At 42.6% G+C, this 144,179-nt stretch overlaps 5 protein-coding genes and 1 pseudogene across 7 annotated transcripts in view; 2 read left to right on the top strand and 4 right to left on the bottom strand.

The window, feature by feature from the left end:
• LOC147629460 (uncharacterized) overlaps nt 1-38,578 on the bottom strand; it is a 48,214-nt gene extending 9,636 nt beyond the window's left edge. The window contains exons 1-2 of one of the 3 annotated variants that reach the window (XR_015267955.1): nt 38,414-38,577; nt 37,747-37,909 (exon numbers count right to left, since the gene is read on the bottom strand). Coding sequence is in view for 1 of the 3 variants with exons in the window: in XM_086812726.1 (XP_086668852.1) it covers nt 37,747-37,909; nt 38,414-38,509 (259 nt within the window). In the remaining 2 variants the exon portion in view is untranslated. Of the gene's footprint in view, nt 1-37,746; nt 37,910-38,413 lie in introns of all 3 variants that reach the window. The other 2 variants (XR_015267954.1, XM_086812726.1) reach the window with 2 other exon arrangements.
• Nucleotides 38,579-49,583: 11,005 nt separating this feature from the next.
• On the top strand, nt 49,584-57,540 carry LOC147629459 (uncharacterized). Its single transcript, XM_086812916.1, has 5 exons — nt 49,584-50,216; nt 50,293-50,461; nt 54,623-54,704; nt 54,752-56,684; nt 56,800-57,540. The coding sequence occupies exons 1-5, from the start codon at nt 49,584-49,586 to the stop codon at nt 57,538-57,540; spliced, it is 3,558 nt and encodes a 1,185-aa protein (XP_086669042.1).
• An 11,068-nt stretch (nt 57,541-68,608) lies between these two features.
• LOC147629458 (uncharacterized) lies at nt 68,609-69,388 on the top strand. Its single transcript, XM_086812699.1, has 3 exons — nt 68,609-68,715; nt 68,812-69,229; nt 69,336-69,388. Exons 2-3 carry the CDS (start codon nt 68,950-68,952, stop codon nt 69,386-69,388), a joined length of 333 nt encoding a protein of 110 aa, XP_086668825.1. The 5' UTR covers nt 68,609-68,715; nt 68,812-68,949.
• Nucleotides 69,389-104,721: 35,333 nt separating this feature from the next.
• Nucleotides 104,722-105,306, bottom strand: LOC147629457 (uncharacterized). Its single transcript, XM_086813014.1, has 2 exons — nt 104,991-105,306; nt 104,722-104,883 (listed from the first exon to the last, which is right to left on the bottom strand). Exons 1-2 carry the CDS (start codon nt 105,253-105,255, stop codon nt 104,789-104,791), a joined length of 360 nt encoding a protein of 119 aa, XP_086669140.1. The 5' UTR covers nt 105,256-105,306; the 3' UTR covers nt 104,722-104,788.
• Nucleotides 105,307-120,317: 15,011 nt separating this feature from the next.
• On the bottom strand, nt 120,318-124,792 carry LOC147629455 (uncharacterized). The gene is made up of 4 exons (XM_086812680.1): nt 124,564-124,792; nt 124,039-124,359; nt 120,555-120,759; nt 120,318-120,455 (listed from the first exon to the last, which is right to left on the bottom strand). Exons 1-3 carry the CDS (start codon nt 124,790-124,792, stop codon nt 120,737-120,739), a joined length of 573 nt encoding a protein of 190 aa, XP_086668806.1. The 3' UTR covers nt 120,318-120,455; nt 120,555-120,736.
• On the bottom strand, nt 120,863-122,685 carry LOC147629456 (uncharacterized; annotated as a pseudogene).
• Nucleotides 124,793-144,179: the final 19,387 nt, after the last annotated feature.

Below are 144,179 nucleotides of genomic sequence, written 5' to 3'. Positions count from 1 at the left end.
TTCCACACCTTTATTAACATTATTGTCATCACATGATCATCCCTCACAAGGTAAAAATCCATATTTCACAATCCACATGTCATAATCCAAATCTCACCTTCCTTGGTAGCTTTCTACTCCAAGAAAAACATGGCAGTTACCTACCGTAGTAGATTTATCGCAGCTACCTGCCGCGGTAAAATCATCACAACTACCTACCGATGTAAAACCATCTTGCTGTAAATAGCTCATGTCTGGGTAGTGTCATAGAATTTAAGAAACTCATCCTACATTCTTTGAATTCTAATGATGGTGATTTGCAAGCTGTTATGAACATAACCCCAATTATAACTAAGGATTCAAATCATCTTGTATCTAACCCACGAATTTAGTTTCCTTTAGGTTCTTCTTATGAAAGCATTCAATCCAGTATTTTTATTTTTACTTTTTGAAACAAAAGTATAAGGTTTGCTTAATGATTCACATCAAGATAAGCAACTCTCATCATTACTTGGTAGCTTTCTGCCTTCCAAGTATCAAAGTTTATAGCAGCTACCCACCATGTCAATTCATAACAGTTACCCACTGTTTTATAGTAGTTACCCAGTGTTTTATAGCAATTATCCACCGCATTATTTCATAGCAATCACTTTCTTTTTTAGAGAACATAGCAGTTACCCACTACATCAATCAATTTTCCCCGTAGGAAAATAAGTAAAACAATTTTGCTCTGATACAACCTGTGATGTCCCCTCGCCGATTAGAGGACACTAGGCTTTTCAAGGTTATTCCAATGGACGACACCCGAGACTCGCACCGAATCTACGGGATACGTACCAGAGGAACCTAGCCTCATTCTAATCTGCATGTGGAAGCATAGTCACCTAGTTAGCCAACTAATTCCCATCTATACACTCTACCGCGCTTATCGAGCTACGAGAATGTGGAGGTACTGCTCACCCTTGGTTCATAGTATAACATCGCTCCCGAAGGCCGTTATACTCTTGATCCCCTAAGATGAGTGTGTTCACCCTTGGTTCAAAGTATAGCATCGCTCCCGAAGGCCAAATGCTGTTGGTCCCCTAAGATGAGTGACTTAAGCTATTTTGAGAAGTTCTAAAGAAGTCCTAAATGAGTTTAATGGAAGCCATGTGACTGATCACGTCCACCCGACCATAGATAGCTACCGTCGGGGTAGTCCATCTCCCACTTCCCATATTGCAATACCATAAGTTATCTAATTACTACTTTACACTGTTTAACACATAAAAACAGGTTCTTTAATTAATTTTCTGAACATTATTCGTTAAAACAGCCTTTCAACAGCTTTTCTCAAACAAGAGAATACAATTCTTTACAAAAGCAATACTTTAAAATCATTCAGCTATTTTATTACAATTTGTTGCCTCACCGTCCTTTGTTTTGCAAGATCCTTATAGGTTTGTGTCATGCGAATCACCACCCAACCATGTTCTTAAATGGTCCCTAACCCTACCTGAGTGGCCATTTCACACTAAGGACTCCCACTGACCTGCATGACTGGATCTCTTATCCAGAAGACCCTTGTCCTCACATAATCTCTTGCCATGTAGCCAGCTAACAAGTTGTCAGTTTGTCTAGAATTTCTGACTTTCATCTTCATGCTACCCGCTATAAAGGATATACCAAGGGACCTTTACAGAGCATCTCTTCTTGGTAGGGTTCATATGTACACCACCTGTCTTTGTACCTGGGGAAAACAGGCAGCTCATCTGCCCATGGTCTTCCCGGTCCTTCACTGGCATGGGCATCAGGCTAACCACCTAGACATCGGCTACCCATCGGCATCAGCTCACCACCCGGTGTATTTAGTGCTACCCGCCTATCAATGATGTTCGTCTGGATGAATTATACATGAGTAACCATTCTTCCCAGAAAAGAATTTTCCATAACTTTTGCCAAACGAACTTAACTGGCAATCAATTTCGAAAAACAATCTTTCAACTTAAAAATTTTGAAGACATAGGCCGAGTTTCCTCTTGACCAAGTCTAGGTTTTTTGGTCAATTTTTCTTTTCCAGAGTCTTAGGTTAATCGTTAAGTCTTGCGATATGCAATGTTAAACTTTAAGACCTAAGATATCGTTGAATAACAACCTCGGGTGCAATTTCCGTGACCGCCCGATCTCTTTCTATTTCTTCGACTGACCCTTCGACCGTTTTCTTGCCCTTGTCCTCTGCAGCCATCCGTTCATGTTCCCGACTTGTTCCGGCCTCATCGGCGTTGCAGGATGCTCGAGATCTTTTTGGAGACATTACTAAAACTAAATTAAAAAATGTCTTCTTGTAAGACACAAAACTTAGTCTAGTTGCATATTACCCAATGTGGGTTAAAAATACACTTTGTGTGTATTAATTCTTACAAAAATACATTTATTTTTTAGTAGAATTTTCTAAATACAGCTTTTTGGTGTTTGGAATTTATCCAATTAATTTGAGACCAATTATCCTTGATTTATCATATTTTTCTAGAGTGAAATTAGATTTTTCAACTAATTTTGGTGAAAATCTGCATTTATTACTAAATTCTTGCATTTAATAAAACTATTTTTAAATATGTAAAGTGCCCCAAAGAATACACACTTAGAATTTGATAAAGAATACGACAAAGAGTAAGAAAAGAGGATGAATTCACTAATAATGGAAAGAGATACAAATGTGATAGAGCTCAGACCTCATGTGCTACAACGTGCCTTCCCCAATGGGCTAGGCCTCTTTTTATAATGCAGTTAGTTGCTAACTACCTAGGTGGTTAGTTAGTTTAGTTGGTTAGCAACAACTATCGGTGGTTAAGTAACTAATCCTCAAACCACCCACCTTTTCCATGGCTTTCACTGGGAATGCCATGTGAAGCCATGTGGCATTCCACACTTCCCCCTGGAACATAGCTGCGGTGCGACATGTTCCACATTGCTTGGCGTCAAGAACTTGTTTTGATGTCATGCCAAATCACTTCAGTCGCCGCTTGTGGTTGGTGTTGTTGGCGTCCGAGTCGTACTTCTCAAGGTAATCATTCTTCGTCGTAGCCCATGCCGTTTGAAAGCTTTTCTCATTGTTGGATTCTTTGTCTTCCATGGGTTGGTTGTCAAAAATGGTAATCACCGGGGTGAACCACACTCGCTCCAAGGGAGTGTAATCCACTTCTTCCTGTGGCACTCGTATTGTGCTTGGCCCACACCCTTTGGGCCAATCCCGTACCGTCACCCGTCTTGCAGCCTTTTGCTTAGGAACTTCTTCCTTGCTTTGTGGCTGAAACTTATGATGGTTTTGCAATATGTTTCCATGTGTGAATGAACTCTTATTTTTATTTGTGTTTTGATTTTGATGCATGTTTTATAAATCATTTAAATGAGTACTGCTTGGTAAAAAATGCCTCTGTGTATGAATGTCAGTAGGAACTGAGAGATGTTGGTGATGCTTTCGAAAAAACTTGCCGCTCACTTCCCCCAGGCCATGAGTATCGTCCTTCCTTCCTTCCCTTCATCACTTGCGCTGCATCAAAAGTGCCGCTCATGAGATTTGCTTGAGTTGCTGCACTGCTGTGGATGTTGATGGTCGCTTGCACTTTGGAGCTGCCATGATATTGGAGCTTACAAGCTGCTTCATGCCATCGCCCAAGTGCGGCCCCCACCTTGTGCCCATCAGATCCGACATGATGCTGGCTGCCCAGACCTGAAAATGTTCCATCATCGCCACTACTTGTTGCACCTAGAGCATGGCTTGTGTGAGTGCAGACCATAGCCTCTTTCTCGTCGCTGCTAGGAGCTCTCGATTCTGCGCACTGAGACTTCTTTAAATTATGCATTTCAACTGAATTAGTTGAAACTTCTTGATCTTGCCCGATTTTATGATTGCTTCTAAGAGCCGTTGCACATGCTACACTTGTTTCCATCGAGCCCTGATTTGTTACCTTGATTTGTGGCCGTGCTTTATGAATTGTCTTCATGCGCAAAACATGTGCCATCATATGCATGCCGCCGTGCTTATGCCGTACCAAGTAGGTAGTATTGCATAGGCATTTTTCCACCACATATGGACCCACCCACTTATGTAAAAGAGACTCTGAGTTATTTTTAATCCTATGTGGGTAGTAGAGAAAAACCTCATCACCGACCTCGTATTGCGTATGCTCCCGCCCGTCATCATAGCTGTGCTTGTAGCGTTGTTGTGTGACCCTCATATTCCGAGAAATCATGCTTCTCATTAGAGGTTTCTACTCCTGCAAATGAAGATACCACTCCGCTGCATCCTTGAACCGTTTTTCCACATGTATAGCCAGAACTTCTGGTGGTAGAATTGGCTCCCTTCCATAAAGTGCCCTAAATGGACTCACCCTAGTAGACGCTTGAACTGTGCCCCTGTATGCATGAAGCACATAAGCCCGGGGGGGTCACTTAGTGCACATGTAACATAGTACCTTAGTTAATGGAGGGGTATTTTTTTTTATGTGGACTTACATGGCGTATACATACAGGAGGGGATTTAAAAAATAGTAGGTTAATGTAAATCATACACATAAATTTATATAGGGGGACCAAAAATAAAACATCACAATATGTATACTTACAGTAGGGGCATAAACAATTATCTTAAAGAATATAAAAATTAAGAATTAGGGGTATTTTTAATACATGCTTGCTCGCACATGCTATATAGGGTTTATGAAGAGTGACCCCCCCGGGCACATAAGGTAGACATGAATCCCAATCCTCGGGCCTGAAAGGATCGACGTGTTGGGGTAAAGGCATTATGCCCACCCTTATAGTGTGTACAAGCCCATAAGTTATAGTACATAGTACACTTAGTACTTTTAATGTACTAAGTGCACTATGTGTACTAGTGCAATATACATGTGTGATAGGGGAGTCACACACTCAATGCTATTGAGTTGACTTATCCCCACAACTCTCTCTCTCTCTCTCCCTTGCTTCTCTGTGTATGTCTCCCACATGAACTCTAACCCTATTTCTCTCTCCCATTGCCCTGCACTGGAGGTGTGTGAAGCGAAGGCTACAGAGGTGAAACCAGTGGCACTTGCTGTTGGCTAGCTTGGGTGTTGCAGGTGTCAGCTGACAGGCAGCGCAGCAAAGCGCTGCACAGCTGGTAGCGATAAGGAGCATTAGCCACAAGGCGTCAACAAACGGAGGCCGGAGGAGTGCAGCGGCGTACCCATTCGCACGTAGCAAGGCGTTGGGCGTAGGCTGGCTGCTGGGCGTGAGCGAGTACCCGTAGTGCATTCATTCGTGGCGACGTGTAGCGCTGGCTACCGGTCGCGGAGGCGGCGTCAACAAACGTCACGTGCGCGAAGGGGAGGCAGGCGAGCATCCATCTGGTACGCGTCTACGTGGTGGTGGTCCGCGTGAATAAGCGGGGCGTTAGACGCCTGGCCACAAGGCGTGTAGCGCTACTAGGCGGAGGCGGCGAAGGCTGTTCTTGCGTCCGCGTTCTTGTCTTTCGAAGGCAAGTTTGAGTCGGCGGATAAGCGCATGCGAGGTGGAGACGTGCGCTGCCCAGCAACTGGGCGTAGGCAGTCAGCAGCGTAGGCTGCTCAGCAGCTGCCCAACAGCAGCCACGCTGCCCAACCAGGCAGCGCAGAGGGCTGCCCAGCCATCCGTACATCTGCAGCTACAGCAGCATCACCACGACCCCACTGCAATCAGAAATCGCCTGAATTCACCAGAACAGCAGCAGCATCATCAACCCCTCTTTCCTGCAACAAAAATCAGAAAATTACCTGAGGTATTTGCTTCAATCTTTTGGAATTTGCATGTCCAATTTGCAATTGAGCAGATACAATCATCAATTGAGCAGGTCAGGTGCCGAATTGCTCAATTTTTGAGCAAAATTTGGCAAAATTGGGTGACATTGGTCACAATTAGGATCAATTTGCAAGAAATTGGATGTCAAAATTTGGGGCTTTTGATGTAATTATGCAATTAAGCACTCATACATGCTGTATGATGTGAGAAATCGCACATTCGGGCAAAATTGCAGCAAATTGCAGTGCAAATCAAGGGGCTTTTGTGCCGATCGGATTGATTTGCATGCAGGCAATCGCATTTGATGCTTTGGGCAATGTGTTGATGCCTCACAAGCACTCAATGTGCCTGTAAATCAAGGGGCTTTCATGTATTGGATTTATATGTGGCCAGGGGGAAGCATCGCGAAGACTCTGGATGCCTTCATGTGCGTCAATGTACCATGTATGATCAGAAATTGATCTTAAATCAAGGGGCTTTTCAAGATTTTATGCTTGTTAAGCTTGGCAAAGCAGCAGGCAAGACTTTTATGCCTTGAATCCTCAGAAATTAGCTTGCAGTCAAGGGGCTTTTGCCTAATTTCTGTTCGGGACTGTTGTATGCAGTGTTCGGGACTGTAAAAGTCTGATTTTTACTCATTTGGACAGCCAACAAAGCATTTATTGCTACTGTACCTGCTCGTACAGATTTGGCACAACTTTGTACAAGTTTTGGCATGGCTGTACACTGATTTGAGTGAGGAAAAGGTTCAATTTCAGCTGTTGTACTTGTCGGTATAGGTTTGGTACATCATTGGTGAGCACTTAGTACTGCTGTACAGTACTTTGGAAGGGCAACAGAGCACATCTAAGGTGCTGTCCTAAATCTGCAGCAACCAGATTTTGGTGATTTCATCACATACAGTGGGAGAAAAGTTGCATTCGTGCTTCCGCAGTGGGAGATAAAGCTTGGAAGAACAACTGTGAGCATTTTGTGTGCTTTTGGTGCAGTGTTTGCACATTTTGCAGGGAGTCAGGCATTGACAGGTTGCATATTGCTATGGCAACCACAGGTGAGAGCTCTTCATTGCTTCACATCAAGAAGCTTGAAGGCTCACATAACTATGATATTTGGCAAACCCAGTGCTATAATGTGTTGCTCCAGAAAAAGCAACACAAGCCTATCAAAGAAAGGGGTGTAAAGCCCGCTTCTCTTACTGCTGAAGAGTGGGAAGATATGGATGAGCTGGCAAGATCTACTATCATGTTATCTGTGTCAGACTCTTTACTTTTCAGCATTCGTGAAGAGAAGACAGCTTGGGAAATGTGGCAAAGATTGCAGGACTTGTATGCCCAACAAAGTGCCTCAAGCAAAGTGTATTGGTTGAAGAAACTCATAGGTCTTCAGATGAAGGAAGGGGCGTCTATGGCAGCCCATCTAAATGAGTTTAATGGTATTGTCAGCCAAGTTATAAATCAAAAGTTGGCAATGGACGATGAGTTCAAAGCCACTTTTCTCTTATGCACTTTGCCAGAGAGTTGGGACACATTCATGACAGCCACTAGCAATTCGAATGCTATGCTGTCATATGCAGATGTGGAAGGTGCTCTTCTTCGAGAAGAGATGAACAGGAAGAACAATTCTGTTGGAAAGTCCAATGCAATGAATGCACGTGGGAGATCCCAGCAAAGGGGTAAAAGCCAAGAACGGGGAAGGAGCAAGTCTCGCTCCAAAAAGGACTTGGAATGCCATTATTGTGGCAAGAAGGGACACATCAAAAAACAATGCTACAAATGGAAAAATGATCAAAAGGAAAAGGGAAAAGGCAAAGACAAAGACAAAGATGAAGCCAAAGATGTAAAGCCAAAGGGCAAAAGTGGAGTCAAGATTGAAGAAATCAACGTGTCACATGCAGGTGACAGTGAGGATGAGGTCCTATTCACGTCTTCACTTGATGCCCGTTCACTTCTTACAGGAGATGGTCATGGTATGTACTCATGGATCATTGATTCAGGTGCCTCCTTTCATGTCACAGGTTGCAGAGACTTGTTTGTCAGGTAGACTGCTGGCAATGAAGGAGTAGTTTATTTGGATGATAACCATGCATGCAAGATTCTTGGCAGAGGTGATGTGAGGCTTGTATTTTCAGATGGCTCACAGCTTATGCTCCATGATGTCAGGCATGTGCCTGAGATCAAGAAGAACCTGCTTTCTACTGGACAGCTTGATGATGCTGATTATGTTACCACATTTGGTCGTGGAAAGTGGAAGATTAGTAAGGGCTCACTGGTTGTTGCCAGAGGCTCTAAGGTGGACACTGTTTACTTCATGCATGCAGGTGTTTGTCACCATGCTAATGTAAATGCAATCGAGCTGCCGGAAATCTCTATGTGGCATAGCCGGTTGGGACACATGAGTGTCAAAGGAATGGAGCAATTGTCTTGTTTGGGTTACTTGCCTTCTCTAAAGTTTTCAAGTTTTTAGTTTTGTGAGAGCATTGTATATATGGTAGGCAACTACAGTGCCCCCACAAGAAAGCTCTTGGACAGAAAGATGCTCAGTTAGAGCTTGTGCATACAGATGTATGTGAGATGCCTCAGCTTTCTTTGGGAGGGGCAAAATATTGTGTGTCTTTTATAGATGATGCCACACGCAAGGTGTGGGTTTATCCTCTTCGTTTGAAGAGTGATACATTCTCAGTGTTTGAGAAGTTTGTTGCTCTTGTTGAGAATCAAACTGGCAAAACACTGAAGGCTTTGCGTTCCGACAATGGTGGAGAGTATATGTCCAAACAGTTTCAGGACTTTTGTGATGCTAAAGGCATCAAGAGGGAGCTCTCTACTCCTTATGATCCTCCACAAAATGGGACAGCAGAGAGGATGAACAGGACCATTCAGGAGAAGGTCCGTTCCATGTTGTCACATGCTGCATTACCTCATGGTTTTTGGGCTGAAGCTGTTATGACAGCCGTTCACCTTATAAACAGGTCACCTAACACGAGGCTTGGTGGGAAAGTGCCAGAGGAAGTATGGACAGGGAAGCCTCCGTCATACAAGCACTTGAAAGTGTTTGGTTGCGTTGCGTACGTGCACATACGCAGAGAAATGCGCACCAAACTTGATCCTAAGTCTCACAAATGCATATTCCTAGGATATGGTGACAAAGGTGAAATGGGGTATAGACTTTGGGATCCCGTGAATAGAAAGATTATACGCAGCAATGATGTCATTTTTGATAAAACATGCATGTATAAGCTCGACAACAACCTGCAAATGATGGTCATTGGGTACGGAGGTCCACAAGACCCTCCAGAGCCCCTGACAGGTTTGTTCCAGGGGTTGACTACTTGATGCTCACTGACTGTGGGGAGCCCTCATGTTACAAGGAGGCTTTACAGAGGGCAGACAAGGCTCTTTGGGAGCGTGCCATGAAGTCAGAGATGGATTCTCTGCACAAAAATGGAACATGGAAGTTGGTGCATTTGCCTGCAGGCAAGAAGGTTTTGCCATGCAAGTGGGTTTACAGGCTCAAAGTTGCACCAAATGCTAAGCCAAGATACAAAGCCAGGTTAGTGGCTAAGGGCTTCAAGCAGGAATATGGTGTGGACTTTGATGAGATCTTCTCTCCAGTGGTCAAAATGACCACACTTAGAGCTGTGTTAGCTTTGGTTGCGCATGATGATCTGGACTTGATTCAGATGGATGTGAAGACTGCTTTTCTTCACGGTGATCTCCATGAGGAGATATATATGCAACAGCCAGAGGGTTATGCAGTGAGTGGAAAGGAGAAGCTTGTATGCAAGCTGAAAAAGAGTCTTTATGGGCTCAAACAGGCACCAAGGGAATGGTATCATAAATTTGATACATTCATGAAATCCCAGAATTTCAGGAGAAGTGACATAGATCACTGCTTATACACAAAGAAAGCTTTGGATGGCAGTCTATTGATCCTCATCTTGTATGTTGATGATATGTTGATTGCCGGGAAATCTCGTAAGGAGATGGATACCTTGAAGCAGAGGCTGCATCAAACCTTTGATATGAAGGATTTGGGTGATGCAAATCACATTTTGGGTATGCGGATACTTCGGGACAGAAATGAGCATGTGTTGTATTTGTCTCAGAAGGAATACATTGGCAAAGTTTTGCAGAGGTTCAATATGGACGGGGGGAAGAAAACTAGTACTCCTTTGCCTCCATATGTGAAACTCAGTGCTATGGACAGCCCACAGTCAGATAGTGGCAGGGCTGATATGGCCAAGATTCCGTATGCTTGTGGCAGTCTCATGTATGCCATGGTTGCTACTAGGCCGGACATTGCATTTGCAGTGGGAGTGGTTTCTAGATACATGGCCAACCCTGGCAAGAAGCATTGGGAAGCAGTGAAAGGTGTCATGAGATACCTGAAGGGCACACAGGATATGTGCATTTGTTTTGGCAAACAGGATGCATTAGTGCATGGTTATACGGATTCGGATTATGCCGGTCATCCAGATAACCGGAAGTCTACTACCGGTTATGTATTTACATTCACAGGAGGTGCTATGTCATGGATATCCAGGATGCAGAAGTGCACTGCCTTATCTACTACAGAGGCCGAGTATATTGCAACCACAGAGGCTTGCAAGGAGGCATTATGGCTATCTCGGTTAGTGGTTGATTTGGGCTATACAGGGGATATTCCATTGTTGCATTGTGACAGTCAGAGTGCCATCCAGTTGGCAAAGAACCCTGTCTTTCATGCAAAGACGAAGCATGTGGATGTGAAGTATCACTTCATCAGAGAGGTGATAGAGAACAAGCAAATTCAGCTTGTTAAGATTCATACGGATGACAACCCGGCTGATCTGTTGACAAAGAGTTTGCCTCCGGAGCGGTTTGCTCATTGCAGACACTTGATGGGCATTGGATGAGGCCAGTTTCAGCCTTGATATGGCCTTGTATATTATCATGTACATGCTGATTTTTCTTTTCCTTCATTTAAGGGCACTTTGCCTTTAAGTGGGAGGTTGTTGGGGTAAAGGCATTATGCCCACCCTTATAGTGTGTACAAGCCCATAAGTTATAGTACATAGTACACTTAGTACTTTTAATGTACTAAGTGCACTATGTATACTAGTGCAATATACATGTGTGATAGGGGAGTCACACACTCAATGCTATTGAGTTGACTTATCCCCACAACTCTCTCTCTCTCTCTCTCTCTCTCTCTCTCTTGCTTCTCTGTGTATGTCTCCCACATGAACTCTAACCCTATTTCTCTCTCCCATTCACAACGTACATAGACAACATTTTCTTAATTGTCTTATTTGTTGGGGTGTGAAGCCCAATGTGCCTGCCCATATGAGGTTGGGCGGCCGGACACTATTCTTTCTAGGTTAAGTAATAAGGACTCACAAACCCTATCACCATTGTGATAAGGAGTCCACCATTGTCTGTGTTGTGCTTCCCCCTTCTTGCTCACACTTCTCCTTCTTCCTTGTGCCTCCATCCTCGTGTGTGCGCTCTTCAACTGGTATCAGAGCGTGTGGGAGGCAGCCGGCAGTGCACCGGGTCACTGTCACAGATAGAGGAGAGCTTTGGTGAGCGCGGAAAAGACCTCAAGTGCTGCAGATTCACTGTTTCGGCCTCCGTTCAGGTCCCGCAAGGTTTCTACAAGCAATTTCGTCATCTTCGGCCGCACCCCTGTTTTCTGCGTTTTTCTGCAACAACAGGTGTTTTTCTTAGGCAAAAACAGGTTGCAGGGGAGGTATCTGGTCACAGATACAGTTTGCAGAGATTTACAGGTTCTTGCAGTCTTCGTGACAGTGTAGTTTGCATTGTTGCAGGTTTTGGTCATTGCTAGTGCGCATACTAGCTTGTGGATTGCCCTATGTATGGAAATTGTGGGATGTATAAACAAACAGTTTGAGATTTGCTAGCCTTTTGTGAGGGTCGTGAGGTTTTCTTGAAGCTGACCGTTGCCCATGTCCGGGAACGTGTTGGTGGATTAGGTACTAAAGCAATCCCCCGACAACCCCTGTCTAAAGCTCGATCCATGTATGGACTTGTGGCACAGTCATCAATGAGTGGATTGCATGTTGGGGTAAAGGCGTTATGCCCACCCTTATAGTGTGTACAAGCCCATAAGTTATAGTACATAGTACACTTAGTACTTTTAATGTACTAAGTGCACTATGTGTACTAGTGCAATATACATGTGTGATAGGGGAGTCACACACTCATGCTATTGATGAGTTGACTTATCCCCACAACTCTCTCTCTCTCTCTCTCCCCCTTGTTCTTCTCTGTGTATGTCTCCCACATGAATCTCTAAACCCTAATTCCTGTTTCTCCCACACAACTGGTATCAGAGCTAGAGGGAGGTTTGCCTGGTTCATTCGGAGCCTGTAGGTGTTGAGAAGGGCGCCCTTGAAGCTTTGTGAAGGGCGTTGGTTGCTCAGCGATGGCATGGAGCACTTGGACGTGGTGAGGCGTGCAAAAAACTGTGCTGGGCGTAATAGGCGAAGCGGGCGAACAGGCTGGTCCACAAGGCGGGCGTCAACAGGCTGCTAAACGTGAGCGAGTACGTGTAGCGCAAGCCACTGAAGGAGGCGGCGGAAACACAAGCGAAGGGAGCCCGTCGACTTCAGGAGTGTAGGCTGGCTCTAGGGGAGCGAAGAAGCCAAGGACACGAAGGCAAGGACGCTCACTGGCGGGCGTTGAACCATTAGCGACCTGTGCTAGGCGAATGCACGAGCGTGGAGTTCCTGGCTACCTGCGCTAGGCGAAGTGTTGGGCGGACAGGCTGATGGGCGGAACAGAACGGACCCTTTGTCCTTGCCTTCTCCAAAGCGTAACAACGCTTACGACCAGCAGCGCTCGCAGCAGGTGAGGTAGCGAGGAGGCCAGCGAGGAGACGTCCACGAGGAGAGCTATGCAACCTAGCATCCGTACACGCACAGCAATCTGAAGGCCCGCACGTGGGAGAAAAGCTCCACCACTCCTCTGCGTGAGATTTTTTGAGAGCTTTTCAGCAAAATTCTGCATTTGCCCATCGCCAACCCCACAGTGAGGAGTTTTCATCAGCACAATCTTTCTGCAGCAGCACCAAATTCATCAACCCGCCTGCAAATCAGAGAAAAATCAGAAAATTACAAGGATCAATTTGCAGGAAATTGGTCACAATCAGGATCAATTTGCGGGAAATTGGTCACAATCAGGATCAATTTGCAAGAAATTGGATGTCGAAATTTGGGGCTTTTGATGTAATTGTGCAATTAAGCACTCATACATGCTGTATGATGTGAGAAATCGCACATTTGGGCAAAATTGCAGCAAATTGCAGTGCAAATCAAGGGGCTTTTGTGCCGATTTGGTTGATTTGCATGCAGGCGATCGCATTTGATGTTGTGGATAATGTGCTGATGCCTTACAAGCACTCAATGTGCCTGTAAATCAAGGGGCTTTCATGTATTTGATGTATATGTGGCCAGGGGGAAGCATCGTGAACACTCTGGATGCCTCCATGTGCGCTAATGTACCATGTATGATCAGAAATTGATCTTAAATCAAGGGGCTTTTCAAGTTCGTATGCTTGTTGAGCTTGGCAAAGCAGCAGGCAAGACATTTATGCCTTGAATCCTCAAAAATCAGCTTGCAGTCAAGAGGCTTTTGCCCAATTTCTGTTCGGGACTGTTTTATGCAGTGTTCGAGACTGTAAAAGTCTGATTTTTACTCATTTGGACAGCCAGGAGAGCATTTATTGCTACTGTACCTGCTGGTACAGATTTGGCACAGCTTTGTGCAAGTTTTGGCATGGATGTACACTGTTTTGAGTGACCAAAAGGCTCAATTTCAGCTGCTGTACTTGCCGGTACAGGTTTGGTACATCATTGGTGAGCACTTGGTACTGTTATACAGTACTTTGGAAGGGCAACAGAGCACATTTAAGGTGTTGTCCAAAATCTGCAGCAACCAGATTTTGTTGATTTCATCACATAAAGTGGGAGAAAAGTTGCATTTGTGCTTCCGCAGTGGGAGATAAACTTTGGGAGAAAAACTGTGAGCACTTTGTGTGCTTTTGGTGCAGTGTTTGCACATTTTGCAGGGAGTCAGGCATTGACAGGTTGCATTTTGCTATGGCAACCACAGGTGAGAGCTCTTCATTGCTTCACATCAAGAAGCTTGAAGGCTCGCATAATTATGATATTTGGCAAACCCAGTGCTACAATGTGTTGCTCCAGAAAAAGCAGCACAAACCTATCAAAGAAAGGGGTGTAATGCCCGCTTCTCTTACTGCTGAAGAGTGGGAAGATATGGATGAGCTGGCAAGATCTACTATCATGTTGTCTGTGTCAGACTCATTACTTTTCAGCATTCGTGAAGAGAAAACAGCTTGGGGAATGTGGCAGAGATTGCAGGACTTGTATGCCCAACAAAGTGCCTCAAGCAAAGTGTATTGGTTGAAGAAACTCATAGGTCTTCAGATGAAGGAAGGGGCGTCTATGACAGCCCATCTAAATGAGTTTAATGGTATTGTCAGCCAGGTCATTAATCAAAAGTTGGCAATGGACGATGAGTTCAAAGCCACTTTTTTGTTATGCACTTTGCCAGAGAGTTGGGACACATTCAGGACAGCCACTAGCAATTCGCATGCTATGCTGTCATATACAGATGTTGAGGGTGCTCTTCTTCAAGAAGAGATGAACAGGAAAAACAACTCTGTTGGAAAGTCCAATGCAATGAATGCACGTGGGAGATCCCAGCAAAGGGGGAAAAGCCAAGAAAGGGGAAGGAGCAAGTCTCGCTCCAAAAAGGATTTGGAATGCCATTATTGTGGCAAGAAGGGACACATTAAAAAGCAATGCTACAAATGGAAAAATGATCAAAAAGAAAAGGGAAAAGGCAAAGACAAAGAGAAGGATGAAGCCAAAGATGTAAAGCCAAAGGGCAAAAGTGGAGTCAAGATTGAAGAAATCAATGTGTCACATGCAGGTGGCAGTGAGGATGAGGTCCTCTTTACGTCTTCACTTGATGCCCATTCACTTCTTACAGGTGGTCATGGTATGCACTCATGGATCATTGATTCAGGTGCCTCCTTTCATGTCACAGGTTGCAGAGACTTGTTTGTCAGGTATATTGCTGGCAATGAAGGAGTGGTTTATTTGGGTGATAACCATGCATGCAAGATTCTTGGCAGAGGTGATGTGAGGCTTGTGTTTTCAGATGGCTCACAGCTTATGCTCCATGATGTCAGGCATGTGCCTGAGATCAAGAAGAATCTGCTTTCTACTGGACAGCTTGATGATGCTGATTATGTTACCACATTTGGTAGTGGAAAGTGGAAAATTAGTAAGGGCTCACTGGTTGTTGCCAGAGGCTCTAAGGTGGACACTCATTATTTCATGCATGCAGGTGTTTGTTTCAGTTCTACATAACTTATATTTCGTTTGCAGTCCTTACATGTTCTTGGGATCAGTTAAGAATGCATTTTTCTTGTGACATACACGTGTGTGTGTGTATACATCCTCTAATTATCTTGCAATGACTGTGTCTGCATTATTGATAATTACATAATCCATGAAAGAAATGAAGCATGAAAGAAGCCAAGATGCGTCTCGGGGATAGATGTGAGTGAAATTTTTTCCTTCATGTTTGGTTGGGTAAACAAAGCATGTTCAAAGCAAATGTGTTTATGTAAAGCTAAAAGATCACAAAATGTCACAAGAAGATACTTGACATTGTTTGCCGCAAAACATGTTTGATGATGCAAAGAAGGATGTGTTATGTGGTTGTTGTTTTGTCTCTTACAGACAGCTTTATTTGACTTATGGCCTTTGAAGTTATTGGTAGTCTCTGGGCAATGTCCATGTGCACTCGCACATCTTGTTGATGGAGTGTCAGCGTCTTATGTGTTTTAAATTACAGGATGGACATGACTGCAGTAGTTGATGCAGTCCAGAGCACATTGGTTTCCATTCAACACCTGAATCCGGGTCACTATCATGTGCCGGGTGTTCTTGTCCAAGGGTACGAATCTCCTCTTGTATTGGCTGGACGACATTGTTTTGTAGGGGCGTCAGTGGGGCAGTAACTTACTGCTCTTTTGCAAGCTCCCGAAGAGGTGTGTAGTGCCTATTTTATGCAAGTTTAGGGTTTTCTAGAATTTCTAGCTTTTCTTTGCTAAATTCTTGTTTTTTTTTTGCTGATGTTTGAAGGTAATCGATGTGGAGATCCTTGTAGATGATAACCGCCACGACTTCATTGTGTTCAAGGTACTCAGCTTAATCTCTCATTGAAGGACTGCTGAACATGGCTTGCCTTTTTTCTAGTAAATCTCTATCTCTTCTCTATCTCTATATATATTAAAATGACAAACTCACGGCATGCCATGTGTCATGATTTGATGAAACCTACGTGGATGCTTTCTATGAGTTTAAGTATTTTCTTTTAACTGGATGAGATTCAAACCACACCAGAACCATGTTTCCTTCTGAGCTGACTCTCATCCTCGCAGCCTCACTAGCAGACACACTCGGATGGATATTTGAAACTGAGATGTTGATTCCCAATAGACGTTCAGTGACTGAGCTGAATACTGGTCCATCAGAGTCACCGACAATGCTTCCACCCGACATAGCTACTGTCATATCATGAGAGAGACCAGTGGAAAATGCCCCGGGGGTCATACGCCATATCATGTGCCAAAAGCCTGTGCTGTCCACTAAAGTGGGGGAAGAATACCCAAACATGACATAGAGCTTGCCCACAGATGTACAAGCGGGATCGAAATCAAGGCTCAAGCTACTATCAACAATCACCCAACAATGGAAGAGCTATACAGACTGTAAGTAACTCTTAACTCTAATCTTCACATGCACTACACCCATCAGGGATATAGGGTCCCCACAACCACTGTTGCATCATATACAGGGGCACAATCAACTGTACAACAAACATTCATTTCACATGGCACATTTGGGAGAGCACAGCAATTGCCAAGCCCTGCATAACCCCATGCCATTAATGCACCTATATCTGAGCTCATGCACCTATATCTGAGCTCTTGAGGAGACAGCATGCACTCCTGCTAAGTCAATCTCTTAAAGGGACGCAAGATTTGCCAAAAGTAGCTCACATAGGCACATCCAAAACACATGAAATCACTCAAGATGTCTGTATAACACCAGAAAGTGAGCACCTAAAGCCATCAAAAGAGCACTTAGCCTTAAGTGCTTAAGGCTAAGTGCTCTTTTGATGGCTTTAGGTGCTCACTTTCTGGTGTTATACAGACATCTTGAGTGATTTCATGTGTTTTGGATGTGCCTATGCACTTAAGGCTAAGTGCTCTTTTGATGGCTTTAGGTGCTCACTTTCTGGTGTTATACAGACATCTTGAGTGATTTCATGTGTTTTGGATGTGCCTATGTGAGCTACTTTTGGCAAATCTTGCGTCCCTTTAAGAGATTGACTTAGCAGGAGTGCATGCTGTCTCCTCAAGAGCTCAGATATAGGTGCATTAATGGCATGGGGTTATGCAGGGCTTGGTAATTGCTGTGCTCTCCCAAATGTGCCATGTGAAATGAATGTTTGTTGTACAGTTGATTGTGTCCCTGTATATGATGCAACAGTGATTGTGGGGACCCTATATCCCTGATGGGTGTAGTGCATGTGAAGATTAGAGTTAGAGTTACTTACAATCTGTATAGCTCTTCCATTGTTGGGTGATTGTTGATAGTAGCTTGAGTCTTGATTTCGATCCCGCTTGTACATCTGTGGGCAAGCTCTATGTCATGTTTGGGTATTCTTCCCCCACTTTAGTGGACAGCACAGGCTTTTGGCACATGATATGGCGTATGACCAGTGCATGCTATCTCCTCAAGAGCTCAGATATAGGTGCATTAATGGCATGAGGTTATGCAGGGCTTGGCAATTGCTGTGCTCTCCCAAATGTGCCATGTGAAATGAATGTTTGTTGTACAGTTGATTGTGCCCCTGTATATGATGCAACAGTGGTTGTGGGGACCCTATATCCCTGATGGGTGTAGTGCATGTGAAGATTAGAGTTAGAGTTACTTACAGTCTGTATAGCTTTTCCATTGTTGGGTGATTGTTGATAGTAGCTTGAGTCTTGATTTCGATCCCGCTTGTACATCTGTGGGCAAGCTCTATGTCATGTTTGGGTATTCTTCCCCCACTTTAGTGGACAGCACAGGCTTTTGGCACATGATATGGCGTATGACCCACGGGGCATTTTCCACTGGTCTCTCTCATGATATGACAGTAGCTATGTCGGGTGGAAGCATTGCCGGTGACTCTGATGGACCAGTATTCAGCTCAGTCACTGAACGTCTACTGGGAATCAACATCTCAGTTTCAAATATCCATCCGAGTGTGTCTGCTAGTGAGGCTGCGAGGATGAGAGTCAGCTCAGAAGGAAACATGGTTCCGGTGTGGTTTGAATCTCATCCAATTAAAAGAAAATACTTAAACTCATAGAAAGCATCCACGTAGGTTTCATTAAATCATGACACATGGCATGCCGTGAGTTTGTCATTTTAATATATATAGAGATAGAGAAGAGATAGAGATATAGAGATAGAGATTTACTAGAAAAAAGGCAAGCCATGTTCAGCAGTCCTTCAATGAGAGATTAAGCTGAGTACCTTGAACACAATGAAGTCGTGGCGGTTATCATCTACAAGGATCTCCACATCGATTACCTTCAAACATCAGCAAAAAAAAAACAAGAATTTAGCAAAGAAAAGCTAGAAATTCTAGAAAACCCTAAACTTGCATAAAATAGGCACTACACACCTCTTCGGGAGCTTGCAAAAGAGCAGTAAGTTACTGCCCCACTGACGCCCCTACAAAACAATGTCGTCCAGCCAATACAAGAGGAGATTCGTACCCTTGGACAAGAACACCCGGCACATGATAGTGACCCGGATTCAGGTGTTGAATGGAAACCAATGTGCTCTGGACTGCATCAACTACTGCAGTCATGTCCATCCTGTAATTTAAAACACATAAGACGCTGACACTCCATCAACAAGATGTGCGAGTGTACATGGACATTGCCCAGAGACTACCAATAACTTCAAAGGCCATAAGTCAAATAAAGCTGTCTGTAAGAGACAAAACAACAACCACATAACACATCCTTCTTTGCATCATCAAACATGTTTTGTATCTTCTTGTGACATTTTGTGATCTTTTAGCTTTACATAAACACATTTGCTTTGAACATGCTTTGTTTACCCAACCAAACATGAAGGAAAAAATTTCACTCACATCTATCCCCGAGACGCATCTTGGCTTCTTTCATGCTTCATTTCTTTCATGGATTATGTAATTATCAATAATGCAGACACAGTCATTGCAAGATAATTAGAGGATGTATACACACACACACGTGTATGTCACAAGAAAAATGCTTTCTTAACTGATCCCAAGAACATGTAAGGACTGTAAACGAAATATAAGTTATGTAGAACTGAACTCGTTTGAATTATGTCCCTTCCCAAAGCATCTGCACATATATAAAGTAAATTTTTGAACACATCTATATTATTCCCTTCCCATTCCCTTATTGTGCTCCCATTCCATATGGTTGTCTGCTGTTGAGTGTGTGTACAGACCAACCATGCATGTGTGTGTGTGTGTGTGTCACGCCTATACACACACAGTGTATACATGCAAACTTGAAAGCAATACGATATGTCATCATGTAAACGCCAGGAAACCACAATTCTACTAAAGCTGATACGAACATAAAACCCCTACAGATGTTAACACACAACATCATTCAACCATCCAAATCTTCAATAAAACCAAAAACCATCAGACATAAAAATTTTCCACAAAGCAATCATAAAACAATCCAAACTGCAAACAAACCAAAAAAAAATGATGAAGGGTTCCGAAATCACAAAAAAGAAAACACAAAAAAACCCCAAGGAGGAGGGCAAGCAGAGAAGAAAAAACCAGATCATGAAAAAAAAAAGAACACAGATCTCTCTCTCTCTCTCTCTCTCTCTCTCTCTTTGTGCGTGGGTATTTGTGTGTGTGTGTGTGTTTGCAAAATTCAACCAGTGAAAGCACCGCAAGCAAACATGGCACATGGCATTGCCTTGCCTCAGAAGCAAAAGGTGAAAAAGAAACCCTAGTTGTGGAAGCCTGAGTGAGAACCAAACAAGATGGACACACAAACACACAACCGGAAACACTAGAGAAAAGAAACCATGCAGGAACACACAATTGAGAACAAAACTAGACCATTCCAAACCAGAGAGAAGAAGCCATGCAAAAAAACCTAACCAGGCAAATACTCTCTCTCTCTCTCTCTCTCTCTCTCTCTCTCTAACACACACACACACTTTTGAGAAGGAAAACCCTGATAAGAACAAAACCTGCAGATGATTCCAAACTAGAGACAAGAAGCCATGCCAAAAAAACCTAACCAAACAAACAGTCACGAGCTCTCTCTCTCTCTCTCTCTCTCTCTCTCTCTCTCTCTCTCTCGCACGCACGCACGCACGCACTCTTGAGAAGGAAAACCCAGATGAGGATCATTACCTACACGCGCACACACACAGACTTGAGAAGGGAAACCCTAATGAGAACAAACCAATAGGGGGCCTTAATTTATTAGATGAGGTAGAATGTAAGGATCTTAAATGTTGTAACGTTAAGATTTTAATCTTTTAAGTTATTGAAAAATAACTTGAAACGTCATAACTCACTCTCTCTCTCTCTCTCCGCCCCCGTGTCTAGAATGAGACACGAATGGGTATAGGTGAACAGGTGTTATCGTGGGCGCACAAGCTCTCTTTGCCCATCGCCCTGGCATCTGCTATGACACCTCCATTTCCATGTCAGCCATGTTTAAATGTTTTAATATGCATTGATGGTATCAACAAGTGTGTCAAAGGCCCTAGTCCCCTACGATTTTCATTGGTATCAGAGCATAGGCTTCCTTCTATCAATGAGGAAGAGAAAAGATCTCAAGTAGGGACCACACTTACCATCATTGATATTAAGCATGGCCAACCACTTCATAGCCTATGAAGCAAGAGCATGAGCAATAGACAGCTTGGTCTAAGGATTTATGAATTCACAAAAGTTATCTTGGAAGTATGGAGTTGGCTTTATGTGCACACGTTTAGCACTCTTTCCATATGGATATTGTGGATTATATTATCAAGCTTACAAGCAAGCTATATGGAGATATATCTCAGGATATCTTAAGGATATGGTGAGAAGATTTTTATTTATTTTTTTGCTTCATGACCAACCTGGCAAAGAAAAGCTAAGCATACTTTGAGTTTGCAAAGTTGGTGCTTTTGCTATTTACTATGAAGTGTTTTTGATGTTCACTAACCCTTGTATAGCCATGCAAGGAGAAAGGTGTTGTTGTTTGCCTTGAGATGGTTTCAGGGAAACATTGTTTATGGCTCCCTTTATTTGGGATGCATTGGACTTATGGAACTCATGGGGAAGGAAACATGGGCACTTCAGAGAGTACTGTCATGCACAACATACCCTGTGTAGTGTTCTCTTGTCCTACTTGCTCTATTGAAGATTGTTTCTACCATGTATGGGTGGAACAATAGAGAGCAGATGGAAGGGAACATGGGCACTTGAGAGTGTAGTGTGAGTTGGTGGCCGAAATGCCTACAAACTATTGGTGGCCAAAATGCCTATAAACTATGTGTACAAAAATGCTTATGGGACACCAGGCTATTTATGCCTACAAGTGATTGTTTTATCTTCTTACTTGAGCCCACCTCTCATCCAAGGTGTGTGGTCATAGTACCAACACAGAGTGCAAGTGGTAAAGTGGACATGATACCTGGTGGCAAGGGACTTATGTGTACGCCAAGGGTCATGTGGATTGACACATGTTTGTGTGCCTTGAGCTTGTTCGTTACTGGATTATACTGTGAAATGGATCTTATGGATTATATCTATGGTTTCTCATTTGGCCGAAATGCCAATAAACCATGAGGACCAAGGTATACATGTGATATTAACTATGGAGAACCAGCTTTTCTATCACCATGGTTTGTGATCTAGAATGGCACCAATTTGTGTGCATAGCACATGTTTATGTGCAAGGTACTAGTTTCTTGTGCAAGGCACTAGTCTCTTGTGCATGGCACTTATTTAAGTGTCTTAGCACCTGGTTGGTGATTTTCATTGGCATATGATTATCTCATTGATATTGGTGATTTAGACACAATTGGCTCTTGTGCCTGTGTCTAGCATATCTTCCATGGAATTCTTGCCCATTTATTTTGGAACAATATTTATGATATTTAGACTTATGGGACTGGTTTGTCTCGCCCATTTATTTTGGGACATGATTTTGATATTGCTATTATGGAGACTTATTTAGTCTTGCCCATTTATTTGGAACATAGATTCTTCAGTTATATTGGATTTTTGAGACTATCTCGTCTCGCCCACTTGATGGGACATGATTATATCTTGAATATATGGCTTGAAGCTTAAAGTTGTAGACAACTTTTAAGAAACTAGGGAGGATGTCACCAGCCTTGACATTTCCCAATATAAAAGGGGTCTAGTGGACTCCAGGACGTCTAAATATTTGGAAAGTACACGCTTTGGGAATGGAGGATTATCCTACAATACAAAGAATCACACTCCTAAAATTTAGAAGAGTTGCTACAATATAAAGAATCACACTCCGAATTTTGTTTGCATCATTACGTCTAGAATTGAGCAAATACCAAGAGTTGCCAAAGTACCTATGACGAATGGACTACTAGTTGGGATATTTTTAGAGATAAAGTTTAAGGACCCATCTCTTAGATTGGGACCTGTGACAAGAAAATGGACCAAAGTGAGACAAGTGACCTCACACTTGTTACTTCAACTTTTGTGTAGCTCTCCACTTGTCATCATAGCCTTCTCTTTCCTTTTCACTCATGGGAGTCCCAAATCTATAAATTGGAGCCCTCTCTTCATTAAAGGAGGCTCTCTTGCTACACAGTAGCCTCTACCACTGTTACAGGCTACCCTAATGATGGCTACTCTCTTTCTCTCTCTCTTGAAGGCTGCCCATGAAGAATACCGGTTGTTGGGGACTGTTTTGGAGGCTTCCATCGCGAAGAAATACTGAAGGCAAGGGTATTCAATCATTCTATTATGATTTCTAGCCACTGTACTTGTTGTACAAGCCCTTGTACTTGTACTTGCTATACCAACCATTGTACCGGCTATACCAACCCTTGTACTTGTACCAGCTAAATGGAGAGTTGTACTTGTTGTACCAGCTCTATTGCATGAAGACCCGTGGTTTTTGGGGAAGAATCAGTACCCACACGGAGGTATTGTTAGCACATTCATCCCCAGATTCTGCTCTTTTATGGTGCCCATTTGGTCCCTTTTGCATGGCCCTTGCTTGTGGGCTGGCCACCCCTTTTTCTAGTATTTTTTCTAGGATTTTTCCCAGCCTTTCAAGAATTTTCCAGTCGGCCATGTCCAGTAGCTCCAGTCAGCGTGTTTGCAGCTCCAGTCGGCTAGCCTTCCCCCTACTATAAATAGTGGGTGTTGGCCTCTCTTTTCTCATTCAGTCTTGTACATATTCTGCTCCCTCACTTATGAGACTTGTAGTGTCTCTTGCTTGGGACTGTTTTGCTTCAGCATATTCAGCATAGTTCTCTCCATATCTCTCTCTCTCTTGCACTCTCTGTTCAACACATTCTAGTGCCACTCTGCTTCCGCTCTGTGCACTCTTTCATGGTATCATCGCTCCCGGTTTAGCAACCTCCTTGCTGCCCCAGATTCAGCCCTGTTTTCAGCACCTTCTCCTCTGCGTTTTCTCTCAGATCTGCAGCCCTTTGCTGCTGCATTTTCTGGACAGCAACTGCTGGTCACTTCTCTGCCAGATTGGCTTCACCAATTGCAGCCATCAGGTATTTTCTGATCAGTGTTTTCTTTCCGCGTGGAGATTGGACATAGGCGGCCTATTTTTCTTCAGGATAGCAGCCTTCTGTGCTGCGTTTTCCTCTCCAGTGTGCTTTCCCCTTTGCAGAGGGGGTCTCTGGTGTTGCAGGCTTTGGTGGCACTCTTGGTACTTGTGGAGGACACTTCTTCTTCAGAGTTTGTGCATTCTTTGAGATTGAGCCCAAGCTTTTGTGATGGCTGCAACGACTTCTCTTCATATGTTTGCTGAGTCTGCGAAGTTGGATGGTTCCAACTACACCCTATGGAAGGTGAAGGTGAAATCAGCCTTGCGTGGCGTGGATCTTTGGGATTGGCTTGTTACACCGGCCAATGCCACCCCTCCCACCCTTGCTTCCGGTGGTGCGACTCAGGCACAGCTTGATATTTGGCAGTCGAATGATCGACGCGTTTTCTCCTTTCTGATGTTGAGCTGTCAGGATTATGTTCTCTCTCATGTGCGTACAGCAAATGCTGCACATGAAGTTTGGAAGGCTTTTGCAGATCTCTATGAGATTAAGTCTCCGGATCGGATTTTGGCGTTGGAAAAGCAACTTATGAACTTATCAGTTTCTGCCTTTCCATCTTTATCTGCTTTCATCTCGAAGATGAAAGATCTCCGAGACGAGCTTGCTGTTTGTGGCAAGGACATCTCCACAAAGGACATGGCTATTCGGCTACTCTCCAAACTTCCAGAGAGATTTGATGCATACTTTCAGTCTCTTGTTTCTTCTCCTCGTCTTGTTCCAGTTACTTGGGAGGAAGTTCTCCCCTCCGTTATGCAGATTGAGTCTCGCTTTGAGGAGCGGACTGGCACCTCTGGTAGCCCTGATGGAGCTTTGGCAACACGAGATAAAGGGAAGACTCAACAAAAGAAAGGAAAAGGGGGTTCTGACAAGAACTCCAAGGATTCCGACAAGGATAAAGACAACAAATCTTCAAAGAATAAGGACATTGAATGTCATTATTGTGGCAAGAAGGGTCACAAGTCACCCCAATGTCACAAGAAGAAGCGTGATGAAGCAGCAAAGAACTCTTCCTCAACGGCGGTGTCTCAACCCAAGAAGGATGATGGCATTCTTCTCTTAGCAGGTACTCGGCGTATACTTGCTCTTGTGACTTCTCAGTCACGGTCTTGGATTGTTGATAGCGATGCTACTACTGCTCATATGACACCCCATCGAGACTGGTTCGAGGACTTCACTGCCAGATCAGGCGAGATCACTCTGGGTGATTCTTCTTCTGTGCCAGTGCATGGACATGGCACTATCCCCATCTTCCCTTCTAACGAGGACAAGAGGTACTTCTCTGACGTTCTGTATATTCCAGATTTGGCTTTTAACCTTTTGTCAGTGAGTGCTCTTACAGCTCAGGGTGCGGAGGTGATCTTTTCTCGTTATGAGATTACCATTCATGATAAGGCGACTGGTAGCATCTTGGCTCAGGGAGTCCAAGATAGTGGTCTCTACAAGTTGACCGCTATGCTTTCTTCTGGTGCTTCTTCTGCTCTTTGGCATGCTCGGTTTGGCCATTTGAGCTATCAGCTTCTGCAGCGAGCTTCAAAGGATGGGTTGGTTGAGGGATTACCGACCATCAAGGCTCCATCTTCTGCATGTTCCTCTTGTTTACAGGGGAAGCAACACCAAGCCGCCTTTTCGAAGGAGGCGACACACAGATCTTCTCACTTACTCTCATTCATGCAGACTTATGTGGTCCTATGAGTACCGCGTCTTTGAGTAAGGCGTTGTACATGCTCGTGAGTGATGGTGGATGATTTTACCATACATACTTGGGTTTTCTTTTTGAAGACCAAGGATGAGACTTTTCAGAACTTCTGTGATTGGAAAGCTGAGGTGGAAAAAGAGACCGGTCACTCGGTCAAGGCTCTCAGGACCGATGGAGGGGGTGAGTTCACATCCCAGGAGTTTCAGCAATATTGCAAGACACATGGCATTCAGAGAAAGCTTACTACATCATATACTCCATCACAGAATGGAGTTGCCGAGAGAAAGAATAGGACCATTATGGAGATGGCCCATGCTATGCTTGAGCATTCTTCATTACCTCGATGTTTCTGGGCTGAGGCGGCTTCCACTGCTGTCTACATTCAGAACAGGTCTCCTCCTCCTGTCTTCCCGATAAAACTCCATATGAGGCTTTCCATGGTGAGAAGCCCTCCGTTGTTCATTTCCGGATATTTCGGTGTACGACATATGTTCATGTGCCTAAGGAGCACCGCTCCAAGTTGGACTCGAAGTCTCAGCGCATGACTTTTCTCGGATACAGCACTGTGTCCAAGGCATATCGTCTATATGATCCTCAGGCCAGTAAAGTTGTTGTGAGCCGTGATGTGGTGTTCGACGAGACTCCTACATCTTCAAAGGGGGGTGGTAAGCTTCTTCTTCCTTCACCTCCGTCTCCTCCTCCTCCTCCTCCCGCTGCTTCTGTTACACCTCCAACTCAGGATACTCAGTTAGATGATGATGACCCTGCTCCTCCTCCGTCGAGTTCAAGCAGATCAGAACCTGGTTGGTATTATCAGACAGTTCGTGATTCTGGGTTACGTGAGCTTCCTTCTGCTCCTCCGCCTGGTTCTCTTTGGCATTCTTCCAGAGTTATAGGGAAACAAATTCATGAGGGTAACATGTTTGTTAATTATGCTCTTATGTCTACTATCATTAATGGTCCTTCTGATCCCACTTTTGTAGACGAGGCTCTTTCACATGAGCCTTGGCGTCGTGCTATGCAGGCAAAGCTAGATGCTATCAAACGGAATGGCACTTGGATTTTGGTGCCTCGGCCATTGCAACGTAAGGTGATTGGTGTGCGTTGGATCTTCAAATCAAAGTTTCGAGCTGATGGCAACTTGGACAAGCACAAGGCGAGGTTGGTTGCCAAGGGTTATGCTCAGCGCCCTGGTGTCGACTTCGATGAGACCTTCGCTCCGACGGCCCGGATGACTACCATTCGCACCGTTCTTGCACTTGCAAGACATCATAGATGAACCGTTTTCCAGATGGACGTCAAATCGGCTTTCCTGAATGGAGAGCTTACACAGGAGATTTATATTGATCAACCGCCAAGATTTGTTGTTCCAGGCAAACAGGATCATGTGTACCGGCTAAAGAAGGCTTTATATGGTCTAAAGCAAGCTCCGCGGGCTTGGTACCTGTTACATGCGAAAGCTTTGAGAGTCTTCTTTCAGCCCTAAACACCACTTAGAACATGCTGATGCAAAAACGCAGACAGAAGAGAGAGTATAGAGAGAGAGAGAGAGAGATGGCTGGAAATTCAGTATATTCATATGGTACAAAAAGGTACATAAATCCTTGCAGCCATGGGCTGCCTTGAAAAGGTAGTAAAATACCTAAACAAACTCCTAGTTCTATGACCCAGCCAACAAGGGGCTGAATGATTAAAACAATGAGCAAACTTGCCTTTTATAGGCTGGAGAATATCCCATGGACTAGCTGACTGCTAGTCGGCCAGCCCCTGGACAAATAATTTAATGATGTGTCCCTCCACAAGATACTCCATAGAAAATGCTCCAAAAATCTGGTTCTATTCTGATCTTCTCTTCTTTATCTTGTTGCCTCCTTAGGGTTAGCCTCTATGAGAAGCATGTGTGTGCACATGACATCCCCCTCTGCTAAACTTGATGACGGGATTCCAATCTGCTTCTTAGATGATTGTCATCGTCCCATTCTCTTCCCGGAGTTCCTCTATCATCCTTCCTACTCTGGCAGCCTTTTCACTGAATGCCCGGCCCGGTCCCAAATCCACTCTTAACTCTGAATAAGATCTGTGCATCTGTTCCATCAAGACCCCAATCCGTTCTTGCCCTGTCTCTGAACACCGTCTTGGTCTTCATTCCTAAGAAATGAGTCTGGCACTCTCACTCCACCCCTTGGAGGATCATCCTCCCTTGGAACCATTGCCCGAAAGCCTTTCTTGGCTCACTGGACTGCCATCCCCTTTGGGCTTTGTGGAACACCACCAACCAACCTCTTGGGAGCTCTTCCCAGTCTTGTGTTCCTTGCCTTGGGCTTCGTACCTGTGCACTTTCCTGTACCTTGGACTTGTACACCTTCATATGGGACTGAATCAGGGTTTAGCCTTGCTGAGCCTGATGCTCTGATACCAATGTTACATGCGAAAGCTCTGAGAGTCTTCTTTCAGCCCTAAACACCACTTAGAACATGCTGATGCAAAAACGCAGACAGAAGAGAGAGTAGACAGAGAGAGAGAGAGAGATGGCTGGAAATTCAGTATATTCATATGGTACAAAAAGGTACATAAATCCTTGCAGCCATGGGCTGCCTTGCAAAGGTAGTAAAATACCTAAACAAACTCCTAGTTCTATGACCCAGCCAACAAGGGGCTGAATGATTAAAACAATGAGCAAACTTGCCTTTTATAGGCTGGAGAATATCCCATGGACTAGCTGACTGCTAGTCGGCCAGCTCCTGGACAAATAATTTAATGATGTGTCCCTCCACAAGATACTCCATAGAAAATGCTCCAAAAATCTGGTTCTATTCTGATCTTCTCTTCTTTATCTTGTTGCCTCCTTAGGGTTAGCCTCTATGAGAAGCATGTACATGTGTGTGCACATGACAGTACCAGCGGATTGATGAGTTCTTTCAGAAGCTCGGCCTACGCGGTTCACGCACATTAGAACCTTTATATCCTCCTTGAGAGGGGGTTGATTGTTATCATTGTGGTCTATGTTGATGACCTCATCTTTACAGGCTCTTATTTTGTGCGGATCCATTCTGTTATGGATGCTTTGGAGACAGAGTTTGAGATGACGGATCTTGGCCTCTTGCATTATTTTCTGGGCTTTGAGATTTGGCAGACCTCGAAGGGCATTTTCTTCTCTCAGCAGAAGTACACTCGGGAGATTCTCGACAGATTTCAGATGACTGGGTGCAAACCAGTATCTTCTCCTATGGATATTGGTGAGAAGCTTTCTTCACTTGATGCTTCTCCAGGGACTAATCAAGGACAGTATCGGGTTCTCGTCGGTTGTTTGGTGTGGTTGGCCTACTCCCGATTGGACATATGCTTCGCAGTCAGTTTATTGAGTTCCTTCTCATCCAAACCCCGTCAACAGCATTGGCGGTGTGCTCTAAGAGTTCTTCGGTACTTGCGTGGCACTTTAGATTTTGGCATCTTTTATGGCCAAGGACGTACTCTTGTTGGATGGTCTGACTCAGACTGGGCTGGAGATCCAGATACACGGCGTTCGACCACTGGTTGTGTTTTTTCACTTGGGTCTGGAGCCATTTATTGGAGCAGTAAAAAGCAGCCTATTGTGGCGCTTTCCTCTACCGAGGCAGAGAACCGTGCAGTTTGTTATGCTGCATGTGAGGCGATATGGTTGCGGAGATTATTGGAGGAGCTCGGCTGTCCTCCTACCGGATCTACTCTTCTTTGGTGTGACAATCAGAGTTGCATCGCCATCACCAAGAACCCTATGTTTCATGCTCGTACGAAACACATTGAGATTCAGTATCACTATGTTCGTGAACGGGTTCTTGCTGGAGATTTGCGTTTGGAGTATTGTCCTTCCGCGGAGAATGCTACAGATTTGTTCACCAAGCCGGTTTCTCAAGCTTCCTTGGCTCCTCATCTTCGGATTCTCGGAGTTTGTTCAACATCCGGTGCTGAGAGAGGGTGTTAGCACATTCATCTCCAAATTCTGCTCTTTTATGGTGCCCATTTGGTCCCTTTTGCATGGCCCTTACTTGTGGGCTGGCCACCCCTTTTTCTAGTATTTTTTTTGGATTTTTTCCCAGCCTTTGTCACGTGCATCCCGCACTTGGATGCCACGTAGACATTCTGTACAGAAGGTGCAGGACCTGGGATGGTGAACTGGTCCCATGTGAGCCCAGTCCGGGACGAGTCAGCCAGGGATCCATCCCAGTCGTCCGAGGTCAGGTGTGCATTGTCCTGCACATGAGTCCAAGGTCAGGTGTGCATTGTCCTGCACATGAAGCAGTGCCAGTCCGCGCTGTGAGTCTCCCTCTGGAATGATGTCAGATGTGCTGAGTATCTGGTTTGCAACTGGATGCCAGGACTCTGTAGGCATGTAGTTTGCATGTAGAGATGGGGCCAGCCCATAGGGCTACCCCAGGGCAAGGTTTTGCATTGGCATACTTAGCATGGGCATGGGGGAGGTATAGAACCACCCCCAAGGGGCCAGGAGGGCCCAAGACTTTGCCCACCAGCCAAGGCAAGGGCTGGAGGGGCAGTCGGCCAGCTCCAGAGCCTCTGGACAGGCAGCCGACAGAGACTGAAACCCTAACAGCAGGCGGCCAGGTGTGGGGGGGGCAGTCCCACACCTATGCGCAGCATGCCCAGCAGCCAGGGGCTGTCCCAGAGTCATGCGCAGGCTGGACAGGTGTGAAAACACTTTATTAAAGTGTGAACACAATTTATTACAAGACTCAGTCGTGGGGCTGTTACGAGCAGGCCGACTGGATGATAGGAGGGGTATAAAAGCCCAAGCCAAGATCTCAATGGGATCATCTCACAATTCACCAAGAGCCTCAAGCATTCAAGGGCCAGGACAGCCAAGGGTTTGCTAAAGCTAAGGGGTGAAGGACTGAAGGTCAAGGGCAGGTTTTCCAGCCAAGAAAAGGTCAAGTACTTTGTATTTGTTTCAGATTTACATCATTCTAATAAAGCAAATACACCATCCGTGGTGGGGGCCCTACAGAGGGTAATTGGGACCCAATACTGTGTCCTTCTCCATCTCCCCCTTCTCTCTCTATTTTCTGCACATCATCTTTCAGTTTGTGCGTTAATTCCGTCGCGAAAAGAGTGCTGTTTTCTGAGTTTTGAAGTACCGATCCTTCTCCGAAGCTTCCGCATATTACAGTGGTATCAGAGCCTACTTCAAGGACGAAGATTCAGCAAAGAAAACCAGAAAATTTTTTCACTCGTGTGGTTGGTTTTTAGACGCCGGTGGACTACCCCTTTCGGAGTGACTCCTGTCCCTCGAAGGACGGTTGGTTTTTAGCCTCCGGAAGCCTCCGGAAGTCTCCCACACAGATAGTGGATGGTCAGATTGCGTTCCGGAAAGGAACTGCATTTTCCCGCTATGGCGAACTTCGGCGACGAGAGAGAACCAGAACCATGGGACCAGAGTGCACCAGGCAGCCCAGCTAGGGCACCCGGCTTGAGTGTACAAGACATGTTCCAGCAGATGATGCGAGCAATCGCAGACCAGACAACCAAGTTGGATGAGCAGAAGGCGCGGATTTTGGCTCTGGAGGAGCGTTCTCGCTCTCCAGCGTCGCGTTTTCCATCTCCTCCTCCCTCTCCTTCCGTCCCCCAGATACCAGATCCTCGTCACAGGGACCCTCTCGAGGGGTCACAGCCGCAGTCAAGCTCCTTGCTTGAGATGCAGATACGGGCATTGGAGATTCGACAACGAGAAGACGAAGCCATGCGACGAGTGGAACACGAGCGTTACCTCCGAGCTTTGGACGCCAGATTGACACCGGCGGCGCCCTCGAATCATTTTCCCGAGAAAATGAACTTCAGTAAGTATAATGGTAAACTCGATCCCACTACTCTGTATTCATGGTTACATCAATTTGAAGCTTACTTTGCCGCAGTTAGGAAATCAGATATTGACAAAGTGATCTTAGCCAGTTGGTATTTGGAAGGTGAGGCCATTCCTTGGTGGACTCAGTGGGCTCATGCCCACACCAGATCAGGTATGGCAGCTTATGGGTGGGACGAGTTCGTCCGTGACCTTAAGCAACGGTTTTTACCGCCCCACTACCTTGAGCGACTCGAAGACGAGTTCAGGGGTGCGCGTCAGAATGCGCAACCAGTCCTTCAGTTTGCCAATAGAATTTCGACCTTGTGTCTACAATTAGGCTTATCTGATGCGGACAAGAAAGGGCAGTTTTTGTATGGCCTGGACACGCACATCCAATGGGAGGTGCGTATGTTTAGACCAACCACCTTTGAGGACGCACTCTCGCTTGCGCAGAGTGCAGAAATGAAACACAATGGTGGCAAGCCCAAGACTTCCCAGCCGGCTTCTCCCAAGGCTAACACCTCGGGGGGTAAAAGCCAGAACCAGACGGGGTCTTCCCCAGGACAGAGCCCGGGAGCCTCTGGCTCCAAGAACTCGAACAATGCGTCTAAGCTTACTCCAGACCAGAAAGCGGAGGCAGGCAAGACAGGTGGCAAGTTGAGTGCTGAGGAGCTTGCTCAGTACAGGAAGGAGGGTAGATGTTACTTTTGTCACACAAAAGGACATACTTCTCGGGATTGTCCGAAGAAGCCTCCAAAGCCCGCCGCCGCCTCCACAGCTTCCGTGGTGAGCACAGCTCCCACACAGACCCCAGTGGCTACCCCTAGTTCTTCAACCCCCGGTGCTTCAGTTGGAGCAATTATTAGCCGGGAGCTCGAAGATAAGCAAAAGGGCGCCCATGACCAGGAGTATGAGCGCAACGAATTGCTCAAGTCCTTTGGCTACATAGGTGGCCAGAGAGTCGTTGTCTTGTTTGACAGCGGCAGCACGGAGGATGTGATCACGGAAGAGGCCGCTAGGCGTGCCCGTTTCGAGCTCACTCCGGTGGACAAAAAAGTTGAGGGTTTTAGCACAGGTATGACTACGAGCGTCAAGTATGAAGCTCTAGGTGCTAAATTAGTCATTCAGGGCATAGAGTTTGTGCGTGATTTTATGGTTGCCCCTCTTGTAGGAGCAGACATAATTTTGGGTATCCAGTGGTTTCACAAGTTCCTTCCTGATGTCAAGTGGGACAAGCACACGTTCCAGATTGATCGGAATGTGTCAAACACCCCTGTGACCATTAAGTGTGAGCCAGGTATTCCAAACTTTCCGCTCATAAGCCACTTGCAGGCTAAGCGAGCAGTCAGGAAAGGCGCACAGTGTGCGATGATTTACATCCAGACAGCCCAGACGGTGGCCAGTGCTTCCGAGAAGTACTCGGTTCTCCATGAAAAGTTCCAGAAGATTTTTCTTCGGGACAGTCTCCCTCCCCAACTTCCCCCGTCCAGACCGGAGGATCACAAGATTGATCTCCTCCCAGGCTCGGAACCCCCGAGCAAGTTTCCGTATCGCCTTTCTAAGGCAATGGAATCGGAGTTGGACCGCCAACTCCACGAATTGTTGCAAGCTGGCTTCATCCGCCCCAGCGTGTCGCCGTTTGCAGCACCGATCTTATTTGTCAAGAAGACATATGGGTCTTCTCGGTTGTGTGTCGATTATCGTGCACTCAACAAGCTGACTATCAAGAGCCGATTCCCGATGCCTCGAATTGACTATATTCTCGAGAGGCTGAATGGAGCTAAGGTGTTCTCTAAATTGGATTTAAAGAGTGGGTACCACCAGGTTCGGATTGTTGAAGGGGACATCCCCAAGACAGCTTTCCGTACAGAACGGGCCCACTATGAATTTGTGGTCATGCCATTTGGTTTGACGAACGCCCCAGCTACATTTAACCGCATGATGATGCGTATTTTCCGGGAGTTGATTGGAGTGTGTGTGTTCATATTTTTGGACGACATACTCATATTTTCAGCTACAGTTGAGCAGCATGACATTGATGTGGAGAAAGTCCTTAGGTTGCTGGAAAGCAACGAGCTCTATATCAATGAAAAGAAGTCAGAATTTTATCTGTTCCAGGTACATTACTTGGGATATATAATCAGTGCCGAAGGCATTCGACTTGATCCGGCTAAAGTGGCCGAGATTGTTAACTGGGAAGTACCTCAGACTGCTTATGACATTAGATCATTTGTGGGTATATGCCAGGCATATTCCACCCACATTGACAAGTTTTCTGATCTCTCGGCAGACCTCACCGATCTGCTAAAGGGAGTGAAAACAAGGAGGCAAAAGATTCGAATGACTCCACGAGCGTTGGAGGCATTCCAGAACCTCAAGGTGGCTTTGTCAGAAGCGCCTTGTCTAGCCCTTGCCTCGTGGGACGAACCATTTCAGGTGATCACCGATGCGAGTAACATCGCAATTGGAGGTGTGTTGCAACAGAATGGTCATCCAGTAGCTTACATGTCTCATAAGTTACTGCCCGCCGAAAAGAATTACTCAGTCTACGATCGTGAACTCCTAGCAGTTATACAGGCCTTGAAACATTGGAAACATTTCCTGTATGGCCGTGACTTTGAGGTTCGCACTGACCATCAGGCATTGCGCTGGATTCAGACGATGCCAAGTGCACAGTGGAGTGATCGACAGCACCGCTGGAGTCAGATATTCCAGTAGTTTGGTGGCATGATTGAGTACCTTCCAGGAAAGGCCAATCCAGTGGCCGATGCTTTGAGCAGGAAGGGACAAGTAGCTGCGATTCAGACCACTAGACTTGACCTTGTTGGTACAGGACTAGAAGACATGAAGCACACGTACGCGGATTCCGAGGAATTCGGTACACAGTGGGAACAGGCATTGGATGCCACAGGACCATGCCATTTTCTGATACGCGATGGTTGGCTTTACTACAAAGGCCGACTGTGTGTCATGAAATCATTCCGGGCAGCTCTTCTCCATGATGCCCATGACGCCATTACAAGTGGTCATAGGGGCATGAATTCGACTCTGGAGAAATTAGAACGGCAATACTATTGGCCAAAGATGAGGCGTGATGTGTTTACTTATGTACAACGCTGTGACATTTGTCAAAAGGTGAAAGCTCCTCGTGGAAAGAAGATAGGGTTGTTACAGCCTTTGCCAATTCCTGAGGGTCCTTTCCAAGACATTTCGATGGACTTTGTCACAAATCTGCCTCCCAGTCCGAGTAAGCGTAATACACAGTGTTTGACTATTGTTGACAGGTTCAGCAAATTTGTGATGCTTATTCCTTGCAGGGCCAATGTGACCGCCGAGGATGTTGCCCAGCTATTCATTCGGCATTGGTACCCGATTGGTGGGATTCCTAGGACCATAGTGTCAGACCGAGATGCCAAGTTTACCAGTCATTTTTGGAGGGCATTGTTTGATAATTTTGGTACTAAGTTGAATTTTTCCAGTGCATTCCACCCACAGACAGATGGCCAGACAGAGATATACAACCAGTTGGCCTTTGATGTGCTGAAGTGTTATGTCCACGATCAGCAAGGTAAGTGGGAATCGTTTTTGCCTTTAGTTCAAGCTGTTTTAAATGACTCTTTTTCTTCAGCTATTGGCAGGACTCCATATGAGGCAGCGTTTGGAAGACCTTTCCAGTCGTTGTTAACCAGGACGTCGTCTTCAGTACCGGAGGCGAACAGAGTGACGGAGTCTTACCAGGAGATCCTAGAGTCCGTTAAAGACAGATTGGCTAAAGCGCAAGAGGCCTACACTCGACAGGCCAATAAAGACCGAAGGGACATGAAGTTTTCGGAAGGAGATTGGGTATATCTTCGGATTATGAAGCAAAGATTGAAGCAGGTGGGCAAGCGATGCCCAAAGTTGTCTTTCAGGAGCTTCGGACCATTCCCCATCCGGAAAAAGATTAATGAGGTGTCTATGCAGTTAAAGCTACCTCCGAGTTGGACTATGCACGATGTATTTCATGTCAGTTGGTTAAAGCCATATGCAGGTCCACCCCCTTCAGAGGTCAAAGACGAAGCGGAACCAGACATCATTGATGAAGCAGAAGTAATGGTTCCAGAACAGATCCTTCTGCACCGTTTCAAGCATGGCTCAGGCCGAAGACTACGACAGTTCCTCACGAAGTTTCAGGACCGAGGAACTCATGAAGCGGTATGGCTCGACAAGGAATTTTTCGAAGATTATCCGGCTTTATTGACGGATTATTTGGAGGCTATGCAGCTTCCGTCAAGTTAAGCAGAAGGGGATGTCACGTGCATCCCGCACTTGGATGCCACGTAGACATTCTGTACAGAAGGTGCAGGACCTGGGATGGTGAACTGGTCCCATGTGAGCCCAGTCCGGGACGAGTCAGCCAGGGATCCATCCCAGTCGTCCGAGGTCAGGTGTGCATTGTCCTGCACATGAGTCCAAGGTCAGGTGTGCATTGTCCTGCACATGAAGCAGTGCCAGTCCGCGCTGTGAGTCTCCCTCTGGAATGATGTCAGATGTGCTGAGTATCTGGTTTGCAACTGGATGCCAGGACTCTGTAGGCATGTAGTTTGCATGTAGAGATGGGGCCAGCCCATAGGGCTACCCCAGGGCAAGGTTTTGCATTGGCATACTTAGCATGGGCATGGGGGAGGTATAGAACCACCCCCAAGGGGCCAGGAGGGCCCAAGACTTTGCCCACCAGCCAAGGCAAGGGCTGGAGGGGCAGTCGGCCAGCTCCAGAGCCTCTGGACAGGCAGCCGACAGAGACTGAAACCCTAACAGCAGGCGGCCAGGTGTGGGGGGGGCAGTCCCACACCTATGCGCAGCATGCCCAGCAGCCAGGGGCTGTCCCAGAGTCATGCGCAGGCTGGACAGGTGTGAAAACACTTTATTAAAGTGTGAACACAATTTATTACAAGACTCAGTCGTGGGGCTGTTATGAGCAGGCCGACTGGATGATAGGAGGGGTATAAAAGCCCAAGCCAAGATCTCAATGGGATCATCTCACAATTCACTAAGAGCCTCAAGCATTCAAGGGCCAGGACAGCCAAGGGTTTGCTAAAGCTAAGGGGTGAAGGACTGAAGGTCAAGGGCAGGTTTTCCAGCCAAGAAAAGGTCAAGTACTTTGTATTTGTTTCAGATTTACATCATTCTAATAAAGCAAATACACCATCCGTGGTGGGGGCCCTACAGAGGGTAATTGGGACCCAATACTGTGTCCTTCTCCATCTCCCCCTTCTCTCTCTATTTTCTGCACATCATCTTTCAGTTTGTGCGTTAATTCCGTCGCGAAAAGAGTGCTGTTTTCTGAGTTTTGAAGTACCGATCCTTCTCCGAAGCTTCCGCATATTACAGCCTTTCTGGCATTTTCCAGTCGGCCATGTCCAGTAGCTCCAGTCGGCCATGTCCAGTAGCTCCAGTCGGCCTGTTTGCAGCTCCAGTCGGCCAGCCTTCCCTCTACTATAAATAGTGGGTGTTGGCCTCTCTTTTCTCATTCAATCTTGTACATATTTTGCTCCCTCACTTATGAGACTTGTAGCCTCTTGCTTGGGACTGTTTTGCTTCAGTATATTCAGCATAGTTCTCTCCATATCTCTCTCTCTCTTGCACTCTCTGTTCAGCACATTCTAGTGCCACTCTGCTTCCGCTCTGTGCACTCTTTCACGTATATGGTTTATATTAGCTAAACCTTGTATTTGCCTAAATCATGAACTACCATTATCGACCTAAGCAATGGCCTTCCTAAAATTGCATCAAATGAGGGCAAGAATTTAGTATTGGGTAGTACCACAATCACAATTAAGAGCCCGCGCCCTACAATGCATCCCTTGTTAAGAGGGATTTATCTGAAGGTTGGTGAAAAGTTCAGTTCTCATAGGTGAACCCAGGTGAGGAAGTTTGATTTTGAGAGAGATACATTAGTCCGTGGTTGGATGCACTGACGCACCACAGCTAGACAACCGGCAGACCCATGGGCAGTAAGCCGACCCAATATTGCAATCAAGCTAGCTTTGTTTGGGGCATGTGTGTCTTTGCTTTCCAGCATGCCACCTTCTGAGAGAGAGGAGTTCACACAATTCTAATAGCTCTGAAAAAGAAGAGCACCTTGGCTTGCCCATCAGAGGCAATCATGGCACAGCAACTCCCCTTGAAAAACACAAGTTTGTGAAATGTGTGCTTCCCTTTGGATTAATAAGAGCAACTTGATCAAGATAACAAAACATCCAATAGAGGAAAAGCAAGGAATGCAAGCTGTGGGATCCTCAAGGCCATAAAAATTGTCCAACACACCATAAGGGATCTGTGATTGAGCAGGCTGTCTAGACTCTATCATGCAAAAACCACATTAATGATACTTAGTAACGAAAAAGAAACTTTCAAGATAAAATCAGATTAACTCAATAAAACTTTTTAAATGATGAACGTGAATTAACTGTTTTGCTTGGTGAAAATTTGACCCTTGTGTACCTGTTGACACATCCCCAGGTTCCATATCCTCTTCTTCATCTTCGAGCGGGATGGTACCCTCTAATGCTCCATTTGATGCAGCTTTTACTTGACCACCTTCATCGGTGTTGGTAGCCTTTTTCTTCTTCTTCTTCTTCTTCTTTTTCTTTGCCTCCACTGTCTCCTGCAAATTCAAAAATTCTCCATACTGATTTGACATAAATACTCAGAATCTGAAGCCATGCCTTCCGACTACAAAAACGTCATGCCCTCAAAAGCAGCCACTTTTACATAACATCATACCTTCAAGGGCGGCATTAACAGCTAACACATCTACTCTCATATTCTTGGATTCAGCTAAAGGATACTAAAACCCTAACATCGTGCTTTCGAGGGATGGCGGTGGCGTTAACGATTCGGCTAAACGATGTAGAAAGCCAAAATGGCATAGATTATGCAATGGCTACGTATAAAGATAAAGGATTAGCGCTCTAATTCGATTTAAAGACTAATGTTTATTCATGGTGAAAGCGAAAAATAAATGAGTCTTTCTGATTAGCGCTAGCCTCGACACGCCTCTTCAAACCAGATTAACCCTAATCCAGAGGGTTTAAGAAGCTTTCAAACTGAAAAAACCTGATCCAGAAGGATTAAATCCTAATCAGAAAGAATAAACAGAGCGGCTTACGGATTCTTCGGTGGTATTGACAGCCTTTTGGTCATCCAGGCTTATCTCCTGCACGGCATCGTCGAGAGAAGTCTCGAGGTCGTGTACACCCGCCATGCTTCACTGAACACTTCAAACTATGGTTTACACGCAGAGACTATTATTGTCGATTAAATAATATATTAGTGTGCTTGGGTAGCGGCTTTCTGTTAGCTTTTTGTTGCACTAACACAAAATAAGGCACCAAAACGTTTTTTCCATTTACTAATTAATTGAACGTCACATCAAATTATCAAGCTGAGCATCTAATTAAGGTTTTAATTTAGCAAGGATTTGATTCGATTCGATTAGATGTGTGTTCGTGTGTTTGGGCTCTTCTGCATGCTTCTCGACGAAGCATATGGGGAGCTAAAAGGTTGTTTCCTGCAAGTTGTTCCAAGCTCGCGCACCAGATCCTGCTGAGGGTCCCGAAACGTAGAGGGGGGGGAGCGAACGGTCGCTAAAAATGGCAAGGTAACTGCTTTTGGCAGTTCTCAATAGCTAATGGGTATCGTGGACAGGCACTCTGCCTCCTCTCTCCTCTCGCCTACTCCTCAAAACCCTTCTTCACGGCTCCATTATCCCCTCTCTCTTAGCAAACGGAGAGAAGAGGAGGATCTTCAATGCACTGAGAATAGCTGGTGGTTCTACACGCACACTGGCGAAGAAGAATAAAGGCCAAGTGTATATATTTTGTACAAGCTAAAGGGCCACCGACCTATGTTGAAGATGACGGGGAGAGCGCTCGGGACTAAGGAGGAGAGGGAGGCCGCCAAGCAAATGGCGAGGAGGAGAGAAAGGAGGAGGAGATGGAGGGGGCGGCCATGAGGACGAGGAGGAGGAGGAGGGGATGAAGGGGGCGATGGCAAGGACGAGGGAGGGGGTGGGCCTGGAGAAGATGGCAAGGGAGGCCTTTGTAAATGTATTAATTTATGCCACGTTGATGGCACGGAAGCGGTAAAGCTGTCTACGCCTTTATAGAGTGCCACACTTCCACACACACATGCAAACACACCAGAACACCAGACCAAAGAGCATGAACAAGACTTATATTTCAGAACAGACCTTTCTTTTTACAGAGTTGGATATCCCAGACATCAGCTTCACTCGCAATCAGCCCACTCCAACTCCTGGTCGCTCCAAATCTGTTCACTCTCTTGCTTTTCTGCAGCAGCCCTCTTCGTTCTCTGCACTGCACCTCGGCTGAAGACCACTCCCTCCTACACCACCAGCACACTGCCAGTCCTCAAAGCAAAACCCAGTCTCACTGGAGCGATCCCTTTGCACTATCAGGCTTTATTCCCTCTCTCTTTGCTTCAGCTACCAGCCGCAGCAACCTGCTTCACTGCCAGTCGCCAGCCTCTCTGTCGTCCCAGCCACCGGCCAACACCAGTGTCAATATATCCAGCCTTCTCGTCGCTAGCAGCTGCAGCAGTCAGCACCTGTTTGTGGGAGTGGCTTCTACTAGCAGGCCCACACTCCACGCCCAAACTCTCCCTCTTCTACCTTCGCACCCCCACGCCAGGTACCATAGGCGGCCTCCTTTCCTCTCACTCACTCTCCAGAGGCGGCTCTTTCCTCAGTCGCTAGCCACCCCATCGCTTGCCCTTCTGCGCCTATGGCTGCACACGCCCAAGAGCCCCCCCTGCTAAACAAGGCGACCATACTCTTCTTGTCTGCAGCCCGCGCGCCGACTCCTTTGCTTCGCCAGCTTCTGGAGAGAACCCGCTGGCAGCCATTCAAAGCTCCATGCCAACCTTACCAGCTGGCAACGTTCATCCTTATTTTTATTATTTTTTATTTTGAAAAATGGCCACCATGTTATTCCTTTTCACACCAAAGCAAAGGCAACTTTGGCCCCTTATCTATTAACTGCCCATGCACCTCATGCCTCTTCAAATAGCAACCTTCCAATGCTCACTTATCCTTGGGGACGCGTACACATATCCAAACATCCGAGCAGCTGATATCATCTCCAGCCGACCACGCTCCGGACAAGCTGTGCTTCCAGAATTTCATCATTTTTTCCTGCACATACACTTCCATCAAAGCCCCTAGCTTGATTGCTACATCCACGACGCCCACACTGAGTCAATGGATGCTCCCATGACTTTACCACAACATGAACAACACTCATGTACACATGTACAAGTTGAGTTTGAGGTTCCCCAAAAACTTCACACAACGTCATTGGCATAAACTAATACATTACAAATCTTTTGCATTAATATACATTACAGATTACAAAACTAGGCTATCATGTAACAATAGCACTAAAGTCTTATGAAAATCTTTCACAAAATTAGCCATATGGATCCTATTTTTACTGTTTTAGTGATACCAACTCTCAAAGTAAAAAACCCCACAGAAAATTTGAGACACGAACATAGAGACAAAGAAGAGGGAAAGGGAGAAAGAGAGAGGGAAAGGGAGAAAGAGGGAGGGAGGAGAGACTAAGCACATCATAAGAAGGAGTAAAGTCCCCCACTTACAATACATTTGAACTGAGTTAATGTGCAAAGGAACATGAAATTTGTATATGACAATGATGTGTCAACATAGAGATACATAGCATACATGCAAAGATCAAACCATGCAAGATACACCCAATGGTGTACGTATATAGTAGTATATGAAAGAGATGCATCAAACTACGTAAGATTTATACATGATATACAAAGTGTTATCAAAAGAAGAAACCAAGTAAGGTATATATATGTTAGGACACGGGTAGGACTAGGGGGAGTCGGGCAATTCAGGGGAGTCCGATCATGTGTGGACGGCCAAGGTCGGCTAGGGTCTATATTCAACGGTTGGGCGGAGAGTTGCCCTATTGTCTTCTAACAGGTCTCATGGTAGCCTCTCAGTAGTATCAGAGCTGGTTATGCATCCATCATTTGCTTTCTTTTGCGTAGGAAGCTCTCCTAAACGGCGGTCATAGTAGATGCATACAGCCCAGCCATAGTCGTGGAAAAGCACACAACAGTTGTGCGCTGCCGTTAATAGCATCTTCTCTCTGCGATTTCACAAGCATGAAGGAGAGTAACTATATATTCTCTCTCTCTCTCTCTCTCTCTCTCTCTCTCTCTCTCTCTCTCTCTCTCATGATCTCTTAAGAAAATTATGTAAGAGGCTAGTTTGGGGGCGAGGTTCGCGTGGTCTTTGTTTTTAACCTAGTGTAACGCAACCTGCCCACGCCTAGTGTAACGCAACCTACCCATGCCCATTCCTTCTCTATCCTACTAAGCCAGAATAAGCCAAGAAGCACAAGAAGATCCTACGCATGGGAAGGAGAAGAGATGCCCACAAAAATTGTGCAAAAGAACTATTGGAAGTAAATCATACATTAGGAAAACAAGCAACATAGAGCACAATGGCTTTGAGTAGAATGGGGAATACTACCACATATAGTACGAAAAGCACACATTGGCACATGAGCTACTACCTCGAACAACAAATTACCTACAACATAATTACCAACCATCAACCATTGCACTTGAACTACTGCAATCACCATCAATTAGCCAATCGCAATCGCCATGTGGAAGCCCTCGCCATCCTACCACCTAGCCATGACATCATCCGTTCCATCGTGGCCCCTCGCCATTGTCGTTCTAGCCTCCTAGCACCCGCCTCCAAGAGGATATCGTACTATCAGGCCTAATGTGACTATCAGGCCTCCTAGCACCCGCCTCCAAGAGGATATCGTACTATCGGTGATTGAGAGAGAGAGAGAGAGAGAGAGGGAGAGAGAGAGAGTTGATGTAGCATGGTGTGGTGATCATATGATATATATATATATATATATATCATAATAGATTTTATTCTATAATCTACATGAAGAGGCTAAGCAACCTACGTACATGTATGTAACTGTGATAGAAAGAGAAGAGAAAATTATGTTTGTGTGGAGATCCCCGAGAGAGAGAGAGAGAGAGAGAGAGAGAGAGAGAGAGAGAATATTTATTTTATTTTATTAAGGTACCTTAATAAGGTTTGCAAGAACCATTGTTTGACACTCATCTAATTTAATGAAGCATTTTCCACACGTGAGGACCTAGCAATATGCGTGATGACATGCCCGCCCCTGTGGTGCGCCCTTATGTTGCTATGAAGCGCCTTCGCTTGCTCCGATTGCACCTATGACAATCTCAATCATAGGTACCTATTGTCATACTAAAACTCGATCATAGGTAGCTTTATTTTAATGCCACCCATGTGGCATTAAAAAAAGGTTAGATTCTAATTTCTAACTCTCTCTCTTCTAATCTCTCTACTCTCTCTCTCTCTAAAGCTCCTCACCTACCCACCAGCACATAGAGAACCCAACTGCCTTCTCTTATCAAGCTTGCGTGTTCATCTCTCTCACTTGCCTGCCAAGACACAACGTGCCCAACTGAGGTCCTCTCTTTCTCTCTCTCCCTCCCTCTAAATCTTAGGTTGAATACAAGCTGCTCATCTTTCTATCTCCCTCTACTCCAAGCCTCCCACACACATAGGTCCACAGAGAGAGAGAGAGAGAGAACTATCTTAATTCATTAAAATACTACAAAAACATGATGTGGGTACCCTATATGTACCCATGCAAAGCATGATATTCTTCTCTACACAATACTGAAAACACAACCTCAAACTTAGGAAAGCACACACCCAATGTAGCAACTTAATTTGTTCCCCCCTTGTCATTTGTTCCTGCTATACCTTCCTTTATATTGTGTGTTTGGAGAAGATCCTCAAACTATTGCACCTTTGCTTTATGATGATGATGTCATGCCCTCCACTCGTATTGCTGTGGTTGGTGAAGCCCAAGGGCACAAGCCCTCAGACACAAAAATTACACACACATAGGGTTTAAATTTTCTCCTACACTCATGGCTTACACAAGTATATATAAAAATCTCACGTTGCACACACCTAAACGCACTATTCTAATAGAATAGATCTCCCAAATCATTTTTTTGTTCTTTGTTTAATAAAATATTTGGAGCAATGTAAAGTTCAATGGTTTTAGCTAAAAAGGTGGAATTTTTATACACATGTGTATTCCTACATTCTCATCATTCGTCTGCCAGGAAGCTGTTGGGGGGATAAAGGTGGATGTGCCTTGCCCCAGGACGGACTTCCAGTGTCCGGCCGCCCACTGGCCTCACTGATCCACTCACTTATTCTTTATATATAGAAAAAGAATAAGGAGTGAGTGCCCTTTGCACTTAGCTCCACCCACACACAGTCTCATCCTCGTCGCACTCTCCTCTCCGTGCACCCGCACACGCACCACTTCGACGCCGTCGTGCTCTTTAACTAGTATCAGAGCGCCGGTCTACGCGCGCGTGCAACCACTCTAGGAGAAGCCAAGGCTTGAGCTTTGGGCTTCTGTGTGTGCAGAGAAGAAGGAAGGAGCTTCTTCTGTTGTTTGGGTGAGCCGGCACAAACGAAAGCAAGAGGTCACCGCATCCGGTGAACAAAAGATGGCAACACTCATTTTTCTTGTAGTTTTGCTTACACCTTTGTGAAACCCATGTAATTATCCAGCCAATGGCCTATTGATTTTTGTAAAACACGAGCCTATTAATTTTGCCCACCTCTTGTAATGTGAAAGGAGCCTAATTTCAAAGGTGTATCTTATCACAATTTGGGTATGTTGAAATTACTCACAAAGCCTCTTTGGTGAAGAAGAAGAATGCTTTCCATAGTCAAACCCGAATCAACCAGTTGGAACTTGAGTTGCACAAGGGAATGCTTGAAAAAGCCATTTAGTGTCAATAAGGATTTAGTTCAATTTAGGTGAGTTAGGAAACTCCTTTTGGGCTAAAAATTGGTGAGCACACTCAGCAGACATAGGGGAAACAACAGAAACAAAGAGAGTCAAAATCTGACAAGGTGAAATTGGATACACGTACCCAAATTTTCTGTGAAGAGTGCCCATTTTCGACATCATAGCTGCCTTGCACATACTTCCCACATGCCCCACATCAAATATGAGCTCAAGGTGAGTTTAAGACCAAGAGATAGAACCAAAACTGTGCCAGATTTGGTCTAAATTGCACTTAAACTAGCCAAGACAGAGTCAATTTTTGATGATATTGCATACTTAGCATATTTAGACCATATTCAAAGAGGCTGTAACTTCAGATTCATCAAAATCACTATAATAATTGGATACACAGATATCAGATTGAAGCCTCTGCTCTCAGGAACACAGGGATGGTCTCAGATTGCTAATTAGAATTTTAAAAGTTCAAAAAGTGTCCTATCTAGTGATTGCAAAGTCGAAACCTGTGTACTCATAGATCCCTGGTCTCAAATCTGATTAAATTCTCATTAAAACACTTTGGGACTCTTGTACAAGGTCATAGGAAGCTATCCCACTTGCTAAATTGCAAATCTGAGCAAGACAAATTGGATACGTGTATCCAATTGAGACTTGTCAAAATCACTGGATAAGCATACTTTTGCATTAAGCACATTATAAATATCATTCCCATGCAATCACAGCAAATTTAGGGTCATCAATTCTCACTCAATAGATAAATTTGCACTAAATTTTGACTCTGAAACTATTGCTGAAACTCACTTTTGAGTGGCAAACAGGAATCCAATTGAGCTTAATCTTGGCATACTTTCTTGTTAACATAAGGAATACATGTTGGTAAGGTCAAAACCTTGGAATATTCCAGAAAAATTGGATACGTGTGTCCAATTTGACCTAGGAGAAATTAGGCTTTGAAGGATCAGCTATATCAAGTACACACTACCAGGATCACAATTCTATCCTTAGACTTGAAAACTCACTTTTCAAATTAAGGCTACAAGGATTGTAGTGTGAAAAAGTGCTAAAACAAGCGTATCCATTGGGTTCCTGACCAATCAAGACATCATTTTCACATTCTAAAAGACTAGGAGTGATATAAAAAGTCAAGGGAGCAAGTGTTTGCAATCAGTTGGCAAATCTGAGCTGTCAAATTGGATATGCGTATCCAATTTTTCCTAAGAATTTCTACATCTGATTGATTTTGTTGCTTTCCTATCATTATACCGATCATTCTAGTCCAGTCAAAATTCAAAAATTCTTTTGTTGATCCCAATCTAAGCAAGATTCCTTTTTAGGAACAAACACTTGAGCGCAAACTCTGGGAAAAGTGGAGCATCAAGCTTCGACAAACTTGACAAGGTAGAAAGCTCTTCTTGTACAATTTTTCTTCTTCAATAAAGCCTTATGCACCTAAGATTAGGAGTGTACATTAGATCAGGGCGTCTGGCCGAAAAAGACTCTAGAAGCGGGGCTTCAACCTTAGAGAGCACAGCTAGGACACAAAGCCAGGGAGCACCTATACTAGAAAACTTTGCTTACGAGATGGACTCAAATTCAAGCATGGCTACTACGTCTTCGAACCAAGTGTCTAATCTAGGAACAGAGTTGGAGTACAATACCCAACTCAGGTATGAGAGAGTTAACCATGTTGATGCTAAAATCTACAAAGACCCAAACAATATTGATTTGGTCAAGATAGAAGATCACCTCACTGAGTTTGATCCAGCACCATGGGTTAACTATCAAGGGAACAGATACATGGGTAAGGATGGAGCAATGTACCTCATGATAGATAATCCTGATAAAGTGGATGCTTTAGGCAACCCCATACCAGGAATGGATCTATTAAGAGATGAAGGGCCACCCAACTCGGCACCAATAGGGTACAAACTTTCTGATTCTATGAGGGCTCAAAGAGTTCCACTAGATGATGTAAACAAAGCCTTGTACAGGAAGAAGGACATGGGACAACTTTCTATTACTTGAGAGATAATCCTCCTATGTACTGCCTAGAAGACGAAAAAGTCATGTATGTCTATATTAGTGCGGATATTGAAGCTGGATATCACATAATATTCATGGATAAATTCGGATTAGAGTGGAGAATAATGCTAGAGAGCGAGTTGGGAGAACTCACGAGCATGGAGATGCCAATCTCTGCACATACGGGAGAACCTTCAGAGAGCTCAAGTTTTGAGTTTAGACCTCCTATGACCTTGGTAGAACCTTCGCATAGTGTACCACCGATTCCAACTCCAATGCCACCACCAAGACCAACCCTGAGTGGGCCACAACCTTCGTTCATGGGTGGAATACCTAGACGGGCGTATCATTAGGTTTTAGATCACCAGCCCCTAGTCATTCATATGCCTCGAGTGGTCATCCAGCCGCCGACTGTACAGGGCTACCAAGACCACCAACACCTTTATATCATACCACAATGGGAATAATTGGGTTTAGGCCTGGAAAATCGCCCATGGGGGCCCACAAGGAATAAGACACGACCTTCGCATTTTCAGAAGTGGGCTAAGAAATTTAGTGGATCATGAGATCCTTACGATCACTTAGCTTCATTCAAGAAAGTGGCCAGAGCTGAAGAGGTTGACGATCTCCACGTCTTAATTGAAGGATTTGGGCCGACTCTAGAAGGTAAAGCCCTATCATGGTTTCAAACATTGGATCCACGAGCTTTTAAAGACTTTGAAGCTCTTCAAAAAGACTTCATAGGAGCCTTCACAAAAACTGGCATTAAGCATAGTGTCAGTCATCTCATATACGAATTTAAACAAGCTGAGAAAGAGTCCATAAGAGATTGCGTGAACCGCCTCCATCAATACATTACCAGATGTCCTGAAATGGAGAAGCCTGATCCAGATAAGCTGGTCTCTATCTTTTTAAAAGGCTTGCTTAACAAATCTCTTCACGCAGACTTGTATGCAAAAAGACACACAACTCTAAATGAATGCATTTATGATGCAATTGATTTGGACGATAATTGTGATATTTATGGGAAGGACAAGCCTATTACACGAGCTGCATCATCTAGCTCAGCAAGCACAACATGAACCGAACAAAGTCGTCCAGCAGAGGCTGAGGCCATTGCTGAGTTAGTGATGAAAAGGATGAGTCAAATGTTCAGACTGCCACAAAGACAGTATAGATGTGATGTGTGTGGGGGAGATCATCCGACCTCCCAATGCCTACCAAAACAGACATATCCTATGCCTAAGACCCCATGCACTGACAAGTGGTGTGATTTCTATAACAAATGGACCAACCATGAAACGATTGAGTGCTACCATTGCATTAGGTACATGAGAGAGTAGGGAATAGCTCAACAACCCATGGGTGCACCACAAATACCAAATTATGCACCTAGAGTTGGAAACCCAAACTATGCAAATCCGGGGGTAGAAAGAGCTCAACCAATGTTGGGAAATCAGCCTCCTTTGCCAGGAGCAGCTGTTGTGAGGTATCTCCAACCTGAGGATATAGGACATGATGGAGCCTTGGTTCTAATCAGTTATTACGGGTGAAGAGTAGTGAGGATCCCACGAACTATGCTTCATCCTCTCTAGGACCCTACAAGGCACCAACCATGATTCCTGAAGGAAACTTCAATATGGATATGAACACACTTTGGTTCATTACCAATGGAGGAGGTATAAGAGGAGGACAACCAGGACCACAACCTTATAGATCTGGACCACCACCTGCCGCCGCAGCACCTCTAGGGCCATGTTTCAACTGTGGAGGGGACCATTGAGTGAGAGATTGTCCACATCCTAGAAAGGACCGCCCACTTATGCCAGCTATACCACCTCCACCACAAGGATTGCCACCTTTGGCAAGATTCTTTTTAGATTGTGGCATCAAACACTTTGTGCCAGATTGCCCAAAAAAACCTAAAAACAAAGGCAAAGGAATAGCTGTTCTCAATTTGATAGAAATATTGCCAGCTACGAGCTCACAAAGCTCTTCAGAGTCAGACGTGATTGTGCCGTTAAAGGCCATCACCAGAGCTAAAGCTAAGGCAAAGGACAAGTCAAAGAGAGAGGATGAAAAAGAATCAACACCGAGTGAAGGTAGTAGAAAATCCAAAGAAAGCTGGAAAGCTAGGCGTGCAAGGAGAGCGGCCAGCAGAAGAAAGCAAAAAGAAGAAACTAAACAGGGAACTGAGGAAATTACAGAGGGCAGTGAAAACTTAAACAAAAACAGCACAATCGACAAACAAAAAGAGAAAAAGAAAGAGCCTGAAACAAAAGACAAACAACCAACAGGGTCAGTCTTAGTCGATAAGCACTTCGAACCCTTGGAAGCGTTATTACACGCATACGAGGCGAGACTGAAACCTCTAAAAATGTTAGAAGAGCGATGGAGGAAATATCCTGACGCGGCTCACAAAACAAGGCAGTTAGAGGTTTTTAAACGCTTAACAGAGGCTGCATAAGCCTTGGAACAACAACTCAAACTAACTAGCTAAAGCAACTTTGAGACCAACAGAACACATGAAAATAGAGACCAACCAACGAGTGGGCTTTCTCCAAAATTGGAAGAAGAGGAGAAAGAAGACATGGAAAAAGAAAACGAAATGGGTCATGAACAAGTTCACATAGAGCAAGAGTCTCTCAGAGTTCAAGGAAAACTTACGCGAAAGAGAAAAAGAAACTATAATAATCCCAAACACAAACATTCTTGAGGTCGAGGAGGAATGGGGAAAGAAATTGTGGGAAGCAGTCAAACAGATGCAGAAAACGGAAGAGGAGGGTACCATTAAACCTCCATTTTAAGAGTTGGATTTTGACCAGAAAACACTTGACCTAGAGCTAAAAAGTGAATAGGGGATGCAGGGTCAGAAAAATTGGAGAGCAGCAAAGTCGAGACCTTGAAAACTCTACCGTCATATTAGGGCGAATATGAAGCTAAGTTGGAGATACGAAAGGTTCCAACGCGAAAGTTTCCGTCGCCTCCCACTTTGGACATAACAAATTTGTCAGCTCTCATGTTTACACCTATAAGGTGCAACTTACCATTGTTAGGTGTACTTAGGGCAATATCTAAGGTACTTAGGTGCACCTTACCATTGTTGGAAAATATCTAAGGCAGATTGGAATCGACGTGCCTGTCATACACAAAGTACCGATCATACGCAACGACTCAGGCAAAAGAAACTTCGAACATGTACCTCTCAATAAAGTAGGAGACTATTTCAAAGGAGAGGACAGCAATATGACTATCCCAGTTGAGTTTAACGGGATACACACCCTAGCTATCTTGGATAGTGGAGCGCAAGTAGCAATTACCACCAAAAAGATTTGGGAATCCTGGGGTAAACCGGCTATGAGAAAAACATGTATGAAGTTACAATTGGCAGATGGTTTTATTGAGAGACCGATTGGATTACTAGAAAAAGTGGTAGTCACCTCGTGCGGAGTTGAGTACGAGCATACTTCTGCTGTAGTGGATTTTGGGAAGAATCCTAATTATGATATTATCCTTGAGCGTCCATTCATGCGACAACTGAATATGATCCAAGATTGGGGTTTTAACTATATATATCTATGGCAACAGAAAGCAATAACACGTATTAATCTTGATGATCACTCCTATCGAGATGTGGCTCAAACACCAGTAGAAGACTTTGAGTCGGCTACTGCCTCTGCTAAAACTTCTATGCCATATTGGGTGAATGCGCAGTCCAAAATATGGATGTGTGGAGCTTTGGATGGAGAGAAATCTGATAAAGAAAATGCAAAAACCAAAATTACTGAAGCCTACATCCCTGAATCATTTTCTGAAACTAAATTTGAGCCAGATGGGTGGGGAGATGTGTTAGCAACGGTGGCCGTGTGTGTGAACGAGGTAACTCCTACTATTTTCTGTGATGATGAGGGTTATGACATAATCCCTATCAACATGGTGAAGATCATTCTTGACGCTGGCAATAAAGACTGGGCTGACAAGAAGGACATGGTAGATGAATCCAAAACAGAGGACCTACGAGGCCACATGAGAAATAGTTACTGAAATGAAACATTTAAACCTAAAGGAGGAGATTTCCATACGAGACATCTCTCAAGAAACAACCAGTGACAAAAAGAGTGAGGAAAGTGAGATAGAAATTGATAATCCTAGAGATCCAATCTTCTACGACGCTTCGGATGAGCTTGATGAATTTGAAGAGGAGCCGGAGCCAATAATAGTGAGGATGCAGGATGGTAAGGAAATGGAATTTCCCTGCAACTCTCCAGGGCACGAAAAACAATGAAGAAGACAACGCCAAGCTCGCACAAAGGGGCAATGGTACATGCCAGAGTACAAGGGAAAGACACACTATCTTATGATGGTGAATGCTAGAGATTGTGCTAAAGACAAAGTCACGGGATGCAAAAGATGCAAAGAAGATTAATCTGGAGAAGAGCCTAGGTAGGCATACATTACCACGGACTTAGAGCCTGACGAGGAACAACTTTTGATCAATACATTAAAAGAATATAAGGATGTGTTTGCATGGTCCTACAAAGACCTGAAAGGGGTAGATCCGGCTATATGCCAACATACTTTTCCCATGAAGGAGGATGCAGGAAATAGTGCTTTTTTTAAATGCTTTTTTGACCTTTATGAATTCAAGAAAGGTAGTAAACCATATTAGATTGATACAAAAAATTAGGAGCATGATTTCTGGGCTTGGTTTAACCTTTAGAAATTTTCTTATGATTTTTGGAGCCTATTTAATAATTATTTCTGATTTTTAATTGCTGAAATACACTGTTTTTGCTGTTTTCAGGCAGTAAATGAAATTTCAGAGTATTAAGATGTCACTGAAAAATTCCAGAAAAATTACCATGTGATTTTCTATGTTTGGGTGCTTTTCTATGTTTGGGTGATTTTCTGTAATTTTTTCAGAATTTTTCAGCGCTGTTTACTTACTGAAAAAAATCGCTTTTGCCTAAAACTAGTGTAAAAATTGGCAGTTTTACACAATTAAATCAAAATAAATTATTTTAAGCCGTCAAGCGACTCCTAAATTAGGGGAAAGCTTGTGCTAATGTTTTTCTTCGATTTTCCATACTAATCAATCGATTTGCAGCATTCTCTTTTTTCACACTACAAGAACAACCATGCCTAGAGTAACACGCGGAGAACGCGGAGGACACGGAGGACAGGCGGCGAGACAAGGGGCAACTAACACAAGGGCAAATAGAGGTGATGTCAATAATCAAACTGAAGCCCCACAAGAACCAGTAGTACCAATGGCTGACCCAACCATGGAAATCGTAAGAACGGAAGAAGGACCAATTATGTCCACGCGTGCCGGCTATAGTACCACCGGTTGCGCCAGCGAATATCATCAATCAGGTTCCAGTACTTTAAAATTCGTAAGATAGGTGCATCGCACGCATAACGTGACTTAGTAAGCCTAAGTTTTTCCCAACCGAGAGGGGTAGGATTGAATGATTCAATTCATGAGTGACGAGCATATGTTTTCTGCATAAAGAAATGCTTGTGTCAAGTTTGCTTGCAGTATTTTGTATAAAGTAAAGAAGTAAGAAGTGAATGCACCAAGAACACAGCTGCAAGATATGATGGAATGCGCCAAGAACACGGCTGTGCAGGGTTGAACCAAGAGTGAACCCTACTCTCCTGAGTTCCATCCCGTTCAGGCTGTAATTGGATAGGTCATCGAACGGATGAGCTATCAGTTTTCGCTGGGCTAAGAGACTGATGGTGAAAATAAGGCGCCCGCCAGTGTGAACCACATCCTTCAGAGGAGCAGGAAAGCTTAGGAAGGGCTATGAGCGTTAAATTTCCTGACTGCCGAGAACGGAGGAGTGGGGGTTCCGAGGTTTATTCCTCACCAGTTGCGAGGTAGCTCTGGATGAGAGGTCGGATTCTAGATCTTCTGACAATGAAAGTGAAGTGAAAGTGAAAATTGATGAATGAAACTGAATGTTGAATAAGTTATTAATTGAAGTTAAGTTATTGAATGCTTGACTGCCTGAAGGGCTGTTTTAACGAATTTTGTTCGGAAATAATTAAAGAAACTACATGTTTGTGTAGAACAATGTGATAGTAATTAGTTCACAAAAAGAAGGGTGCGTGCGGGGTGGAAAGTGGGTGATCGAAAGCCCTGATGGCTCCTTTCAAAGGATGGGTGGACTCGATTAGTCGAGTAACTTTTCGAAATTATTAATTACGTAGTACTTTAGGATCTTCTTTAGAATCTTTTCTATTAGATTAAGTCACTCACCTTAGGGGAACGACAGCATTAATAGCCTTCGGGAGCATTGCTGTTCGATGAACCAAGGGTGAAAAATTCATCTTAGGGGACCGTACAATTCCTGAGCCCAGGGGAGCCGGTTTTGTATCTTTGAACTAAGGGTGAACAGTACCTCCATATTCCCATATCTAGTAAGATAAGGTTGAGTATGTCGATGGGAATTAGAAGACCAATTAAGCGACCATGTTGACGAATGTAGATTATAGACAGGCAACGGTAGAGCATCAAAAGATCCTTTGGCTTCCAAGAGATGCGAGGTAGAGCTTACCAAGGCGTCGATGGATCATATTCCTTACTTCTGGAGGGAGTTGGATGTTGACTATCGGATTACCTAGTGGTAAGTGGCTACTAGGGCTTGAACTGTCCATAAAGGATGGGGCCCGAGGTGCCCGGCCCGTTCTTGAGGGGCGGGTTCCTCACAAGTGGTATTAGAGCTGTGTTGGAGTGCTTCTACTTGGCTGTTGTTTTGAATCGATTGTATTCATTTCTGGATTTTCTTCTACTCTAATCCTAACCTTAGATGTGGTGATTGTAAGAGGAGTATGATAGATTTTTCATCTTCAATCGGACAACGTGTTGATCATCGAGCTTACGTTTTCGAGCAACTAAGTTATAGACCATATACGTTATCTGTCACCAGATGGTGACCGTTTTCATTGTCACCGTAACGTGAGTAACCACCATCGATGAGGCTTAATTCCTAGACTTGGATTATTTTCTTAGATTGTTATTGAAGTGTTATGATCATTGAATGGAATTACCAACCTCTGAGCTAGTGTTAATAGTTCATGTTCCTAGAGCCGCTGAGCCATGCTGTGGAAATGTTAGAGCCTCTGAGCCAGGTAGGCCATGCTCACTGAGATATGTGAATGATTGATTGGTACAGCCTCTGAGCCATGCTTGAACGGAACCTCTGAGTCTATTTCATAGCCATGTTGCAGACATTATTGGTGGACAGAATCTAGAGTAAAAGCTAATTATTGGAAATGACTCCTACGAGGAGATAGAAAAGAAGGCAGTTAGCCTTATGTTGAGCAGTTAGCTCTGTGTTAAGAATTGGGCTGATGGGCGATCGGACTATCACATGTACCCGACAAATTGGGACTTGGCCGTCATTGACTCAAGTGAATTAAGGTACCTAGAAGTCAACTTGAAGAGGTTGAGACTCTTAGAGCCGCTAAGAGTGGTGCCGTTGTTTGGTCTCCAAGCAACTCGGGCAAAAGGGTTACACATCATGATCACAGTATAAATTTGGTAACCACCTTGGAACCAAACGACTAAAAAGTTACAAATTGTAATCTAATTTAGATTGATGATTACCATTTGGTAACTTTACACTAGTAAAAAATTACCAAATGATAACTCACCTTTTAAGAAAAAAATTACCATTAGGGTTTTTCTATAAGCCTATATGATGCATGCTTAACAAGGCTCAAATTGATAACTTGAGGCTCACCAAGTAGAAATCACTATAATATCTTGCTATTTTTTCCAAGTTCTCTCAATAACTGATAGAAATAGCTTTAATTTTTTGAAACTCATACAACATCTAGCATGTATGAAAGAAATGAAGAGATCTTTGGAAACTTTAAGATCTAGAAAATTACCAAATTGTAACTCAAAATTTGGAATATGTTACCAATGGTAATTTATGAAAATCTCAAATTTATACTATGATCATGATCGAGGGAAAGATAGTACTTCAAAATCGATGGGTTTACGACAAGGTAGTCGAGGTGATCCCAGCAGATTTAGTTTTTGTTGAATATGACGACTGGAAAGGACTTCCAACGTTGCCAAAAGATCATAGGGAATTAGAAGTTCTTGAGAACCCTACTTGCTATCGTAGTTATAGAACAAGGAAACGTCTTCTTGAGGGAAAGACCTTTTTGTAAAGGGTATCGTTGAATACTAAGAATTTTATGAAATATTTATAAGAGATCTCGGAAGAGTTTTTGCGATGTAATTTTTGGATATAGTAAAGATATGTTTTTGATTCCATCGAAATTGTGTCTCTTTAGAACAATGAATTTGTCTTTGTGTAAGAAAGTAACACTTCCTAGTCAAACGTTTAATGTTAGAATTGGATGTGTATCAGGGTGGCCATATGACCAATGTTTATATGGAAGCGCAGGAAAAGAAACTGCTTTTAAAGCAAGTTCAACCTCCGTCGTTCAGAGGTGAAGGTACCGATGTTGAGAAACTTGCAGAGACTTGGTTAGAACAGATGGACGATTATTTCAATGAATCCGGCTAACCAAGCTATGCTTGGGATGTTTAAACTGGTTGGCGACGCTAAGCTTTGGTGGAAGCAATATTGCAAGGATATTGGAGTTTCATCAAATGCCCTATGTTGGGGACAAATCAAGCAGGCGGTGAAAGAGAGATACCTTCCACCTGCACATGAATCGATCAAGATGAATGAATTTTACGATATGAAACAAGGATCGTTAAAGTTGGAAGAGTATTACTCCAAATTCGCATCCTTGAGAAGGTATGCACCAATAATGACCAACGAGCAGCAAATCACTAGATTTTGTGAGGGCTTGAATAGTCCATTGGACACTCGTTTGGAGGCAATGAGGCCTACGTCAATCCAGGATGCGTTAATCCGAGCAAAACCTTTAGCCAAGGAAATTGCTCAAGAAAAAGGGACAAAGAGGAAGGAACCATTTCAACCGAGATGGCGAGAGGACCAGAACAGAAGGAATCCTCCTCAGCAGCAGAACTTTCAGCAAAGGCCGAGAGTTTATGCGGCAAATACTACGGACCGGAACTTAGCAAATATTCAATGCTTTGAATGTAGCGAATGGGGACACTATCGGAGTAGTTGTCCTAGGCTGCTTAATCAGACAGCAGCTATGACAGGGAATAACACTCGAGGACTGCATCAACATCAAAACCGCCAAAATAATTTCAATAATAGAGGTCGAGGACGTGGACAAGGTGGTGGAAGAGCGGCAAGAGCTCAAGGAAGGGGCAGAGGAGGTCAAGCCTATGCTGCCAGAGCTGAACCGACTCTTGGTGAAGCAGTGAATGAGCGTGCAACTGTTCATGCAGCGATTGACAATCCTGGCGCTCAGAACCAGTATGCCGTCATTCAGACGCAAGCTGTGCGTCAAGGTGAGTCCTTCAATTTATTAATTGATTGCGGAAGTACTCACTCGTTCGTTTCACCCAGATGTTTGAGGAAACTAAAATTGGATCAATTTTCAACTAGACCAATGATAGTTGAAATGGCGAACGGGAAGGAAATTTTGTCAAAGACTGCAGTAGGAATTTTGGATTTTGATCTCGGCGGAAGACCTACTTTAGCATATTTTAGGGTTTTGCCAGTAGGAATTTTTGACGGAATCTTGGGGATGGACTGGCTCACAGTGAACCAGGCTAGTATCCATTGTGCCCAGGGTACTTTTTCTTTTGTAGATCTCCAAGGACAGGAAATTTTAGTACAAGGAAAGAATGGGCAACCAAAGGCTAAATTGTCTAAGGCGAAAAGGTTACTGAAAGGATTAAAGTCAGGACAGCAAGTTTACGTTGTCAAGCTTAACAAGATTGGAGAGTCTGAAGATACTGAAGATCCAGCATGGCTACGGGAATTTTCGGATGTTTTCCCGGAAGGTCTGACTGATCTTCCTCCTTCAAGGGAGATAGACCACGACATTGAAGTGTTTCCAGGAAGTGAACCTGTATCCAAGAGACCGTACAAAATGACTTTACTTGAAGCCATTGAACTTAAGGAACAACTGCGACAACTCTTGGAACAAGGCTTCATTCATCCTAGTAATTCACCATGGGGAGCACCAGTTCTGTTCCAAAAGAAGAAGGATGGTACTCTTCGTTTAATTATCGATTATCGAGGATTGAATCATATGACCATAAAGAATAAATATCCAATTCCTCGAATCGATGAGTTACTCGACATACTTCATGGGTTCAAGATCTTCACAAAGATAGATTTAAGGTCGGGATATTACCAGATCCAAGTAAAGGAGTCAGATATTCCAAAGACAACCTTCAATACCAGATACGGACACTATGAATTTACAGTGATGTCTTTTGGTCTAACCAATGCTCCAGCAACATTCAATCGATTAATGCAGGACATCTTTAGACCGTACCTGGATGATTTTGTATTAGTGTTCTTTGATGATATTCTGGTATACTCCAAATCTGTGGAAGAACATGAAGTGCACGTCCGTAAAGGTACTTCAACTTTTAAGGGAGAACAAGTTATATGCCAAAAAGAGCAAATGTAAATTCTTTTCTCCTCAGATTGAATATCTTGGTTTCATTGTATCGGAAGAAGGCATATCAGTTGACTCTGAAAAGGTTAAGGATATCCTGGAATGGCCTGTACCCAAAAATGTTAGCGAAGTGAGAGGATTTCTTGGTATTACTGGGTGGTATCGAATATTCATCCAGAATTACGCAACTATTGCATCATCTCTTACCGAACTACTGAAGAAAGGTATAAAGATTATTTGGGGTCCAGAACTTCAAGCCAGTTTCGATGAACTGAAGAGAATCGTGACTTCAGCACCATGCCTTAAGCTTTCTGATTTCACTAAACCGTTTGTGGCTATTACCGATGCAAGCGGGATTGCTCTACATGGAGTGCTAACTCAAGAAGCAAGACCTGTGGCATTTACGTCCCGAAAACTGAAGACCTACGAAGCAAATTATGCAACGCATGATCTTGAATTGCTCGTCGTTATTCATGCGCTAAAGGTATGGAGACATTATCTCCTTGGTCAGAAATTTGAACTTGTTACGGACCACAAGAGTCTGAAATGGATATTCACTCAACCGAACCTCAATATGCGACAGAGGAGATGGATCGAATTACTACAGGAATATGGCTTTGATATTGTCTATCGTCCAGGCAAGGAGAATGTCATTGTAGATGCCTTAAGTCGCAAAAGTTTTCTCGGAGCGATATCTATTCCAGACAACCCCATTCTAGATAGAGTGAAGGAATCAGCAACCAGAGATCAGGATTACCTAAAAGTTTAGGAACTTGTAAGATCTGGAGGCAAAACTGATCCTGAAAGATCTTTTATCCTGAATTATTTTGAAAGCGATGGATGTCTATTTTACCATCATAGACTTTGTGTACCTAGAGATACTTTGTTGCGAAAACATATTTTGTTTGAAGCTCACGATAGTTTATCTTTAGGACATCCTGATTATGTGAAAACTCTTAATGCGGTAAGAAGAAGTTACTTTTGGTCAGGAGTGAAGAGAGACATACTTAATTACGTAAAGAGCTATCTATCTTGTCAACGGATTAAAGCTGAAGGAGTCAAGATGCCTGGAAAACTTGAACCTTTGGATATTCCAGAAATGAAGTGGGAGTGCATAAGCATGGACTTTGTCACAGGATTACCCACAGTTCAAGGCGGATATGACTCAATAATGGTCATTGTTGATATGTTGACTAAGGTAGCACATCTAATTCCAGTAAAGACGACCTATACCGCTTCTGACATTGCGAGAGTGTTTATGAAGGAAATTTACCGAATTCACGGACTTCCAAAAAGGATAGTAAGCGATAGAGATGCCAAGTTTACTTCAAAGTTTTGGACATCTTTGTTTCAAGCACTTGGTACCCAACTGAATTTCAGCACGGCATATCATCCTCAAACTGATGGCCAAACTGAAAGGGTTAATCAGGTAATCGAAGACATTCTTAGAGCTTACTATATCAGAGAACCAAAGAAATGGATACAGTTCTTATCAATGGTGGAATACGTTTATAATTCTTCATATCACTCAAGTATTGATATGACACCATTCAAGGCTTTGTACGGACAAGATTGTTTGTCACCCCTAAACTTTTTTGATCCTACTATTAGGATGGAAGCGTCTAAGCAAATGCTGGAAGACATGAATCATCAGGTTAGAGCCGTACGAAAGGAGATTCAAGCAGCTAAAGATAGGCAAAAACGCTATGCAGACTTAAAAAGGTCTGAGAGGATTTTCAAGGAGGGTGATCAAGTATTTCTTCGAGTATATCCTAAAAGAAGTTCTTTATCACTTGGGAAATACAAGAAGCTTAGTCCAAGATATTGTGGACCTTATGAAATTTTAAAGCGCATAGGACCACAGGCGTACAAGTTGAGACTTCGAGAACATCTCAAGATACACGATGTATTCCATGTCAACCTTCTGAAAACTTATCATCCCAGTTTTCAGATCATGTCCTTGATGATAGTCAAGTAATCTTACCAACGCAAGGCACTGTACAACTACATCCGGAACAGATCTTAGAAACTCGAGAACGAACTCTCAGGAATCGGACAATCAGAGAGCATCTAGTGCAATGAAAAGATTATCCAACAGAAGATGCAACATGGGAGGATGAAACCAGTCTACTTAAGGATTTTTGAGAGATGTTTTCGAGATGAGGACATCTCGAGTTCTCTAAGTATGGGAGGATGTAATGTTCCACATTTTTAAGTGTACTATTTTCCGACTTGGAAAATTTGTAATCAAATTATTTTATCAATGGAAATTATTCTCATTATTTAATTGATTTTTTTTCCGTGCAATTTTAAATTTTGCAAGTGCAAGTGGATTTAATTTCCCGTAAAAATTAAGGTCGGGAACCCTTAGAATTAACAAAATTGAGAAAAATTGGAGGGAATGGGTGGACAATGCCCAGAATAGAGCAATTTTGCAATAAAAATATGAAAATTAGCCAATATATGCCAAAATTAGGGGGAAACTTAAGGTGCAAGCCAAGTTGGGATAAGGATCCAGCAAGAATAGAGGGAATATTCCCAAAATTACGCAATTTTGAGCTCTCCCTTGCTTTTTCGCTTTTTTTAGCACCCCCCTTGGCTAGTATAAATATGTAGGCACCCCCCCCATAACTCACTTGTAGAAGACCAAGAGAGGGTGAAGGGCTGCTCCATCTTCATCATCAGGCACCCACAGCTTCGGGTAAGCTCCGGCAACCCTTCTTCTCCTTCGTCTACCCTCTCTTCTTTGTTTTTATGCAATTCTCGCGAGAAGGACCATGCAGTAGGGGGCAAACCTTCATGAGTCATAAGGATTGATGCAAATCAATCATGATTCAAGGTTTCTTGATCTTTGAACATGGATCCAGCTCAATTCATCATGAATCCTTCTCAAAGCATGTTGCTTTTATGCTTTATTCTAAGTGCTTTTTTGCTCTTTTCGCAAAGTAATTGTTGCTTTTTGATCTAAACTCATGCAAACTTGTAGATGTGATGATTCTATAGGTGTAAATACATGGTTCTAATATTAATTCAAGATTAGAATCACTAGAACCTAGAAATTCATCCGCTAAATATAGAAATAGTGCTTTTTTAATGCTTTTTTAACCTTTATGAATTCAAGAAAGATAGTAAACCATATTAGATTGATACAAAAAATTAGGAGCATGATTTTTGGGCTTGGTTTAACCTTTAGAAATTTTCTTATGATTTTTGGAGCCTATTTAATAATTTTTTTTGATTTTTAATTGCTGAAATACACTGTTTTTGCTGTTTTCAGGCAGTAAATGAAATTTCAGAGTATTAAGATGTCACTGAAAAATTCCAGAAAAATTACCATGTAATGTTCTATGTTTGGGTGATTTTCTGTAATTTTTTCAGAATTTTTCAGCGCTGTTTACTTACTGAAAAAAATCGCTTTTGCCTAAAACTAGTGTAAAAATTGGCAGTTTTACACAATTAAATCAAAATAAATTATTTTAAGCCGTCAAGCGACTCCTAAATTAGGGGAAAGCTTGTGCTAATGTTTTTCTTCGATTTTCCATACTAATCAATTGATTTGCAGCATTCTCTTTTTTCACACTGCAAGAACAACCATGCCCCACAAGAACCAGTAGTACCAATGGCTGAACCAACCGTGGAAATCGCAAGAACGGAAGAAAAACCAATTATGTCCGCACCGGCTATAGTACCACCGGTTGCGCCAGCGAATATCATCAATCAGGTTCCAGTACTTTAAATTCGTAAGATAGGTGCATCGCACGCATAACGTGACTTAGTAAGCCTAAGTTTTTCCCAACTAAGAGGGGTAGGATTGAATGATTCAATTCATGAGTGACGAGCATATGTTTTCTGCATAAAGAAATGTTTGTATCAAGTTTGCTTGCAGTATTTTGTATAAAGTAAAGAATTAAGAAGTGAATGCGCCAAGAACACGGCTGCGCAAGGGTTGAACCAGGAGTGAACCCTACTCTCTTGAGTTCCGTCCCGTTCAGGCTGTGCTGGATAGGTCACCGAACGGATGAGCTGTCAGTTTTTCGCTGGGCTAAGAGACTGATGGTGAAAACAAGGCGCCCGCCAGTGTGAACCACATCCTTCAGAGGAGCAGGAAAGCTTAGGAAGGGCTATGAGCGTTAAATTTCCTGACTGCCGAGAACGGAGGAGTGGGGGTTCTGTACTTTATTCCTCACCAGTTGCGAGGTAGCTCTGGATGAGAGATCGGATTCTAGATCTTCCGACAGTGAAAGTGAAGTGAAAGTGAAAATTGATGAATGAAACTGAATGTTGAATAAGTTATTAATTGAAGTTAAGTTATTGAATGCTTGACTGCCTGAAGGGCTATTTTAACGAATTTTGTTCGGAAATAATTAAAGAAACTGCATGTTTGTGTAGAACAATGTGATAGTAATTAGTTCACAAAAAGAAGGGTGCGTGTGGGGTGGAAAGTGGGTGATCGGAAGCCCCGACGGCTCCTTTCAAAGGATGGGTGGACTCGATTAGTCGAGTAACTTTCCGAAATTATTAATTATGTAGTACTTTAGGATCTTCTTTAGAATCTTTTCTATTAGATTAAGTCACTCACCTTAGGGGAACGACAGCATTAACGGCCTTCGGGAGCGTTGCTGTTCTATGAACCAAGGGTGAATTCATCTTAGGGGACCGTACAATTCCTGAGCCCAGGGGAGCCGGTTTTGTATCTTTGAACCAAGGGTGAACAGTACCTCCATATTCCCATATCTAGTAAGATAAGGTTGAGTATGTCGATGGGAATTAGAAGACCAATTAAGCGACCATGCTGACGAATGTAGATTATAGACAGGCAACGGTAGAGCATCAAAAGATCCTTTGGCTTCCAAGAGATGCGAGGTAGAGCTTACCAAGGCGTCGATGGATCATATTCGTTACTTCCGGAGGGAGTTGGATGCTGACTATCGGATTACCTAGTGGTAAGTGGCTAGTAGGGCTTGAACTGTCCATAAAGGATGGGGCCCGAGGTGCCCGGCCCGTTCTTGAGGGGCGGGTTCCTCAAAGTCATTTGTAGCTTGAGTTGGGCATTTTGCTGCTTGTTCTTGAGGAACCTGTGGCTTTACCACTTTCTCTGGGCATATATTTACCTTTGGCACTTATTGCACCTGTTCCTGTTGAATCGGATGTGCTTGCTCTTGACGTATTGATGACTCCATATTTACTGGTGAATTAGAACTTAGGTTCTTCTGCATTTGCATGTTCAACTCTTGTCCCTGCACCACTTGAGGCTTATATAGATCTAGGGCTTTTTTCGCTAATTTTTTACCCATGACAAGATCCCTTTGCATGTGTTTTGGAGCCATGACATAGAATTCTCCTTCCAAAGGCTGCGAATTTATGTAAATTGAAGACTCCACCATTCCCAAGCATTCATCCGATGATTTTTCACTTGCTTGAATGGTTTTCTTAGACTTATCTAAAGTCGGTCATCCAGAGAGTACCTAGGTTGCATGGGACATAAAGTTCTTTTCTGTCTCAAGGTTTACTAGTGCCACACTTGGGAGTTTGACACCAAATTTACCTATAATATCAAATTTGATCCATGTCGTGATAGCAAAATTACTTGTCATGTTGGTTGCAACATTCTTCTGTAGTGGTTGTTCTGATGCCTTGGTCCCCTCCTTTGTGGTTTTTGCTCCTTGATCTTCTAGAGACTCTTGGTTGCATTTGTTGGAATTAGGGTTGCAGGAATGCACACACAACTTCAAGAAGATGAGGAAGCTTGAGCACAACACAGTAGTGTATTATGAGTGCCAAAAATGAAAGATAACTAGCCCTAGAAGATAATAGGCGTATATACAATGCACGGGGGAAAAAACCTCCTAGTGAGGGAAAAAGTGCCCCGGCGGTCCTAAGTGTGTTCACACACATCACTACTATAATATGGTAACAAATCCCCCCTGGAGTGATGCGGTGAACAAGAGCTAGCACTCATGTATAGGGAAGTGTCTAGCTATGTGGACGAATCCACAAAAGGGAGTAAGCCCAAAGCTTTGCGAAAAGCTTCGAACTTCTCACGAGGCAGAGCCTTTGTGAAAAGGTCTGCAAGGTTATCCTGTGTTGGCACATAAGCCAAACTGATCTCTCCTGCAGAGAGTCTCTCCCTGACATAATGGTAGTGCACCTCAATGTGCTTCGTACGAGCATGGAACACTGGGTTCCGCGCAACTGCCAATGCGCTCTGACTGTCAGTGAAGATGGTGGTGGCAGATGGCTGCCCAACACCCAAATCAGCCATAAGGCGTCTGAGCCACACACACTCAACCGTAGCTGTGAAAGCTGCCCTGTACTCAGCTTCACAACTAGAAGTGGCCACAGTAGGCTGCTTCTTGCTCAACCATGATATGCATGAGCTTCCAAGCATGAAGCAAAAACCACTCGTGGACACGCGTGTGTCATAACAACCAGCCCAGTCAGAATCTGAAAAAGCATGTAAATCTGGCGGCAATGATCCCCCCTTGGGATAAAACAACCCAAGATGCCGAGTACCACTCAAATAGCGAAAGATACGCTTCACTGCCTGCCAATGCTTAATGCCTGGGCTATGCATAAATCTGCTCACCTGTGAGACTGCAAACTGAATGTCTGGCCTCGTAATGCATACATAAATGAGGCAACCAACAGCTGTCTGATAGAGTGTGACATCAAAGTGATCTCCAGCATCATGAAGACTCAACTTCAAACCTGTCTCCATTGGAGTAGCAATAGGCTTGCAGTCTTCAAGGCCAAATCTCCGCAACAATGTTTCAATATACTTTGTCTGACACAAAGCAATACCTCCATCACACTGCTTAAATTGTATCCCCAAATAATGATGCAAATGCCCCAAATCTGACATCTCAAAAGAGGCATTCAAATCAGCCTTAAAATCAGCAATATGACTCTCATTTGGTCCTGTGAGCAGCATGTCATCGACATAGAGAGCAATGATTAGATGTACACCATCCACACGTTTAACATACAAAGTGCTTTCTGTTGGACTATTCTGAAACCCATGTGCAGTCAAATATGCATGTATTTTTTCATACCAAGCTCGTGGAGCTTGCTTTAAACCATATAAAGCCTTTTTTAACCTGCACACTGTGTTTTCCTGCCCTCTTTGAACAAAACCACGAGGCTGCGATACATACACCTCCTCATGCAAATCTCCATTCAAGAACGCACTCTTTATGTCCAGCTGATGTACATTCCAACCATTATGAGCTGCTAATGCACAGATGCTACGAACAGTGGTCATACGACATGTGGGAGCAAAAGTCTCATCAAAATCAATGCCCTTTTCTTGAGCATAACCTTTTGCAACAAGCCTAGCCTTATGGCGATCCACTGTGCCATCAGGCTTACGCTTCAATTTGTATACCCACTTAGTGCCAATGGCCTTCTTGCCAGGGGGCAAGTCACATAAAGACCATGTACCATTCTTCATAATAGCATCGTATTCTGCTTGCATAGCAGCCATCCAATTTTCTGAACTTTGTGCCTCATCAAATGAAACAGGCTCACTTTCATCGCACATACTAGAAACAGCCAATGCATAACAATCTGACGCATAAGAGGCACCATGAGAGCCAGAACGAGTGCGACTAGACAAAGGGGCATCCAACTTGCTGTCACGCAAAGTCTGCACCAGCCATCTAGGCATATTCCTAGAGCCCTCAATCTCTTGTCTCTCATCCTCAAGTGCATCATGCACATCTGCATCAGATATAGGCTGATCTGTGCCATCATTTAAAACCTGCATAGGCTGAAAAACTGCCTCATGAGGTATTGCACTTGACTGTGCACCACTGAAAAGAGGCAACAATGTATCATAGACATCACGTGAGCTGATATCTGTCTCCTTAGTACATGAAACCAAGGGCTGAACTGCATCTTCCACAAATACAACATCACGGCTAACCAAAATGCGCTTTGTCTGTGGATGATACAAACGATAGCCTTTGCTCTCAGCACTATATCCAACAAAAATACATTTGACAGCTTTGTCATCCAATTTTCTGCGATGTTGCACAGGCACTAATGCATATGCCAGGCAACCAAAAACACGTAAATGGCCAACAGATGGCTTGCGGCCATGCCATGCCTCATATGGAGTGACAACCTGTAATGCTTTGGTGGGACACCTGTTTAGTACATAAGTGGCACACATGACAGCCTCAAGCCAAAAACCATGTGGTAGACTTTGACTCTTAACCATACATCTTGCCATTTCCATGAGAGACCTGTTTTTTCTCTCAGCCACACCATTTTGCTGTGGTGTATACGGCACTGTACATTGGTGTTTTATCCCACGCTCAGCCAGAAATGCATTAAATTCTGAAGACATATACTCCCCCCCTCGATCTGAACGGAGGGTGCCCATCTTACTTTCTGACACATTTTCAGCCATAACCAAAAACTGTTTGAAGCACAAAAACACTTCGGACTTTGCCTTCAAAGGATATACCCATGCATGCCTGGTAAAATCATCAATGAAAGTCACGAAGTAAAGGTAGTTTCCAAATGATGGAGTTTGCATGGGACCACAAACATCACTGTGAACAAGCTGCAATCTGCGTTCAGCTCTCACTGATCCATCTTTGGGAAAGGAAGCACGCTGCATTTTACCCAATATGCAGCCCTCACAAACATGCTTGACAGGTGCCTCAAGCTTAGGCAAAGAAGACACCATTTCAGATTTCTGCAGGCGCAGCAAACTTGCAAAATTCAGATGACCAAAACGTGCATGCCACAGTTTTGCATTTGAAATAGCCTGCGTATCCATAATAGCACATGCTGAATCCTCTACACATTTGCCATCCATATTGAGCTTATACAGCCCTCGACATAGTGAACCAGATGCTACAATGATGTCACCACAAGAGAGATCATGAACAGTACATCTGTCATCCACAAATTTTACAACCAAACCTGTTTTGGCAAATGCGGAGACTGACAGCAGATTCTTTTTGATCCCTGGCACATACAATGCATCAAAAAGTGTAAAGGTGTTGCCATTTGCAACATTCAGCACAATCTGTCCAACTCCTTTAACGGGATAAGAGGAGTTATTGGCACAAGTGACAGTATTCCCTGTGGGAGCAGACTCAAGGAAAGTGAATAAACTGCGCTGCGAGGTGATATGCTTAGTGGCACCACTGTCAAAGTACCATACATCTGAATCTACTGCAGACATACATGTGTCATGCAAAGATGGGTCATAACTGCACTGCGCATTGAATGCCCATTCTGTATCTAGCACAACATTAGCAGATTCATTGTTAGAAGGAGAGGCATCTGCAACAGCCATACCAGCCTCTTTCTTCTTAGCCTCTTTCGCAGCCAGCTTAGGACACGCTTTGATGACATGATCATTTCCCTTACAGTACTTGCAAAATGTCTTCTGTTTGTCACCCTTCTTCTCATCTTTGTCTTCCTTCTTTGGTTGCGCAGCATTTGCAGATTTCTGCTTACTAGAAGAAAAGCCAGCTTTACCTTTCCCGCTTCTCTGATTAGCAACGAAAGCTTGATCTGCGACACGCATACTATTCCTGTTTTGCCTTGACTGGTCTTCTTGCAGCAAAACAGAAACTAACTCCTCAAATGATAAGGCATTGGGATTGCCTTTCATCATCAAGCGAAGAGTGGAAGCAAAACCCTGATAAGAATCTGGTAGACCATTCAAAACAGTCTGCACAAGTGAACTGTCTGACAGGATTTCATCTGCAGAAATGAGCTGCTCTTTGAAATCCTTGATCTTTGTCAAAAAGCTATCCATAGAATCACCTTCGTTCATATGCTCATTCTCCAACTGTTTTCGGAGATAAGCAACACGAGCCTCATTTCTTGCCTGATACAATGTGGCAAGTACATCCCAAGCATCCTTAGAAGTCCTGCAGGAGCGAATATGTGGGATAATGGTACGTTTGACAGACAGCGCAATCAAGGCATGAGCCTGCGCATCTCTACCATCCCAACGAATCTGCTCTGCTGAAAGTGGTGGTTCTCGAACAGCTGCTACAGCACTTGTGCCTGCACCATCATCAACAGTACCTGTTTCTGATGTGTTTGCAGCATTCCCAGCCACAATAGGACGTGCATCAATACCCTGCACAATATTCCATAACCCCTTTGCTACCAATACATGTCGCATCATATATGCCCACAATGGATAGTTGGTGCCATCCAACTTATCCTCAGCAGCCAACATGCGGAATACATCATTGTTGTCAGCCATGGCCAATGACTGTACTACTAGATGTAAATGCTGTCTGCAAGAGGAAAACCTGTATAAAATCGACCTGTGCTATATAGCACAGCCCAAAACAGACGAATGGGCACCTGTCCTGCAGATTTTAATCTTGACAGAAAATCTGCACAGTAGGACGATTTTGCCTGCGCAGTACTTGGAATGCAAAAACGGAGGGCGAAATGACTTCAGATCAAAATTCTGAAACGACCAAGCCCTACGGGCTTTCCCACGGCATATACTAACCTGCAGACGCTCGTGAAACCTCGTTGCAATCGGAGGAGATGAAGCGGCAGGTGCCGGTGATGCTGCCCGGGAGGAGGAAGCCTGCTCTGATACCAATTGTTGGAATTAGGGTTGCAGGAATGCACACACAACTTCAAGAAGATGAGGAAGCTTGAGCACAACACAGTAGTGTATTATGAGTGCCAAAAATGAAAGATAACTAGCCCTAGAAGATAATAGGCGTATATACAATGCACGGGGGAAAAAACCTCCTAGTGAGGGAAAAAGTGCCCCGGCGGTCCTAAGTGTGTTCACACACATCACTACTATAATATGGTAACAGCATTGTGCAATTTGTTCTTTGTATGTGTTGTCAACCTCATCCTTGGCAGAACTATCTCCATGAGAGTTTTTCTCATCCTCCTGCGTTCGTGTCCCAGAGCTTGCTTGGTGCTTTTGCGCTACTGCACCCGGTAATTGCAATGATTCTCACCTAGCATGTTTTAATTTTGCATTGTCAGCTTGGAGCTCCATAACTTGAGACTTCAAGAGATTTGTTGTGCTTTGTGGTAGGATTTGTCTCTTTTCTGGGGACTGTGGTAGGGATTTTGATGACACCCTGGGAGATGTCTGAGTTGATACTGTAGGAGATTTCTTCTTCTGAGCATCAGCAGTTGTTGGGCTCTCTATTCCTCTCTCAAGCGGCATCTATTCACTTGGAATAAGCACTGGGCTTTTCATTAGAAGGTGAGTTATCCCACAACCTCCACATCTGCGGCTCCGCTCAAACTCTCTACTATTGAGTGGATCACTTGACTCATGATATGCTTGATACTCGTTACCCTCTGTATCCTTGTATGTATATGTGAGCTCTTTCACATGTAGATACTTGAAGACTCTTGGTTTGTCAAGCTTCTTTCCTTGAGGGGAAAATAACAATTGGAATCGGCCTCCTTGATTGTCTTCATACAAGCATTGAACACTTGATGCGGTGGTTATTGACCTTAGCTGGAAGCTTCCTTCAACCCTATATTCTGGCAGAGGCTTCATTGAAACGTACTGGCTTGGCAGACTTGTAGAATCTACCGTCGCATGGGTTGTAGGTCTTGTTGAGGCTTGCTCCATCACTTCAATGAAATTAGGGTTGTGCCTCTTGTGCATGCTTTGGTGATAAGTTCTGGAGAGAATTGGTGGCACCAAAAATGAAAATGGGAGCTCCCCCCTTCCCAAGCGGTTCCCTAGGTGAAGATGACATGACGTGAGGGCTTTCTTGTGCTTTCTCTATGCATGCTTGGCTTTGATGTGCAATTGCTACTTGTGCCAGTGATGTGAACACCCGAATCCGGGTCACTATCGGGTGTTCTTGTCCAAGGGTACGAATCTCCTCTTGTATTGTCTGGACGACATTGTTTTGTTGGGGCGTCAGTGGGGCAGCAACTTACTGCTCTTTTGCAAGCTCCCGAAGAGGTGTGTAGTGCCTATTTTATGCAGGTTTAGGGTTTTCTAGAATTTCTAGCTTTTCTTTGCTAAATTCTTGTTTTTTTTTTTTGCTGATGTTTGAAGGTAATCAATGTGGAGATCCTTGTAGATGATAACCGCCATGACTTCATTGTGTTCAAGGTACTCAGCTTAAGGACTCACCGAAGGACTGCTGAAATTGATTTCGATCCCGCTTGTACATCTGTGGGCAAGCTCTATGTCATGTTTGGGTATTCTTCCTCCACTTTAGTGGACAGCACAGGCATTTGGCACATGATATGGCGTATGACCCCCGGGGCATTTTCCACTGGTCTCTCTCATGATATGAGAGTAGCTATGTCGGGTGGAAGCATTGCCGGTGACTCTGTTGGACCAGTATTCAGCTCAGTCACTGGACGTCTATTGGGAATCAACATCTCAGTTTCAAATATCCATCCGAGTGTGTCTGCTAGTGAGGCTGCGAGGATGAGAGTCAGCTCAGAAGGAAAAAATAGGCCTACTGGTGTAGTGTCCTCTATAATTTTCCCTTTGTTGAACTTTCTCTCTCAGCACTAGCATTTGTTGCAGTAACTTCTGTAATGAATGATTTTTAGTTATTGTGTGACCAGAGATTGATGTCATTGCATCCGGAAACCTTGTCAGTTTCAATGTCTCCTTATAGTGTTTATATATGCACATTGAGAATAAAATTGCGGTGAAAATATCTAATTTTTTTGGTTCTGCATTACAAATTCATGTTAGGTAGTGCACTGTACCCATGTTGTCTTCAATCAAAGAAGAGAAACTTGCTAAGTTTGCTGCACAATAATGCATTCTATATGTTGTGCATTCTGTATTAGATTATGCATTATGTAAGTAAGTTGCTTATTTGTTGCAGAAGACGATGTTTTGATTGCTCACCTCTAGTTTTTGGAGAAGTTGATGAATCATAATTACTAGAAAGAGGAGTAAGGTGTGTGCATACCTTGATTGTTTTTTTCTTTGAGAAGTCAATAAATATGTATAAAACCCCATTATGTACAAAACGAAAAGAAGGGGGATTATACTTCCAATAAAGGGGCTATTGCTATGCCCACCTTAGAGTAGGTCCTCCCACGGTAGACCAAATAGCACTCACCTACATGATTTACAAAGACTACAAAGGGCCAATTAATTGGAAGCAAACCAGGCTGCCCATATATTGCATACACTATTTGCTCCACAAATCTGAGAGAGTCCTCAAGGGAGGAGCAAAACGATCCACATCCATATTTGAAGATCCACAAAAGAACTCTTGTTTGTTGTTGAGTTGAAGCCTCTCATTAGATATTGGGACGTGGGTAAAGTCTAGCATGGGGAGAGTGGTAAGGTGTTGGCTTGGGACAAATCCGTAGTGGGGGACCTTTTGTGTTTAAACACACATTCTCGATTGGTCACTCTAGATAGGCACCCCGATATTTAATGAAAGCCGGCTCAAATGCATTGTGGAGTCTAATCATACAATGCATTTGAGCCCCATCCTTTGCTCTAAAGCCAGACCAAACTGGAGAATGAAGTGTTATCAAATGGGGGATTAGAGTCCACAAACCCTGTATGAACATTTTGTACACACACACAGCACACACATAGAAAAGCTGGCTTTGTTGTGACCTAAAGGGCTCCATGCAAGGGAGGCATATCTGCAAAGGCATGGTTGCTCACCAAATGAGAGCAGGACTGGACTTGTTGCGCTTGTCCACTCTTGCCTTGCGATTTTGTAGTTATGAAGTGTAGCAAAACTCTAGTGGATATCCTACATGTAGACTTGAGTGCAAACATGATCCGTTGAACGGGAGGAATGCATAAAGAAGGTATTGTTTGCCTCACTATAATATGGAGAAGAAGATGGAGTTTTATAATTTTAAATAGAAATACGAAGATAGACAATCTTTTATGCACTTGAAGGGACAGGCGATGCCCTGAAGAGCAAGTTTACTGAAGGATTGCCAGATAAATTAAGATATCAAGTGAAGGCTGATGCTGCTACTTCTCAGAACCCTCAGATGATTTCCATTGGTTATATTGTCCACATAATTTTTTGGGATCAGCTCCAAAATCCAGACCCGACCAGAATTGGGGCAATCATCAGAGGATGCCAAACAATCCACCAAGGCGAAATTTCCAGAATTCTGCAAATCGCACGATTCTAAATTTTTGGATTGGGCAAGGTAATTAGGATTATGTTTTCGATGTGGAGAGCAGGGACATCGTACCTTCGAATGTCCAAACAAGGCGATGTCCTACGATGATTAGAGGCAAAGATGAGCGAAATGGAAACAACTATAGAAGAGGCAAGTGAAGAAGGTAAGTGCCCTATCTCTCACACATGGTGCATGACTTCTTCTATTCTGCATGCGAAAGCATACGTTCTTAGAATTATGGGACATGTAGATATATATTCTATTATATATATATATATATATATTATATTTTCGAGAGAGAGAGAGAGAGTGTGTGTGAGAGAGAGAGAGAGAGAGAGAGAGTGTGTGTGAGAGAGAGAAAATATAATATAATATTATATATATATATATATTATTTTCTCTCTCTCTCTCTCTCTCTCTCTCTCTCTCTCTCTCAATCAAATGTGTGTGTGTGTGTGTGTGTGAGATTGTGTTTAAGCGTGTATGTGTCAGCTTTCAGAGTGTAAGTCATCAAACACAAAACACTTGTTTTTTTTAGCGAGAAAAATTAAAATCTTAAAACCTATACACTTATTTTTAGGGTCCATGAAAGCAGATATGAGGCTCCTTGTTAGTGTCGTTTAGGTCATGAATTTGGGACGCCTTCTAAAGCGTCTCTCTCTCTCTCTCTCTCTCTCTCTCTCTCTCTCTATGTATGTGTGTGTGTGTGTGTTTGTGTGTGTGTGTGTGTGTGTGTGTGTGTGTGTGTGTATATATATATATATATATATATAGCCCCTCTCATCCCTCTCACTCTCTTAATCACACTATTAAAAAAACCAATAAATATAGGCTTTAGAACACTATTATTTATTGGTTTTTTTAATAGTGTGATTAAGAGAGTGAGAGGGATGAGAGGGGCTATATATATATATATATATATATATTGAAATGTTTGCCTTATATATACTGTAGAAAATATAGATTTTTTTTCAATTACAACAAAGATTAATAAGTTTAAGTTTAAAGCAAGTTTTCAAGGTTGAAATGCTGAAAAAAAAACAAAGCTATTTTCTTGATTTTTATATAAATTGGCCTTAATTCTTGATATATATATATGTAAGTTCAAGTTTTAAAAGGCTCAATATTACCATAAGGTCACTAGTGCTTATTTATCTCTCTTTGAGCTAATGTTCAAACCAATTTTACAAGTTATAAGCTTAAAAGTAAATCTTGAAAATTGCTGATTAGGAGCCAAATTTTGATACTTTTGGATTTTAAAAAAATATAAGATAAGGTCTAAACCAAGCCATAGTTTGTATAAATGTTCTATCTATTGTTATGGATTTAACTGATAATTTTGGGAGCCTAAGATGACATATAGCACCAAATTTATATTATAGAAAGTTTTGAAGTTGAGCAGAAACTTATGCTATTCTGAAATGCAAGAACTAAGAGATGATATATGTGGATTTAAGTGTCTAAATTACATTTAAACAGTACCACTAGTCATTGTCTAGAGATACAAACACAAAAATACATATAGTAGGTATTGTTTGTCGAGTCCTTCTAATATTTTAAAATCGAGTGTTGCTGTTATTGATGTTTTTGGTTGATAATTTCTATAGCACTTACTCTCTTTTAATTTTCTTCATTTTTAGTGATGTGATTATTTTCCTTTATAAAAGAATATTAGTGCTATCTAAATATAACATTTAGAGGGTGTTATATACAAGCATAGAACCATTTAGTTCAACTTTTTGAATAAGCATCCATATTACTAGGGTGACCACTATACATATTTGATAAATAAATCACATCAATATCAAATTTATGACCATTTTTAATGTTGTCACATGTTTCTAATACTTCAAAATAGTATCTAAAAAATTTTATCTCATTGAAAAAATGTCTACTTTTGAGCTTAGTACATCAAAAATCAAAATGCAGTTCTGCGTGTGCTGAAAAACTATGGTAACATAATTGTGTGACCACCTTGCACTTAGATTTAATGTCTTTTGATACCTCTCAGATATTTTTAAGATAGCCTAATATGTCTATATTACACTAGAAAAGGGATGTCTTAAGAAATTACTTACATGCTAAGTTGTGAATTTTTTCCCAAAACATCAAAAGGACAGTTTTATGTCTTGCTAAGCTACCAAACTAGTGTTAAACTCATATGACATATACTCTCCTCCTCCATCTGTATGTAGGCATCTAATGTGACACTCATTTTATTTCTTAACCATAGCTTTGAACTCCAAGAATATTTCAAATACCTCTGACTTTGCCTTTAGGAAATATACCCATGTCATTTTGATGTAATCATATCTGAAAGTGATAAAATATCGACAACCATTTGGTGTAGCATGATCACAGGGTCCCCAAATGTGTGAATGAACAATTTCCAACGAATTTCTACTAACTCTCCCCCTTGCTGGAAATGATAATCGAGACTATTTTCCAAATTGGCAAGCTTCACAAACATGGTCAAAATCCAATCTGCCAAACTTTGGATAGTTGCCTTGAAATTTGTGCACAATAATGAGATGAGTTAATGTCATGTCCTAATTTTTCCTTGGAATTTGTGCTTGGTTTTCATAGGGTCATTGTGCATGTTCTCTTCTAAGTTGATGTAGAGGTAGGAGTGGGGAAGGAGTTAGTGCAAGCTAAATTTTCTCCATCTACATATTCATATGATAAGCACACCCACAAAGTCAAACATCTAGAAACATTTCCTAATAGCTATCAAGAATATCCCTACTCCTAAATAATAAATAGCAATTCCAAAACATAGTAACCATCCCAATGCTCTAGAATGCAAAATCTTTATACCCCTATGGTGGTAGGGAACAAACTGTTTTCACATTCTTAAGCATCACCTTGCCAAAAGAATACCCTAAACTAGCATGCTCTAAAACATGATTTCTATACCTTCCTCTAGCAGTGGATAGATCATATTCCCAATAATTGACATCACCCCCAAACCACATACATAGAAACTTGAAATTTTCAAGGGCATGAAAAATATGACTTACACACATGGAACCTTTTTGCACTCATACATAGAAACGAAAAATTTTGAAGGGCATGAAAAATATGACTAACACACATGGAACCTTTTTGCACTCAAGTATTTATCTTATGTTAAAAGAAAATCATGTCCGTGTTTGCAAAAATGGATTCTAGAATTTATCAATGTGTATTTTCATTTGAACTTTGGGAAGCATTAGGTCAACCAATTTTGAATCCTACAACATTGGTCTTCACTAACACTTCATCAAAAGAAAAACAATGCTTAGGGTTTGTACTTTTGAAAGTCATAATTCTAGAGCAACCAATTATGTAATGTACATTTTATGTTACTGTTCTGGGAAATGCAGAACAAGTGCAAACACGAAGCGCACACGGAGTATCCCAAGAAGGATGTAACAGAAATGATGTAATGTGGGGATGCAATGGAGTATGGTGGAGCCATGGAGTGCCAAGGAATGTGGAGAAGCAATGGATTTTGCCTCGTGTTGTTCATGTCCAAATTGAGTATTTGAGAGCTGATTTGAAGACTTTCTTTATGTATTATGCATTGGATAGGTCGGATTAAGAGTGCTCTTGGGTCTAGTAATGCTAAATTTCCGTTTCGGTCGGAGTGGAAAGACCGCTACACAGAATATTGTAGTGTGTACAATTACTATGTAGTCATATGATGTGAACTATGTGATATAGAACTGTGTACTATTTGCAGACTATGTGCACTTTGTGCTTAGCCATGTCCAGAGTTCACTGAGTTTACTATGTAAAGAGTTCACTATGTAAGGAACGTACAGGACATTGTGTGTGGAATAGTGGTATGTAGTATTTTGAATACAAGCTAGACAAATAATAGGTAAAATTAATATGCCTTCTATACTCTGAATTAATTGCATTATAAGTATAAATGAATGTGAAAATAGAATTGCTACATACTTGTACACAAGTTGTACCTGATGTAGCCTTGAAACCCATAATGTTCACCCACTCATCGAATACATCCTTGCCACACACATTGGAGCGTGGCAGTGTAGGCTTTCATAAAAATGGATCCGAGCACAAATGAAGTGATATGTGTGCAAACATGGTGTGACCACCACATCCAAGGTCTCTTTTGCTCATAGCCAAGGCCACAATACATGCACCTATACAAGAAAGGAAAAAAAAGATGTAAAAATTGGAACTTACTACAAGGGAAGCAAGGTTTAAAGTAGGATACATACAAGTCGATTCGCAATTGAATGCATTTTTTTGAAGTAATAGGATGTGCGATCGGTAGTGGCACCACAGCCTGCACCCCACTTTGTGTCAGGGACAATACCATGAGCTCCATATTTACACCATACAGTCTCACCCTCTCCACATGACTATCCACGAGTTCTCGTTGTGCCTTCACATGGTGAAGGCAATTAATGGCATCTTGAAGTTCAGAGTGAACATCTAGTAGGTCTTTTTCAAATGTCTCCTTCATGACATTCTGTCCATAACTGGATTCCGAGAGCGAGGCAAGTTTGTTTGAGAGCCATGTTCTTGTACCCTCAAAAGAGTCTACTTCTTTTTGTGATTCTCTCACTTTGACCTCAGCATGAAAGAGAAAATCAGTTTAAAATGTATTTATCATGGACTCGTGACAAACAACATGCACCGGCGAGTAGCAAGAGATGCGCGGATTGCCACATGTGTAGAGGAGAGATTCCTTTGCCCCTTTATCGTAGATGGGGCATTGATGATCTATTTCCAGGGCGAGAGGATACCATTGACATCGTCACTCGACTACCGCTTGGATGAGACATAAGAGTCACAGAGAAAGAGGCTCGTAGAGACTCTAGCAGAGGAGGGATATTTAGAGGCAGATATTACAAAGCTCTCTAGTAGATAGAGCCTCTAGTACACCTAGATTTACTTCCAGAGACTCTCGCACAGAGAGAAAGACGCCTGGCAGGATGGGACTCACTCATAGCCGAGTCGAGAGAGAGATCCCTTTAGAGGCCTACTTCAGCCCATCTAGGCAGCGATCTTGACTTTGCAGATCAGATTTTGGACCAGGCACTTATGGCGATTGAGTTAGACACTCATGGGCGTTTCCAGGCTCGAGTTTATGCAGACACTAGGATTTGGGAGATGGCTCATACAGCTCGACATACCCTTGTAAACCAAGAGCTTGCCTATGCTAGAGCTCGCTTTGAGCGAGAGCGAGCTGCCATCACAGTTGCAGTTGTAGAGTCCTCTAGTGCTGCCGAGAATCGAGCAGCAGCAGCAGCTAGCGATTCACGTGATTTAGAGGACATCGTAGATCTGACACAGCGGATCATTGCAGAGAGGGTGGTGCAGGCTCATAGCACCAGGCCCTAGCTCACATCATATGTAGAGCTTGATGATGATGAGTAGTAATCATATTAGTAATCATATTGTATACATCTTTTGGATTGATTCATTATGTATATGTATCTTATTAGACTATCTTATGATGATATTTTTGGACTCTCTCTCTCTCACTCTCTCTCTCTCTCTCTTGCCTATTTGAGATTGGATGGCCATGAATCTTGGCCATCTGACCTCGAATGGGCCGACCAATGTACTATGATCGTCTCTCTCTCTCTCTCTCTCTCTCTCGGTCTCTCTCTCTCTCTCTCTCTCTCTCTCTCCCCTATTCGAGATGAGATGGCCATGAATGTTGGCCATCTGACCTCAAATGGGGGCCATGAATGTGTGTGTGTGTGTGTGTGTGTGTGTGTGTGTGTGTGTGTCTCTCGCCTAATCGAGATTGGATGGCCATGAATCTTGGTCATCCAACCTCAAATTGGCCGACCATTGTGCTTCTCTCTCTCTCTCTCTCTCTCTCTCTCTCTCTCTCTCTCTCTCTCTCTCTCACAGGTGCATTAACGCCAATACAAGTGCATTAACGCCATTTACATCGTATCACACCCTATCGTATCCCATTTACATCTTATCACATCCATTAACATCCTATCCCATCCCATTTACATCTTATCACATCCATTCATATCCTATCGCATCCCATTAACATCTTATTACATCTATTCATATTCTATCACCTCCCATTTACATCTTATCACATCCATTCACATCCTATCACATCCCATTTGCATCTTATCACATCCTATTCCCATTTAGTAGCTTTTCCTACTTCAATACCGATAATGAGACTTTTTTTAAATTTCTACCAATTGTTTGGCTTAGATAAAGATTCTTTTTCTCGACAACTATTTATTTTCATATTCTTTCTCAATTTCTCAAATGAATTATATTCAATATTTCTCTTTTGAATAAAAGAATTCATGGGATTTATAAAAATCAATTCCACCCATATTTTCACTTTTGATAAGTATTCATAAATTGAATTATACTAGAAATTTCTCTTTTTTTTAATTTAATTGCTTGGATCTCAATTATCATGAAAATTTCTCTTTTTACATTTAATTGCTTGAAATCTCAATGTCATGGGAATTTCACTTTTGTCATCAAATAAATTTATCTAAAATTTCTCTTTTCTTTAATAAAAATATTCAATATTCCAAGTATACCAAGTGTCAGGCAAAAATCTAAAAGGTGTTTTGGGCTTGTGTACATATGGGATGCATGGTTTGCGAATAAGCTTTGCCCTGAATGCCCTGGCAAATGTACAGAGCGAATGGCTTTGCAGCAGTGAGCTAGTACACGTGTTATTTTTTTCGGGAGCAGGTGCTTGAGATTGGAAGTTTTTTTATTGCAGCAGTATGGTGTGCGAGTGGTTGCCAAATGCAGGGCACCGACCGATTCGAAAGAGAGGCCACCTTTGGAGCATGGAGAATTGACATGTTTGGCAAGTCGAGGTGCAGCTGATGATTAATGCCTAAAGCTAGGGGAAAGAGTGATTGTAGCCATCCTTGAGGCCTTAGAAAAAATAAAAAAAAAAATAATATCGATGTGGCCAGCTTGAAGGGTCCACGTGGAGGCTTGTGCTGCAGCCAACGCCTTTGCCAGCATGATGAGGGAGATGCTAGAAGGTTGGCGAAGAGTGGTGAGTCGGGTTGGGGGTAAAGTTGCCGCCTTGGAAGGGAGACCTCTCGACAGGAAAGAGCCAAGAGAGAAGAGAGCTTGCAGAGGCTGCTAGTCGCAACGCACAGAGAAGACAGGCTGAGAGAGTTGAGGGTTGCTAGTGGGGCGCCCTCTGGAGAGAGAGAGTGGCCGTTTTTTTTGGTGTGGTTGGCACAACCGCAGCTAGGCAGAGGAAAAGCGAAGAGAGTGGTGAGTCGAGGGACTTGGAGTGGGGAGCCGCCTTGGCTATGCAGAGCCTGAGTGCAGGTAGAGACAGTAGAGGTGGCCTTTTGTTTGTTTGTGTGTGGCTCTGGTGAGCATAGAGAAGGTGGAGCTGTCGCCTTGTGTGAAGGGAAGGATGCCTCTTGGGTAAGCAGGCAGAGCCAACCAGAGAGAGAAGGATGCTGTAGAGGACAGACGTGGAGAGAGTTGCAGTGGCTGGCGGTGACTGAAGCTAAAGCACAGAGGGCAGGCGACGGCTGGGGAAGTCGCCTAGGAGGTCCCTGGTCTTGTTTTCAAAGCTGGTGGGCGACTGGCTGGAGAGCCTTTGGGATACAATAAGAGGGGACAGAGTGAAGCAATGAAGGAGGGTGGTGCCGACTTCTAAGAGAGCCACCTGGGGAAGCAAGGAAGCAGGTGATTACGGAAAGACTACTGCATGGGTAGATGTGATGTGTTTATGAGGAAAGGTGATAGGGATTAGCCAAGATTAATGGGGACAGCAGGGTGAGTATACACCTTGTGTTGATGTGAGAGTCGTGTATGTGAGAAGGTTGTGTAAGTGAAGCTTCTGTGTCGGAAGAAGCTGTATGAAGTATTGATTGGGAATCAAAGATGAAAGATACTGGTGATGTGTCTGGTTATGTTGTTGTGTTGGTATCCTATGTGTGTTGATTTGCAGGAGAAGGCGTGATTGACGTGTTTGGTGGTGTAGTCCACGGGTTTACACTCTCACAGCGCACTTTGTGCCAGCCTTCGATCACCTCGTCATGCACACGGTGGAAGAGTAAGTGTTGTTGGGTGTTTACTTATTGGTGCCCCTATTTTAGCTGTCTTTCTGGTGTGGGTGGTGTGGTGAACCGTGAGAAGTGTTCCAGCCGGGCTGGTGGTGCCCCCTTTTGTAGTTGTTGTATCAAAGTTGGGAGGTGAAGGGCTATAGAGGCATGGTCTTTGTTTCTTGTTTTCACCTCACACCAAGAATTCCTCTTTTTCCATTTAAATGATTGAATTCCAATTATGATGGTAATTCCTCTGTCATCATTTAAATTTATACATGCATAAAATAATTTCAATTATGATGATAATTCCTCTATCATCATTTAAATTTTATACATGCATAAAATAATTTTAACTAAAACTTCTCCTAAAAATTAAATAAAATATCCATTAATCATAATATGACTAGAATTTCACTTTTTCCATTTAAATGATTGAATTTCAAATATGATTAAAATTTCTCTTTCATCATTTAAATTTATACATGCATTAAATAATTTTAACTTAAATTTTTTTAAAAAATTAAATAAAAATATCCATTAATCCTAATATGACAAGAATTCTACTTTTTTCATTTAAATGATTGAATTTCAAATATAGTGAAAATTTCTCTTTTATCATTTAAATTTATTCATGCATAAAATAATTTATCTAAAATTCTTCTTTAATTTTTAAATAAATTATCTATTATTTTAATATTCTAATTTTTCTCAATCTCCATTGGAATACATGGATCTCCATTATCATGAAAATTTCTCTTTTATCATAAAAATAAAATTATTAATTTTTTTTTTCTAATTAACTATTTATACATAAACATTAAAAATTAGTTTTTCATAGATATGACGAGAATTATTCATTTAACAAAGGATGACTAATCTTAGAATATGGTAGGAAGTCCTCTTTTCATATTATGCATAAAAAAGATTTTCAAAAATTTCGTCATAACTTCACTGCTATTACTGATAATTTTTTATATTTCCTAAAACAAATAAGACTTAGTAATAGGATTATGATAGAGTAACTATCATTTGGACCAATATCCAATTTATGGACTTAATTCCTAAGTTTACCATAATTTATGTAACATTAAAGCATAAAAAAGCCATCTCTTTGGCCTCTGGCTTTGACTAGCATAGAGTTTGATTTTAGAATTGGGAATTGCTCATGAGAAGTATCACTTGAATTGAGAATTGGTCATAGGAATGACCATTCTTTGGGAGAGAGAGAGATATACATAAAAAACATCCTAGATTAAGCATAAATGTAAACTTTATGTGATTAATCATTAAAATTCATTAGAGAGCTTCATTTGCATTGAAAAACCATTCAATTGAATACTTCTCAAGCTTGAGAGGGATTGAGAAGTGAAAAACATTTAGAAGATTAAGAAAAAACCATAAAGTCACACCTTGTAGCACTTGACCGAGCTTGTTAAAAATTTTCTCCAACAGTTAGCACAGGGTGCTCCTGCAGTTACAGACTTAGCACACGGTGTTGTTGCAGTTGATCCTCCGCAACAAGCACATGTTGCTTTTGAGGGTTCCACTGCTATACCTCGTGAGACACGGCTTACACGGGAGAGGGCTCAAGGTAAAGCTTTGTCGCCGGTTTCTATGGTCTTCAAGCCCAAGAAACACGAGCGTAACAAGTCCAAGGTCATGCATGCACACATGTTTCCTGTTGTTACGAGCAAGCGGGCTACGAGTCCTCTGCGCGGGAATGGTCTTCCTCTCGCTCACGGAGCCACAAGAGAAGACCCTCCTCTCCCGCAACCACCAGTGGCTACGCAGCCTAAAACATCTGCATCTTCTTCACGAGGCACGCTACACCAGGAAGATTTCAAGCGTGCGAAGAAGGACGGATTGTGCTTTGTTTGCTTATCAGACAAACATACTAAGAAAGAGTGTCCTTTATTGCAGGGCAATAAGGATCCTCAGGCAATGTAGGCCTATTTTGATTTCCGTTTTTGGCGATAATGAAGTAATACAATTTCTCTTTTTGTGTTATTTCTTCAGTGAATTCAAGGAGCAACGTGCTCTGAATTCTAAAAATGCTTAGCAACGTGCTATAAGTTCCAATTTTGTTACGCAATGTGCTATGATTAATAACAAAATTTTCAAGAATTTAAAATCTTTCTGCAGCCCAGCATAATCACACATGTAGTGTATTGTCGCAAGCTAGCAAGCAAGGCTTGGTTGCGACCTATAGGGCTGCCACCATGGCTACCTTAGGTGGAGAGTTTCCACACGGGTTAGATATGCTAGAACTTCTATCTTGCAAATTCTCGTAGTAGATGCTGTGTCTTGGACACGAGATATTTGCACTTGCATGATAGTATGCCTTTCTTGACAGGCTATGACACGTGTATAGCTGTCCACTAAGAATCTTTTAGGGCCTAAGATGGCTAACATGATTTAAGGGTTCAGTTATACCTTTCATTTGTGACCACGTGTCTAGCTGTCCACTAAGAATCTTTTAGGGCCTAAGATGGCTAACATGGTTTAAGGGTTCAGTTATACCTGACCCTTGTTTTGATTAGGGTTACATCCATTTGAGACGTTCATCAGTCTGGAGTTTCGCACCAGTGTGTACATCTCGTCTGATGTTTTTATTTGGATACATTGCACACCACGGTTGTGCACATGTGACTTGTGCGTAAGGCATGGTCACTGTTATCCACGCTTACAAAGAAGCAACTAAGAGATTGACACTTACGAAGTGCTAGCTAAGAGCTTCACACTTACGAAGTGGCAGCTCAGAGTTTGCCGCTAAGAGCAAGAGCTCTGAGCTAAAGCTATGAGCTTGACGCTACGAGCTACAGATAAGGGCTGATGCTTAGTGCTGAAGCTCTAATTTACGCTTAAGAACCACAAGCAATGTGCTTGAGTCTACGAGACTTGCAGGATATCAAGAGATATCCATTGCTTGAGTTTGCGGATATCAATGGATGTCTGTTGCTTGAGTTTCAGAGACTCACAGGATATCAAAGGATATCCGTTGTGTGAGTCTAACAGCCGCATCTGCTATCAAGGATATCAGTTGCATGAGTCTACGAGACTCACAGGATATCAAGGGATATCCATTGCAACTGATATCAAGGGATATTAGTTGCGTGAGTTAAAGCAACTCACAGGATATCAAGGGATATCCATTGTAACTGATATCAAGGAATAACAGTTGTGTGCATCTGAGATGCATCTCATATCAAGGACATCAGTTGCGTGAGTCTCAGAGACGAGCATGATATCAAGGGATATCGGTGCTTGAGCCTAATAGATTCACAGGATATCAAGGGATATCCGATGTGTGAGTTTAAGAGATGCATCTGATATCAAAGGATATTAGTTGCATGCGTCTATGAGACATGCAGATATCAAGGGATATCTGTGATATCAAGGGATACCAATAAGTTGTTAATTTTTCTCTCTCTCTCTCTTTTGCATGGGGATCTGCTAAGGAGCAGGTATGTGACAAGCGTCCTTGGGCAAGGCCCTAGTGAGTTGTCTGCAGCAATCAGTTATCAAAGCATTGCTTTGATAAATAATCTTTCTCCCATGTAGTTGACCTAAGGGGGTGGCAAAGGGTCATGAAGCCTTAGGCATAGGATGTTTTTTCATTGGAAGAGTTCCCTCACCTTCCTGTTCATGGAAAGCATCCATGCTCACAAGATCCAGTAGCCAAGGGCTTGGATGAGCGTAAAGACTTTTAAGGAGACTCAAAGAGGGTTTAAAAATAAGGCAGTACTGCAAAAGTCTCTTAAAAGCGTAAAGTATGTTCCACTCGTTTGGTGGTATGGCACCTAGTGCTCACCCACATCTAAGAGTGTCTACACTTGTATTTTTCTAGATTGATGGACGCCCCCCTTTTGGCGATCTAGAATAATAATCATGAATTCTACAGGCTAGGATAGTTTTTGTTGAGGTGCGCACACTAGGTGTTGTGGGCCCTAGTGCCCAGCAAAAACTAGTCCGAGAGGCGGCATGAGAATTCACAGAGTGAATGACCACGAGCAAGGCTTTCTGGTTCTTGTTTAAGTATGTTTGGCTAGCCCATATCAAGTGATACAAAACATATGGTCGAGGTTTCCTGAGTGCTATCAAGAACGGATAGTAAGTCTCAGAAGGAGGCCATGAGTCTCAGAAGGAGGCTACGAGTCTCAGCAGGAGGCTAGCAGCCTCAAGTTCAGTCAGTTTAGCTAGGAGCTATTCTCTACGAATGGGAGTCTAGGGGAGTATGTTTGGTATACTACTTTCCCTATTACTGACTGAGAATATTTGCATTACTCTCTTCGAGTGTTTATGCATAGTTGACTCTTCCAAGGTGCAAGAGTGACAGATCTTCACAAGAGGTGGGATCAGTGTTAGCTAGGAGCCGCAGATTCCTACAGAGGAGGAATTTTTAACTTGGGCATAGAAGCTTTCTATCGCAAGATATTACACCCCTTAGCAAGAATGCTGTAGGGTAGGTGTCCTGTCACATTTCTTTGAGATTCCACAAGGTACGTGGATACATATCTCTATGAAATGGACAATCATCGCTTACAAAGCAAGTTTATGATGCCCTTTGGGTAATCATAGAACATCTTATGAAGATGTGTACTTGGCAACTTTGGTTTGTGATAGATGTTCACAAACTTTATGGATTGCCAGCAGAACAAGAAGTGATAGTCATCACAGTTGGTGATCCCTTGTACCGAGCAGTATTCCAATGTTAAAATATACAAGTGAATAGGGTGTGTGTGGGAACAAGCTCTTGGATAGAGGCTGTAAAAGAGGAGATGTAATTGTGAAAGAACCTGTGAAAAGGTGAGAAGAATCTACTGGGAGAGAATAATGGGTAGCATGAGGGAATTTAGGAGTGTGGAGATATTCTGGGAGATATTCAGGGAAAAGAGAAGAGGTGGAGAGAATCAGGCAAGAGGTGGAGATATTCAGGGAGTGAATCATGGAGAAATCAATGAGATTTGATGCTTGATGTAAACACTATAAATTGAGGCATAGCCCTAATGAGAATTTGCTGATTTTTGAGTATCCATGCCTACATTAATCTATGTGCTAATTATTCACTAATTACGTCTTAATCACTTGCTAATCACTTTGTTAATTATGTTGATTCTAGTGTTTGATCCACCATAGCTCATCATTTTGATCAAATTTCAACATGGTATCAGAGCCATGCCTAGAATCAACCAGATTTATGAGCCCATTAGTGAATTAATCAGGATTAGTAAGATAATTAGCAAAAAATCAATTTTTTAGTGAGTTTTCACTCTTCCCCTTCACCCCCAGCCAGTGGAGGACTCTATTCTCCATCCACACTCATTATTAGGCTATGAGCTTCTAGCTTAAGCTAGCCAACACCATTGGCTACCAGCCCATCGAAACGGCGCAGCAAACCGCCAAAGGAACTAGGAGAAATCGCGATTTTCGCCGGCACTTATTTTCTGAGATGTTTGTGACATTGCAACTTCCACAGGTCAAAGATCTCTAATTCCTCTTAGCCCAAGGGGTAATCAAGCATGCTCTACAAGCTGGTGAAGATAGAAATCAATTTCATCAAGTCTACAGGGAGATCAAAGCTCTTCATCAAATCTGCAGGTGACTTTGGTAAAACAGAGATTAAGCTTTCATTATTTGGTCAAATCTTGTGTTTCTTGGCTTAATCCTCTACTAGACTCATTGCTATTGATGCCTTTCAAAGCATTTGAGCTCATTTGAAGTGGAAGGCACCAGATCTGAGCTCCCCGCATACTCTGTTTTCTGCACACAAACCAGAGCATTAATTTGCTAATCAGTGATTAATCAATGCTAATCACTGTACTTTGGTGCAATTGAGGGTTCAAATTAACCATTAGGTATCTAATACAGATCCCTGAAGCTTCAGATTGCAAATCGGAGTTGGTTTGATACTCCAACCATCCCGTACAAATTGGTTACTCTCAATTTAATGTAATTTCTGGTGATTTTATGCTGATAAAATTGTTGTAATCATCTATTAAACACCAGATTGAGTTGTAAAAGGGTAGACACTGCCCTTGAATCTTGAATTTGGATCAAGAGGTAAGACCCCCTTCACTTCACCATGAATTCAGCACAGGAAATAGCCAAATTTAATGGAGAACAGTTTTATACATGGCAAACAAAAACCATGTATTTGCTGATGAGGAAAAATCTGTGGGGATTAGTTGAAGGGAGAGATGAATGCCCAGAGAGAGGGGAAAATGAGTGGAAGAGTAGGAATGAAAAAGCATTGGGGCTTATTGCACTCAGTTTAAATAATGAGATCATTCATCATATCACAGGGATACAGTGGGCAAAAGATGCATGGGATGAACTCAATAAATTATTTGGTACACAAGCAAAAAATTCCAAGATAAATTTGTTAATGCAATTCTACAAACTGGACATGAAGGAAAGTGAACCTTTAATCACACACTTGAACAAATATAAAAGCATTAAGCAACAGCTGGCAGCTATTGGCAAAAAGGTAGAAGATGATGAAGCATTAGCTGTACTTTTGAAGAGTGTGGACAAAGGAGATTATGAAAACATTGTAGCAACACTAAAGAATGTACCTGAACTGAAGATACATGAGATAGAAGCAGCTCTACTAGAGCAAGAGAGCAGAGGCAAAGAGAAGAAAGAGCTCGACTCAACAGCAGGAGAGGAAAAAGCATTCTTCACCCGAGGAGGATTCTCTCGAGGACGAGGACGAGGAAGAGGCAGAGTAGGAGGGAGGACCTTCACTTGCTACAAATGTGGAAAGCCAGGACACATGGCGAGAGACTGCTACAGCAAACCCAGTGAAGAAGGAACGACATCGGCAAACTTCATGGAGGCTCCAAGAGAAGTGGAGTCGGATCATCTTTTCTGAGAGAGAGAGAGAGAGAGAACCCACAACCCAATGTAACCTGCCCCAATAAAGTAAAACCACCTCTGAGCCACCGATGATGTAGGCCAAGTGGTAGAGAGATGTATGTGTGAGCACTTTAGTCAAGGTCGCGGGCACTTATAGTAGCCTTGGACACATAGAGAGAGAGAGTGTCAAGGACTATGGAGTTTAGGGATCTGAGGCACTGGTCGCAGGCTATCAAGTAAGAGAGAAACTTGATATAGGGTCCAGGTGTGCTGAGATAACTTGAGGGGAGGTGTGCTAGACACTAGTCGCAGACTATCAAGTAAGGGGAGGCAAACTTGGTATAGGGTCTAGGTGTGCTAGGCGTATTCACTTGAGGGGAGGTGTTAAAATATACAAGTGAATAGGGTGTGTGTGGGAACAAGCTCTTGGATAGAGGCTGTAAAAGAGGAGATGTAATTGTGAAAGAACCTGTGAAAAGGTGAGAAGAATCTACTGGGAGAGAATAATGGGTAGCATGAGGGAATTTAGGAGTGTGGAGATATTCTGGGAGATATTCAGGGAAAAGAGAAGAGGTGGAGAGAATCAGGCAAGAGGTGGAGATATTCAGGGAGTGAATCATAGAGAAATCAATGAGATTTGATGCTTGATGTAAACACTATAAATTGAGGCATAACCCTAATGAGAATTTGCTGGTTTTTGAGTATCCATGCCTACATTAATCTATGTGCTAATTATTCACTAATTACGTCTTAATCACTTGCTAATCACTTTGTTAATTATGTTGATTCTAGTGTTTGATCCACCATAGCTCATCATTTTGCTCAAATTTCAACATCCAACAGTTGAAAACTAGGCTCAACCTTAGCACTATTGCTCATTATTTTGTTAATGATTTCATCAATAGTGTTAATGCACCGCTAGAGGATATGCTATGAGCATACGCTAGCTAGACACACAGTCATTGGGCCGTTTCAATGATGTTAATGCAGTGCTAGAGGATGTGGTATGAGTATATGCTAGCTAGAGAGGAGGTGCAACAAGGTTTGTATCTCCTCGAGGAAGCATTTTATTGTCATTGCAAGGCTTAAATGTTGTTCCTACAATGCTAGAGGATATGCTACGAGCATACGCTAGCAAGATGCACAGTAAATGGAAAGTTTACTTGGCATTTTACATTCGTGCAACACATGTGAATACAAGATGTATTCCATTAGCGTTGAAGAGTGGCTCTTAACCTATGTCACCGTTTTGGTGGGGTTAATCAGTGAGATGGAGCAACACGATTTGTCCTTTTTCAATGACCACTTTCAAATTGTTAGAGTTGTTTAACAGCAGGTTAGGCAAACTCTTTCAGATGGGGAAAAAGGTTTCCTCAAGATTAATATGGTTCATTGTGTCTTCCATGTTAGCAGTTTACGTAAACAGCTAGGAAAGACACCAGGATAAGGTCATCAACACAAGTGTGTTGGGCGATTTTATTGAACCACCGAGCATATCTCATGAGCCCAAAAGAGTTTTGGATTCTCATGAGATACGCACTAGACACCGGGTCAGAGCACACGTGTGAGTCAAGTGTGCCTAAAGAAGGTGCCACTTGGGAGAACGTCTCCACGCTTAAGAAGCGCTTCCCTATCTTTGTTTTCGAGGACAAAAACATTGTTTCAGGGGGGCTAGTGTGAGGACACGGGTCCTACAGGCAGGGCCCGGGCACCTGGGTCCTACGGACACGGTCCGTCCATGCAGTTAAGGGGCCTAATTATAGCTAGGAGCCAAGGGGGCCAAGAGGTCCTATAAATAGGGTGGGTGGGTGGTTATTCCACATGGCTCATTCCTCCCTTCTCTCACACAACACAATTATCAAGCCCTCTTAACTAATGAAAACTGTTCATCCTTGCTTTATGCACGCAACACGTTGTCCTTGCTTCATGCACGCAACGCGTTGTCCTTGCATCATATACGTGCCATACACACGCAAAACGTCATCCTTGGTGATGAGGTAAGGTGATAAAAACACCTTCTTAGAAGAAAATATAGTTCTAGTGAAAACTATGTCTAGAAAGTGAAAAGAAAGGGTTAAACGTTTCCTCTTGGAACTAGAGCATTCACTTTCACTTCTAGTAGACATAGTTGAAGTAGAAACTATGTTTCTTCAACTTAAAAGTTAAAAGAAAGGGTTGAAGGCTTCCCCTTTGGGACTTGGAGCCTTCTCTTTCCTTTCAAAATTACATAGTTCTCATATAACTAATCTGAAGACTAGGCAGTGGCTAAGTTGTCCAATACTTAAGCATATAAACAAAGTAGCCTATAAGTTAGCACTTCTAGAGCATTCCAAAGTTCATCCTATCTTACATGTTAGCTGTTTACAAAAACAACTAGGATAGAATGATAATATTGTTGACACAAAGGTGTTAGTGGACATTATTGATCCACCTAGTGTTTATTAGTGGACATTATTGATCCACCTAGTGTTCCTCATGAGCCAGAACGTATCTTGGATTCACATTCATGAGCAATGTATTAGACATTATGTTTGCCAACAAGTGTTGGTAAAGTGGAAAGATAGACTGGAGGAGGGTTCTACTTGGGAGAATGTCTCTGTGTTAAAGAAGCACTTTCCTTCCTTTGTTTTCAAGGACAAAAACATTTTTCCAAGGGGGTGGTAATGTGAGGACAAGGTTCCTCTCGACCAGTCATGCATTCAGAGAGCATTCAGAGAGTTTGAAGACTAGGCCAATGGCTAAGTTGTTGTGGACCGTTCATAATACTTAAGCGTATAGGTGAAGTAGCCTATAAGTTAGCACTTCCAGAGCATTCCAAAGTTCATCCTATTTTTCATGTTAGCCGTTTACGAAAATAGCTAGGACATAATGATAATATTGTTGACACAGAGGTGTTAGTGGACAATATTTATCCACCTAGTGTTCCTCATGAGCCAGAACGTATCTTGGATTCACAAGGGCAACACACTATGTTCCACTTTACCAACAAGTGTTGGTAAAGTGGAAAGATAGATCTGAGGAGGGTTCTACTTGGGAGAATGTCTTTGTGTTAAAGAAGCACTTTCCTTCCTTTGTTTTTGAGGACGAAAACATTTTTCCAAGGGGGTGGTAATGTGAGGACAAGGGTCCTCTAGACAAAGGTCCAGTCATGCAGGTCAACGGGTGTCCTCATGGGGTGCCTATATAAGAACATGGTGGGGTGATGATTAGCATGACACAAGTACTCTCTCCGAGGTCAATGTGAATTTACTTGCTTGCACCGTTGTGCGTGGAGCTTGCTTCAATTGCTTGCTTGAAGAAGAACTCTTGGTTATTAGGGTGCCGTGAGTGCTCTTTCGCTGAGAGATGTTATGATTTGCTCCCGATTTGCTTGGATGGATCAAGAATGGGTATTCTTTTTTAAGGCAAAAGGGAACCTTGCCTTAAAGATTTTATTCTTAAAAAATTGGTGTAATTTATGTTTTTTCCTCTCCCGCTCAGCATGATTGATGACAGCCTCTCTCTCTCTCTCTCTCTCTCTCTCTCTCTCTGGGATGACCTGGCCTAACCACAAGCTTCGGCTTGATTCTTTCTGTCTCCCATGTGTGCACCTCCTTCTATTAGCCCTTCTTGTGGCTACTCAATATGTCCTACTTAATGCAATTGAGTGCTATTGAGTAGAGCATCATAGCTCTCTCTCTCTCTCTCTCTCTCTCTCTCTTTGGGGACAATGAGCATCTCTCTCTCTCTTTATCTCTTGCATGATCTCCCTCTTTCTCTCTCTCTTCTTGATGGCCCCTTTAACTTACTCCATCTCTCTCTCAGATATTGTGCTTCAAGTCTCTCTCTCTCTCTCTCTCTCTCTGTGTGTGTGTGTGCAGGAAAAGAATCTTCTATTAAACACACCTTAAGGTAAACAATGAACACCTCAAGGCCAGTTACAATGCTGAATACAAGATACAACCAAGGTGAAAAAGCCCCTCCAGATAACCATTAAGTACAAAGCTAAGGGGAAAATCCTAGCTGGGTCAAAGCACAAGGAAGAGGGAGGGGGAAGGGAACAAATGGTTAATAAGTTGGGAGTAACAGGAGAAGACACCAAAGACACCACCGGTAGCATCACTTCCAGCTCCATCTGGAAGAGCAAAGCCCATCAACCCGCCGAGTCCACCACCTCAGCAATGCATAGCTCTGGGTCCAACTTGATTCAGCACGAAGAAGCGGCAAGGCTAACCGAATAGCCTCACCAAATTGGGGAGCAGAGAGTCAGAGAGGGGTAGGCTAAATAAATAGCCCTTTAACTCACTCAATCTCTCTCTCAGATTGTGCTTCAAGGCCTCTCTCTCTCTCTCTCTCTCTAGCTTGTACTATTCCTCCCATTTGACATTAGCGACTTTAGAATTGGATTTTGATTACAAAATAATAAGTTCTTTGATGCTTCTATTACATATACATTTTTTTTAATGATTTACTTCGTACATTAATCTTCCTAGTGTTTATTGTTATAATGTATATCCTTTTAAGCCGTTCTATAACTAATGGCAAAATGGTTTAATCTATTACCTATCATGACCTTCTACTTTAACATTTTTGTAGCTTTTGTGCTACCACGTAATTCTAATTCTATACGAGAGTACTTGACTGTTTAGCACTAGCTTGGGTGATGGTCATCTTGGTTAAGTTTATCAAATTGAAGGACCTTTTTATGTTGAATGGTTTTCAAGGTTTCATTCATCTTTTAAACATTTGATTAATAAGGTTTTCAACACCTTCAAGCACTATGCCTCATGTGTTGTAAAACACACACACACACACACACACATTTAACGTGGTTCACCCAATGTGGGCTACGTCTATGAAGAAACTCACCGCAATAGCATTCTTCTTCTTCTTCTTCTTACTCATAGGGAGCCAAAACCCTAATACAAAACTATAGAAAAATCCCTCTACCACATGATGAATATCCCCCAATTTTGGGCAAAAATTACATACAGAATTACATTAAGAATGTATCCAATATTTGCTTTGGGGGCAAAATATACCCGCCCTACACCCCCGACGACGACAAAAATCAAGAGGGGCCTACAGAAGGATGTGGTGGGATTGAGATCAGGCTTCACCACTTAACATCATGGCACTCTTAAGTTTTGATAGTGTAGTTTTTTTAAAAGAGGTTTGTTATTCATCCTATCATCTTTGAACATTCACACTTATAAATCGTGTTAATACTAAGGTTAATACTAAATTCTCATGCGAATCACCACCCAACCATGTCCTTTTATAGGCCCCAACCCTAGCCAGCTAGCTATTTCACACTTAGGATGCCCACTGACCTGCATGACTGGTCCATTGACCAGAGGACCCTTGTCCTCACACTATCTCCCCCCTCGGAAGAATGTTTTCGTCCTCAAAAACAAGGAAAACATTTCTTTAGCACAAAGACGTTCTCCATGTAGACCCCTCTTCGTCTATCTTTCCACTTTACCAACACTTTTTGGCGAACATAATGTCTAGTACATTGCTCATGCGTCGTTCTGACTCATGAAGAACACTAGGTGGTTCTATCATATCCACTAACACCTCTGTGTTAAGAACATTATCATTATGTCCTAGCTGTTTCTTTAAACGGCTAACATGAAAGACAGGATAAACTCTGGAATGCTCTGGAAGTGCTAAGTTGTAGGCTACTTGCCCTACGCTCTTAAATATTGTGAATTGTTCACAATACCTAGGTGACAACTTAGTCACTGGCCCAATCTTCAAACTCTGTGAATGCTCTAGGACTTGGAGGAAGACTCTTTCTCCCTCCTCGAAAGAAAGAAGTTATCTATGCTCATTAGCATACTTCTTGTAACTATCTTGTGCTTGCTAAACATACTGGCTAGCAAGTCTTAGCATATAAAAAATGATCTTGAAGAAAGTCTTTTGCCTTTTGCACTTTCTCCGTTGCCAACCCCACCATCACTAGTGATCTAGGTTGATAACCATAAAGTGACTAAACTCTGTAATCACTTACTTAGCATGTAAGTGAATTCTAATATAGGCAAGTAATCTTCATAATTGGTTTTATTCTTGCTAACATGTGCTCTTTAGCATATCCTCTAGTACTTAATTAACACGTTCAATTTGATCAGTCTTTATGTGATCAATTGTGCTAATACTAAGCCTAGTTTTCAACTTTTAGAAAACTGCTCTCAAAAAGTGATTGTCGAAGGTCGATCCCTATCACTTTACTTCCTGGTAGACCACATGTTCTTCAAATAGTCATGCCGACTCCGGTGTTTTAACCGTAGTTTATCTCTACACATCTTCGTAGGATAGTTTATGTTACCCATATGGTATCATGTACTTGCTTTGTAAGTGATAGTTGTACTATAACATTTATAGAAATAGTCATCCACTCACCTTGTGGACTTTTTCCACCTGCCCTGAAGCCTTCTGCTTGAGAGTTGTAAAACTTTGTTACTTAACATAGTTGGCATTCTAGTAGGTACTCTCTAGCAACATGATGCAACTCTAGCCAGAACATCATGATGCAACCTTAGCCAAAAACTGTCGCCTAACCAAAGCATAACGTTACAAATGCCTCGATCAATGGCGTGCGGACTCTCATGTGACACTCAGTGTTTTTTTTTCAAAGACCCCCTTGCAAACCTATAGCCCAAGTGGGCAACCATGTCCCAATTTGATAGGGTTGAACTATAGCTATAATGTAGCTATGTCATGTAGTCCAACCGATATTTTTAACTAAATAATAGTAAATATATATATTTTTTGAAAGTTTTCTTAAATTTTTGGGATTGTTTGGCTACCATATACTATTTTTTTTTCATTTTTGGAGAAAATTAGGCTATAAAGATTCTAAAAAATCCCAAAAAATAGCCTAATTTTTTAGGAAAATCCTGTTTGATAGCCTTTTTTCTAAATTTAGCCTAAAATAAAAACATTGGTGACACTCTCATAAAATTTGGTACCTAGTGTCTAAGTCCGTAGGCTCTCCTATTCTCTACATGTGGAGTAGTAGCCTCTGTACTCTAAGAGAGTGATATAGAAACTTATAGTCAATATTACTCAAACTGGAGTAGTGCATAACTAGAGTAGTGCATTAAACTTACTCTCATATACTCCCATCCTTAGAGAGCGAAACTTATGCTCATAGTTAAACTGACTCGTAGCTTACTTGACTGAGACTGACTATCCTATCTTGATAGCACTCAGTAAAATCGACCATTTCTTACATACTGGCTAGCCAAACATCATAATTGAGCAAAATCCGTCGAGTAGTGCTCGTGGTCGATAATTCCTTAAATTCTCATGTCGCCTCAGACTTGTTCTTGTTGAGCACTAGAAACCTAGTGTGCACACCCCAATAAAAACTTGCCCTACTCTCTGTAGGATTTCATATAATTCATCTGAATCATCTTAAGTTGGACGTCCCTTGATTTAGAGAAATAGAAGTGTGTACACCCATTTACATGGTTGCGCACTTGTTCCCAAACCAGCTAGTGTTATGCACTTTTGCTTTTAAGAGACTTTGCGGTACTGCCTATTTTTAAACCCTCCTTGAGTCTCCTTAAAAATCTTAACTCGCAACCAAGCCCTTGCTTCTAAATCTTTTGAGTATTGATGCTTACCATTAAAAGAAAGGTGAGGGGCATCTTCCAAGGCAAAAACATCCTGCAACTAAGGCATAGTGAGCTTCTACCCACACCCTTAGGTTCTTAACATGGATTTCATATAGAGATAAGTACGATTAAAATCATACTTGAGTAGGCCAAGTTGCTGTGCAGGCAACTCCTGAATCTTAGGGCCATACTGATGAACCATTGCGCTTGCTGCCTTCTTAGCATAACTCCATTCTTTAAGTGAGATAGAAGAGATTCATATCTTAGTTGGTATTAGTTGATACCCTATGAGTCTCTCTTCGACTCAAACCCTTGCTGGTTGTTTGTCATAGTGGAGCTAACCTTAAAGGTAATTTTAAGCTCCATGAATGAGCTGATCATAGATCCTGAATTTTAGCTCTTTAGCTAATAGTTCCTGGGTTTTAGCTTTTTAGCTAACACACTTGAGGTTTTAGCTCTCTAGCTAACTTGCAAATCCAATGCAAAGAAGTGTACTCTTATGCCCAAATCTTGGTGTCCCATTCCACCAACACACCCAGTGTTGAGAGTATTTAATATCCAATACCATTAAATATCCTCAACAATGATTACCATAGGTGTTAAGAGTATTTAATGTCCCATACCATTAAATATCCTTAACAATGATTACCATAGATGTTAAGATAAACGACTATGCCAACGATTCTTTGAAGAAAACTCATGACCCTTCATTCCCTTTTCCAGATCATCCTCATGTGTCTGGGCATGTATAATGGCTTCTTCCATCGTTTTTGGATAGTGACCCTTCATGTGACAATAATCCTTATCTAGACCGTGTATGAATCCCCTTTGCTTATGGAATTCATCGAGATGGTCTAACTTCAGAACAAGCTCCCTATACTTGGAGATATATTCTGTTAGGGATAAGCCACTCATACGGCATGCATCCCATGCATTGAGTTCTTATTGGGATAAGCCACTTCTATGGCATGTATCCCATGCATTACAATTCTTATTTGGCTCATTGTCCGGCAAGAGGCCTCACTTATTGAGAAAGGTAGAGTGACATTCGTGAGTTGAAGTCTTGATTCTTCACTCCTATGCCTGGATTCTTTCTCTTGCTCAAGTAGCGGCCGTTGCCGTTCGTCCCGATCCTTGTGCTTGATCAAAACATAAAAAAGCTTGTACTTTTATGCTTTGTGTTTGAAAAAGCTTATGCTTTTATCCTTCTTTTGTGCTTTGTCTTCTTAGCACTGGGCCCTTTGGAGACCGAGGAATCTGGCCCACTTCCTATGTCCTCTTAGAAATGCCATCAAGCTCGATAAAGCTTTCTTCTTGGCTGGTTTGCTTGCACCCTTGTGGTGCCTAGAGCCTCTGCTCTTAAACTTTAAAAAAGCTTCTTTGCTTTTTATGCTCTTGCTTTTTTTGAAAAAAGCTTCTTTGCTTTTTATCGCTTTTCTTGAAAAAAAAGCTTCTTTGCTTTTTATGCTCTTGCTTTTCTTTGGAAAAAGCTACGGTGCTTTTTTGCTATGGCATTGGTTTGCTGAAGACAAGAGAGAGAGACTTGCTTTGTTGCTCGATCCGTGGCCCAGGGCCTAGCATTTGGCTTACCCCTGAAATGCCTTGGAGCAGCCAAGGTCCCTGTTGTGCAACTTTGACGCCCTTTTGTGCCCGTGCATACTTGCCCTTGGCTCTGGTGAATTGGCCCTTGGCTGTAGTAGCCCAAGAGCCCTTTGGAGCTGCACTCGATGGTAGCCCAAGTGTAGCATTCTGCCCCATAGAGCCTTGTATATACTTGGTTCCAGTGGGCTTTGCCATCTTTGCCTGCTTGCCTCCCTTGGGCAAGAAAAGCATGGCCTGCTGCGTAGGAAAAGCATGGCCTACCATTCGTCTTGCTCATACAACTGCCTTTCCTCATGCTTGCTCCTTGAAAAAAAACAATCATGAGAAAAAAACAAGGCAATAATCAACAAAAAGCGTACCGTGCAGAAAAACATGCACGAGTGTCGATGGCAGACTTGCGTGGCGCTGCTGTTGGAGACATCCCATAGCCGTGATCAAGGCGGCCAATTTGGCCCAATGGTTAAGGCGTGTGCCGGCTAAGTACATGGGGTTTGTCTTGAAGGGGAAGATTCCCCTGTTTGGGAATCACCCCTCATACAAAAAGCTTGAATAAAAAGCTTTTAAATAAAGCTTTACAAACGCAGCGATGGAGAAACGAGTAGCAGCGACGGAGAAAAGCATTCGCAACCATCTCCTTTTATAGGCCCTAGCCCTAGCCGGCTAGCCGTTTCACACTTAGGACACCCACTGACCTGCATGACTGGTCCGTTGACCAGAGGACCCTTGTCCTCTCTCTCACACACACACACAAACACACTGAATTTCTCCTTTTTTGTATATTAAAAATAAAGCCTTTATAATTTATAGGTTGGAGGGACCTCTTCTCTATTTACTGCTCACCTATCTAGGTGAATAAATTTCCCTTCCTTCGCAGTTACCAAGGTATCTCTTAAGTGTGGTACCTACCAACTTTCTTGCCTCTCTCTCTCTCTCTCTCTCTCTCTCTTTCTCTCTCTCTTTCATTCAACACCTCACTACTAAGATGGTATTCTTTTTTAAGACAAGTGGGAAATGCTCCCGCCCAGCATGATTGTTGACTACAGCCTCTCTCCCGCCCAGCATGATTGTTGACTACAGCCTCTCTCTCTCTCTCTCTCTCTCTCTCTCTCTCTCTCCGAGATGACCTCCCATGTGTGCACCTCCCTTCTTGTGGCAACTACAATACGCCCTGCTTAATGCAAACGAGCGCAAGGAATCTATACCTATGTTATATATGTATGACCGAATGAGAGGCATATAATATACATCAAATGAGAGGTGTATATCATGTAGTGTTCCAGGGATCATATTTAGGGAGGTTGCAGACCCATCCGGACGGACGGGCTTGAAAATGAAGTGGCAAAAAAACACTGGATGTCTGCCAACTTTCACATTCACACACAGGTGCTTGTCCGCCAGCGTGGAGCTGACGTGGATCCTAGTTGGAGTCGGGCGAACAGAGAAATCCGGGCGGCACTCCCAGCTCGCCCAAAAAATTGTCCGTCAGGCCGTAGCCAATCAAAAGGTTACACTGGAATTTGAACTCGTCACCTACAGCCCACTAGTCAAATGCCTTTCCACTAGGCTAAATATGATTCGTGTAAGTTTTAAGGAAACTTTACAATATATTCTCTTTCCGTCTGCCCTTGTGTGAATATAACCTCTTTATTCACTTCCCCCCCAAGCGGACGCATGGGCCCCAGGCTTCATGCCCGTTTGCCCGCTTGTGAATCCTGCCTTATTGAAGGGGCACTAAATTCTTTTCACCACTATTTGAGCAGGAAAAAGGTTTTTATATATATATATATATATATATACACACACACACACACACACACACACACACACACACACACACACACACACACACACACACACACACACACACATGAGAAATATGACTAAATTTTGTATTAATTTGAAAGGGAGAGTTTTTTCTTTCTCAAAAGAAAGGTTTCCTCAATGTGAAGTTTATATAAATAAATAAATAAATAAATAAATAAAATAATGTGAGTGTCCTTTCGGATGGAAGTTGGAAAGAGGGATCAATCATGATACCATGCCCCGCCCCCCTCAGCACTAAGTGACACGGGGGCCACCATGAAGGGATCAATGGAGGGGAAGTGAGGGGGGGAATCCCAAGGAAACAGGGCCGTTCATCATGCTTTTGTAAACTAGGCCCCGGCTCAACATTTGTAAACTTGGGCATGCCAGAAATAGGTCGGAAAAGAGGCCAGAATGCTTCATGAGCGGGATGGATTAGCATAAAATTAATTGATTTGCAATGCTTGGACAACGTGTGGCAGGTTGGCATAGTGGTATAGCGTGAGCTTCTCAAGCTTGCCGCGCCCGAGTTCAAATTTCACACTTTTGTGGGGCCATGTCCTAGTTTACCACACACACACAGGCTTGCCGCCCGAGTTCAAACCTCACACTTTCTCACACTTTTGTAGGGCTATGTCCTACCACACACACACACACACACACACACACACACACACACACAAGTACATAATTTTGTGTGTGTGTGTATGTGTGTATGCACATATGTGCGCGCACACACACACACACACAAAATTATGTACTTGTGTGTGTGTGTGTATGTGTATGTGGTGAACTAGGGCTTTAATAAGTGTGTGTGTGTGTGTGTGTATGTGTATGTGGTAAACTGGGGCTTTAATAACTGTGTGTGTGTGTGTGTGTGTGTGTGTGTGTGTGTGTGGTAAACTGGGGCCATGTCCTTGTTCACCACACACACACAGGCTTGCTACCCGAGTTCAAACCTCACACTTTCTCACACTTTTGTAGGGCTATGTCCTAATTTACCCCACACACACACACACACACACACAAGTACATAATTTTGTGTGTGTGTGTGTGTGTGTAAACTGGGGCCATGCGCACGCGCGCACACACACACAAAATTATGTACTTGTGTGTGTGTGTGTGTATGTGGTAAACTGGGGCCATGTCCTAGTTTACCACACACACACAGGCTTGCCGCCCGAGTTCAAACCTCACACTTTCTCACACTTTTGTAGGGCTATGTCCTAATTTACCCCACACACACACACACACAAGTACATAATTCTGTGTGTGTGTGTATGTGTGTGTGCACATATGCGCGCGCGCACACACACAAAATTATGTACTTGTGTGTGTGTGTGTGGGGGGGGGTAAACTAGGGCTTTAATAAAAGGGCATACCCGGCGGGAATACTAGGAGACGAAAGCCTTACCACTAGCATTGCTCACCACGCTGTCCCAGCCCCCAATTTCAAACGTTCTTATTCCATTTCAAAAGCAGTTTCCAGCCACCCTCCGACCGGCCAATGCCCGACGCCCGACCCGCCTGAGTTTACATCTTGTAAACTAGGCCCAGTCGCTCACGATCCAACGGCCCACATCCCCCCGATATTCGAGCCGGCTTCCCCTCCATTGATCCCCCTACCCCCCTTTCATGTACCTTGCGTGCTACTTAGTGAGGAGACCCGACCCCCCACCCCCACGCACACACATCTTGAGGCCTCCCCACATACTCAGAATATAATTTGAAAGTCTCAAAAGAATTTGAACAAGTAGGTGGGCTATCCAATATGAACACAAGAGAGTCTAGGGTTAAAACGGTAGCGAGAGACAAAGAGAGAGAGAGAGAGAAAGCGGAGAGAGATGGAGATGGAGAGAGAGAGGGAGTGATGCGATGATGAGGAGTTTAGCTGTTGAGGAGGTGCTAAGCAAGATGGGTTTCTCCTGTCCTGGCTTACCTCTCTCTTGTGAAACCTTTCAGTTAACGCTTGGCTTCTGAGTAGCACTACCCCCTTCTCTCTGTCTTGTACTAGGCAAGCACCTCTTTTATTGCTATGGCTTTGAAGTGGATCCTGGTATTATAACGCTTTCTCTCTTTGATATGCTTCTTTGACTAGATATGAAGGTCTATTACTTTAACATTGGGACATAACGCCTTAGCATTTAAGGTTTTCGGTGCTTGGAAACTCTTCATTCATGAAACATCTAAGGTATTGGGTGCTTGCAAACCTCCAAGGTATTGTGAACTTTCGAGTTTTAAATGATATTGAGTTTATTCGTCCCATGTTTAGTGGTGAGTTTTAAATGATATTGAGTTTATTCGTCCCATGTTTAGTGGTGCATTTATCCTATCAACCCCCTAATCTTTTGTACTAGCTCCATCTATTTGTTTTCTTAGTACTATTTAACCTTGTTGAGTATGGTGTGCATCTTCGGAGTCCTTCAAGTTTACAGAAAAATATTGCCTGAATATATGCTATTAAGTTTGGAGTGTTTATGTGACCATATCTTGATATATGTCTACACCAATTGTTAATGTTAGTTGAGGTGTCACAATAGGATAGGTCCCTCTTATCTTCTATTTTCCTGGACTTTATGGATGTTAAAAAAAATGAATATGAACTTGCTAGGCATAATATCCATTACTACCGAAACATATAGGGTCATTAGCATACTGAATAGTGAGGCTTGTGCAAAAAATCATGAAATCTCGTCATCATCCCTTCCATGGATGTGAATGAATTAAGTGTGTTCGAAAGCAAAAAAATTACAGAAGATACTTGATTCGTTTCAAGACGTATTTCCTAAGGAACTGCCATCGGGTTTACCACCTGAACGGGCAGTAGATCATCGTATTGACTTGATCCCTGGTGCTCATCCTGTCAGTATTCCACCTTATAGGATGAGTCAAGCTGAGGAAGATGAGTTGGCTAAACAACTGGAAGATTATTTGAGGATGGGCCAGATCCGTCCAAGTAAATCACCTTGGGGTGCACCTGTGTTGCTTAGGAGAAAGAAGGACAATACTTGGAGAATGTGTATAGATAACAAGAGATTGAACAAGCTCACCATTAAGAACCATTATCCTCTCCCTAGATCAGATGACCTGATTGACCGATTAGCAGGAGCGAAATATTTCACGAAGATAGATTTTCGTACTGGCTACCACCAGATACGTATTCATGAAAGGCATGTCGAAAGAACCGCCTTTCGGACTAGGTATGGCCATTATGAGTTTCTCGTATTACCTTTTGGATTAACCAATGCTCCAGTCACTTTCCAGCAAATGATGAACGATTTTTTTCGTAAACATTTGGGAAAATTTGTGGTGGTGTTCCTGGATGATATTTTGATTTATAGTCGTACTCTTGAGGATCATGTTAGACACCTCACGATTGTCTTATCTATTTTAAGACAGAATCGACTATATGCTAAGTTAAGTAAATGTGAGTTCTTTATGACCGACATCATTTACTTGGGACACAAGATCACTAGAGATGGATTGAGCATTGACTATGACCACGTTCAGAAGATTTTGGACTGGCCTATCCCGCGAATAGTGAAACAACTTCGTTCTTTTCTCGATTTTGTTGTTTTTCGAGGAAGGAAAGCTCGTTGGGCAGAGTTAATGCAAGATTTTGATTTTGAGATCCGTTATCGGAAAGGGTCCATGAATAGTATTGCAGATGCGCTTAGTCGGATTAGAGAGGTGAATACTTTGTCGTTCACCGAGATTTCTACCGACTTATTTCAGTCATTGAGAGGGCTTTGCAGGACTGATAGTTATTTTGGTCCATTTTGGCAAAAGATCCAGGACGGGAGCTCATTGATTGACCAAGACTCGATGACTGAGCAGTCTACTATACAGGCTGCGGGGAGGTCAGTGGATGATTCGGAATGGTTTGCTATTCCGTAATGACAAAATTTGTGTGCCACAGATCCCGGACATTAGGTCCAAGATTCTGAAGGAGTGTCACGACGTCCCTTCTGCTGGACACCCTGGGGTACACACGACACTATCATTAGTGAAACACACTTTTTATTGGCCGAAGATGAAGGGGTATGTAGAAGATTATGTTCTCAAGTGTCAGATTTGTCAGGCAAATAAAGCTGAACGCTTTAGACAGGCTGGGTTGTTGCATCCTTTGCAAATCCCAAGTAATAAATGGGAAAGTATTTCCAGGGATTTTATTACCGGATTGCCAAGAACACATCAAGGCCACGATTCTCTTTGGGTTGTGGTAGATCGCTTGACAAAAATGGCTAGATTTTTACCGACTCGGAAGACTATTACAGCTACGCAATTAGCTCGGTAATTTATCGAGTAATTATTTAGACTGTACGGGTTACCGCAAGACATAGTCAGTGTGATAGGGACTCTAAGTTTACGAGTGATTTTTGGAAACTTATTTTTGAGAAGTTGGAAACAACTTTGAATTTGAGTTCCTCTGATCATCCTCAATTTGATGGCTAGACTGAACGAGTGAATCGGATTTTGGAGGATATGCTTCGAGCATATGTATCCAAAAGACAAAGTTCATGGGAGGATTATCTTCCTATGTTAGAATTTGCATATAACAGTACTAAGCATACGAGTACAGGTTTTAGTCCTTTCATGCTTATGTATGGTTTTCAACCTAGATCACCTGTTACAGTAGGATTCTCAGGACTTCAGCATGATGCAGTACGTAATTTTTTGCATGATATGCAGGAAATGTTACAAGTTGCAAAGGAATCTATTAGAAGTGCTCAAGACCGAGACATGTTTTATTCTAATAGACATCGTTCACCTAGAGAGTTCTCTGAAGGAATGATGGTGTATTTGCGAGTTCCGAAAGATTCCGAGACTTTACGGACAGGTAGATCTCCGAAATTATCCCCTAGATACTGTGGACCATTTCGTGTTACACGACGGATTGGTTCAGTTGCATATGAATTGGATTTGCCTTCTCATGTGAAAGTTCATCCTGTATTTCATATCAGTAGACTTAAGGAAGTACTGGGTGGAGCATATCAGTTAGTTACTCCTCAAGAAATTATAAATGTCGAAGACATGACATTTGTTCCGCACGAACCTGAAAAGATTCTTGGATTTCGTGAAAGAAGATTGCGTAATACGCTTATCACGGAATACAAGATCAAGAAGAAGGATCGTGCTGAGGAGGACGTTACATGGGAGACATTGACTACTCTTCAGAGAGGTTACCTTGGCTTTTTAGTGAGCTCAGGAGTGAGCTCTTAGAGAAAGGGGAGTATGTCATGTGCACAGTGTGTATCTACCGTGTGCTATACGCATGCAAGACTAGTTTCGAGGCTTGGGGAAGCTTGGAACTAGGCAGGCTGATTGACAAGCTGAGTTAGGGAAATACTAACGGGCGGGTACCCAAGTATGGACGGGCAGGCGGCCAAGTGTGGACGCCCGATGACCGGCCAAGAGTCTATAAAAGGGTGGCCAAGGTTAGTTATTGTATGATAGAGAGTCTCGCAAGTTTGTGAGAGCTCTATGGTCTTGGAGCCTGGATCTAGTGCAGACGTGCACCTGCTTTATGCAGCCGAGGCCAGCAGCAGTCTCGAGGCCCGCGAGGGCAGCTTCGTGGCGGTATGGGATGTCGCGAGGAGGAGATTGGTCGGTACGTCATCCTAATTAGCTCAGCTCGTGGCTCGGTGGGGACAGCCAAGACTGTGGGCTCGCCCACGGCTGTCATGGTTGGGAGGTGAGTCAGGCCTGCACCCCCTTGCTTGTTTGTTCGTTCGTTTATTTGCAGGATTCGAGTTTCGAACGAAGGTCGATCACGAGGGGATCCGTGGGGATTTGACACATTGTATCTCACTTGATGCCACTCCTTCTATACCCTCTGTATCCGAGGATGGTCTTAATTCACATTCGCGTGCACCGATTATGGTACATCCGGTCATGTTGCCTATACCACTATATTACATGTGTCTCCCCACTAGCACTCGATGTGCTACGGAAGAGGTGCATGGAGAAGTGACAGTGTCTTAGTGCGCAGTGATGGGAGTCCTACTGCATGGAGAAGTGGGAGAGGTGTATGGAGAAGTGGGAGAGGTCTTAGTGCCCAATGGGGTGTTATGGCCTCGAGCAAGCCGATTGAGAATAAGGCGCGTTACCCAGAAATACTAACCTCTCTCGAGGCCACAAGACTCCATTGGGCAATAAGACCTCAGGGCGGCCCAAGGCTGCCACTCCTCCTTTCGCGTGCAATGGCTACCCAAGCCTAGTTTCACGGCTCCTCGAGAACCTCGTTTGCCTATCCCGACTACTACCATTGACACAAACACAGTCCATATCCAGCCCTGAGGAGATCCTACCCCACCCTGTCCTCTCCACCCTCTAAGGCTAGCGAAGCAACCTCATTGTCATAGGAGTTACCTCGTCAGGGGACTAGAGAAATCTCCAATATTTTTCCGTGTAGAGGGGGGCTCCAACAACGACACTATTCCTTCTATCAGCCATATCCCATGGACATTTCCTATGATTTCTCTTTTTGCAGCGAGTCTATCCCTATTGGCACCATTGCGACAGTATGTCGTCGGTTGACTCTTGCTCAGGTTGACCGAATGGTCATACATTCCTGTTCCAGGGCAGGTTGTCTAGAATGTCGATTAGGTCCCAAGCCCACCCAAGGTTGACCGGAATGTCGGATACTCCTGTTCCAGGGCAGGTTGTCCGAAATGTCGGTTACTCCCATACTTTTTACACCGTTGCACACCTTTGTCCAAGGATCGTGTTTTTTTGGCCTTGAACCCCGCCTGATACATCTTTTTGTGGTGCCTCGAGACATCCCATTTTTTTTCCACTTTTTTTACGGCAAGGGAGTGCCTCCGTCTGAGTCTTTGCTGCCTACACCTTTCAGACTCACACAGTATTTTAATTAACTTGTTGAAGTTTAAGAATGCAGGATTGATCTACCAGTCACCTCTTCAGACTTCTTCACCTTACCTGGGCATCCAGGATGATCGTCAATCATCTCCGAGCATCCTCAACAGTAGATTGGCTTGGACTACTTCAGTTTCGCCTCCTTTTCAGAGCTTAATCTACTTGTCTTATGAGGCTTACAGTATTAACATTCAGCATTGCCTCCATACCAGTGCGCATCATTTACCTATCTCGGAGGCTATTCAGACATCAGCATAATGCCCACATGGAGGTTTATCCCACGGGTCCTTGGCATGTGGAGAAAAAGAGAGAGAGAGAGAGAGAGTGAGTTCCTCCTCCTTTTGCGGAGGCAGCACTTGTAGCACTCTGCTCGTCATCGCCAGTACCCCGGGGGCCAGCATGTGGTTAGTGCCTCTTTATTACAATTCGGTATCTCTTTCTCATATCCTCTTGTGTATTCGAGCCTCTTTTTCAGCATCCAGAGCTTTATTCCACCAACGTTCTATCCGATGAAATCATTTATCGTAGTGATACCTCAGTGCATCACTGAGAGGTTGCCCTTTACTCTTAAGAGTATTCATTCCACCGACGTTCCATCCAGTGAGACTTTCAAATTCCAGCACATCGGTGAGGTTCTTTTCATCAGTCATCGACGTTCCAGAGCAGCCCCAGTTATTGTCATTGGTGTTTATTTCATCATCGACATACTGCCTCTCCATCGACTCCTCTTCCCTCTCCTCTACATCCCACCTCCCTCCAACTCTAATCTCACCATTGAACCCTGTAATCACCACGCCCGTGCCCAGATAAGTGGACCCCACCGCATTATTTTCCTCTTTACCATCCATGGTTCGGGATTTGGAAAAGGAGAAGGAGAAAGAGAAAGGGAAAGTGAGAGTTGGAGGTTCAGACACTTATATTAGGACCACTCGCAGCAGGACCCAGACAGAGAGTACTGCCATCTATCCACATGGCTCCACCTCAACCCACTTACCCCCAGCCTCCCTTGATCCTCCAACCTTCCCGAGCCCATCTCCTCAATGGACAGAAGTTACTAGCCAACTCAAGCACCCAGAACCAATAATTGCGATTTTGGTCAAGAAATGGGCAATCATGCCAGCGAACCCATCATGAAGGAGGGTGAAGTCTCTAGAATATGATAATTTTGCTCTTCAAAAGATGACTGCCGTGTACAGAGAAGCAGAACTGTCAGATTGCACCAGATCGAACGCAAAAAGCAGCTTGAAATTAGTTGAGCAGAAAATAAAACAAAGCAGCAGAAGAGGACGAGGGGAACAAGACAAGGCGCTTACCGACTTTCAAGTAGACCGCTTTGCCTTTCTCAAGTTTGAACTCGAGCAAATGCACAGGTATTTGCACCCACCCCAGGCCGGCCGGGCCGGGTATCTGCATGAGGCCCAAAACCGCCACCCGACATGTCACCTTATCCACGGCTTCACCAACAGTCGTCCCAGCGCTCACACCAAAACAGCGGCCACGGCTTCGGACTGCATCCTTGTCTGGGGCAACGTCCTCTGCCACAACGTAGTAGACGACGCAATCCCAATCGTCATCCATCTGCTCTTCCTTGGAGTGAAAAAATGATTTTCATGAGCGGAGCTTTGCATGAGCGGGGAGATTGTGTGTGGGTGTGTGTGCTGCTCGCACATGAAGGATTACTGATGCATAACTCAACAAAATGCATTTAAAAAAAAAAATGATTTGGCCTGGGCACCATGCCTTGGGTTCAATCCTCGCGGTACCGCGACCAAAGGTGTTACCGCATTGATTGGCGCTGTGCATCCGGAGGTTCGCATGAGCGGGGAGATTGTGTGTGGGTGTGTGTGCTTCTCCGTGAAAACACACATGAAGGATTACTGATGCATTTAAAAAAATGATAAATTTTATTTGTTTTTTTAATGCAAAATGTGTTTTATTTAAGGTATCAAATTGGATAAATCACCCACGGGTTATTCTGTCACCTTGCTCAGCTTCCTACTAAGGAGCTCTGATTTCCTTCTATTTCCATCCTTGGCTAATTCACAAGCTGCCATATTGAGATATCTGACACAGTCCTCTTCATCTGTCTGAGGTTTGTGTGGATTTCCTTTTGTTTTCTTGATGAATTTCTTAGATTGCATATTTTGTTGATATGTTTTGTTTATGTCTCCAGATGTCTTATGAGGGATCTTTCTGACTCAATGGCTATGCAAGTGACCATTCTTGATCCCCTTGTTACACAGTTCCTTTTCAATAGGCAAGGGGATCTTGCAAGTTTTTTCAAAAACTTTGATATGCTGACATGCAATTACATTGTATACCCTTATGTTGAAGTGTAAGACTCACACTCAATTATCTTTTGTCCATCATTACAATATTCACAACTAATTGCAGTATTCATCTTATCACAGAGGCCATTGGAGTCTTATTATCTTCAATCTATTGGATAGAGATGTTATCTTTATGAATTCTTTAGCATCCATTCATGGGAGAAGTAAAATGTAAGAATCAACTTTACCATGGTTTCTGTTCTAGAGCAATATTTTGTATGTTTTCAATTGTTTGATTGACCCTCAATATTTTATGCTTGCAGTGCTGCCAAACTTATCTTGAGTTTTCTAGGTTCCACCTATGAAGACTACAAACTTGAAGATTTTAAGTACTACAATCACGAAGTTCCTTTGCAGAAAGACTCAACATCTTGTGGATGGATGGTGCTTGCTAATGCTTGGAGATATCTTGAGTCAAGATTTAGAATGACAACACTTACTGTAAGTTTATGTAATAATAGCATTGATTGATTTGGTCAATACATTTAGTGACTTTGTCATATTAAGAAATTTTCTTATTTTCTTTTGCCTTAGTTGCATGAATATACAGATTCTTGGGTAAGCTGGGTAAGGGAGAAGGCAGTGTCTATGGTTTTGGACAGATCTATCAACCCAGTTGATCCTGATTCCCCCTTTCCACCTAATAAAGGAGCCAAGGATACAACTTCAAAGAAAAGAAAAAGGGATGAGAAGGAAAGCCATGTCAAGGATGGCTCATCCAAAAAGAAAAAGACCTCTGCCAAAGAGAAGAAGAAAAGAAAGAAGAGCCCTACTAAGAGTAGATCTTCCAAGGGGAAAAGGAGCCATTCTAAAGAGAAGACCCATTCTAAAGGAAAGAGCCCTCAGGCTATAGAGAAGATTCCTAGCCCTCCTGCTAAAGAGAAGAGCCCTACCCCTCCTGCTAAAGAGAAGACCCCTAGCCCTCCTGCCAAAGAGAAGAGCTCTTCACCATCTCAAGAGAAGACTCCTATCAAAGAGAAGACCCCTAGCCCTCCTATCAAAGAGAAGAGCTCTTCACCATCTCAAGAGAAGACTCCTATCAAAGAGAAGACCCCAAGCCCTCCTGCCCAAGAGAAGAGCTCTTTACCAGCTCAAGAGAAGACTCCTATCAAAGAGAAGACCCCTGTCAAAGGGAAAACCCCAAGCAAAGAGAAGACCCTGTCAAAGAGAAGAGTGCTACTAAAGGTCTTCCGTTTCACTCACCAGTTTAAAATTCAAAAGCGTCGTTCATCCAACAAAGAAAGTAAGAGGGCAAATATTGGCTCTCCATTCAATTTCTCTTTCATGTTCCCCAAGAAGACTGCCAAGTCTCCAAAGCCAACCTCCAAAGAACCTTCTCCAAAACCAGACCCCACTACCAAATCTCCCTCGCCAACACCTAAAGATCTCAAAGAAGAGCCCAACTTACCACCACCAGTTGAGGAATGCACTGTAAAGTCTTCCTTTCCAACACCTCAAGAGCTCAAAACTCCAGAACTTAAACCTCAATCAGCCAAATTTGATCGAAGCAAATAGAAGAGAGAAAGATTCTCTAAAGAACCAGGGTCATCCCATGCCAAAAGAAAAGTTGATTTTGTTGAGTGATTCCACAAATTGGCTTTTGTTTTGTTCATTTTGTCCATATGAACACACCCTTTTTGAGACTATATTTTGTACTTAAATTTAGTATCAATAATTTATTCAACTGTTAAACCTTGTTTTGTATTGCGAACAATATGTTGACCATTTTTGTGAAGAAGTCAAGACGAAATTTAGCAAAATATATTGATTACATTATTGGAGAAATCCTTTTTAGCTTTACAAAATTTCCCTTGCAAGTGGCTCAAATACAACTCTTTTTGGGGGGAGACATGTGATGCATGAGGTTACACTCTCCATCCTTGTACTGACAACAATATCATCTACTTTGAATCTATATTCAGGTGATGTTTCGTCCAGAAACTCAAGCGACTCTCTTACATGTTGTAGTCTCCAGTTTGATTCTCCAGTTTGATGTTACTATGAGGTTCCTAGGATCTATGAATGGATGGACTATGATGTTAAATTCAAACTCTGGACAATTCTCTTCAGAATCCAAAGGGACCCATGTACCAAGCTTGCTTTTCCATCTCCTATAGTCATAGCCCAAAACTAGGGATTGATGACATAGTTGGTATGAGATAGACATAGAATTTGGGCTTACTCTATAACTGATATTGTCGCTAATATGAAAAGTTTCCTTGGTACACCATCCTTCTCCAAGTACAGTGTCCAGATCAGTCGTCGATAGTCTTCTATTAAGCCACATCGTTCTTGTCCTCTCCAATTCCATTGTATTGAAACATGCCACAAAGACATGTATAGGCAAGAACCGTTGAATTTTTATCCTTCTTGAAATCCTTCCAAGAGACATAGCTTTAAGAATATCATCTTTGATTTTGGATTTGAAGCTTGTTATGGTATTTGGATCAGGAACTTCCCATTCCAGTGACATTAATGTGGGAATAGGTATGTCATATAATTCTCCATGAACACCTTCTCTTGATGGAACCCTGTATTCTGCAAAATACACAAATATATCCACTGATTTGTAAAATGAAGGTGGTTTGTCTGCATACATTACATCTGCAATCCCCTTGTGAATTGCTTTGAATGTGCCACTTAAGCTCTCAACAGGCTACCACTCCACAGCTGTTGATGGAAAGATAACTGAAATTAAATAAACAATAAATATATCAGAAGGAGAAATATTGTGTTGTATCAAATAGATAAAGTTTTGTTAAATTACAGCAGTAAGAATGAAGAATTGGATGTTCATCCAAGTTCAACACCATGTCTTTGGCCATGTAGACATGTTAAACTTTTGCAAGCCAGCCATTGTCGGTCACTTTGAAGGCAAGAACACGACCTTTCCAATGGGATTTCACTTCATTTCACTTGGTTCTTTTCACCCTGTGGGCACCTTTACAAGAGGGAAGCATTGTTACCCAATCATTCACACGAAAAGACATGGGTTTCCAAACACCATCCTCTTTGGTGTTATGAAAATCACAAGAAGTTATATTATGAGAAGGACGCCATGAGGACGCCATAGAAGCTCACAGATGAGAGAAAAATAGTGACTCTTTTGAAAATGCAAAGAAAGGAGAATAAGCCATATGCCAAAATGGAGGGAAGGTGGAAAAGGGAATGAGTCATACCAGAATGGAGGGAAAGTAGACGTTTGAAAAAATTTGGTGATTTGTCATTAATAGCGTTGTTTTCAGAGCCTGAAAAGAGAAGATTTCGTATCTTCCTGCTTGATTTTTTGAAATATAAAATGAAACAAGATGTCACTATTTTGGACCCAAACTTTAATGTTAGCCATCGTAAACATCTAAATTAAGCCGTTTTAGTCGTTCACCACTAAAATAGAACCGTTAAGAAGACATTTAGAGGAGACAAGAATGCCATACTTTTGTATACGTGTCAATTCACAATTGGACAATTTATTAATCCTTAGATTAACAAGCAGCCCTTTTCTAGCCGTTTTTGGCCCTAATGGAATCGTTGCTTTAATTGCAATGAAGTAGGGCACACGAAGGCTGAGTGTCCAAAGCCTAAAGCCAACACAAGTGACAACGAGCCCAAAAAAGATGGTAAATCTTCTAGGCAGTTGCATACAGTGCAGAGAATCTTCTAGGCAGTTGCATACAGTGCAGAGACTCCCTCTCAGTTCCGCAGAGTTCAGAGAGGTGACAGTGTGTCATTGTGATGAGCATCACGCTTGTTCAGTGACACCAGCGATGTGGCAGCCTACTGTAGGTCCGCATGACATGGTGCGCATGTATGGCACCATAGGTGGCCGTAGAGTCACAATTTTTATTGATGATGGAGCTAGCCACAACTTCTTGAACTACTCTCGTTAGTCAAGAAGATGGGGTTGATTGAGACCCGGAGTGATCATGAGTATACTGTTGGCCTAGCCAACGGATATGATAAAACGGTATGGAATACCGTAGTATTGGGGGTCCCATTATCTATGCAGGACTACGAGGCTCCGCTTGACTTTCAGGTCATGCACTTAGCCAGAGCAGATGTATATCTAGGCAGGGAGTGGCTGTATGGCTTGGGCCCTAGTCTAGCTCGGAATTACTTACATAATACGCTATGTTTTGAGCACGGAGGTAGAGTCATTACCCTGCAGGGCGACCGTACTGTCCCTGCCACACCACTGATTTCCTCCATGGAGCTGCGTACAGCGGTCCGCAGAGACCAGATAGCAGAGGTATATGCTTGTTACCCTCTTTTAAATTCTGTTTCCATAGATGAAACTGTAAATGATGTTTGCGTAGACAAACAAGACACACAAAATAACCTTGGACGAGACCCACTGTTTGAAAACCCTGTTTGGCATGCATGTGATTCAAACAAGAAAAAATCCAAGGTGAATGAAACATTAAAGAAAAAGTACGTAGATACTTTAATGAATTTATTAGAGGAATTTCAGGATGTTTTTCCTGATGATCTACCAAATGGTTTACCACCATCTAGAGAAGTAGACCATGGCATCGAAGTTATGCCAGGATTAAAACCTATAAGCAAACCTGCTTATAGATTAAGCCACTCCGAGGCATAGGAGGTGGAAAAACAATTGACGAAATATTTGAACAAAGGCTTTATTCGACCTAGTTCAAGTCCGTGGGCATCGCCTATTCTTCTGGTAAAGAAGAAAGACGGATCTATGTGGATTTGCATAGACTATAGGGCTCTTAATCAGATAACGATTAAGAACAAGTATCCAATGCCACGCATGGATGAGTTGTTTGATCAACTCTATGGATTGAGATACTTTACAAACCTGAGATCAGGATATCATCAGGTTAGAATAAAAGCAGAAGATGTTGCGAAGACAGCATTTAGGATCCGTTTCAGGCATTTTGAGTTTTTGGTTATGCCATTTGGGCTAACCAATGCTCTAGCGACGTTTATGATGCTGATGGACAGCATTTTACGTCCATATCTGAAAAAATTCGTAGTAGTTTTCCTAGATGATATCCTTGTGTACAGTAAGACATAAAAAGAACACATAGAGCATTTGCGTCTCGTGTTCGAGTTGTTGCGAGAGCATAAACTATTTGCAAAGAAGAGCAAATGTGAATTTTTTGAAACAGACATTCACTACCTTGGCCATATTATATCCGCCGATGGTACGCGGATGGAGCCAGAAAAAGTAGAATCTCGAGGAACTGCAGATTTTTCTTGGCATGTCGGTGTTCTACCGATAGTATGTGAAGGACTACGCGAAGATCGCAGTCCCGTTGTTGAGACTGACCAGTTTACGGTCAAAAACTAAAAACATTAGTTGGGGGGACGCCCAACAAAAAAGCTTTGATAAGCTCAAGGTGACCGTAGCAGCTGTACCTATTTTGACTATTGTCGATCTAAATGAGCCGTTTGTTTTGGAAACAGACGCTAGTAATGAGGCCATTGGGGCCATACTTATGCAAAGGGGATGCCCAATTGCATTTGAGAGTAAAAAGTTAGATCGATATGGTGCTACTTTTTAGGTCCGGACGGACCATGAAAGTCTGAAATGGCTTTCAAGTCAAAATGAACTGAAGGGTAAAAAAGCTCGGTGGGCAGAGATTCTACAAGAGTTTGACCTTCAGATACGTTACCAGAAAGGTAAGTATAACGTGGTGGCAGATGCACTTAGTTGTATGCCACAGATTATTGAACTTAGTTTCACAGTCTTCAAGAATGATTTCTTGGAGTCACTATGTGGTTTATGTGAGCATGATCCATCTTTTACAGAGGTCTGGCGCGCTGTACGTGTACACACTTCTTCACAGACGCGACCACCTCCCTCGTTGGCACATATTGCTAATCCGGAGAGACTGGCCGAAGGTGCAACGAGAAGGGAAGCGAGAGTTAGTCCAGAGAGACTAGCCGTGTCTTCCGGGTATAGTTTGGAGCCAGAGAGTTTTGACGTAGGCCCTTCATCACCTTTGACTGCCACGGCTTCAAAGGGGAGTGATAAACTTTGTCGGGGGGAGAAATATGCTAATTACTCCATTGATGACGGGTATTTACTCTACAAGGGTAGAGTATGTGTATGGTGACTTTCGGGCCCAAATTCTTAAAGAAAGTCATGATAGTCCAAGTGCGGGTCATCCTGGGATTCAGAAGACCTATGCACTAGTAAAAAAGATAGTTTTATTGGCCTAGTTTGTTTAAGGACGTCCAGACTTATGTGCTGAAATGCAGTAAGTGCCAGGTCAATAAAAATGAACGTCTTAAGGTTGGAGGACTACTCCATCCGCTGGAGATTCCTCAAGGGAAATGGGAAAGCATTTCCATGGATTTCATTACCTGTTTACCCAAGACGAGTCGAGGGAATGACTCGGTGTGGGTGGTAGTGGGGACAGGTTAACTAAAATGGCAAAGTTTATTACCACAAAGAAAACTGTTAAAATGCCAGAGTTGGCAAAACTCTTTATTGAACATCTCTACAAGCTATATGGCTTGCCCGCAGATATAGTGTCGGATAGAGATAGAAAATTCAACAGTCATTTTTGGAGGAAAGTCTTCAAAAAGTTGGATACTACTTTGAGTATGAGTACGGCAGATCATCCGGAGTCTGATGGTCAAACTGAAAGAGTTAACCAAATTCTAGAGGATATGTTGCGTTCTTATGTTAGTAAAAAGCAATCTAATTGGGAAGAGTACTTGCCCTTATTGGAGTTTGCCTATAACAGCTCCAAACACTCAGCGACTGGATTTACACCATTCATGTTAATGTATGGATTCCAGCCGCCGAGATCTCCGATGGCTGTAGGCCTAGAAAAGGAGAAGATTCAATCTGTCAAGGATTTCCTTGAAGATATGAATAATATGCTCAGAGCCGCACATGAGAGCATTCATAGTGCTCAGGATCGCGCTAAAGCTTATGCGGATAAAGGACGTAGAAAGGTGACCTTTGCAGAAGGTAACTTTGTATTCCTCAAGATTCTTGCGTAGTCAAAAACCATGAAAACGGGAAAGTGTGATAAACTTTCTCCGAGATATTGTGGTCCTTTTAAAATCCTTAAGAAGATTGGGGACGTAGTATATAAACTTAAGTTACCAGAGAGTTCTCAAGTCCATCCTATCTTCCATGTCAGTAAACTGAAGAAATCAGTTCACGGGTTAGAGAACGCAGTTTCTCCAGAAATTTTGGTGGACTTGATAGAGCCACCAAAGATACCACATGAACCTGAAAAGATTCTACAGTATCGTGACAGATAAACCCGACATAAAGTGTACCAGGAGGTACTTGTTAAATGGACAGATAGGGATGAGGAGGTAGCTACCTGGGAACGCCGTAGTGCAATTTCCAAAAAATTTCCCCAGTTTGTTTTCGAGGACAAAAACTCTTCTTAAGGGGGGGATAATGTCACGTAGGCTGTAACGCTTGTGAACCGACGGCAGACCGAACGGCCATGTCTGGGGTTCAGTGGGAGAGGACGCCCATGCGGAGTCATGGGCGGCCAGGCTAGTGTGGACGGCAAGCCACACACTATATAGCTTGGGGGATGAGGGGCAATCCTCATTCTTCCTCTATGGCTAGGTGGTGAGCCAGAGGCCGTCCCCTCCTGTGGTAACGCCCGTAGCAGCGTTACGGATATCTAACAGGTGTGTAGTCCCTTTCTTTACAACAACTATGAAGTCAAACTCTAGTAAGATGATAAACCATCTCACTATACGTCCTGTACTACATGGTTTATTGACCAAATATAGCAATTCTTGGTGGTCTGTAGTAAAGAAAACGAACTTGTTTGCTAATAAGTAGTGACAAAATTTCTTTACTGCATATATCATGCCTAACCCTTCTCGTTCTATGGTAGTGCAGTTTTGCTCAGCAGCGTTAAGCTGCCTACTAGCATATGAGATGGGAAAGTCCATGTTCTTCTCACCTGGTTGAGCTAAGATGGCTCCTATGGCAAAATTGGATGCATTAATATGCACATGAAAAATGATATTCCAATCTGGTGATTTGAGAATTGGTGCCGACGTGAGGCATTCTTTTAACTTGTTAAAAGATTCCTCACACTCTTCTTTCCAAATGAAGATAGTGATAAGGCCATAAAGTGGCTTGGCAATAACAGCATACATGTAGATAAACCTTTGATAATATCCACAATGCCCCATGAAGCCTTGAACTTGTTTTCCGTTTCTTGGCCTTGGCAATTTGACTATCACTTTGATTTTCTCAAAATCTGTTGATATGCCATTTTTTGAGACTATATGTCCAAGAATCTTGCCCTGTCATACGATGAACACACATTTTTCGGGGTTAAGGCAGATTCTATAAACCCTGCATTTCTCGAAGACATCTCGTTTGCTCGAATGAATACACAGATCATCCATATATACCTCCAAGAAATCTCAAAGATATTCTTTAAAAGCATGGCTTATTAGCTATTGGAATGTGGCTGAAGCGTTAGTTAGGCCAAAGGGCATTACCCTATAAGCAAATATGTCCCATTCCGTGGCAAATGCCGTTTTGTGCTGATCCTTTGGATCAATTGACACCTGATTGTACCCTGAGAAGCCGTCAAGAAAGCTGTAAGCCTCCTTTCTTGCTACCCTCTCAATGACGTGATCTGTAATTAGAAGAGGATAGTTGTCTCTTATCGTGGTAGAGTTTACTTTCTTGAGATTCACGCATACTCGAAGTTTTCCATTCTTTTTCGGGACCACCACAATTGGGGATACCCAGTCTGTATGCTCAATCTCATAGATAAACTCCGCTTCCATAAGTTTGTCTATCTCCTCTTTGATCTTCTTGGCAAAAGTATCATTATAAGTATAAGGACGTTGCCTACTTGGTTTTGCATCCTCCTTCATGGGAAAAGTATGTTGGCATATAGCCGGATCTACCCCTTTCAGGTCTTTGTAGGACCATGCAAACACATCCTTATATTCTTTTAATGTTTTGATCAAAAGTTGTTCCTCGTCAGGCTCTAAGTCCGTGGTAATGTATGCCTACCTAGGCTCTTCTCCTTCGCCAGCCAGATTAATCTTCTTTGCATCTTCTAGTCCGTCATATGACTCACCAGGTGTTTGTGAAGTTTGCATTGGCTGTTGTACCACAATATTTTTGTCTTGGATGGTATATCTTTTGAAATGGGAGGACACACTCATCGCATCTCTCTTGTCATCCTCACTCTCCATCTCAATTGTCCAGACTTGCTGCAGTCTTTGTTTATGCTCATTGTACTTCGATTTTTGCTCTAGTTTTGTCATGTTTGAGCCATTTGTTTTACAGCTCTTCTCCGAGCCCTCTTTTGGTTTCTTTTTTTTTTGGAATTTTGTTTTATTTGTTTTGGTTTGTTTTGTTTCTTGTGCCAGGTAGCATCCCGTGACTTTGGCTTTAGCACAATCTCTAGCATTCACCATCATAAGATAGTGTGTCTTTCCCTTGTACTCTAGCATGTACCATTGCCCCTTTGTGCGAGCTTGACGTTGTCTTCTTCATTGTTTTTCGTGCCCTGGAGAGTTGCAGGGAAATTCTATTTCCTTACCATCCCGCATCCTCACTATTATTGGCTTCGGCTCCTCTTCAAATTCATCAAGCTCATCCGAAGCATCGTAGAAGCTTGGATCTCTAGGATTATCAATTTCTATCTCACTTTCCTCACTCTTTTTGTCACTGGTTGTTTCTTGAGAGATGTCTCATATGGAAATCTCCTCCTTTAGGTTTAAATGTTTCATTTCAGTAACTATTTCTCATGTGGCCTCATAGGTCCTCTCTGTTTTGGATTCATCTACCCTGTCCTTCTTGTCAGCCCAATCTTTATTGCCAGCGTCAAGAATGATCTTCACCATGTTGATAGGGATTATGTCATAACCCTCATCATCACAGAAAATAGTAGGAGTTACCTTGTTCACACACACGGCCACCGTTGCTAACACATCTCCCCACCCATCTGGCTCAAATTTAGTTTCAGAAGATGATTCAGGGATGTAGGCTTCATTAATTTTGCTTTTTGCTTTTTCTTTCTCTCAGATTCCTCTCCATCCAAAGCTCCACACATCCATATTTTGGACTACGCATTCACCCAAGATGGTATAGAAGTTTTAGCAGAGGCAGTAGCCGACTCAAAGTCTTCTACTGGTGTTTGAGCCACATCTCGATAGGAGTGATCATCAAGATTAATACGTGTTATTGCTTCCTGTTGCCATAGATATATATAGTTAAAACCCCAATCTTGGATCATATTCAGCTGTCGCATGAATGGATGCCCAAGGATAATATCATAATTAGGATTCTTCCCAAAATCCACTACAGCAAAAGTATGCTCGTACTCAACTCCGCACGAGGTGACTACCACTTTTTCTAGTAATCCAATCGGTCTCTCAATAAAACCATCTGCCAATTGTAACTTCATACATATTTTTCTTATAGCCGGTTTACCCCGGATTCCCAAATCTTTTTGGTGGTAATTGCTACTTGCGCTCCACTATCCAAGATAGCTAGGGTGTGTATCCCGTTAAACTCAACTGGGATAGTCTTATTACTGTCCTCTCCTTCGCAATAGTCTCCTACTTTATTGAGAGGTACATGTTCGAAGTTTCTTTTGCCTGAGTCGCTGTGTATGATAGGTACTTTGTGTATGACAGGCACGTTGATTCCAATCCGCCTTAGATATTTTCCAACAATGGTAAGGTGCACCTAAGTACCTTAGATATTGCCCTTTAGTACACCTAACAATGGTAAGTTTCACGTTATAGGTGCTGACAAATTTGTTATGTCCAAAGTGGGAGGCAACGCGTTGGAACCTTTCGTATCTCCAACTTAGCGTCATATTCGCCTTGATATGACGGTAGATTTTTCAAGGTCTCGACTTTGCCGCTCTCCGATTTTTCTGACCCTGCATCCCCTATTCACTTTTTGGCTCTAGGTCGAGCGTTTTCTGGTCAAAATCCAACTCTTAAAATGGAGGTTTAATGGTACCCTCCTCTTCCATTTTCTGCATCTGTTTGACCGCTTTCCACAATTTCTTTCCCCATTCCTCCTCGACCTCAGGAATGTTTGTGTTTGGGATTAATATAGTTTCTTTTTCTCTTTTGCGTAAGTTTTCCTTGAACTCTGAGAGACTCTTGCTCTATGCGAACTTGTTCATGACCCATTTCGTTTTCTTTTTCCATGTCTTCTTTCTCCTCTTCTTCCAATTTTGGAGAAAGCCCACTCGTTGGTTGGTCTCTGTTTTCATGTGTTCTGTTGGTCCCCGGGGCCTCCACCTTCCAAAAAAGTTTGTATCACGTGCGTTCAAAGGCATATTTTAAAACCCCTCTGTAGCCTGATTTCCCCTATTTTATGCATACCTCCTATTACTTTTGCAATATATTATTATAACCCTCCTGTACTTTTAAAATTTCCAGCTCATAGAATTTTTTCCCCCCTCTAGTAAATTTAAATTTAAAGATATCACGCCCCTTACAATTATTGAAAAAGGTGATCACAAGAATAATCGATAAGCCTTTGTCAACTTGCATATACTACTACATCTAGAAGGATGCCGTCATGTTGTACACATTCTCACCTTGACCTTATCTTTGAATTTGTGCATTCCAAGAGAAAACAAGGGAGATCCTTAAGAACATGTCCTTTCTAAATGCCTTGAAAGAAGGCCAGCATGCAGACTTAGTGAGATTATCAAGGTCTTCCTAGAAAGTAAGAATGCAAGTTTATTGAAACAAAGAATTGAATACTGATGTCGGGAGTGGAGAGTTGACGGGAGAGTAGGAGACGAGAGTCAACAATGTGTGGGTGTGAAGAATGGATAATGGGCACACCACAACCCATGAGTTTTATTCATGTGTTAGAGTTAGGGTGGAACCGGTTCAACGAACCGGTTTCACATTGTATACAAACTACAAATGTTACATAGGGCCTTTACACCCCAACAACCTCCCACTTAAAGGCAATATGCCCGTAGGAGAGTGAGAAAAAAAAAGCAAGTATACAATGATATACAAGACCAACACAAATCTGTAAATGGCCTCATCCAACACCCATGAGTGATCTGCAGTGTGCAAACCGCTCGGCATGTAAACTCTTCATCAGAAGATCTGCAGGATTATCATCCGTGTGAATCTTGACAAGCTGAAGCAACTTGTTATCAATCACCTCACGGATAAAGTGGTACTTCACATCAATATGCTTTGTCTTTGCATGGAAAACAGGATTTCGTGCCATCAGAACTAGATGCCTTTTTCTTGGAAACATGAACATGGCCATTCTCTTCATGGGCCTTCTTTTTCTTTGTTTCCTTTTTCCCTTTTTTCATCTCCTCATCCACTGCCTCGCCTTCCTTCAGGCGTTCTTTTTCAGCTCTCCTCATCCCTTTCTTGTCATTTTTTTTCTTCTGCTTTGGAGGATTCTTCAGGATAAAGGTAGTCAGCTTGTCTCTCATGTCAACATCAGATACAAATCCTATAAACTGACTTTTTGTGATGACTATCTCTGTCTCTGGGTTCCCACATCCATAACACTGGACATATTTCTTAATGAAATTTTCCAAAAGCCCTGCAAGTTTTGCTGTATCATGTGCTCCATTCACAATAGCAGTGCCAGCTTTCTCATCAAATTTTGACTGTGCACCAAGTTAGTACTTAGTAGTGTAGGCTGGAGCCCTAGCCAAGGCCTTTACAACATCGATCATGTTCACAAGATTGGTCTTGATTCCATTTCCTCTGCCTTCAATCTTAGTGATCAGCTTAGGCATTTTATACCTGTAGAAGGCATCATCACGGTTGCTGGCCCCGATGTTCTGAAGAGCCATTTCAAAAGGAGCACTGGCACTTATACAAACTCAAAAAGGCCCTTCGTCTGGTAAGAAGAGATGAATTTCTTGCCGTCCAGACCGGATGTGGAGCAAAGATGAGCTCTCTCCTGATGAAGCCATATCAGCAAATAGAACCAAGAAATAAAGTGTATGACTCCCTGCAAGCACTTAGAAGTGCTCAGCAAAGTATCTCCAAAGCGCGGAAACACTCCCAGATAAATAACACTTGCCTGCTCAATGTCTGTCAAGCATCCAAAGATGCTCCCACTGGCACAAAAGCTGTATGTACGAGCTCAAAAGCTCAACCAATGAGTAAGAAGCAATGTCGAACTCTTTTCCAATCCCCGATGGTCAATACCTCAAAGCATGTACCCAAGACATAACCCGAATAGCATAGGCATAAGCATACATGAGTAAAATAGCTTCAGCCCACTGTATGTCAGCAATGATTCACTGCTCAAAACTGAGTATTCTCAGTCCTAAATCAGGGCCAAAATGATGGCAAACCATTAACATAGCATCTCCATACATATAGACATCATACGGGCATCAATATGCATCAAGTGATCAATCCCGGTAAATATAGACTTCAAGAGATAAGTGCTGCCCTGTTTTTGGCCTGTTTGTAGACTGTTTACATAGTCCCAAACCTGAAGCAAAAAGCTTCAATGTTCAATGCCAAGTCCCGGGGTTGTTGGCAAGTGTTTAACCAAGCCAAATGGAGCCAAGTCACAGCCTGTAAGGCTGGTGCAATCTGCGCTGCTGCTCCTTGATGGCCTACAGCCCACGTGGCACAAGGGAGGGTGAAGGGGGGCTCAATAGGGAGCCAATGAAGCCACATGTCAAGCCTTAGTGCCCCTTAAGAGGCCCAACTGGAGATATGAAGCAATGAAGCTTCAATGGTGGCTGCCCCTTCTTTTCTCAGACCTGCAGACTGAAAAACTGAAGTAAAACCCTGTGGGGGATGAAGCAATACCTCTGTGTGAATGCCGTGAGGGTGCCCAAAGGGGCCGAGAAGGTGCTCGGGAAGCCGGGGAGTGACGGGAGCTCGAAGGAGTCGGATATGGCTGCAGGGAAGGAGACCCAATGTGAGTAGGGAGTCGATGGGAAGCTAAGCAATTTGATTACAGATTTATCAGCATCATCATACTCCACAGTCCACAGTGCATTCGACTTTGAACCATCCTTCTCTATGACACCGTGCTAGTGTGGAATTTCATAGCAGACATACAATCAAGATGACACATTTTACGTATGGTTGACATCCAAATTGTGAAGCAGACAACACCAACAACTCTCATGCCTGTCAAAATAAAATTGGGCAACAGCTGCAACACAAATAAAAACATATGCATGCACATAAGAACTGGTCTAACAAGGAATCAATAAAAGACATGCACATGCTTTTTAGTAACCTATTCTTGGATTAAACACCTACTCATCATACACGCATATCATTGAACTTCATATAATGTCGTTGACTAGAGCTGCTCAAATGTATATTATACTAAGGCTACCCACATTATAGAAGGGATATACATGACATTTAACAAAAATCTACAATATGTATAAGTGTTTGTGATTCTTTCTTTAGCCGTTATTGTAGGTCCCATTGCCTGCTGCCAAAATGGATTGCCTTAGGAATGAATTGGATCTGCAAAACAATCTGATAGCAATCAAAAGAGAAATTTTGTATACGTGAGCTAAAGATGTTTCTCTATTCTTTTGAATTAAAGCAATAACTAAGACTTACTTTCTCTCACAAAAACTGTCCTTGAATATACGCTTAGACATGTCGTCATACATAGTCATGCATACCACGGCTACAAAAAGCATGAGTCTACATAAGTCAGAGTCGCTAAGTCTTTCAGCCCGCACCCAAAAAACTTCAGCCCCACCAAAATTCAGCCCATGTCAAATCAGCTTCTTGCCTCCCTATGTGTTTGATGACCTGTTGCCTACAATCAAAATGAAAATGAGGAAAATGATGCAAAAATCTGATATAACATGACTTAAAAATACAATTAAATGCTTCAACACTTACGTGAATCACATGAAAAACTAACCTGAAGTATTTACAAAATCATTAAAAAGCTTGTAGTCATTTTGATGTAGTTCATATTTATCAGTTGCTGTATTGTATGTTAAATGTGCCAATGCAATAACTGACTCTATATCGACCATGTTCAAGTCCGTCAAGTCATAAGTAAATGTTCGACGCCCTTTCACCTTTTGATACCAACCAAGCTGAATCTCTACCCCTTGAGGCCGGTCCGTCAAGTCAAAACCTCGCTTATAATCCACATACCTGCCACCTACCTTCTTTCTCATCTTTTGAACTCTTCCAAGGTACCAAGTGCTATGAAGTGTGTCCATCTTCTTCAGATTTGTAGCTTTTCCAATTCTCTTTGACCTTTTTTGTCCCTCTCCATGTGTCACATCATGGAAATAAATTGCACAATCAGACCCTATTCCAAAAAAATTGCCATTACTAGATGACGCTTCTTTTTCCTTGTGGCTGAAATACACTCCTTGCTTCACCCTAGTCAACCTATCCTTTGACAATGTAGAGTTTCCATTGAGTTGGCTTACCAAAGTAGATTTGAAGATGAATTTGCCATCAACCTCTACCACCGGTGAGATACTCTTCTTCTCAGCTTCATTGCTTGCCTCATCAAGAAGCCCATCGATCTCGTGTCGAATCTCACTCAAAGATATGACCTCGTCATCTTCATTGCTCTCGTCGCCAATGGGGCTATCATCACCACATGGCTCCGCAAAGTCATCATGCTCATCTGCCCCGCCCATTTCAGTATCTAGTTTTGACCACATTGATTCTGTATCTAACCAAGGCTCTTTCCACCATTTAAGACCCTCACTTGTGCAAGGTTTGAGGCCCAATGTCTCACATAAAGTTTGTGCCTGCTTCAATCCCTCTTTTAATGCATCTATCATCTTTGTATCACAAGAAACACTTTCGTAGTTCCCAAGATCTGCTTCCAAAACACCTTCATGCTTGTTCAAGTCCTTCCAAATGTGTTCTTGTTTCTTATGGGCCCTTGAAAAAGTCACCCCATTTGAGCTATACTCATGCATGGCAACCTGATTCAAACTACCAATACAATGCAAAAGATCTCCAAAATCAAACGCTCTTTCCTGCCCAACCATACCGCCAATCTTGCTGAAATAGATCTCCGCTGCATCAGATCCTGTGAGATGTAGAGGACATTTGAAATTTGGATAGAACTCCCGAAACATCTTTATAAGTAGAACAACAAAATGGCAAGAAAGTTGAATGTCTATGTATGCCTCTTTGCTAATGAAGTTTTCCCTTAGGTTGTATGTAGGATGGTGATGTAGCCATAATCTCCACAGCTTGAAGAAGAAGACCACTTTAGCTGCAAGCACCACACGCTGTCCCAAGTCTAAATATGGTGATAAGAATATGTCTATGTAGTCAGCAACAACCTGCAAATATGCCTCGGTCCCTTGCATGCTCCTCTCTTTCTTTCGCATGTCCCTCATACATTTTTGCACTTGTCTAGAGACAATCCTTTGGGCTGCCCCCTAGTTTTGATGATCATTTCGTTGTATATCCCCATCTCGCAACGTGTGCTGATCAACAGAGAAAGTGTTGTAGACCATAGCAACGTGATTGAGTGTAATCCACACATGCCCAATTGCAAGCTGTCGGGTAGGACTGTCAAGAGGACTCACAAGCTTCTTTCCACAATGGACAAAATCTTGATCATGTAAACCATACACATCTCCTCTCACAAATCTTCCTTTCAACTTCCATCCAGGCCAATCAATGAAAAATTGCCTATCTCTCTTTCCTAGGTAGTCTTCAACCATGAGCTTTCGACGTCTACTGTCACCATCTGACCAATTATTGGACATATCACGTCTTTGAACTTTGCATTCCACATCCGCTCCACAAGCATCCATTGGGTTCTGATGAAATCACTATCAAAGCGGTTGCATGTGCAATGCACAACTAGAGCCAATCTTGGAAGACTCTCATGAAGAGGGTTGACAATGAGGAGCCTTGCATAGTGTCCCACCACGTGGTTTTGGAAGGCATCTACTATTGTCTCATATCCTTGTGCTCCATCTCCAACGATGATGGCATCATTTGAAGAGCATTGATGATCCTCTCCTTCTCTTCCACAAAACCCAATCAAAGCATCATATTTTGCATTCCATCTACATAAAGAGAAAGATTTTTATTTCAGCCCGCTTCATGCACAAAGAACTTTATATTTACAATCAAAGAAAGGAAGAGATATTGAAAAAAGCTTACCTAATGCGCCGCTTGATAGTTGTCTCATCTTCAACAATGATAATTGGCACTCGTGATGTTATTCCATGTTTTCTCTTTGCTTCAACATATATCTTCCCGATTGCATCAAAGATATATTCATGCTCCCCTGACTGAAAGTAAGTTGATTTTCTTCGGTGTCTCCTAGTGGTTGACATGGATGGCCCTCCAAGGTTTGCACTCAAAAACTCATGTAAGCGTGGCCCACCCCATAGCTTCACGACTTCAAAAATGGTCTTTGTTGATTCTGTGAATCTTTGACCCTTTTCGGATCTTAATGCATTCTTTGCAATGTCTTGAAGAAAGTCCCATAAAGCTGATTTGCCTCCAAATTTACCTTGCCTGCAAGCCTCAATGATGTTATTGCAAAATCGCCTCACATCCTTTCTATTAATGCTTTCATAGTTGGCCTCTTTCAAGGATCTGATTCTCACGGAAAGCACCACAATCTTTGCCTTCAGCCACCATAAATTTCTACCTGCTTCTCGTAATTTCTTCTTGGTCCCAACTGAGACACTTTTCAGCTCTTCAATTCCAAGGTAATCTAGCCGCATTCCTTTGCCCGTTTGCCTTTCTCCTCTCTTCTCAATGGAAATACTCTCCCGATACACTCTCATGCGAAAATCACCACATGATGGAATTGTCTTGCAATGCTTGCATGTAAAACTTTGAAAAGGCATTCCAATGCTTGAGATATGAAGGCAATGTATATGCCTAAAGCATCCATCTACCATGTACTCCATATCTCCATCATGCAAAGATGCTTTTGTATATGGCTCACAAAACCACTCTCGTCCCATCTTTAGATCTTGTAGGAGAGGTTTTATATCAACCTCACGACCACTAACATGAATTGTATGCTGCCATAATCCCCAACACAAGATAGTAAGATTGGATGAAGGCAAGCATGATGTACCTGTGGGGATAGAAGGCGCTTTTGAACGCTCTTTTGTTGATGTGAGAAAAGCACCCAAGGTTTGTTGGCGTGGATCTTTGTCAAAATGCTTTTTAGGTCGCCCACAAGATCCAGTCAAGAGTGAAGAAGACTGATGTGGTGTGGTCTTGCTCCATGCAATGGTGTGAGACTTTCCATTAATATGTTCCATTAGAATTGTTGGCAAATCTGAACCACGAGGACATAAGTGCAGCCACTTCCCATCATACTTACACACCACTCTGACAGTGCTTCTATCTTTGTAATCATGCAAGGTGGCTTCAACCAACTGAAAATCAGCCCCTACATGAAGAAACAAGATCTTGAGAGAAGAAAAGAAAAGAAAAATCAGTTGAAAATTAACACTAAAAAGAACAAGCAAAAATCCTTTAAAAAAAAACCAATACAAGGGGCTGAAATTAGTGTCTTGCATGAGCTTAACAAAGGTGTTACATAAAGAAGATAATAGTTTGGTTGCAAAGAATTAAGAAATAAGTTGATGCTTACCTTCATGAGTGTTATTGAAATTATTCATCTCCTCGATAGCCGCCAAAATTGCCACCGCATCATCACAATCATCTTCTTTGTCCTTTGTACTACTTCCTTGAGTGTCTATTGCATCGATCTTTAGCCCTCGATTGGAAAGGTACCGTTTTGTATGGGATTGTCCTTGAAGAATGTGAAATCTTAAGAAGTTTGATAAGCATGAGTATGCGGTCTGCTTGCCTCCAGTCATTCCCGATCCATAAAAGCTTTTACATTCATCACACCAAATTCAAATCAAAGGCTTGTCATTGACATCTTCAGTTGTAAGCTGAAAATTGTCATCTCTAGGTGGATTTCTGTTCCTCAAATTCTTACGAGTCTTGTCACATTGGACCTCCCAAAGGTCAAGAGTTTCTTTTGGTAGTAAAGAACTCTTGAGCATGTTGACCTTGCTACCATGAACATTCTCACCCTCTTCCCTTGCATTCATGTCACTAGTTTCTAAGGCAACATTTAAGCTTCTTCAAATGCGCTTTGCGGGCCCGCCACCATAAGCCATGCTTAAACATCTCTTTATGCCAACACTTTTGTTGCTCTCCACTTGCCAACGCTCTTCTTGTGTGGCATTCAATGTGCACACTCCATCATCATCTTCATCTTTAATAACAAACTCAAAAGATTCACTTACAATGCCATCTTGCACAATCTCTTTGCGTATGGCACTATAGGTATAATCTCCCATCACTCTAACATAACCCAACAACTTCTTTTCACTATCCCCATGGTCAAACACCTTAATGCGAGCCTTGGATGCCATGAATGATCGATCCTACATTCAAAAGAACCGTAAAAGAGAAAATATCAAACATTATGAGGGATGCCAATAAATAGTTTAATGGGCATAAAATATCTACAAGGTCTCTATTTATTGAAAAAATATGAAAGAAAAATTAAAAGAAATTTCTTCTCTCCTGCAATAGGACCACACTCATTTTCTTTGATTTCAACCATAAAGCTTGAGAGAGCTTGCAAAAAATAAGGCAAATCTACTTTACTTGAGAGCTACATAAAATTCTATTGGAAAAAAATGCATGAGGATTACTACTAGATTGAATTCTTAGTATTCTAAAACACTATAGAAATCCTTCTCTATAAATTTATATAATCCTTCTCTATTAGTTTATATGAAAGAAAAAATCATGAACTCTAAAGCACACTCACCTTCTCTTTAAGTTGTAAAATTTGTAGATAATAAACTTCTTCTTTGCTTGTAGCCGTAAATATTGCAAATAAGAAGCAATAATTAGAGAATATTTGCCCTGCATAACAAGAGAACTAGCTATTTAGGAAGAAACTTTTCAGTGCATATAAAAATTAGTTTTAAAAGAAAACGTTAATACACTTTAATTACACCTGCTTTATGTGATAAGATCAAAGACGTTAACCCACCATTGCTAACACCCATGCAGTTAATTATCTTAATAATCCTTAAGCTTGAAAAGCTGAATGCTTGGGTTAAAGCTTACGTGATTAGCAAAAGCCGATTCCGCAACCCAACAACACCCGGGTGACCCATAAGCAACATGCCAAGGATCGAACCCACATCGAAAAGCAGGCCTGCAACTAGCAATACCTCCTGGACACCTGATTTTGAAGCTAAAACTGAGTCTAGTAGGAGCCAGGAGCCAGGAGCCTTTTCCGGCTGTGATGGCCGATGGGCAGCAGATGGGGAGCTAGACTAATGGTGACAGGAGCCAAATTCTGCTTCCGATGGGGACAACAGGCGATCATAGCTTTGTGCTACACATCAGCGCACCTTAGAAAAGCTTCCGCGACACATCAGCGTGTTGAAATAAATAATTCATAGATAGCTTTAGTTTAAAGTTATTTTAATAAATTACAACAATGTAAATAATGAAACGACATTTACTAGGTGAACCCTCAAATAGGGTTGCGCCCCAATAATAAACACAACGGTTGACGCATCGACATCTCACCTGTCTCAGAGCTATGGTGAACTGTGAGTCTGTGTATTGAAAACATAATGTATGCTGTGTGTACACCTATTTTTTGCATGGTATCAGCCTAAGGAAGGGCTTCTCCACTTGCGCTCAATCTTCTGTGCATGCAGCCTGCGCCCTAACATTGTGGCGTGCAGATTCACATTGCGTTCTCTCCAACGCGCCTAAACAGGCCCCAGAAATTTGACCCAGGCCACGACGACTTAGTCGTTCTGTGTGCAAGGCCGTGACAGTTTGCTGGTCCGGAACAGCAATTGCTATGGCCCAAGCACATTCCTCAGGCCGGTCTTACAAGATCGACAAATTGAATGATAAAAACTACCAACCATGGAAGTTGACCATGAGTATGGTTATGGAGAAACTTGAGCTCCTTCCTTGGGTAGATGGCACTTCTGTATGCCCCGCCCAAGCCAACCCTGTGACTGTTCAAAACACGCAGGACATTACAGATTGGAAATCAAAAGATCTAAGTGCTCGTTTGGAGCTTTTACTTCATATGGATGATACGCAAAAGCAGACCGTGCGAACCTTGACCACAGCACGGCAAATTTGGACTCGTCTTGAAGAGAGCCATGAACATAAAGATGTTGCCACTCAGGTCATGAACCTAAAAACTCTAGTGAATAAAGTTATGACTGAAGATCAGAATGTTCCTAAATTCCTAGAGGCGTGGCGACTTCAACTGGATGAGACTACACTCTCGGGTGTCAATCTTCCTGAAAACATGCAGGCTATGTTGCTGCTTGCTGCCCTCCCGTCTTCATGGCAGCCCTTTATAACCACCCGAACCGCACCTCATCTCTCCATACCTATTCTAATCCCTTCCATTATACAAGAACATACAATCAGATCTGCTTCATCTTCACAAGCAGCTTCATCTACAGCTATGGCTATGTATGCCCGGCCTACATCCAAGTTCTCCTTGAACTTCCGTTAAAAAAATACATGATCGAAATCTTTCCATAAACCAAGGAGGCCACATCAGAACAATTCTCGATTTCGTCAATCACGTGCTGGCATTTCATTCACAAGCCCATACTGCAAGATCTGTAACAAACATGATCATCATACTTCAGAATGCTGGCATAACGGCAAGAATAAGAGCTCTCAGCAGCAGCAGCATGCAAATTATGCCTCTGGTTCTGAAAGCGGGTCCCAATATTCGTCGCCATATGATGATTATAGTCATGACTCTTCACCAGCATCTGATGACGGAAACAATCTTGTCTTCATGGCGTCGCATCTTCCTGATTTTGATGTTGCAAATACTTGGGTGTTAGATACAGGAGCAACCTTACACATGACCACACATAAAAGCTGGCTGTTTAATTACCATCCACTTAATCATACTATAACTGTTAAATTCGGTAATAAAACACATCAAACTGCTGAGGGTATTGGCACTGCAAAAATAGAATTACCAGATGGACATATAGCTACTGTTGATGAAGTTTACTATGTGCCGAATCTTTACAAGAACCTGCTGTCCATTGATCGGCTAGCAAGTCCTCGTACTGCATTTGAGTTTCTACACGATTGTTGTCTGATTAAGCATCAGTTGCCTAATGGTCGCACTTACATAGTGACCTGTCCAAAATTTCGACGACTTTACCTACTTGGTAGGACTCCTGTTGTTCATGAAGCAAATGCTGCTATTCACACAGAAAATCTACACTATGATACTCTGTTATGGCATTACCGGCTAGGACATCTCAACATTGCAACTATGCAACATATGAACCGGCGAAAATTAGCCAAAAACTTCACATTGTCAGCCAAATCCTCACTATCCCTATGTGAGGGTTGTGTCTTTGGCAAATCAGCCCAACATAAGTTCCCGCTTCGCGGTGAGAGGTCTACAGCTCCACTACAATTAATACATACAGATCTCTGTGGTCCCATTCAGCGATCACTCACAAATCATAAATATTTTATCACTTTCATTGACGACTTTACAAGATTCACAATCGTCTCATTTCTAAAAAATAAACAGCAAGACACAATCTTACATGCGTTCACAGCATATCACAATTTAGTAGAAAAGTAGTTAGACAAAAAGATAAAATCTCTCCAATCTGATAATGGATCAGAATACAAGAATCAATCATTTCAACATTACCTAGCAAAACACGGAATAGTCCACCGCTATACAGTACCATCAACACCCCAACAAAATGGCCTCGCCGAGCGTAAGAACCGCACTCTGCTTGACTCCACTCGTGCTATGTTAAGTGTTGCAAAACTAGCAAAAAATTTCTGGCAGGAAGCTGTTACCACAGCCTGCTATATTCAGAACAGAGTATACCATCGCTCAGTCGATGCAATTTCCTATACCTTGTGGTTTCGGCGTGCGCCTGACCTTGCACATCTCCGCGTGTTTGGTGCAACGGCGTATGCGCATGTCTCTACAGATCACAGACAATGCGCACCTTAGAAATCTTCCGCTTAATCAACACCAATAACCACAGGCCCCGCTGCCATTATATTATTAACCTTGGCCAATAATGTAAAAACCTAAACTAAGGAGCTTTATTAAGCTTAGTTAGCCAGCTTTATTAAGCTGCACAAAGATAGAGAAAGGGGGAAGCGGCGTCCAAAAGAAAGGAGGGAGTAGTAAAGAGAGAGCATCATTACGTGAGATGTTTCTTTATTGCTTCTCTCTTTTACAGCAACTAATTTAAAACACTTCACTTCAAATTTAAAAAATGTTAAATAGAGTGTGGAGCAAAAAAAGAACTTTAAAGTGTGGGGCCAAAAAACACTACTAGATTTGAACCCTCTACCTAGACCCCAACAAAATTATGTCATACCACTAGAATAGTACCCTACTTCTAAAGTTTTGTGAATAAAAACACTCCTTATTTTATTTTTCCCAGGCACAATTGTAATACCCCTCCTTTCTTTTTAAAACTGTAAGTGAGATTTATATTAAAACCCATCCTTTTGAACGCACGTGCTACACCTACACGTCTATAAGGTGGAGGCCCCGGGTGTTGGTCTCAAAGTTACTTTAGCTAGTTAGTTTGAGTTGTTGTTCCAAGGCTTATGCAGCTTCTGTTAAGCGTTTAAAAACCTCTAACTGCCTTGTTTTGTGAGCCGCATCAAGATATTTCCTCCATCGCTCTCTTCTAACGTTTTTAGAGGTTTCAGTCTCGCCTCGTATGCGTGTAATAATGCTTCCAAGGGTTCGAAGTGCTTATCGACCAAGACTGACCCTGTTGGTTGTTTGTCTTTTGTTTCAAGCTCTTTCCTTTTCTCTTTTTGTTTGTCGGTTGTGCTATTTTTGTTTAAGTTTTCACTACCCTCTGCAATTTCCTCAGTTCCCTGTTTAGTTTCTTCTTTTTGCTTTCTTCTGCTGGCCGCTCTCCTTGCACGCCTAGCTTTCCAGCTTTCTTTGGATTTTCTACTACCTTCACTCAGTGTTGGTTCGTTTTCATCCTCTCTCTTTGACTCGTCCTTTGCCTTAGCTTTAGCTCTGGTGATGGCCTTTAATGGCACAATCGCGTCTGACTCTGAAGAGCTTTGTGAGCTCGTAGTAGCTGGCAATATTTCTATCAAATTGAGAACAGCTATTCCTTTGCCTTTGTTTTTAGGTTTTTTTGGGCAATCTGGCACAAAGTGTTTGATGCCACAATCTAAGAAGAATCTTGCCAAAGGTGGCAGTCCTTGTGGGGTGGAGGTGGTATAGCTGGCATAAGTGGGCGGTCCTTTCTAGGATGTGGACAGTCTCTCACTCAATGGTCCCCTCCACAGTTGAAACATGGCCCTAGAGGTGCTGCGGTCAGCAGGTGGCGGTCCAGATCTATAAGGTCGTGGTCCTGGTTGTCCTCCTGTTCTAGCTCCTCCATTGTTGGCAATGAACCAAAGTGTGTTCATATCCATATTGAAGTTTCCTTCAAGAATCATGGTTGGTGCCTTGTAGGGTCCTAGAGAGGATGAAGCATAGTTCGTGGGATCCTCACTACTCTTCACCCGTAATAACTGATTAGAACCAAGGCTCCATCATGTCCTATATCCTCAGGTTGGAGATACCTCACAACAGCTGCTCCTGGCAAAGGAGGCTGATTCCCCAACATTGGTTGAGCTCTTTCTACCCCCGGCGGATTGGCATAGTTTAGGTTTCCAACTCTAGGTGCATAATTTGGTATTTGTGGTGCACCCATGGGTTGTTGAGCTATTCCCTACTCTCTCATGTACCTAATGCAATGGTAGCACTCAATCGTTTCATGGTTGGTCCATTTGTTATAGAAATCACACCACTTGTCAGTGCATCGGGTCTTAGGCACAGGATATGTCTGTTTTGGTAGGCATTGGGAGGTCGGATGATCTCCCCCACACACTTCACATCTATACTGTCTTTGTGGCAGTCTGAACATTTGACTCATCCTTTTCAGCAATGGTCTCAGCCTCTACTGAACTACTTTGTTCGGTTCCTGTTGTGCTTGCTGAGCTACATGATGCAGCTCATGTAATAGGCTTGTCCTTCCCATAAATATCACAATTATCGTCCAAATCAATTGCATCATAAATGCATTCATTTAGCGTTGTGTGTCTTTTTGCATACTGCGTGAAGAGATTTGTTAAGCAAGCCTTCTAAAAAGATAGAGACCAGCTTATTGTTGAAATTTGAGCATAATGATGAGCTATGGTGGATCAAACACTAGAATCAACATCATTAACAAAGTGATTAACAAATGATTAAGATGTAATTAGTGAATAATTAGCAAATAGATTAATGTAGGCATGGATACTCAAAAACTAGCAAATTCTCATTAGGGCTATGCCTCAATTTATAGAGTTTACATCAAGCATCAAATCCCATTGATTTCTCCATGATTCACTCCCAGAATATCTCCACCTCTTGCCTGATTCTCTCCACCTCTTCTCTTTTCCCTGAATATCTCCCAGAATAACTCCACACTCCTAAATTCTCTCATGCTACCCTTTATTCTCTCCCAGTAGATTCTTCTCACCTTTTCACAGGTTCTTTCACAATTACATCTTCTCTTTTATAGCCTCTAACCAAGGGCTTGTTCCCACACACACCCTATTCACTTGTATATTTCAATACTTATCTGGATTGGGCTTCTCCATTTCAGGACATCTGGTAATGTATTGATGGAGATGGTTCACGCAATCTCTTGTGGACTCTTTCTCAGCTTGTTTAAATTCGTATATGAGATGACTGACACCACCTATACTAGAAAACTTTGCTTACGAGATGGACTCAAATTCAAGCATGGCTACTACGTCTTCGAACCAAGTGTTTAATCTAGGAACAGAGTTGGAGTACAATACCCAACTCAGGTATGAGAGAGTTAACCATGTTGATGCTAAAATCTACAAAGACCCAAACAATATTGATTTGGTCAAGATAGAAGATCACCTCACTGAGTTTGATCCAGCACCATGGGTTAACTATCAAGGGAATAGATACATGGGTAAGGATGGAGCGATGTACCTCATGATAGATAATCCTGATAAAGTGGATGCTTTAGGCAACCCCATACCAGGAATGGATCTATTAAGAGACGAAGGGCCACCCAACTCGGCACCAATAGGGTACAAACTTTCTGATTCTATGAGGGCTCAAAGAGTTCCACTAGATGATGTAAACAAAGCCTTGTACAGGAAGAAGGACATAGGACAACTTTCTATTACTTGAGAGATAATCCTCCTATGTACTGCCTAGAAGACAAAAAAGTCCTGTATGTCTATATTAGTGTGGATATTGAAGCTGGATACATCATATTCATGGATAAATTCGGATTAGAGTGGAGAATAATGCTAGAGAGCGAGTTGGGAGAACTCACGAGCATGGAGATGCCAATCTCTGCGCATACGGGAGAACCTTCAGAGACCTCAAGTTTTGAGTTTAGACCTCCTATGACCTTGGTAGAACCTTCGCATAGTGTACCACCGATTCCAACTCCAATGCCACCACCAAGACCAACCCTGAGTGGGCCACAACCTTCGTTCATGGGTGGAATACCTAGACCGGGCGTATCATCAGGTTTTAGATCACCAGCCCCTAGTCATTCATATGCCTCGAGTGGTCATCCAGCCGGCGGTACAGGGCTACCAAGACCACTAACACCTTTATATCATACCACAATGGGAATAATTGGGTTTAGGCCTGGAAAATCGCCCATGGGGGCCCACAAGGAATAAGACACGACCTTCGCATTTTCAGAAGTGGGCTAAGAAATTTAGTGGATCATGAGATCCTTACGATCACTTAGCTTCATTCAAGCAAGTGGCCAGAGCTGAAGAGGTTAACGATCTCCACGTCTTAATTGAAGGATTTGGGCCGACTCTAGAAGGTAAAGCCCTATCATGGTTTCAAACATTGGATGCACGAGCTTTTAAAGACTTTGAAGCTCTTGAAAAAACTTCATAGGAGCCTTCACAAAAACTGGCCCTGGCTTTGTGTCCTAGCTGTGCTCTCTAAGGTTGAAGCCCCGCTTCTAGAGTCTTTTTCAGCCAGACACCCTGATCTAATGTACACTCCTGATCTTAGGTGCATAAGGCTTTATTGAAGAAGAAAAATTATACAAGAAGAGCTTTCTACCTTGTCAAGTTTGTCGAAGCTTGATGCTCCACTTTTCCCAGAGTTTGCGCTCAAGCGTTTGTTCCTAAAAAGGAATCTTGCTTAGATTGGGATCAACAAAAGAATTTTTGAATTTTGACTGGACTAGAATGATCGGTATAATGACAGGAAAGCAACAAAATCAATCAGATGTAGAAATTCTTAGGAAAAATTGGATACGCGTATCCAATTTGATAGCTCAGATTTGCCAACTGATTGCAAACACTTGCTCCCTTGACTTTTTATATCACTCCTAGTCTTTTAGAATGTGAAAATGATGTCTTGATTGGTCAGGAACCCAATGGATACGCTTGTTTTAGCACTTTTTCACACTACAATCCTTGTAGCCTTAATTTGAAAAGTGAGTTTTCAAGTCTAAGGATAGAATTGTGATCATGGTAGTGTGTGATATAGCTGATCCTTCAAAGCCTAATTTCTCCTAGGTTGAATTGGACACACGTATCCAATTTTTCTGGAATATTCCAAGGTAGCTCAATTGGATTCCTGTTTGCCATTCAAAAGTGAGTTTCAGCAGTTTCAGAGTCAAAATTTAGTGCAAATTTATCTATTCAGTGAGAATTGATGACCCTAAATTTGCTGTGATTGCATGGGAATGATATTTATAATGTGGTTAATGCAAAAGTATGCTTATCCAGCTAAAGTAATAAAGCAAATACTATCACGTTATCGGGATAGGGGGCCCTTCAGTGGGTAATTCGGGACCCAATCTGGTGTACAGCTCTCATATCTCTTTCTCTCATCTCTTTAAAGTTTGAAGTAATGAAATGGATTACTAAACTCACGAAACTCAGGATACAGAAGACAGTGTGAGCATATTGTGTGACAGGATCAACCAATACAAAGACTTCCGCTGCATATCACAATATGTGACACCACATAGAGGCCGGAATGGGCTGACCCCCCCCTTGGAGTATTTTATTACCCAAGGAGAATAATATCATGTACAAGCTTTGAGGGCCTTACTCTCCCCACGGGAGATGCCGGATTATCCATATACAAATGCCATAACACAGCCCAACACGAGGCTACCAAGCCGGAACACAGACTGTAGAAATGCCGAGCCAACAATATAATCCATATACCTCCGTGTGGGTACTGATTCTTCCCCAAAAACCACGGGTTTTCATGCAATAGAGCTGGTACAACAGGTTTAGGACAAGTCTCAATTGGATACGCGTATCCGATTTGTCTTGCTCAGATTTGCAATTTAGCAAGTGGGATAGCTTCCTATGACCTTGTACAAGAGTCCCAAAGTGTTTTAATGAGAATTTAATCAGATTTGAGACCAGGGATCTATGAGTAAACAGGTTTTGACTTTGCAATCACTAGATAGGGCACTTTTTGAACTTTTAAAATTTTAATTAGCAATCTGAGACCATCCCTGTGTTCCTGAGAGCAGAAGCTTCAATCCGATATCTATGTATCCAAATATTATAGTGATTTTGATGAATCTGAAGTTACAGCCTCTTTGAATATGGTCTAAATATGCTAAGTATGCAATATCATCAAAAATTGACTCTGTCTTGGCTAGTTTAAGTGCAATTTAGACCAAATCTAGCACAGTTTTGGTTCTATCTCTTGGTCTTAAACTCACCTTGAGCTCATATTTGATGTGGGGCATGTGGGAAGTATGTGCAAGGCAGCTATGATGTCGAAAATGGGCACTCTTCACAGAAAATTTGGGTACGTGTATCCAATTTCACCTTGTCAGATTTTGACTCTCTTTGTTTCTGTTGTTTCCCCTATGTCTGTTGAGTGTGCTCACCAATTTTTAGCCCAAAAGGAGTTTCCTAACTCACCTAAATTGAACTAAATCCTTGTTGACACTAAATGGCTTTTTCAAGCATTCCCTTGTGCAACTCAAGTTCCAACTGGTTGATTTGGGTTTGACTACTTACCCTACTCCTATGAAACATAAAAGAACATGTAATCTACAAAAAGATGAATGAAAACATGATAAAAATGATAAAAGACACAAAAAACGGAATGAAAATGCGCTCAAAAGCGTCAAAGGGGTTTCTAAATCCTAATGAATGTAATGAGTTGTCCAATTGAGAATGATATGGATCCAACACCAAACCACCTCTCAATCGATACTTTCCTAACCTATGTGAAGGTCCTCGGTAGTCCCCGACTCCTAGCTACCCTCAAGAGCTTTGGAAGCCCCGTTCCAACCTGTCAACCTAACCGCAAAGAGTGTGACAGGTGAATAAACTAGACTTGCGCCTAGAGGGACATCTAACTACACACCTAAGGTGGATTCTCTAGCTTAGAGTACCGTCCACGATAGCGGCACCATTGTTGGCGGATACGCCGCAATGGATGTCATAGCGTAGCTTTTAGGTACTAACAAGAATGTTGATCGACTCGACTAGTGCATGGAAACTACGTGAACATATCAAGCATCACGGAATCAAACCTTCCTATATAATGAAGAAGTCAATACTTTTAAGTACACATCAAGAACGGAATGCTAAGAATAGGGTTTCAAGTGACATACACATGCTCAATGCCTTTTGACATACCTAAACCAATGCAAATAGGTTGTGGGTTCTTCCTTAGACTCATAGGACACTTAAGCAACTATTGGATACACTAAACCTTCAACAACATGACCACATTTGATAGATTGGATACGCACGTATCCAATTGTGCCACAGCCGAAAAACATGAATTGAAGATACAGGACTCTTAAGCATTCTTAAACAACCTCTTTCAATTAATCAAACACTTGAGAACACTTAATTGCACTAGTTTTATGAGCATGAATACACATGAATTGCAAGAGTGAAAAGGAGCGTACTCAATCATTCCACACAAGCAAAATCAAAGAATGTAGGCAATGGAAACACTATCAAGACACAAGAAAGCTCACTCTTCATTCAATTGGTGGAATAATACAAAGCACATGAGCTATGGAAAGCTTTCTTCTTCTTCACCAAAGAGGTTTTGTGAGTAATTTCAATGTACCCAAATTGTGATAAGATTTGGCTTATATACTAACCTTTGAAATTAGGCTCCTTTCACATTACAAGAGGTGGGCAAAATTAATAGGCTCATGTTTTACAAAAATCAATAGGCCATTGGCTGGATAATTACATGGGTTTCACAAAGGTGTAAGCAAAACTACAAGAAAAATGAGTGTTGCCATCTTTTGTTCACCGGATGCGGTGACCTCTTGCTTTCGTTTTGCCAACTCGCCCAAACAACAGAAGAAGCTCCTTCCTTCTTCTCTGCACACACAGAAGCCCAAAGCTCAAGCCTTGACACGCACGCGTAGACCGACGCTCTGATACCAGTTAAAGAGCACGACGGCATCGAAGTGGTGAGTGTGCAGGTGCGCGGAGAGGAGAGTGCGACGAGGATGAGACTGTGTTGTGTGGGTGGAGCTGAGTGCAAAGGGCACTCCCTCCTTATTCTTTTTCTGTATATAAAGAATAAGTGAGTGGATCAGTGAGGTCAGTGGGGGCGGCCGAACACTGGAAGTCCACCTTTATCCCCCCAACAGCTTCCTGGCAAACGAATGATGAGAATGTAGGAATACACATGTGTATAAAAATTCCACCTTTTTAGCTAAAACCATTGAACTTTACATTGCTCCAAATATTTTATTAAACAAAGAACAAAAAAATGATTTGGGAGATCTATTCTATTAGAATAGTGCGTTTAGGTGTGTGCAACGTGAGATTTTTATATATACTTGTGTAAGCCATGAGTGTAGGAGAAAATTTAAACCCTATGTGTGTGTAATTTTTGTGTCTGAGGGCTTGTGCCCTTGGGCTTCACCAACCATAGCAATACGAGTGGAGGGCATGACATCATCATCATAAAGCAAAGGTGCAATAGTTTGAGGATCTTCTCCAAACACACAATATAAAGGAAGGTATAGCAGGAACAAATGACAAGGGGGGAACAAATTAAGTTGCTACATAGGGTGTGTGCTTTCCAAAGTTTGAGGTTGTGTTTTCAGTATTGTGTAGGGAAGAATATCACGCTTTGCATGGGTACATATAGGGTACCCACATCATGTTTTTGTAGTATTTTAATGAATTAAGATAGTTCTCTCTCTCTCTCTCTTTCTCTCTCTCGCTCTCTGCATTAACTCTGCTCACGCTTAACAGAATCTCTCTCTCTCTCTCTCCATTATTATAACTCTCTCTCTCTCTCTCTCTGTGGACCTATGTGTGTGGGAGGGTTTGGAGTAGAGGAAGACAGAAAGATGAGCAGCTTGTATTCAACCTAAGATTTAGAGGGAGGGAGAGAGAGAAAGAGAGGACCTCAGTTGGGAACGCTGTGTCCTGGCAGGCGAGTGAGAGAGATGAACACGCAAGCTTGATAAGAGAAGGTAGTTGGGTTCTCTATGTGTTGGTGGGTAGGTGAGGAGCTTTAGAGAGAGAGAGAGGACCTCAGTTGGGCACGCTGTGTCCTTGCAGGCGAGTGAGAGAGATGAACACACAAGCTTGATAAGAGAAGGTACTCTATGTGTTGGTGGGTAGGTGAGGAGCTTTAGAGAGAGAGAGAGTAGAGAGATTAGAAGAGAGAGAGTTAGAAATTAGAATCTAACCTTTTTTTTTATGCCACACGGGTGGCATTAAAATAAAGGTACCTATGATCGAGTTTTAGTATGACAATAGGTACCTATGATTGAGATTGTCATAGGTACAATCGGAGTAAGCTTAGGCGCTTCATAGCAGCAAAAGGGCACACCACAGGGGCGGGCATGCAATCACGCATATTGCTAGTAGGTCCTCACAACGTGTGGAAAATGCTTCATTAAATTAGATGTCAAACAATGGTTCTTGCAAACCTTATTAAGGTACCTTAATAAAATAAAATAAATATTCTCTCTCTCTCTCTCTCTCTCTCTCTCTCTCTCTCTCTCTCTTGGGGCTCTCCACACAAACATAATTTTCTCTTCTCTTTCTATCACAGTTACATACATGTATGTAGGTTGCTTAGCCTCTTCATGTAGATTATAGAATAAAATCTATTATGATATATATATATATATATCATATGATCACCACACCATGCTACATCAACTATCTCTCCTTCTCCCTCTCTCTCTCTCTCTCTCTCTCTCTCTCTCTCTCTCTCAATCACCGAAGTCACATTAGGCCTGATAGTACGATATCCTCTTGGAGGCGGGTGCTAGGAGGCTAGAACGACAATGGCGAGGGGCCACGATGGAACAGATGATGTCATGGCTAGGTGGTAGGATGGCGAGCGCTTCCACATGGCGATTGCGATTGGCTAATTGATGGTGATTGCAGTAGTTCAAGTGCAATGGTCGATGGTTGGTAATTATGTTGTAGGTAGATTGTTGTTCGAGGTAGTAGCTCATGTGCCAATGTGTGCTTTTCGTACTATATGTGGTGGTATTCCCCATTCTACTCAAAGCCATTGTGCTCTATGTTGCTTGTTTTCCTAATGTATGATTTACTTCCAATAGTTCTTTTGCACAATTTTTGTGGGCATCTCTTCTCCTTCCCATGCGTAGGATCTTCTTGTGCTTCTTGGCTTATTCTAGCTTAGTAGGATAGAGAAGGAATGGGCGTGGGCAGGTTGCGTTACACTAGGTTAAAAACAAAGACTGGGCGAACCTCGCCCCCAAACTAGCCTCTTACATAATTTTCTTAAGAGATCATGAGAAGAGAGAGAGAGAGAGAGAGAGAGAGAGAGAGAGAGAGAGAGAGAGAGAGAGAGAGAGCAGCAAAACAGCAGAGCTGAGAAAGAGACGGCGAAAGACCACGTGAAGAAAGCTCAAACGTGAGCTCACGGCTGTGAAGAAAAGTGCCCGCATGGAAGATTTAAAGGCGCATGATTCAAAAGCTACTGCATGGGAGAATGGAGCCGCGTGAGCATGTGTGGGTGAAGCACGCAACTGGGCCTCCACCCCAAGACCTCCACAACAAGAAGCTATGGCTGTCCCGGTCAAGCCCTACACCCACATGCTCTCCAATGGGGATTCCACACATTGATGCTACATGCAAATGGGTGCACATACATGGCCTCATACACACACCCAGTTCTACTTGCAAGCATGCGCGGCTTGCTTGATCAATGGAGTCAGCCTCGCTGACATGGAAATGGAGGTGTCATAGCAGATGCCAGGGCGATGGGCAAAGAGAGCTCGTGCGCCCACGATAACACCTGTTCACCTATACCCATTCGTGTCTCATTCGAGACAAGGGGGTAGAGAGAGAGAGAGAGTGAGTTATGACGTTTCAAAAAGATTAAAATCTTAACGTTACAACACTTAAGATCCTTACATTCTACCGCATCTAATAAATTAAGGCCCCCTATTGGTCTGGTGGTTCTTCCAACTTGCATTACTGGTCATTTTGGGCTTTTTTCAACAAAAAGCTAGCCGCCATGATTGAGCATCTGCGTGCTGGTGTGTTTGCCTTCTCTCGCCGTAGCTTCTCTACGCAAGTATGGTTTGTTCTCATTAGGGTTTCCCTTCTCAAGTCTGTGTGTGCGCGCGTGTAGGTAATGATCCTCATCTCAAGAGTGTCTGTGCATGCGTGTGTGTGGTGCGTGCGTGCGTGTGTGTGTGTGTGTGTGAGAGAGAGAGAGAGAGAGAGAGAGAGAGAGAGAGAGAGAGAGAGAGAGAGAGAGAGAGAGAGAGAGAGCTCATGACTGTTTGTCTGGTTCGATTTTTTTTGCATGGCTTCTTGTCTCTAGTTTGGAATCATCTACAGGTTTTGTTCTTATCAGGGTTTTGCTTCTCAAAAGTGTGTGTGTGTGTGTTATAGAGAGAGAGAGAGAGAGAGAGAGAGAGAGAGAATTTGCCTGGTTAGGTTTTTTTGCATGGCTTCTTCTCTCTGGTTTGGAATGGTCTAGTTTTGTTCTCAATTGTGTGTTTCTGCATGGTTTCTTCTCTAGTGTTTCCGGTTGTGTGTTTGTGTGTCCATCTTGTTTGCTTCTCACTCAGGCTCCCACAACTAGGGTTTCTTTTTCACCTTTTGCTTCTGAGGCAAGGCAATGCCATGTGTCACGTTTGCTTGCGGTGCTTTCACTGGTTGAATTTTGCAAACACACACACACACACACACACACACACACACACACACACACACACACACACACACACACACACGCACAAACACACACACACACACACACACACACACACACACACACACACACACACACACACACACACACACACACACAGAGAGATCTGTGTTCTCTTTTTTTTTTCACGATCTGGTTTTTTCTTCTATGCTTGCCCTCCTCCTTGGGGTTTTTTTGTTCTTTTTTGTGATTTTGAAACCCTTCCTTCATCATTTTTTTTTGGTTTGTTTGCAGTTTGGATTGTTTTATGATTGCTTTGTGGAAAATTTTTATGTCTGATGGTTTTTGGTTTCATTGAAGATTTGGATGGTTGAATGATATTGTGTGTTAACATTTGTAGGGGTTTTATGTTCGTATCAGCTTTAGTAGAATTGTGGTTTCCTGGCATTTACATGATGACATATCGTATTGCTTTCAAGTTTACATGTACACACTGTATGTGTATAGGCATGACACACACACACACACACATGCATGGTTGGTCTGTACACACACTCAACAGCAGACAACCATATGGAATGGGAGCACAATAAGGGAATGGGAAGGGAATAATATAGATGTGTTCAAAAATTTACTTTATATATGTGCAGATGCTTTGGGAAGGGGCATAATTCAAACGAGTTCAGTTCTACATAACACATATTTCATTTATAGTCCTTACATGTTCTTGGGGTCAGTTAAGAATGGCTTTTTCTTGTGACATACACGTGTGTGTGTGTATACATCCTCTAATTATCTTGCGATGGCTGTGTCTGCATTATTGATAATTACATAATCCATGAAAGAAATGAAGCATGAAAGAAGCCAGGATGTGTTTCGGGGATAGATGTGAGTGAAATTTTTTCCTTCATGTTTGGTTGGGTAAACAAAGCGTGTTCAAAGCAAATGTGTTTATGTAAAGCTAAAATATTACAAAATGTCACAAGAAGAAACTTGACATTGTTTGCCGCAAAACATGTTTGATGATGCAAAGAAGGACGTGTTAAATGTGGTTGTTGTTTTGTCTCTTACAGAGAGCTTTATTTGACTTATGGCCTTTGAAGTTATTGGTAGTCTCTGGGCAATGTCCATGTGCACTCGCACATCTTGTTAATGGAGTGTCAGCGTCGTATGTGTTTTAAATTACAGGATGGACATGACTGCAGTAGTTGATGCAGTCCAGAGCACATTGGTTTCCATTCAACACCGGAATCCGGGTCACTATCATGTGCCGGGTGTTCTTGTCCAAGGGTATGAATCTCCTCTTGTATTGTCTGGACGACATTGTTTTGTAGGGGTGTCAGTGGGGCAGCAACTTATTGCTCTTTTGCAAGCTCCCGACGAAGAGGTGTGTAGTGCCTATTTTATGTAGGTTTAGGGTTTTCTAGAATTTCTAGCTTTTCTTTGCTAAATTCTTGTTTTTTTTTGCTGATGTTTGAAGGCAATCAATGTGGAGATCCTTGTAGATGATAACCACCATGACTTCATTGTGTTCAAGGTACTCAGCTTAATCTCTCACCGAAGGACTGCTGAAATTGATTTTGATCCGGCTTGTACATCTGTGGGCAAGCGCTATGTCATGTTTGGGTATTCTTCCTCCACTTTAGTGGACAGCACAGGCTTTTGGCACATGATATGGCGTATGACCCCGGGGGCATTTTCCACTGGTCTCTCTCATGCTATGACAGTAGCTATGTCGGGTGGAAGCATTGCCGGTGACTTTGGTGGACCAGTATTCAGCTCAGTCTCACTGGATGTCTATTGGGAATCAACATCTCAGTTTCAAATATCCATCCGAGTGTGTCTGCTAGTGAGGCTGCGAGGATGAGAGTCAGCTAAGAAGGAAACATGGTTCCGGTGTGGTTTGAATCTCAAGTCTTAAAGGATCTTTTTTTACCTGGAGGAGGGCCAGCCCAACACTTCACACGTTCAGTACAGTCTACCAACATCAATCAGCAAAGTTCAAAAATGATTTTGGATGTACCTGCCCCAGCAAATGTTTGCTTCTGTGGTGCATCTGGAAATGTTGTCTCTGCTCCAGCGTTGGGTTGGATTACTTCCATGGACGAAGCCTTGGATCCTTGTAGGTGAGAGGTTGTGCTTTAGGAACTATGGCACTTTGAGATGATTCTATCACATTTTCGGAACTATGGAATGGGGTTTCACAAAACTCGATGAGTCTAATTTCTTTTTGGAAAAAAAATGGGATAGAAATGTATGTATGTGTAGGGCAATATGGTACATTTGTCAACAGGCGGAGATAGGCAGGTATGGTTTGCATGCTTGCAATAGATTGTACTTATAAGTATATTTTTTTGCTGCATAAGACGATCAAATTTATGTGAAAGTCTCTAGTTCTTGGCTTGTGTGATTCATTTACTTTGTATTGTTTGTCTCAACCTTCTTTCATGTGTTTTCAGCATTTTAGTTATCCCTAGTCGTTGGCTAGGGTGATTTAGTTACTTTGTATTGTTTGCCTCAACCCGCTTTCATGAGTTTGCCTTTTATCCCCTTTTTGAAAAACAGATCTGGAGCAGTTAAGTCTCATTACAAATGGAATAGTGTAGGGCTGCTTGGAAAAGTTATTTTCTATGAACTTACTATGGTTGTAGACAAAACTCAACACATCAGGAAGGCTTTGTAACAGAGCTGCTTGGAAAAGTTGTTTTCTATGAACTTACTATGGTTGTAGACAAAACTCAACACATCAGGAAGGCTTTTTAATAGGCCTACTGGTGTAGTGTCCTCTATAATTTTTCCTTTGTTTAACTTTCTCTCTTAGCACTAGCATTTGTTGCAGTAACTTCTGTAATGAATGATTTTTAGTTATTGTGTGACCAGAGATTGATGTCATTGCATCCAGAAACCTTGTCAGTTTCAATGTCTCCTTATAGTGTTTATATATGCACATTGAGAATAAAATTGCGGTGAAAATATCTAATTTTTTTGGTTCTGCATTACAAATTCATGTTAGGTAGTGCATTGTACCCATGTTGTCTTCAATCAAAGAAGAGAAACTTGCTAAGTTTGCTGCACAATAATGCATTCTATATGTTGTGCATTCTGTATTAGATTATGCATTATGTAAGTAAGTTGCTTATTTGTTGCAGAAGATGATGTTTTGATTGCTCACCTCTAGTTTTTGGAGAAGTTGATGAATCATAATTACTAGAAAGAGGAGTAAGGTGTGTGCATACCTTGATTGTTTTTTTCTTTGAGAAGTCAATAAATATGTATAAAACCCCATTATGTACAAAAGGAAAAGAAGGGGGATTATACTTCCAATAAAGGGGCTATTGCTATGCCCACCTTAGAGTAGGTCTTCCCACGGTAGACCAAATAGCACTCACCTACATGATTTACAAAGACTACAAAGGGCCAATTAATTGGAAGCAAACCAGGCTGCCCATATATTGCATACACTATTTGCTCCACAAATCTGAGAGAGTCCTCAAGGGAGGAGCAAAACGATCCACATCCATATTTGAAGATCCACAAAAGAACTCTTGTTTGTTGTTGAGTTGAAGCCTCTCATTAGATATTGGGACGTGGGTAAAGTCTAGCATGGGCAGAGTGGTAAGGTGTTGGCTTGGGACAAATCCGTAGTGGGGGACCTTTTGTGTTTAAACACACATTCTCGATTGGTCACTCTAGATATTTAATGAAAGCCGGCTCAAATGCATTGTGGAGTCTAATCATACAATGCATTTGAGCCCCATCCTTTGTGTTATCAAATGGGGGATTAGAGTCCACAAACCCTGTATGAACATTTTGTACACACACACAGCACACACATAGAAAAGCTGGCTTTGTTGTGACCTAAAGGGCTCCATGCAAGGGAGGCATATCTGCAAAGGCATGGTTGCTCACCAAATGAGAGCAGGACTGGACTTGTTGCGCTTGTCCACTCTTGCCTTGCGATTTTGTAGTTATGAAGTGTAGCAAAA

This window comes from Cibotium barometz, chromosome 18 (genome assembly GCF_041138505.1).
Source record: "Cibotium barometz isolate CiBa-2024 chromosome 18, ASM4113850v1, whole genome shotgun sequence".
In the NCBI taxonomy this organism is placed as follows: Eukaryota; Viridiplantae; Streptophyta; class Polypodiopsida; order Cyatheales; family Cibotiaceae; genus Cibotium; species Cibotium barometz.
This window is presented reverse-complemented; position numbering and strand designations above follow the sequence as displayed.

Coding starts and splice junctions, on each gene's coding strand:
- LOC147629459 (XM_086812916.1), top strand. CDS start 49,584: ATGAGAAAAACATGTATGAAGTTACAATTGGCAGATGGTTTTATTGAG. Junction 50,217..50,292: donor GGGCTGACAAGAAGGACATG/GTAGATGAATCC, acceptor TTAAACCTAAAG/GAGGAGATTTCCATACGAGA. Junction 50,462..54,622: donor AATAGTGAGGATGCAGGATG/GTAAGGAAATGG, acceptor GATGTGTATCAG/GGTGGCCATATGACCAATGT.
- LOC147629458 (XM_086812699.1), top strand. CDS start 68,950: ATGTTTGGGTATTCTTCCTCCACTTTAGTGGACAGCACAGGCATTTGG. Junction 69,230..69,335: donor AGGAAAAAATAGGCCTACTG/GTGTAGTGTCCT, acceptor TTGTGTGACCAG/AGATTGATGTCATTGCATCC.
- LOC147629457 (XM_086813014.1), bottom strand. CDS start 105,255: ATGGATGACGATTGGGATTGCGTCGTCTACTACGTTGTGGCAGAGGAC. Junction 104,884..104,990: donor AGCGGTCTACTTGAAAGTCG/GTAAGCGCCTTG, acceptor GCAATCTGACAG/TTCTGCTTCTCTGTACACGG.
- LOC147629455 (XM_086812680.1), bottom strand. CDS start 124,792: ATGACTGGAGGCAAGCAGACCGCATACTCATGCTTATCAAACTTCTTA. Junction 124,360..124,563: donor TTTCAATAACACTCATGAAG/GTAAGCATCAAC, acceptor TTCTTCATGTAG/GGGCTGATTTTCAGTTGGTT. Junction 120,760..124,038: donor AGCGCCTTCTATCCCCACAG/GTACATCATGCT, acceptor TTTTGATTGTAG/GCAACAGGTCATCAAACACA.